At 36.0% G+C, this 141,191-nt stretch overlaps 1 long non-coding RNA gene across 1 annotated transcript; it reads right to left on the minus strand.

Annotated features, from left to right (window-relative positions):
• Positions 1-6,213: 6,213 nt before the first annotated feature.
• On the minus strand, positions 6,214-104,609 carry LOC118008142. The gene is made up of 2 exons (XR_004678596.1): positions 104,531-104,609; positions 6,214-7,978 (listed from the first exon to the last, which is right to left on the minus strand). It is a non-coding gene; the product is annotated as an uncharacterized LOC118008142 (long non-coding RNA).
• Between the last annotated feature and the right edge of the window lie 36,582 nt (positions 104,610-141,191).

Consider the following 141,191-nt stretch of genomic DNA (forward strand, 5'->3'; position numbering starts at 1 on the left):
TTATCATTTTCAGTAGTCCTACAAAAAAACCCTTAAATCTGGTAAAACAACAAAAACCCCTATCATTGTCAGAATTTTATTGATAGGAAATTGATTATTAAACCAGCTATCAGTTTTGCAGGACATTGTGCATGTGGCTTGTTGGAAGTGGAGCCAGCAATGTAAGAAGACTTGTGCTCTTTCTGCCATAATGCATAGCTTTCTCCATTCTGAAAGTCACCTTGCTTAGTTTTAATACTAATTCTAATAATTCATTACTTTCATTTTGCTTTGATTTTGTTCATATTTGTTACTTCTTATCAATTCACATTATGAAAGCAATAATATTTATTCTCAACTAGACTGTCTTTTTAGACATTTCATGACTATATCGTTAGAATTCATTAGAATAGGGGCACCTGGGTGGCTCAGTCGGTTAAGCCGCTGACTTCAGCTCAGGTCATGATCCCAGGGTCCTGGGATGGAGCCCCACACCAGGCTCCCTGCTCAGCGGGGAGCCTGCTTCTCCTTCTGCCTCTGCCTGCTTCTCTGCCTACTTGTTCTCTCTCTCTCTCTGTCAAATAAATAAATAAAATCTTAAAAAAAAAAAAGAGTTCATTAGAATATTTATTAAAGCTATACTTACTTGTAAAAAAGTGACTTAATTTTTCTCCTGTTATGAATATTATGTTGTTTAAAAAGAGAAAAGAAATGCTCTGGGGAATCTTTTTTTGTAAATAGGACTTTGAGCAAAGTTTGCAGGTGAACATATGTAAGAAGTATAAATGTGCACATTTCTAGAAGAGAATTTGGAAATTTGCAGTGTCATTATATGCCTCATATATGAATATTTTTGACATAATTATTCCATTTATAATAATGGATGTCCAAATAAAATAATTTTTATGCACATTAAAATTTAACTATAAGATGTAACAATGTAGTTTATAATGTACATTTAGAAATAACCAGGGACTTGGTAAATCAACCTTAGTAAAGTCATGCATTGGAATACAGGTATTATGTTGAAGAAAAATATTTTTTAAAAGATGCTTATATTTTAAGCAAACAAAAAGGGTTACAAAACAGTAATTTGGCAAATCAAATTTGTAAAAATGTATACATACACTTACCTATATGTACATATAGGTATACTTATATAGCAACAGGAAAGAATGCATTAAAAAATGAATAATCTTTAATTTCTTGAGTCATTTATGCTTTCTTATGTCATTTCTAAGTAGTTTATGATAAAATTTCTCTTTATCTTAAGGAAGAAAGAAAGGAAGGAGGGACAGAGGATGGAAGGAAGAAAAGAAGAAGGAAGGAAAAAAAAAAGCCTAATTTAAGTATAACCCTGCACCTTAAAGCTGTTTATATAGTAGTTCCACAAGGGTGAGTGAGTGGAAGAAAAAGAAGACTGATAACACTGAGATCTGATTGTACCCCGTTGGGTATTGTTTTTTTCTCTAAGAAAAGGTAAAGCATAAAAGAAGAACGTATATGGCTCCTCTCTGAGCCAGACTAAGGGCAAGCCAGCTTGGCAGCTGACAACTAAACCAACCTATAAAAAGTAATAAAATGTAACTTCAGTAAATCTAAAATTTGTTGCCACTTAACTCTGATCTCTAAGCATGAATTTTCACATAAGTAATGAAATATAAAATGTTCGATTCCCTTCCCTGAGTGGACAATAACAAACAACAAAACATGCCTTACCCAAGTTTCCTTTAACCCCATGAAATAAATGTTAAACCCATTCTCAAAGGAAATATTTTGAATAGACATGAAATCATGAGCCTGCCTAGGGCCAGTGTATTTTGGAAGGTTCTTGTTTTAGGCTCATTTCAATAATCTTGTTTTTGAGTCCAGTAACTTGGCCTCATTTACTAGAAGATGCTTAAGCACAATTATTTCAGATAGTGTATTTGGTTTTTGACTTTGTAAGAAAAGTTTAAATAGATCTGAAAGCTTTCAAATAGGAGTTACATACTTGCCACTCTATAGTAAAATTAAATAGCCTGAAAATAAAATGAAACAACAGATAAATCAAGGACCTCTCCAAATGATACAAAATTGTCTTTAAATTTATAGTTAAGAGTGTTTTTTTTTTTTTATACCATCTTTGATTTTACTTATTTGGCCTTCTTTTGAGATTTTGTTTATTGAAAAAAAAGAACAACTAAATCTATAACTGCTTTAGGGCTTCGAACTCCTTCAAAAGCAGACATCATGTATTTTTTATCTTTGCAATCATATAGCTTAACCTGGTACATTACACGAAATCAGCGCAGGATGCATATTAATCATCTGGATGAATAAATGGATGAATAGATGGATAGATATATGAGCCTATTCCTAAAGACTTGGATTTTAGGACTTATCTACTCAGTAAGAAAATAACATGCTGTCACAGTACCTATTTCAAGCAAAGCAAATAAAATTGTAAATGTTGTGACCAGGTTCTAAAGGACATGCCTTAATATAACCTGTAGGATGACTGACCATCTGTAATTCTGGTCTTGTTTGTTCCATCCTCCTCACTTGACTCCACAAGTCTCCTAGAAAAGGTCTATAAATAAAATCCTCTCCTCCCTGCACTGTTTGCCCATCAGGAATAACAACAATAACATGTCCTTTTATTTCGTACAACACTTTTGATTTATAAAACACTTTCACACATCACTCATTTTATTCTCATAATAACCATATGACATAAAAACCAGGAAACAAAGGCTGAAAGAAGAAGGGAGGGTCAGCCTTTATAAGTGTTAGAGCCTATGCTCAGAGTCACATCTTCTGAATGCAAATCCAATGTTCCTCCATAGGCCACGACACATCAGCTCAGCCCAGCTCCCTCCAGCACTGACAGAGTCAAAAGAATGGCCTCTGACCACCAATCCCACTGCTGTGTCTGCATTCTTTATTTTCTGTTAATTACATTTGCTGTCAACACTGTATATTTCAGGGAAAGTGACAATTTTACTTCCTTCTCTCAGACATTTGAAAGCTTCCTCTCCAGGAAGACAGCAGATCTGGAGCAAACTATGGGAAGGACTGTGGCAAGGATTTCTCTCAGCATTGGCAGCCTGCCCTCCCCTCACTTTGAATGAATTCAAACATGGAAGAGGTAAGATGACGGGCTGGAGAAATGCAACGTGTATGACTTACGCAAAGTCTTCTACTTGGTGCTCAACAAAGTTGACATTTTGGGGAATTTAACTGGAATATTGCCTGACAAATAAGGTATGGGAAGAATGCCTTTAAATAAAGAGGATTTGTCAGGCGGTTAAAAATATTATCAGAGAGAATGAAATTGAACAGGAAGCATGAAGGCTTCAAAACCGTTCTCCGTGCTTAACTGGAGGAGCTGCTCCATTAGCTCAGCTAATTGAACACTCTGTTACCTCACCTGGATTGTCACTGCAGAAGAAGAAGGGGCTGTATTGTTGCTCCCTGAAACAGAATCTGACACTGGTGCAGAGAGGCAAGGGACAGGATATATACTGATTACTTTATTTTGACATTAGATCTGTGCCTAGAATTAGCTGTGCTCAGATATAAATATCCTTTCAGACAGATCCATCCACAAGCAATCTATATTATAATTGGCGAAACTTGTCAAGAAGAAATAAGAGTAGAGAAAAAGGAAACTTCACCAATTCTTAGAAAGAAATAAAATCTATGTAGTGTTTTATTTGATGATGCAGGCATATAAAATAAGATGAACAGTCATATTATACTTAAACATGAACGATGACATGGTAAATGTAGAATAAAGTACTTTTCCCTTTTATACATGTGTTTTAGCTTTGTGCCCTTAATTTTCCAAAATTCTAAAATAAAAGGCATATCCCATGATTCCAACTGAGTTTAAAGACACGCACATACTTGGGCTAGTTATTAAGCCACCTATTAAAAATATAACGTCAGATCCACATTTTATAACATATATTAAAATATATTTCAGCTGGAATATATTTTTTAATGAAAAATACCAACAATATAAGGTGAGAAGGACTTTCTCAGCCAAAATTCAATAGAAGAAATAACAGCAACAAAAAATCTATTAAAAAATTGATGCTATAAAGACTGAAGTTTCTGCATGCCACAACATCATTTAAAAATCAACTAAATAGCAAATAAAGAACTAAAAAAACTGCACAAATATTATGAAAGTTTGGCTTAATGAAGATTCTCAAAATGAGAATAAAGGCACTAAAACCAAGTAGAAAAATAATTTCATTAACTATTAGTAGCAGAAGAACAATAAATGCCCTATCAGTATATGAAAAACATTTAGCCTAGTAATTAAATAAGTTGAAATACAAACAGTAAAATACTTCTTTAAAATGATTTTTAAATAAAAAATAAGCAAATATTTTCTGAATTGATTAATGAAGGGAAAATATAACTTGAAATGTGTATAGTCAAAAAATGCTGGTGAGAAGTGATACTTGCACAAATTTTGTGAAAAGCAGTTATGCAATAATCACCTATTTTGAGTCTCAATGACTCTACTTCTAGAATTCTATACAAAAGAAATAATCTGAGATGTGGGTAAATACTTATATGCAAGGCAAATTATGATAGCATAAAGTAAAATAAAAATATCAGAAACAAATTTTTAAACAGTTCCATTTTATGCAATGCATGTAAAGGAAATGTGCACATAATTCAAATAATAGTTTTGTAACAGATAAGACCAAATATATGGGATTGGTTTTAAAAGTATCTTGCTTACATAAAATGGAATACTATGAATCATTTAAAATATTTTGGAAATACATTCAATAGCTAAAAAAGGCATCTGCAATATTTTGTGAGGTAAAAAAAAGTACGCTGCAAGAGAGCATGCCTAGTATAAACTCATATTTGTTATAAGATCAAATGACAGCTACTATGAACAAGTGGTGGTAATTCTTAATTCTCTTTCTCTAGTGATCTGTATTTCTGCTTCCTAGATTAACATTCATTACTTTTACAATAAGAAAGTTAAGAAGATATAAAGAATTAAGTTTCTGAAAAAAAGCTTAATAATGTGGCAAAATGTTTTTTAGGTAGTAACTAGCGCTATGTATGTGCATATGTGTGTGTATGTGTATGATTGAAATATATACATTCAAATGGTAGTACATTTTACATATGATCATTCAATGTTTAATTTTCTCTACAATCAGAATTCTACCTCCATGCTTTTGTAAATGGAAAATAATGTATTACATGATTCTTTTTGAATAAATATGCAACAACTCATATAATAATAATAATTTAAAAAACCCAAATTCCAAAGTTAGAGAAAAAAAGAAAGAAAGAAAAAGGTAGTGAGAAAAAAAAAGAAAAGGTGGTGAGAAAACAAGCACTAATCAGGAACCAAAAATTGGGGATAGCTGAAATCTAATAGGTAAAATCAGCTCTGATGGTGGTTTTTACCACATGGCACATGCCAAATCTTGATGATGCACATATTTTGAAAGAGAACGAGGGACAAAATAAAACTATCCTGCTCAATGTTGACAACGTAGTGGGAAACCCCTACAAAATTCTAGCTGAAGAGCTACATGCACAGTGTAAAAATGAGCTCGAAATAAACCTGCTCCAGGACAGAAAAATGAGAAAACTTTTCTGTAGGTTGCCACCCATAAAAACAAGGATAATACGTATTTGAGCACAGTGTACATTAGCATGTCAGAATGCAGCGGCTGTATTTTGTCTGTTATGACCAGCACCTTTCTAAGAATTTGATCAAGATTTATAGTTAACAGTCATCAATCTGCCAGGAGTTGTACAATGTATGGACCAATGGCCCAGAAGAAAGTAATTCCTGAAAATTTCTTTCCAAATCATATTTTTTGAAGTAGATGTAATCTGAATAATAAGAGTCAAATGATACTGGCAGATGACTAGAGTTGCATTCAGTCATCAAAAATTGGTCCAGGACACAATCATAGTGTATGACCAAAATGTCTCCCAGAATGATGCAGGTTTCTAGGCTTCCACTCAACCTTGCCAGGCTTCAAAACAGTTGTGACCTTGCACCTGTGGCTTCATCCTTTCAGGCAGCTGGTATAATTGTGCTAAGAGACAACTTCATTCTCTTTCTCCGAGTCTCTGTCAAGGCACGAATGTCATATGGATTTTCCCTCTCTGCGTAACATTCACTCTCAGCTACCATTTCTCCTGCTCTCTTTTTGACATTGATTTTAACCCAAACTTTTCCATTTTTGGAAAGAATGTTAGGTTCAGCCAGTGTGCTCGCCCCCACAGTAATACCAGTCTAGCAATTACCTTCTGTTCTGCCCACTCTCATCCAGACAGTTCAGGGTTGCCTAGGTATAGAACTAGCAGAGTATCCCAACCACTAGACAATACAGCTGTGTTTACTGACAACTCCAATTTTTCCACATGGGGCAAAGGCACAGTCCACCCCCTCAGGCCCTTTTCTGTCATAAAAGTTTAAATGTGTAGCTACAGTTTCTTGCTTAGGGGTCATACCTGCTTTTAGCACCCACAGTTGCAACCATAGTCTCAAGACCATTGAATAAAGTAGGAAAAAAAAAAAGAAAGTTAAGGTGATGTGGAGAAGAATTAGATAGTCTTCCCTCATAGTCTCTTCCCCAGATTCCCCCAAAAAGCAGGGGAATCCTCCCTTTGGGGTGAATTCCCTCTATTGGTCCCCCTCATACTGAGTGTGAGCACACATTTGCAAAGGCACGTAAGTCAGGACTTCATGCCTTTATATTCTCCCACTTTAGACAACAGATGTTTCAAGTGGCTGTCCGTTTTCTATCAAACTATTTCTTTGAAGATGATATGCATGTGATATGTCCATTTGATGTTATAACTCTTTGCACCTCATCGAATGCTATGAATTGTAAAAATGTATTTCTTCATCTGAAGCAATATAACTGGGTGGTCCAAATTGGTACCGTATCTTCTGTTCCAATTTTTTTATAGTATTGTGAGCATTTGCATTAACCATCGGGTATGCAAAACCTAGTCCAGAATGTGTCTATTCCTGTCAGAACCCATTTATACCATCCCAGGGCTACTGATAGTTGCTTGATATAATCTATTTACCAGCTATGTGTCAGGGCCCTGCCCCTGGGGAGTCTGCCCCATAGCCATCTGCATATTGTCTTTCTTGGTGGCAGACAGAACAAGTCTTGCTGGCATTTTTTGCCTTTGAGAGTGAAGCAGGAATATGTCCATCCTCATCCATCTCTGCATTGCTGCAGCTGCTCCATTTCCTCTTGTTTCATGAACCTGGCTGACCCCCTCCAGGAACTGCACCAGGATGTCCATTTGTTGGTGCCAATCAGCTTTTGATCCTGCAAAAGTGTTCTTCTGATGCACATTAATACATCCTACCTAATGCACCAAATAAATTCCTATGGTGATTTCCCTAGGTCCATGCCTCATACAGATATTCCTTTAACAACACAGTTTCCCATTTGTCATCTTCTTGAACATATGGCCAGGCCATTGGCAGGATACAAATTCATGAGTTTATATACATCTAAACATAACCAGCCCCTAAAAAGGAACTAAGCCATTGAAGGTGTTACCAATAGAGATGTTAAAAGGATTTAAGTTCCCTGGTTAACTTTCTATAAAAGACCAACTCTAAAAGCCCTTGTTGGCAGCCTTGTTGGGATCCTTCTCTGGGCTTCCTGAGAGCTTTTTCTGTATCTTCACTTAATAAACTTCTATCACTTTACCCCCAAATAAATAAATCAACACCTGGGTTCTTATTGTCATTCAGTTATTCCATCACTATAAGGAAAATGGCATGCAATTTAGCCCACAGAGTTGATTTGTTCTTACCTTCATCAGTCAGAGTTTCTATAGGAGTCAGAGTGCAGTGGCCTTTCAAACAGGGTGCTTGCAATGATTATCCATAAACCAAGCAGTTTTCTTTTGATCAGTTGCGATCTATTCACAGGGCACCTCTCATATGGCAGTATCAGGTGCCAACTAAGATGGTCTCAAATCAGTCCTAGAGGAAAAGAGGTTATCTGCTCGTGAATATGGTAAATACCTCCTTGTATTTCTCAAGTAGCATCTTCCTATGTAAACAATTTCCATTATATTATGGAACTCTTTTGGACACTGATTTACTTCTTAGAGTGTTTCTCTGACATTATTGAGGACATTATGGGTATTTTAGGTTTTAGGGTCAATTTTATGATCCTCAGTAATAGGGGAGTTTCCAGTAATGCCCAAGAGCAAGTCAATAATTGTCACTTAAGTGGCATATGCCATACTGCCACATCTAGAAATTTTCTGGTACAACTCCCAGCTATTGCTGCTGAGAGGCACTCATGGGATTTTGCCATAACCTTCAGTCTATGTAAAAGCAAGTTATAGATATTTTCAGAATTGTATCTGAGTGTGGACCATAAAAGTCCTAAAGTATTGATTAAGGCACTCCTTTTTTTAAATTCCGACATGCCTTAGTGTTATTCAGACTCCCATCAAATACTGCCTTTTCTCAGGCAGTTTTATGGATAGGAGCTAACAATATTCCTAGCTGTGGAATTTGTATCCTGCAAAATCCCAACAACCTGACAAAGTACTGTTTTTCTTGCTTAGTGTCAGAGGTAGGAAATACAGCAGCTTTTGGCTGCCCATGGAATATCATGGATGTCTCCTGCCTAGGTTATTCCCTAAGTAATTTCACCATTTAAGTGAGTCTTAAGATCTTTCCTGGATATATCAACCACACTTAGTCATGGGTGTCACCATTACATTTAAGCCTGTCCTAGCATGTTCTTCAGTTTATGATATTATAATCTCAAGATAGTGTATTACTACACTTGGTACCTGCCTTAAGTTCCAATCTCTTCTACCCAAATTGTGACAGTAAACTGGTGAATTCATTAGCCTCGTGGCAATGTAATAAAGGTAAATTGGGATGCTTCCCATATGGCAGCAACCTGGTTGGCTCTTTTATAAGATGAGAATAGAGCATAAAGCATTTGTAGGATCAGTCGTCAAGTTCCAGTCTTCTTTACCTTGTATTTTTTACACTTTTGAAACCGTACAAAGGACTGCTGATGCTAGATGAAGTACTACTTTATTCAAGCCTTGATAATCTACTCTTTGTCTTTATGAGTCATCTTCCTTTCTCATGGGTCACATAGGTTAACTGCCCAGAGGATTTGACAGTATCAGTACTCCAAATTCTAACTTGTCACTAATTACAGTGATAATTTATTTTTCTCCACCAGATATCTAATACTGTTCTCCAATTAACAACTGTGTGATATTCTGTAAATTTTCATTTAGCACGTCCAATTAATACTAGTTGAAGGACAAACTTATATAGCTTCTATTTTACAATATTAGATAGGATAAATATTTTCTTGTCAGATATAAATATTCATCTCAATAATACATTCAGATAAAAGAGACATAACCCCATCATATAAATTCTGCTCAAATATTTTAATTTTTATCCAAACTTGTACCTTAACCCATCAACTATTCCATGTCCATATCCTCCCATTATAATTGTGGCCCCTGTTAGGATTTCACCAATAAGTTTTAGAATCATGGTGTACAGGGGTTCCATGTCAAGGAGCTCCAGGAAAGTTTCCTTTCAAATCACTGTTCATTTTGTCCACACATGTGCTTATGGTCTTACGGCCCCAGCCAAGGGTCAAGCAAAGAAACTGGTCAAACTTCATCCTCTTTAGTTTACCAGACTATCACTTTCTGGTAATTCAAACTCAGGTTTCTCATTGTGATCTTTGCCCTTCTGTTTTTTTCTTTTTCTTTTTTTTAATTTCTCCAAATTAGGATAAATAGAACAGATTTACTTACAGCTCTTCAATTTTGGGGGACCAGGCCTGGATCCCATCTGTCTATCAAATCTCTGAAGACTTCTGTTTTGAACTCATCATTTATTCTTTCCACTCCTTAATAATGATTTAAAGACTTTCAACCTGTTGGGATGAATCTCTTGACCATTCTCTTTTTCATTCCCCATTCCCTTGTGAATCATTCTAATATTTTTTAGAATCTTTAAGTCTCATAGGGAAAGCTGAGACAATAAATCTGATATGGCTTTTTGGATCTTTACTTGATTTTTACAGCAGGTGACAAGGAATACCCATGCAAGGGCCCACTTAAAGCATTTACCATGACTTAGTAAAAGAGAATATTAAATGGATGAACATCCCAATAATCATAAAACCAGTGCAGCATGCCCTGAATATGCAGCATATTAGCCACTTTATTTGGGGAGTTCCACTTATCAATCAAAGGAAGGAAAGGACAATTCCATTTTTCAGTATAAACCAACTTTACAATGTCTTTTACTCAGTCCACCAGGCTAGCTGTTCCTTTAGGAAAAACCTGTTGTGTGTTTGAATAACATACAGCAGCCAGTTTTGATGGTTCAGTAGCAAAATATCAGTTCTGCATTAACACAAACATCCTCCTCCATTCCACAGCATTAAAAACCAAAAAGGTTGCTTTGAAGTTAGTTACTATCATAACTTACTTTAGTAAAGGTTCCTCAGGAAGCTGACTATATTAATCCACAAAATGAGAAAACTCTTTCATAATATATCCCCAGTTTCAGTAGTTTCTTGATTTTGCAAACACATAAACATGCACCTGCTACCTGGACTACCTTCTTGATGACCATAAATCATAGAAGTGCTATCTGTGTTTTTCAGAACACATTTTCCCATTGGAAACAGCCCTAAAGCAGGTGGTCATAGCTCAGACAGGCTAAAATTTGATGCCAAGACCTATTCCAACTCCATCCTTTACTTTCATTTTTTCTATTACAGAAAAAAAAAATTAACCAAGTATAGAATATTGGCTTGTTTCTCATTATATTATGTTTTTGTATATATCAAGTGAGCCAACTCCTCAGGTAATAGGTCTACCATTTCTAAATTCCATTGATAACTTTTACCTATGGTAACTGATCACAACACAACTGCTAACTCATACCACTATTTGGTAACCATCAAGGTATCAGGGATTTGTCATCCTCACCCCCGTCACCCTTCCTTTTTCCAAACAATGTTTTCATCATGTTTCAGTGAGTCTGTGTTATTCTAGTGAATTCTACTTCTGAAGCCAACTGTATCAGGGGGCCCCAAGACAACCTTCATGCTCAATGATTAGCTGGAACGACTCACGGGGCTCAGAAAAGTTGTCACAGTGATGGCTACAGTTTATTACAGTGAAAGCATACAACTGAAGTCAAGAAAAGAAAAAGGAACATGGGCAGATGCCAGGAGAAAACAGGCACAAGCTTCTAGATGTTTACTCTCAATAGAGTCTCATGGACACACTAAATTCTCCCAGCAAGGATATATAACAACACATTAAAAGTGTTACCAACTGAGAAGTTCAAATGAGCCTTGGAATCAAGAGTTTTTATTAGGCATTTGTGTGACCTAATTTAGATACTCAGACTTCAGACCCCTAGATCAAAAATAGGCATTCACCATAAATCATATTGTTGGCTTTAACTATCTGATCAAAACTGGTATGAAGTGGTCCAAAGCCTCAGGCATACAAAATACCTTTATCAGGCAGAATATTCCAAGGGCTCATTATTCATCTCCCAGGTATTAGTGAAGAGCTAACACTGAAGACATATTTTTCTTGGGAACAAGCATGGTTTCAGTAGCCCAGGACTGCTTTCCTACACAATAACCTTGACATTAAAAACAAGATACAGCATTGCACAGCACCAACTAGAAAGAGGTCCCTCACTGAGAAAGGAAAAGCAGGGTAAAACAACCAGCCTCCTCAGCCTTTCAGGGACCTGCACAAAGGTTTTATTTTGATTTCACCCCACTCAGACTGACAAAGCTAAGATGATAGAGATGTTTAGGAACAAAGAAAAAAGCGGAGACTACCAATAACACACACACAGTGGGAGTAATTGCAGCTCACAATGACCTGCTCCACAGATAAATCCAGCAGCTTTTGCCCCTAAAGAAGAAACCCATGGCCAGCACAAGTGCCATAGATCCCTTGCAAATTTCACCATCTTTTGTTTCATAGATATTCACAGTCACTGATGCCAGCGGCCTGAGTCCCTCCCTGTTTTCCCCACTTATCCACACCAGAGCGCCAAACTAGAGGGGCGCCTGTAGGGCTCATTCAGTTAAACATCTGCCTTTGGCTCAATTTGTGATCTCAGGGTGCTGGGATCCAGTTCTGAGACGGGCTCCCTGCTTAGGGGGAAGTCTGCTTCTCCCTCTGCCTGTCCACCCTACCCCATTTGTGCTATTTCTCTTTCTCTCTCTCTCTCTCTGAAATAAATAAATAAAATCTTAAAAAAAAAAACCCCACAAGCCTAGAACCCCAAAGCTGACTCCACCAGCATACACCCACTTAGGACTAGCCCCTCCAGCCACACATTTGCATGCTACCAGCCTGATGCCAGTCACCAGCCTCCCCTGCCAGGCCAATGCTCAGAGGGAGACTGTACAAACATGAGAGAGCACACCTGACAGCCAGGAACCACACAGTTGCTTATGGACCTGGATCAGGCACTGTTTTCTATTACTGACCAGCATCACCATACTCATCTGTAGCTATTCCCCTCCAACTATGCACAAATATATAGAAATTAAACAACACATTTCTGGACCACCAATGGGTCAAAGAAGAAATCAAAAGGAAACTCAGTAAATACTTCAAAACAGGGGTGCCTGACTGACTCAGTTGGTGGAACATGTAACTCTTGATCTCAAGGTTGTAAATTCAAGCCCCACACTAGGTGTAGAGATTACTTAAAAATAAAATCTTTTTAAAAAAATCTTGAAACAAACAAGAATAAGTTGAAACACAATATACCAAAACTTATGGGGTGGAAGAAAAGTAGTTCTAAGAGTTTATAGTGATAAACACCTAAACATTAAGGAAAAAGAAAAAAAAAAGCTCACATCAGATCAGAAGTAAATGAAATGGGGACCAAATGCTGTGAGACAGCACAGACATACAAAGGATCACTAAAGATGATTATGAATAATTATATGCAAAAAATTGGATAACCTAGATGAAATGGACAAATTTCTAGAGACATATGACCTACTGTGATTCAATTATGAAAAAATAGAAAATCTGAACTGATCAATAACAAGTAAGGAGATAGAATCAGTAGCCCAAATCCTCCCAACAATGAAGACCCCAGAACCAGATCACTTCACCAGTGAATTCTATCAAATTTTAAAGTAGAATTGATACCAATCCTTCTCAAACTTTTCCCAAAATATGAAGAAGAAAGAATACTGTCACACTCATTTTATGAGACTAGAATTACTCTGATAGCAACATCATATAAAAAAACTAGAAGAAAACTATAACTGATGAATATAATTACAAAAATCCTCAGCAAAAGATTAGCAAATCAAATTCACAGCACACTAAAATTGTCATACACCATGATCAAGTGAGATTTATCACTAGGGTGCAAGAATGGTTCAACATATACAAATCAATGAATGTGGTACATATTAGAATGAAAAATATATGATCTCTCAACTGATGGAGAAAATGCATTTGACAAAATATGACATTCTTTCATGATAAAAACACTCAATAGATTGGATATAAAAGGATCGTATTTCAACATAATAAAGGCCATATATGCCCTCATCTAACATCATGCTCAATAGTGAAAGGTTGAAATCTTTTCCTCTAAAATCAGAAACAAGACAAGGGTGCCCATTCTCACCACTACTATTCCACACAGTACTGGAAGTCCTAGCCAGAAACAATCAGGCAAGAAAAAGAAACAGAAGAAATCCAAATTGAAAAGGAAAAAATACAGTTATTTCTGTTCGCAGATTATAGGATCTTATATATAGAAAATCCTAAAGATACTGCCAAAAAATGTTAAGCTAGTCAATGAATTCAAAATTTTCAGAATACAACATGTATATGATCAGTTACTGCTCACAATCCCAATCACAGATCCTGTACCTGTGCTATAATAAAAGCACCTTTTTGCACTGAAAAAAAAAAAAAAAGAAAGGGAAGACAGGCAGATGACCAATAGGTGCATGAAAAGGTGCTTGACATTAATAATCTTCAGGGACATGCAAATCAAAACCACAATGAGATACCACCTCACACCTGTTAGAATGGCTCTTTGAAAGGACAAAAGATAGCAAGTATTGGCAAGGAGGTGGAGAAAAAGGAACTCTTGTGCACTGTTGGTGGGGATGTCAGTCCGTACTGGCAGTATGGAGAACAGTATGGAAGCTCCTTAAAAAATTAATTATAGGGGTGCCTGGGTGGCTCAGTCATTAAGTGTCTGCCTTCGGCTCAGGTCATGATCCCAGGGTCCCAGGATCGAGCCTGGAATTGGGCTCCTTGCTCAGCGGGAAGCCTGCTTCTCCCTCTCCCTCTACCCCTGCTTGTGTTCCCTCTCTCGCTGTCTCTTTCTCTCTGTCAAATAAATAAATAAAATCTTAAAAAAAATTAATTATAGAACTACTATATGATCCAGCAATACCACTTTTGAATATATACCCAAAGGAAATGAAAATAGGGTATTGAAGAAATATTTTACACTCTCATGTTCTTTGTAGTATTATTCACCATAGCCAAGACACTGAAACAACCTAAATACCTGTCAATATATGAATGGATAAAGAGAATGTGATATATATATATCATACATACATATGAGTATGTGTTATAGATTTATAGATATGTGATATATTTAACACATATGTTACTAATACATGTCTCAATATGTATCATATATATCATATAATATGAATATATACTATCACATATATATGAATATTATTTAGTTATAAAAACGAAGGAACTCCTTCCATTTGCAAAAGCATGGATGGACTTTGAGACTATTACGCTAAATGAATTAAGTCAGACAAAGAAAGAAAAATACTATATGATATTACTTATATATGGATCTAAAATTCAAGACTCACAGAAACAGAGAGTAGAATGTTGGTTACCCAAGAGTAGGGGGTAGGAAATAGGGAGGTACTGGTCAGAATATAAATTTTCAGTTACAAGATGAAAAGTTCTGGAGATTTAGTGTATAGTATGGTGACTATATTTAATAATACTTTACCATATACTTGAAAGTGCTGAGAGAGTAGATCTTAAATATTCTTACCACACACACCTACACACACACACACAAAATTGGTAATTATGTGATAGGATGGAGGTGTTGGCTGACACTATAGTGGTAATTATTTAACAATATATAAGTGCACAAAATCAACATATTTTACATCTTAAACTTACAATGTTATATGTCAAATAAATCTCAATAAAACTGAAAAAATAAATAAAATAAAAAAGGATAAAAGTTATAAAATTAGAAAACTACAGGTCAATCTCATTCATACATTTAGATGCAGAAATCCTATATATATTAATAGAAAACTAAATTCAGTGATCAACAAAGCCATAATATATAATGACCAAGTTAGTCTTATTTTTTAAATAAGAGAAAAATCAAATGAAAATATCAACAGATGCAGAAAAGGCACTAAAAACCTTTTAAAAGGAATCCATGCAAAATTTATATCAATCTGTAAATACAAGAAAATTTCCCTAAGAATGGATAGCTCAATAAAACCTAAAGCAGATAGATTATTCTCTTTTAAGTAGAAAAAAGCCTGAATATTCACTCTTACCCTTGGACTTAACATTGTAAGAAATAAAATAAAATAAAGAATGATTAGAGAATAAATAATAAATTATTTTAGTCACAGATATAATTATATATTGATAAACCCAAAAGAATAATAACAAAGTTTAGTAAGTTTTCTAGATATAAAAATCTAAATACAAAGTTAACTGAATTTATATTGACAGAATATATGATTTAAAAAGTGGTACTAGTTCCAATAGCAAGCAGATTAAAAAGATCACAAAACATGTAAGAATGTTAAAGAGAAAATTTTAAATCACATATATAAAAACTTACAAAATTCCTAAATAAATGGTTATGTAATCAATTTTTATTGGTAAAAATGTATAGTATGTTTAATTATCAGTTTTCTCTAACTTGATTCATATCATTTAATGTGATCAAAATCTCAGAAGTATAAATTTATGGCAGTTTACAATTTTTATGGCCTCACTAGATACCAAGGTTTTTTTCTAAAGCTATAGTAATTAGAATAGTTTGGTATTTCCTCAGTAAAAATGAAAAGAATGATGGCATAGAATGGAGAATCAGTTATACATTCACATGGGCACAGAAACTTGGTCTATGACAGAACTGGTATTATATTTTAGTTGGTAAGAGAGGCTACACAATAAATAATATTGGAAATATTATCCCTACTTGATTATGCAACCAAAATCAATTTCAGTTTTCTAAAAGATCTAAATGTGAGTCATTAAAGAACAAACATTTCTGAAAATAATATAAGTGCATGTATCCATCAGATTTTCCAAAGGGGGAAAAAAAAAACCAGAAGCAATAGATGAAAGAGAAAGAGAGAAAGAGAAATTAATTTTAAGGAATTGACTCAGGTGATTGTGGGAACTGGCAAATCTGAATTCCAGAGCAGTTCTTCAGGCTGGAAACTCATGCAGGAATTAAAGCAGTAGTCTTCAGGCAGAGTTTTTTCTTCAGGAAACCCCAGTTTTCAAATTTCAATTATTTGGATGAAGCCCACTTCAACTGATTGGATGAAGCCCACCTTGATTATTCAAGGGCAACCTCCTTCACTTAAATTCGACTGATTATAGATCTTAGCCATATCTAGAACATACCTTCATAGCACCACCTAGATTAGTGTTTAAGTAACTGAGTTCTGTAGCCTGACGAAGTTGACACATAATAAAACTATCACAGCACATATTTGAGAGACTTGAGAATAAAAAAGAAATTTTACAAGACACAAAACGACACAGAAACATAATAAAAGTAAGGATTAACAAACTTGACTGCTCAAAATCAAGAATTTCAAATCATCAATATACATATAAGGAAAGTGAAAATATATTGCAACATATATGACTGACAAATATTTAGTATCAAAAGTATAAAAAGAACTTCTGTAAATCAAGAGGACAAAGACAAGCATCACAACAGCATATATACAGAAAATTATGAACAGATCAAACATATAAAAGAAAAACAAGTAACTAATAAACATATAGAAAGTTATTAAACCTCACTGGTAATCAGGAAAATAGACATTAAAGTTTTCAAATAGACAATATTTAATATCTACTGCATGGGTAAAAATTAAATTGTTTGATAATACCAAATTCAAAATTATGTAGATCAAAACCCATTATAGAATTTTGGGAGGAGGCGCACCTGGGTGGCTCAGATAGTTAAGTATCTGCCTTCAGCTCAGGTCATGATCCAAAGATCCTGGGATCGAGCCCTGCTTTGGGCTCCCTGCTCAGTGGGGAGTCTGCTTCTCTCTCTCCCTCTGCCCACCACTGCCCCCTGCCCCACCATGGCTCATGCTCTCTCTCTCTCAAATAAATAAATAAGATCTTAAAAATAAAAAAAGAATGTTGGGTGGAGTGTAGCCAATATGAAGAACAATTTGGCATATTTAGTCAACTGAAATGAATTAATTCAGAAATTTTACTTCCATTGATGTACATCAGAGAAAACTCTTCCCTTTATGCACCAGAAGATGCATCCAAGAATTTTCAGAACAACATTATTTTGTAATAGGGAAAAAAAAAAAGGAAATAACCCAAATGTCCTTGGACAGAAGCTTGGGCTATAAATAGCTATATATTCATAGACTAGAATATTCTACCCTGACATTGAACAACCTATGGAAATGCACATGGATGAACCTTAGAAACTCATTATCAATAATTTAAAAAGCAATCTTCAGAGCAATACACAATCTTATGTGACATTCATAAGCATTTAAAGCTGAATGTAAAATTGTAAAGATGAGCAGAAGAATTATATAAATACAATTGAGAACATAATAATTTACGGGCAGAGAAAGGAGGATCAGGTTGCAAAAGGAGGAATCAAAGAATTTCAAGTGTTTTGATAATGTTTAATTTCTTAAACTGAGCATTAAAATGCTACTATTGGTTATATTTTTGTTTTAAACTACATATGTTATAAATATTATTTGGTATATATTTAATATTAAAAGAAATTTTTATGCCTGGAATCCTTCAAAGTTGTAATGTTTAAATAACTGTAGGGCTTAAAAAACAATGTTAGTCCTCACCTGCCAATACCCTTTTCAAAAAGCAGTATCGGTGACTAAATATAAGCTTTTAAGAAAATATCTAAAGAGGCTTCTAAGTTGCTCAAGATCATCTTCTTCCTTCTGAGTTCTCCTAATTCTTCACTTTTTCTCTACCTCCTACGTATTTCTCCTTTTTTACTTGAGCAAGTGGAAATTATTCCAAAAGTCCACACTTTATAAGTTCACAGTGTAAAGTTGAGCCACTACTTTATATTCTGTAAGAGGTGTCTTAGTCCTACAGCTTGGGTACCTCTTTATTAACTGGTTTAGCATAGTGTTGTTTTCTGCTTAATATTTGACAATAAAATGAAGAATTCTTTAGTTTGAATTCAGACCCTTCCAATTTGTCCATTGAAAAAGTCCTGTAATATCATTACTATTGAGATTTATATTATTCTCCCAACAACACTCAATTGAAAATAAGAAGTTATGGTATATTTTGAATGCCCCCACCCCTTTAGGTCATATTTTGATACTAACAATCCCCGTGTAACTAAACAGGAAAGCCGTGAAGATCAATATATGACTTAAGGTTTTTTGTTCTGTTTTGTTTTCCTTCATATCTTCTTATTTCTTTGACCTTTAGAAGACTTGCAATGGTGAATTTAGTTTTCAAAAAATGATTAAATACTCACAAGGTACTTCTGCTGCTGTTGTTTCTGGCCAGATCAATCTTAGATGTTTTATATTTGGGTTGATGAACACATAGCCTTTAGAACTATTTTCCCCCCACCCAATAGTGTTAGGCTTTCAGCTAGTAAGTTATCAGGGCTAGGATAAATAAATATTTTCTCCATAAATGAGCAAAAAAAGAATGTTTTAAAAGAGAATGCCCAGAAGTTTCTGTTTTGAAGAGCTATGAAAAAAATAGAGATCAATATAGGCATAACTCAGGTTCAGTTTCAGACCACTACAATAAAGTGAGTATTGCAATAAAATGAGTCTAATAAAGTTTTTGGTTTCCCAGTGCATATAAAAGTTATGTTTATATTTAACATCATCTATTAATGTACAATAGCATTATATCTAGAGAATAATACTTTTATTTTTTTAACTTTTTTTTGCATTTTTTAATTTTATTATGTTATGTTAATCACCATACATTACATCATTAGTTTTTGATGTAGTGTTCCATGATTCATTGTTTGCATATAACACCCAGTGCTCCATTCAATACGTGCCCTCCTTAATACCCATCACCAGGCTAACCCATCCCCCCACTCCCCTCCCCTCTAGAACCCTCAGTTTGTTTCTCAGGGTCCATAGTCTCTCATAGTTCATCTCCCCCTCCAATTTCCCCCCCTTCATTTTTCCCTTCCTACTATCTTCTTTTTTTTTTTTTAACATATGATGTATTATTTGTTTCAGAGGTACAGGTATGTGATTCAACAGTCTTACACTTTAATCGAATACTTTAATTAAAAAATGCTCTATTGCTAAAAAATGCTAACCATCATCTGAGTTTTCAGGAGGTTGTAATCTTTTTTGCTTGTGGAGGGTATTGGCTCAATGCTGACGGCTGCTAACTAATCAGAGTGGTGGTTGCTGAAGTTTGGGATGCCTGTGGCAATTTCTCAAAACAAGAAAACAATGAAGTTTGCTGCATTGATAACTCTTCCTTTCATTAGAACACTTAAAGGTGATTGCAGGGTTTTAATTGGCCTAATTTCAATACTACATATCTGTAATAAATAAAAGGTGCCATTTCTATGCTTAATTTATGTGTTAGCCATATATCTTTGACAAATATTATGTCATATTTCTTCCTTCCTAGCTCTAAAAAGCAAAAAGTAGGTCCATTTAAACCACAGAAAGAAAGGCATTTATCTTATTATTCTTTAATTAAAATTAAAGAATTAATTAAATTAATTAAAAAATTACCTTTGTAAAGTCTAAAATGAGTTTATATTTTCCTTACTGCCCATTAGCAGGTTACTAATCGTAATTAGAAACTTTTTGGCACACTTTAAAACATGATAAAAATCATTGTATATTAAATGAATTGCAGATTAACATATGAAAACCAAAAGACACCATTACTAAAACATAAGTAAGTTGTCCAAAGGTCAAAGCCAACATATAGTCACACAATGATTCTAAAATTCAGTTTATTAAACATTTTTCTGAGATTTAAAAAATAGATGATAACATTGGGTCAGCATATTTACATTCCATTTATGATAAGAAGCAAATGACTGCAGCAATGTAGATATATGGTCTACGTCCCTGAAAGTCTTGGGAAAAAATTTCAGAAGTGCCTGGTATGGTAGGCAGAATCATGGCCTCTCAAAAACATCCATGTCCTAATTACTGGAACATGTGAATATGCTATTATACATGTCAAAAGTGACTTTGCAGCTATGATTAAACTAAGCATCTTGAGATCAAGAGATTATTCTGAATTATCTGGGTGGGCTCAGTATAATCATAAAGGTCCACATAAGTGAAAGAGGGAGGTTGGCAAGTCAGAGGAGGAAATGTAACAGAAGCAGAGGTTAGACAAAGAGAAAGACAGATATAACCATCTGACAATACTAGCTGCTGGCTTTGAAGATGGAAGATGGGGTCATGAGCCAAGGAATGCAGATAGCCTCAAGCAACTGGAAAAAGCAAGGGGAAAAGATTCTTCTCCAGAGCCTTCAGAAGAAATGCAGCCAACCCAACACCTTGATTTTAGCCCAGTGAAAGCCATTTCAGACTCCTGACCTCCAGAACTGCAGGAGAACAAATGTGTATGTTTTAAAGCTATTAAGTTTGTGGTTATTTGTTACAGCAACAATAGGAAACCATTAGAACTAATGTGACATAGATGTTTATGTGGCAAGTTGTCTATGAGAGACAAAATAGCTTAGACAAATGTTCAGGATTCTTCTTATCATCATGGCTTTATTATTCAAATTATCTTTACTCTTTTAATGTTTATATGTTATGCTGACACACTGTTATCAACCAATGATAAATCAAGTAGACAGAAATAAATTTGGCCACGGAGAATTGAAATAACATAATTGAGAAGTTAAAATTAAGATATTACATCTAGATCTAGAATTCTGTAGCCTGAAAACAAAGCACATGCCTTTCTTTCTCCTTAGCACACACAGAAGAATTAGAAAATTTGCCATATTTTATGCAGCAAATAAATTTTGATGATGAAAAGCAAACTACACAGACCACATTCTGTCCAAAATGTACAAAACTATAAATTGATAAGAGAGTTCACTTTTCAAAACCCAATCAACCAGATATTTAAAAAATACTATGTTTTGTACATTATGCTTGTAGATAGTCAAGTTGGTTCAGTAGAAAAGTTAGTATATTTTAGCCTGCTTTTTCCCAGACAGATCTCCTCTCCTAATTAATGATCACATCAAAGTAAAATTACAGAACAGTAAAATCTATAAGATGTAGCCCAAGTTATATGTAATTGAAAGTTGTATTCAGATAAAATTTCTTGTTCTCTCTAAATTTGAGTGATGAAAAGGCAGAAAATACACTAAACATTCAACTCAAAATATTATAAAAAACTGCCTTGGACTCAATACTCTCTTTGTCAGGTATTGCACTAAGTTTTGAGGTTTCCTTGTACCCTGCATATGCCTTTACTAAATTGTCCTTGAATTATCTTAATTTTTGTGTGCCTATGTGTTGTGCTGACATAGAATTGAAGGTAAAGTCAGTTGATATTCATATTTACTTTTGTCATTGCTATTTGTGATGGTTATTTTACGTGTCAACTTAACTGGGCTACAGAGTGCCCAGATATTTGGTCAAATATTATTCTGGGTATGTCTAAGAGAGTTTCTGGATGAGACTGACATTTGTATAGGGAGACTGAGTAAAGCAGATTGTTCTCTTTTTTTTTTTTTTTAAAGATTTTATTTATTTTTTAGAGAGCGAGCGAGAGAGAAACAGCATGAGAGGGGAGAGGGTCAGAGGGAGAAGCAGGCTCCCCGCTGAGCCGGGAGCCCGATGTGGGACTCGATCCCAGGACCCTGGGATCATGACCTGAGCTGAAGGCAGACACTTAACCGTCTGAGCCACCCAGGCGCCCGCAGACTGTTCTCTTTAATGTGAGTGGGCCTCAGCCAAACAATTGAAGACCTGAATAGAGCAGAAAGGCTGAGGGAGCTCCTCCCGCCTGTTTGAACTGGGACATCAATCTTTTCCTGCATTCAGACTCAAGCTGAAAATTCAGCTGCTCTTGGGGTCTTGAGCCTGCTGGTTTTCAGACTGGAAATCACATCATCAGCTCTCCTGGTTTTTAGGCCTTTAGATTTGGACTAGAACTACACCATTGACTGACGGGGTCTCCATCCGATCTGGAGTTCACAGTTATTAGATACAGTAAATGCCCTCATTTTTTAAAGTTAGGCTGAGTTGGATTTCTTTCACAACAGACTTATAACTAAAAAGCCTCTCCCAGTAGAGGGCCTAGTCTGGCTATTTACAAACTCTACACAGCAGGATAACCACTTGTCCATTAACCCTTTTAAAATATTGATGTGGATTAAAGTGAATACGGGGAAGGTAAAATTCACTTCAGCTCCCACAGGTTTGTCTTGTTTTCCTGGGGAATGAATTATATGACAAAACCAGGTCAGCAAGGTTTATGATTGGTGGAAATATAAACAGAAGGAATTGAAAGGGAGTTTAATTTTATTTTTCTTGAAATCCGATGTTACTAGCAATGGGCATAAGTCACATAATCAATTATTACTATTTGCATTTTAGTTCTTTTTCTAACGGTGTTATCATTGCTAGATCCATCTTCAGAAATGAGATTTACAATTCAGAATACCTAAGAGATTTCCTCGTTTTGATTCTGCTAGAGCTATAGAGGGGAAAAAAGATTTTAATTATTTTGATCTAATGAGACTACAAGAGTTCCTTGCATATATAGCTTTTCTCCAGCCATTTTCAAAATGAAATAAAATAGTCTTTGAACCCTATCCTCTTATTAATCACTTCCATTTTACATATTTTTGCAAACTCTGTTGTGGCTACTTACAGAAAGGTATCTCATTAGTCCTTGAACAAATCTAAGGAAATAATAACCTAATGGACACTGTACTATAAAAACAACTTCATGTCGTACTACAATGGAAATATCAATAAACAGGTTCTAAACAAGGTTGACTGTAGAAGGGACAGAAAGAAGAGAGAAATCACCTTGTCGCTTAGTCATTTTGAAGTCAGCTGGATGTGAAATCAATGGTCAACAAAGAATATGACAAGTGCCCAGAACGTTGATCAAATCAATCAATCTAAAGATTTACTCCTTTCATGCAACAAAGTCAACAAAATTTAAATGAGAATTTAATAGAAAATAGACTTATTACTAAAAATTACTCTATTTGTAGTTCATTTACAAAGGCTGGGGAATAAGATAACTGGGTAATAAGATACACCAATTTACATTTGAGAAAAACTTCTCAAGTTTTCAAATGGACATGGTTCATTTTGAGAATGGAAAGAGAATTTTAAAATGTTGAAAAGTATTGAAACTTTCAAAATGTTGCAGATATTGTGCCTAATAATAAAATAGCCAAATCTGTAAAAGAGAACAGCTCTTCTAAAAATAGGAATTGATATAAACATGTAAGATTATATATATTTAATATGACAGCTATTAGGTTAAAAGACAGAGGCATCAAAGTATATATAAGAAATCAGCCTATCTGCCTTTAGACTCACCTTTTTTACCTATGGATTATTAGGTAAATCTCACTTTAGTAAAAGAGAAAATATGCACACACAAACATTAAACTAAATGTTTACAAATTGCAGACGAGACTATTTAAAGTGATTTAGTACCCTGATTGGAATAGTTTTTCAGAAGACAAAAGCTAATGTATAATGTATAATGTTTTTCAAAAGGCAAAAGCTATTGTCTCCCTCAGGAATTAGCGTCCATATGACTAGAGCTGGTATATCAGTACCCCAATTTTTTTAGCCCTTGGCCAGGATAACTCACAGTGCCCAAGTGTTTGGATAACATACCCTATATTGACTGCCTTCCCTCCCACCTCACTTTCCCACATCCAAGAATATTTTAGTACCCTTCCCAATAAACTGCTTGAGCACAAATCTTTATTTCAGTGTCTGATTTTAGAGAATCCAAAGTAAGGTGTATGATAACAATTCTTATTGTTTTGAAATTATGTTAACGTTTTATAATTCTCTAGATGTTCACAAACTACATTTTTTTCTAATTTTTATTGCACTCCATTTTTAAATTGCAAAACCAATAAATGTGTGCTTTATAAGTTAAAAATATTGGAAAAAGTTTAGTTTCATCTCCATTTTTTTTTATTTTAAAGATTTTATTTATTCATTTGAGACACAGAGATACAGAGAGAGAGAGCATGAGCAGTGGGAGAGGCAGAGGGAGAGGGAGAAGCAGGCTTCCCGTGGAGCAGGGAGCCTAATGTGGGCCTCGATCCCAGGACAGGACCCTGGGATCATGACCTGAGCCGAAGGCAGACGCTTAACCATCTGAGCCACCCAGGCGCCTCTCATCTCCATTTTTATTCCTGCCTCATTTAGGTAACCCTATTTCTCCAAGGTGTAGTATATAACCTTCCACAATTTATTCGATGCTCATAAAGACATACATAATGCGGGATTTCTCTTTTTCCAGATTTACTGAGACATTATTGTCATTAACATAAGTTTAAAGTGTACAACACAATGATATGATACACATTATACTGTGAAATGTTCACCACAATAAGGTTACATAATATATCCACTGGCTCAAATACTTACCATTTTTTGTGTGTGGTGAGTTTTACAATTTACTTTCTTAACTTTTATGTAATACTGTATTGTTAACTAATCACCTTGCTGTACATTAGATCCCCAGAAATTATTCATGTTATAGATGGAAGTTTGTACCTTTTGACCAATATCTCCACATTTCCCCCACTCTCCCCAGCCCCTGGCAACCAGCATACTAATATTTATTTCCAAACTTCAGCTTTTTTAGATTCCACATACAAATGAAAACACAATATTTATCTTTCTCTGTCCAAATTATTTTACTTGGCATTATGTCTTAGAGGTCCAGCCATATTTTCACAAAAGACAGGATTTCCTTCTTTCATATGGATGAATGACATTCTGTTATAACACATTTTCTTTATCCATTTATCCACTGACAGACACTGAGCTTTTTTCCATGTCTTGGTTAATGTGAATAATGCTCCTATGAACATGGGGGTGTAGATATCATGTCAAGACAGTGATTTTGATTCCTTTGGATACATACCCAGACGTGAGATTGCTGGATCAAATGGTAGCTCTAGTTTTTAGAGGAGACTTCATACTGTTTCCATAGGGGCTACACCAATTTACATTCCTGTTAACAGGGCATGAGTCTTCCCTTTTCTCCACTCTTTGCCAACACTTGTTATTTCTCCTCTTTTTGATAATAGCCCTTCTAACAGGTGTGAAGTGGTATCTGACTGTGATTTTGATGTGCTTCTCCCTGATGATTAGTGATGTTGAGAACCTTTCATGTACCTGCTGGTCATTTGCATGTCTTCTTCTGAAAAATGTCAATTCAAGTCTTTTACTCATTTTTGAATTGTACTTTTTTTCTGAGTTATATGAGCTCCTTATATATTTTGGATATTAACCCCTTATGAAAAGATGGTTTGCAGATATTTTTCTCTCATTCTGTAGGTTACCTTTTCATTTTGGTGAATGTTTATTTTACTATGCAGAAGCTTTGTAGTTAAATATAGTCCCAATTATTTATGTTTGCTTTTGTTATTTGTGCTTCTAATGTCATATCCAAAAAAATTGTTGCTAAGATCAATGTCAAGAAGATTTTAAACTATTTTTTTCTATTAGGTTTACAGTTTTGGATCTTCCTCTTCCATTTTTGTCTTCAAGCCATTTTGATTAAATTTCTGTGAGTGGTGTTATTAGGGGTTCAAGTTCATTTTTTTGCATGTGGATATCCAGTTTTCCCAACACCTTAACTGGAGAGACTATTTTTTCCTCATTGGGTATCATGGCTCCCTTGTCAAATATTTAACCATACATGCATGAGTTTGTTTCTGGAACTTGATTCTGTTCCATTGGTTTGTGTTTGTTTTTATGCCAGTACCATTTTGATTTAATTACTCTAGCTGTGTAGTATGATTTGAGATTAGGAAGTAATGCTTCCAACTTTGCTCTTCTTTCTTGAGATGGCTTCAGCTATTTGGGGTCTCTTGTGGTTCCATACAAATTTTAGGTGTTTTTTTTTCTATTTCTGTAAAAAATGCCATTGGAGTTTTGATAGGATTGCATTGAATGTATAGATGGCTTTGGGTAGCATAGTCATATTAACAATATTAATTCTTCCAACCCATGAACATTTTTCCAGTTATCTTTGCATCTTCTTCAATTTCCTTCACCAGTGTCTTATATTTTCCAATGTGCAGATCTTTCGGATCTTTGGTGGAATTTATTCCTAAGTATATTTTGTTTTTGATGCTACAGCGAAGGGGATTTTTTCCCAGATATTTTGTTATTAGTATATAGAAACATAACTGATTTCTGTATATTGATTTTGTATCTTGCAACTTTACCAAACTCATTGATTAGATCTAACAGGTTTTTTTGGTGAAGTTTTATGGATTTTCTTTTCTTTTCTTTTTTTAACATTTTATTTAAATTTGAGAGAGAGAGAGAGAGACCACAAGCAGAGGGAGCGGCAGAGGGAGAGGGAGAAGAAGACAATCCGCTGAGCAGGGGGCCCGACGTGGGGCTCGATGGCAAGACCCTGGGATCATGACCTGAGCCAAAGGCAGATGCTTAACTGACTGAGCCATCCAGACACCCCATGAAGTCTTTAGGATTTTCTATATATAAAATCATATCATCTGCAAACAGAGAAAATTTTACTTCTACTTTTCTAATTTGAATGCATTTTGTTTCTTTTTCTTGTGTGATTGCTCTAGTTAGTACTTCCAGTACTATGTTGGATAGGAGTGGTGAGAGTGGACACCTTCTCATGTGCTTGATTTTAGAAAAAAGGTTTTAACCTATCACCACTGAATATGATGTTAGCTGTAGGTTTTTCATATTTGGCCTTTATTATGTTGAGGTACATTCTTTTTTTTTTAAGATTTTATTTATTTATTTGACAGAGAGAGACACAGTGAGAGAGGGAACACAGCAGGGGGAGTGGGGGAGGGAGAAGCAGGCCTCCAGCAGAGCAGGGAGCCCAAAGCAGGACGTGGGATCATGACCTGAGCCGAAGGCAGACACTTAATCACTGAGCCACCCAGGCGCCCCTCGAGGTCCATTCTTTCTATATTGGATTTGTTGAGTTTTAATCATGAAAGGACATTAAATTTTAATGATTTTCTGCAACTATTGAAATAATCATTTTTATCTTTTATTCTATTAATGTGGTACATCACATTTACTGATTTGCATATGTTGAACCAGTCTTGCATCCCAGAGATAAATCCGACTTGATCATCGTAGAGGATATTTTAAAATATGGTATTAAATCTAATTTGTGTTAGAAAGTGGAGGAGGGTCAGTAATGTATCCTCCAGACTGAGAACAAAAAAATAAACAAGCCACTCTACACCATTTACACAGAATTTTATTCAGGGTAACTTACTGACAGGGGTTAATTGAGTGGACAGGCAATTCAGGTGGTATGCAGCCTCTATTCTCTGCCCTTTCTCTACACCTATTCAGACCTTAACTTCTAGTTTTTATGGATCGAGGGGCATGGTAGTGAGGTCACAGGGTAGTTAGCTAAAATGGCACCATCTTTAGGGAAGATCAGAACAAGCCCTCACACATTTTAGTCAGGGTCCACATTAACCTCCAGGAGGTCTGGGACACAAAGCACCAAGGGAGTTCTCTGTGGGCATGAACAAGATGGACAGCTAAAGATGGAGTCAGTTTTGCCAGCACTCCTACAGTTTGCTAATAATTTGTTGAGAATTTTTACATCTATATTAATCAAGGATACTAGTCTATAGTTTTCTTTCTTTCCTTCTCTGGCTTTGGAATGAGAGTAAGGGCTGGTCTCATGAGACTGAGAATCTTCCCTCTTCAATTTTTTGGAAGACCATGAGAAGGATTGGTGTTCGCTCTTTTAAAACGTTTGGTAAAATTTACTGTGAAACCATCTGGTCCTGAGCTTTTCTTTGTTGAGAGGATTTTGATTACTGAATTAGCAGATGCTGGGATAATCTGGGGGTCTGGGTTCACAGGAGTCTTCAGGGAGCCACCTAGGGCTACGAGAGTATGTCTGGTGCTAGGATAAGCTGGCTCTGGGGTCTGCCGTGAAGTCAGGTGATGACTTAACTGTCCTTCTTCCATGAGGTGGAGATCTTACTTTCCACTATGATGCCTGGGCTTGGGGAAGGGGTGATGAGTGTAATGTGTATCTATCCTCCTACCCTCATCAATGAATCTTTTCTTATGCTTTACCCAGGTGCTGTACTCCCTTACTTGGAATCCTTAGCTCTTGTGAAGGATTTTCCATTTTCATACATGGAATGTTGTTCAAAGTGATGATTCTAGGGAGAAGAAGAGCACTAGAAATTCCTATGCCAACACTTTGCTCTCTCTCCTTTTTAAAATGCTTGCTTTCTTCTTTTTATTCCTTCATTAATGTGTAAAAAATAAGCCTCGCATTGAATTTTAATTCAGTTTTTTTTACTGTATTGCAGTTATTCTTCTTCTTCCAAGAATTATCAGTTTATAACCCTTATCCATTATCTATTGAATTCTTAAAAGTGTTTTATACTATTCTGTAGAGATTCTTCTATACTATTTATTTCCATGAGTTAGAATGAAATATGTTTTATATGATATTTAAATTGACTATGTAGTTGTGATCAAAATAATACGGTGTTAAAAAAAGAGTATAGAGAGTTCATAAAGAATATATACACATATATATGTGTAGATAAATGTGTAGATAGGTAGGCCCAGATGCACAGAAAAAATTAATATATGATAAAAGTGATATTTCATATCCAAGAGGAAAGATGGTGTATTTAATGTATCACTGGTATAATGAATAATCTCTAAGAAAATAAATTTAGACCTTTGTCTCACATCACAGAAATACACATTCGGTCAAGAAAGAAAAAAGAAGACAAGAAATAGGAAAGGAAAAGAAAAAAATCTTCAGTTCTCTAACTCAGATTTCTTATCAGAAAAATAGGAATATATAAACTCTTACAGTAAAGGTGAAATAATGAATAGGAAAGCTTTTATCAGAAAAACAGAATAAAGTCATCTATAAATGCAAAACAGAAATACTAAGTTTTAATGAATGAGATGCTCCATTTCGTGAATGTTTTGCAGCTAGAGCTATCTATTCACTGGTAAGGCATAGGCCACTATACTTCATTTAAGTCCAGACTATAAATGCTTCTCTCAAAAAAAAAAGAAAAGAAAAAGAGAGAGAGTATTTACAATAAAGGAGAGAAAAAGTTGTTATACCTTTGTGATAATAATGCAGATTGAATATTCACGTAAAAGGAATATGAATGTGAAATTTCTCCAGCAGGTTGTAAGATATTAGTAAAGCAGAGGAAATTTGCTTTCTTCTCATTAAATCAAAGAGAAATTACTCATCTCCATGAATGCAAATGAAAGCTTTCCAAATAGTGTGGTCATAACACGGTAATTAAATGCCTAGTGCCAGCCAGATTCCTTCATTTTTCTAAATTATAATAATTACAATTGACCATTACTGATAATTATAGTGATCAGAGTCAAATTCCAATTTTTCATTCTCTCTTCTGTAATAAATGTGTAACTTCCTTCCAGTAAGACTCACCAAGTTTTCTTTTTCCTTACCCAAATCCTTTATGATCTTTTACCCCATCCCCACACAAAACAACTCTCTCTTCATCCTTTCCTTCATTTTTATTCACCTCATAATATTGTTTTTTTTGTTTTTAATTTCCCTCAGGGACTAATCAGGAAGTATGTGGCTATATAAGCATTGTATCAAGGTAAAATTAAAAGATTAAATATATAAACTATTATTTCAAAAAAGGTTCTGTGTATTCTAAGTGTCTGAATCATTTCATACCCACATATTATCCATATAATTAAAATAAGAGCTATCAATCAAAGATCTTAACCAATTTCTTGAGGAAAGCATACAAGTTAAAACCCTTCCAACTTTATACGCACTTTTAACACCACGTTTCTCAGCTTATATAAATGTATCATTTTTCCAAATGGCATAAGTAACATAAATGGTGGTTTCTGTTGTGGGACTGCAGAGGGATTCTCTACAAATCACTTCTTTAATGTTTCTTTCCTCTGGAATTAATTCATTCCATTCTGCAGTGTCTTCCTTGAAAACGTAAATGTCTCTAAGTCAAGCTGCCCTTAATCACCCATGGCATAAATTTATCAATTTGTGTCTTTTAGGAGTATTAACTCAAAACAACTGTTTAGGGAATTCTGAAGGCCATTTTGGCAATCTGAGTCAAAATTTTAATGCATAAATATTTTGACCCTGCAGTAATAGCTATGAAAAAAAGCACAGATAAGTGGCTATTTATTATAGTATGCTTTGTTACAGTAAAAAATAAAAAATGTGAACAATTTGTGTGTTCATCAATAGATAACTGACCATTTAAATTATAGTACAAATGTGCAACAGAAAATATTTAGATATATAAATGATTATACACACACAAATTATATACTTACTGACATGAGGAGGTGTCCAAGAAATATGATTCCATTTATATATAATTGAGTGTGTTTGTGTATGTGTGTAAACATAGAGAAAGGACAGAAAGAATCACAACCACATGTTAACAGGGTTTTATCTGAGTGCAGGATCTCAGGTAACTTTAATCTTTTATAACTTTTATACAATTCTTTTTTTTTAAAGATTTTATTTATTTATTTGAGAGAGAATGAGAGAGAGAGAGCATGAGAGGGGGGAGGGTCAGAGGGAGGAGCAGACTCCCCGCTGAGCAGGGAGCCCGATGTGGGACTCGATCCTGGGACTCCAGGATCATGACCTGAGCCGAAGGCAGTTGCTTAACCAACTGAGCCACCCAGGCACCCAACTTTTATACAATTCTATATGCTTTGTATATATTTATAAAGGCGCAGCATGAAGCAGTCTTCAAGTGGATTTTATTTAATTGCCTCTACCTATGATTTATAAATATATATATCTACTGTTTATTTTTTGGATTGGCTGAATCATGTCCCTATAAAAATCTACTATATTCATAGAAGCAAAAAGAAAACAAAAATCTATTAGATTCGTGTTCCCTACCTAGAACATTCCAACATTTTTAATCTAGTGATACAAGGACATATTTAACTGGAACACTTATTCACAATTTTGTATTAGGCAAGGCTTTGCCTCTTACTTAGAAACATTGTTGTCTTTATCAAACCTAATTTTGTGGGGGAAAAAAAGGAAGAGACCTGTACAAGAGCTGCATTATTCCCTTTAGATAAATGGAAGTTTCAGTGAACCTCTAGAAGCAGACATTCTGTGGAAATTTACTGCTTACTCGAGATCCTTGCAGCAAGCTGCTGATGGAAAGATTCTTTGATATGTCACATAGTCGTTTGCATACTCTTATTTACTATTGTCTTCATACTTTTCTGCTTTATTCTAAGATTTGGCCCTTCATATTTAGCCTATAGTGGTCCCCTTCCTAAATCTGGGATTCACTAAAAACCCTCATCTCTCAACACCAATAGTTTTTACAGGGGTGATTTCTTCTTGCCTCCCCAGCCCCACTGGGGGCATGTGGCAAAGTCTGGAGATATATTTGGTTGTCATGATTGGGGAAAGGAAGTGCCAGAAACACTCTTAAACACTGTTAAGCATCCTCCAATGCATAAAACAACCTCCCCACCATGAACACACACAGCAAAGAATTATCTGATCCAAAATATCAATAATGCTGAAGTTGAGAAACTCTTCTGTTGATAGAAGCTTTGGCTGACCGAGAAAAAAAATAGGAGACTGAAAATAAAGAGAGGTTCCCTCACTCCTTGAAGTTAACTGTTCCTCAACTATGTTAACATGTAGCTACCAGAACCAGTTTTGAACCCATTCATCCATCCCTGCAAATCTGCTTCTGTGAACAATTATACAAGTCAAACAGTCAGTGACAGCCTTTTGTTTTTGAAAGTCAGATGATCGGAAATGAATTCATTCCAATACATACACTCCTCAACAGTAATCTATAATTACTATACATATATAGATGTGGTCAAACCATTTACACCTCTGAAAATCTACCTGTCTCCAAACTACGTGCTCCTCAAAACCCTATATGACATTAACAGGTTTCTTTTTTTGGGTAGATTGTGCCAGACCAACATAGTTCTATCTCACTATAGTAAACAGTAAATTTATCTTTATATTTCAGAGAGCGATAAATCCAGAATTGTCAAAGCATTATGAGAATACTTCTCAATATCCAAAATTAAAAGGCAAATCATTGATTTTTATAATAAAGGAAAGCTATGCTGATCAGGAAAAACAGACTGATGGGGCTCCTGGGTGGCTCAGATGGTTGAGCATCTGCCTTCGGCTCAGGTCATGATCCCAGGATCCTGGGATCGAGCCCCACATCGGGCTCCCTGCTCTGTGGGGAGCCTGCTTCTCCCTCTCCCTCTGCCTCTGCCTCTCTCTCTCTTTCTCTGTCGCTCATGAATAAAGAAATAAAATCTTAAAAAAAAAAAAAAGAAAAACAGACTGCTGATTTTATATAGTGATTTGGGGAAGCCTGGAGTTCTTCCAACAGGAGGTTGTGATTTTAACAACACACCAAAAACAGACAAGAAATAAAGGTCATTATGATTGGTCAACAGTATGTGCTTGCAAATAATGTCTTTGGTTTCCAAACCAAGCAGAGGCTAGGAAAGGGCCATATAATAAACAACCTGATGGTGTTAATAATGGAGTACAGACTAAACAAAAGAACATTTTTTTCACAAATTGACAAATCATGAAAGATTTATAGGGCACCTAGGGAGAGTTTGACCAATTAACTTTTTGTGAATTTTCACCAGTCTAAAAAACCATTAGCGCTTAGAGCTGCATTAGAATTGAAAATTATTTGGCCGATGCCTCCATGAAAGATCTTCTTATACATTCAACATAAGGAATAAAATCCAGGAAACAGCAAAAATATATAAACCAGACTGTATGTGTGTGTGTGTGTATATATATATACTGTTATATATATGTGTGTGTGTGTGTGTGTATGTATGTATGTAACAGTAAAAGCAAATCAAGTAGCAGGAGAATAAACAAGTTAATAGCAAAAAAAAAAAAAAGATTACTAAATGGCATACTTTCAAACCTAAAGTTCTAATGACCTTGTACAAAAACCTAAGTCTAAGTATTTCCCATATCAAAGAATATATTTGTGTAAATAACCTCATACAAAGACTAGGCTTAATTATACAAGACTCTGGTCTATCAACTTTATGTAAAACCTTATTTGGTTACAGATTCTAAGATAAAGTAAATTCAGCAATAAAAGCTCAGTGAAACTAGTCAGAACTTAAACACTATTGAGACTGACTCATGTGGCCCAAAATAGAGAATGCGGACCCAAGGGGCCTAAGGAGAACACTTGTTTCTCTGAGCATCCCCTGTAATCCTACTATGCCTAGATCTTCAAAACAATCTCTGTAGAACTGAGGCTATCAAAACTTAAGAAAGAAATGATGCTTCTATCTGCTTCTCTATCAGGAGGATAAAATATTTCACTTTAAGAGCCTTGACCCTCAACTTAGAGTTTCTAGAAAATGTTTTTTTCTCCTTTCTTTGCTATATTCAGACTGTATCATGAGGTTGCCCAGATTGTATAGCACATTCCTTGGGAAGCATTTCATTGTTTAATTGATGAATTTGTTGAAAAACTCTTAGTGAATAGTAATTATATAACAGAAATAACTTCAGGTGTTGCATGGTCAGCAATATTTGCTCATCTATGGGTCATCATTTATCTGTGATTGGACTATTTACCTAGAAAGTTCTAAAATTAATTTTAATATCATCTAATTTGTTGTCAATTAAACCTCAAAAAATAAGAACGCAAACTTTCTTATTTTATTCATATAAGAATAGAAAATTCTGGCATTCTGATTTTTTGAAGAAATATGAATGCTAGAAAAAAAATAATTTGATGTCCTTGGAAATGTTTGTCATTAAAATGGCCTATTGGTGTAGAAGAAAAAAAGTTAACACATTAATAAGGCCATTTTTAGTACATATATTCACAGATTAGTCAGTATTATGGAAAGTAATTTGTTTCTAAAATATACTTATTTTCTTTCATAATCACACAAGTGTCCACCCAGTTATATAAAACAAAAATTTAGAGGGTCTCCTTGATTTCCTCACTCACTTCCAATCCATCAGTTAGTCTGTCCTACCTAACTGCTTTACCCCTAAAATGTAAATCTGCCCCCTCATTTCCACTGCTACAGTTAGTTCCCTAATCCTTGTCCAGTTTACTACGATAGCCTACCACATCCTCCCATCTGTTATACTCTTGGCTTTCTACAATCCACTTCTCAAAGAGCAGCCAAAAATATTACATTAAAATATACACCATGAAATATAATATCCCAGTTTAACACCCTCCAATGACAAAATCCAAAACTACTTACCAAGGTCATGACTGGTTCTAATCATGCTGTTTTAATTTGTTGGCATGACTTCCTTCCTTTTTTCTCCTCATTCAATACAATCCTGCCTGACTGACTTTCTCTTCCTAGAAAACACCAAGCACTTGTCTCATGGCTTTTGCATCTATTATTCTACCTGCTGAAACTGATTCCTCATGCCCTAGATGGAAGATTTTTATAAACTATCAAGTCTTATGGCAAGTCACCTAGTCAGACTATGCATGGCCTTTTCACATTGCTCAGCTTTATATGCCAAGCATACATTCTTCATTGCACACTTATTAAAATATGACATTACCTTCTTTAATATTTCTCTTGCTCCATTATTGTCTTCCTCACCCATTAGAATGTATGCCCTAAAAATATTTATCTGTCCTGTTCACTAATGTCACCTTAGTACCTACAACAATGTTTGGAAGATAGTAAGTATTCAACAAATATATACTGAGTGAATACATTTTAATTGACTCATGAAATCATGCATGTAAATGGGACAGGTTCAGGGGAGTCAGGAAAATATCTTACATGTCTGAACTGGGAAGCCCCCACAAATAATTGCTGGATCCCCATTTCTGACTTTTATTACAGTTCTTTCTTGGCTTCTCAACAGTGTTATTTAGATTTGGCTCACCAGAGATTATTTGATAGTTTTCTTCTTTAAAAATCATACCAATTTCTAAATCATTAGTTTCCAGTGGTGAAAGATACTGGCACATACTCCATAAGCACATCTTCTTCAGGGTATCTGGTAAAATTGTGAACTGAATATAATTTTCAATGGTAGTTTATTAAGTGAGGAAGCATTTAAAAACCAGAATGTTCTCTAAGCCCTGGGATGTTAGAGGTAGAGAACATCAGTCTTGAAAACTCTTAGAATTTGGTGCTTGTCAGTAATTTACCTCCCCTGATATGCTATTATCCTTCCTTTTTGCATCAGTGAAAAGAAGGGCTTATTATTATTATTTTTGCAATTATACCATTCATATACACAATGTGGACATATTATTTTCTTCCCATTCAATCTTCACCAAATTGACATTGAACTTTATGTAGAAGTATGTGGTATGTGGAGAGCAGCATAGTAGCAAAAAGAGATCTGACTAAATTTGGAACTAGACAATCAGGGGTTCAAATACTGACTCTACATTTGCTAGCTGTGTGAACTTGGGAAAATTTTGTAACCTCCTTGAGACTATTTCTCACCATTTATACTTAAAATATCTCACAGTATTGTTATGACTAATAAATTTTACAAAGAATTTGTTCAATATAGTGCTTGACACCTAGCAGAAATAACATAAGTGTAATTTACCTGTTAATAGCTTTTCTCTCTACCCTTAATGGGAAATGGTCTGAGAACATTAGAAAGGCATATACAAATAAATTTTTTAAATATAACCTCTTAAATATAAAATATAAATGTAGAAAAATAATACACAAATTCTGGCACCTCTTAAATGCCAAGTGTTGTAAATAAATTTATAGAAATTAACTTAAGAGACTGCATGTTGAAAATAGACTTTTTTACACCTAAGAAGGGTTCAGAAGAACTAACCCAGCTAAGAAGCTGTTCACTGAGGGGAGATCAGGCAGGTCAGGCACAACACTTAGCAGAGAAGCTAGCCCTTTCCTTTGTGGTTCAGCTCCAGGAGAAGGATTCAACACAGAGGGCCAAGTTTTTTACTTTGTATTTTGGAATAGTTTCAAACTTACAGAAAAGTTACTACATAGTTCCTATAACATTCTTGTACTGTACTCGTTACCATTATTTTTAACATTTTTCCACATTTATTTTCTTTCTCTCCCTCTCTGTCCTGTCCCCTCTTTTTCCCTCACCATGTACATTTTTTTTTTTCTGAACAAATTGAGAGCAAGTTGCAGACGTCTTCCCCATTTACTTCTAAATACTTTAGTGTAAATTTCCCAAGAACAATAATATTCTCTTACATAATTATAATATAATTTAAAAAGTCAGGAAATCAACTTTGATACAATATAGTATCTAATCTATAGGTATTATTCAAAGTTTACCAACTGTCTTAGTAATGTCCTAAGCAAAAGACTATCCTAAATCATTCAGTTGCCTTAGCTCTTTAATCTTTTATCTATAAAAATTTCTCTCCCTTTCTTTGTCTTTCATGTTATTGATAATGTTTAAGGGCAGAGGTCAGTTATTTTTTTGAAAAATGTCCTTCAATTTGGGCTTGTCTGATGGTTCTTCATAACTGGATGAAATGATGACCTATAGAGTCTATGTACTCTACTCAAGGGCCATTGTCTTCTCTAAATCTTCTAGCTCTGTTTGAAATCACACTGATCTCTTTGTTCTCTGCCCTCTTATTGCATTTAGGTCAATACCATAACATTAGACCTAAATCTTTTGTAACTGACATAAATTTACCTGAGAAGAGAGGGTGTCTTCTGTACCTGTCATCATATAGCCCTCTGTACAGGAAGAAGGCAATCAATTAGGCTTCATGTCAGAAAAAAAAAATGAAATCTATGTTTCAGAAGCTATGTTTACCCAACGAAAGCTAAGCGACAGTGTCCATTTCATCATTCAACTGGATCCTCTGAACCTCCATTAATTTCTAAGGTCATCAATGGAAGAAGGCAGACAGACTATTTAAATTCATCTTATTCTGGTCATAATTAGCGTAGGAGATTCTGAGGAGACAATGATTCTAGAGGCGAATCTGAAGTTATGACAGAAATGAGGAGAAAATTAATTAAATTGGGTATCCATAAAGGTAGGAGAAAAAAAGAGTACTCATGTTTTCTTTCATAGTTTTTTTCAGCTACAGCAGAATGTTTATTGTTATGTTTTAGTCTAGTGTGTGTGTGTCTTTTACCATGCTAGAACAGCCTGGATCATCATTCAGCATCCCAGGGTGGCTCATGACCTGGAAACTGACTTATGTTACTCTAGTGTATGAGACTTCAGGTATAGATACTATTGTTTTCACCTCCATTTGCTGGGCTTCCTATGGCTTCTGAAGTGTTACCTAGTAGAAACAGGCTTTCCAGGAAGCCTTTGCATTAGGGAACTATTAGGATCAGCTGTTCTCCATTCACAGCAGTTTGAGGCCCACTGGAGTTGATGTAGATTAAGAGTTTGAAGATTTGGTGACTTTAATATGCCCAACTTCTTGCAATAAGAGCTGAAAACATGGCTATAATAAGGATCCCCTTGTGCACTAAAAGCTTAGAGAACAGAGAAAATACATAGAACCTGCAACATCTTTAAAAACAAAACAGTTGCATTTTTAAAAAATATATGAAGAAAGTGGAAAACAGCAGAATCCCAGCTGAGGCAATCATTGCATTTTACGGATACTCAGTCTAAAGCATTTAAATTTAACAATTAAAAAGACACTGGGGAAGAAGGTAATGTTCCATTTTGGTACTTTAAACCTGTTGTTTATGTTTCACTGAGTGAGTTCTCAAAATTTTCAGCTGTTTCTGCTTAAAACCAGAGGTGCAAATATTTGAGATCTGGAACAAGATTATGAATCAAGATAGTCAAATTGCTTTAAGGAAACAGAATGCTCAAGATTTCAGTGAACTGAGATGGAGAAAAAAATCATTGTAAGCAGTGAATCACACCGTGAAACAGAGGACATTTTATGAGAAAATACAGTATCAAAATGGAAACTCAGAGATACTTTCCTTTAAAAGAATAATTAAAATAAAAGCATAATAATGCCTATTTCTATTTCTTTGGATTACATTCTCTTCATTAGCCCCACCGAATTCAGAAATATATGATATTATATTTTCTTACATATAGATTATTGAGCCCAGACACAGAATTTTTAAAATTATAATAATAATTTATGAAGGAACAAAAATGAAAATTTGGGCATCCAATCTCTTCAGTAAGTCAACACTTTTCCTTTCTAGTATACCAGTATGTCATTAATACCACAAAATATCTGTTAGGTACACGGCCTCAGAGTAGAGAATATATAATTAAGTTAAACTGACATAATACCTATTTACTGGAAAGCTATAAAAGAAAATAAACAAGTATATCAAACTCTGCTTTCTATTTATATTCAGTCCTGGCCTGTTTCCACATTCTCTGTCTACCATATGTAGCTATCAAACTAAGTGAAAGCAAATATTTAAAAAAATAATAAAATCTTTATAGCAGAGATATTAGCTCAATACGTTAACTTTGGCTAGATATACTAATACTAGATAAATAGAGAAAAGGTATTAGCTTAAACATTTTGATTACTTTGACCAGTGAGGAGTGAATTACAAAAACCATTCATGTAAATAATATTTGAGGAATTCTCACATGCCGTGCACTATAATTGAGGCCAGGATATGGCAGTGAACAAGATGGTCAAGGTCAATACTTATCAATTAACCTCAAGTAGAACAATAAAACTAAAAGAAAAATAAACAAGGATAATATGAGATGAACTACTAGAGGGAAGGAATAAGAAGTGTTTGGACGGTCAGGGAAAAAGTTTTTGAGGAGGTGGCATTTAAACTAAAACCTGATGACAGGAAGCTCCAGCCATGAAATGACCTGAAAGCAGAGAGCCTTCTTGGTAAATAGAACTATAGGTGCAAAGGCTGGGCTGGATGGAGGGGGGGAAAAAGAGTGTTATGGTTTAGTGCAATGAATACAAGCCTCTAAATTCATTTGTGCATGTCTCTGCCAGTTCAATCAAAAGAGTCCAATCAGTTTTGTGTAGACACAACTTACTGTGGGGTTTCTTCCCCATGGAATACAAAATCAGTCTAGGATGGGAATCTTGGTCTAGAAAAAACTTAACTTGATAGCATGGTCCTTCTTGGTAAAACCCTGCTTAGTTCCTCTTTAGAGGGCTCATGGGCTTCTCTGAATCTTGACTCTTAAAATAGTATCTTTGTAAAAAGTCTGCAGAGATGAATATCAACACTTGGCATGCCATCTGCATAGAGCTAATTATATACACTTCGTTATTTGTCACTATAAGATATTTCAGAATGAAATGTGTGAACCATCTGCCAACAACTTTATTCACATTTCTTGGATCATCAACAAGAACCCTTATTCTTCTTTTCCCCCTAGGGAACATAAATTGTAATGTGCACAAGGTGGGTAGATGGAAAAAACATTCTAAAAATGGCTTTGCCATGTACCAGAAAATAGTAGGTATTTTCATAAGAACGTCCTAGAATCATTTATATCCATTACTCTGCCATGTGTCCATGAGACAGTGTTATACAAACTAAAGCTAACCCCCCAAGTGTCAGACACGCACCAGTGCTTTTGGCATTATTTACATGATTGTTGGGTAAGGAAGAACAAAGAATCCATGAGCTTAAAATAAATTGCAGTTTGCCGTTTGATTATGTAAATATGTGGTTGCATGATCCCCAAATTCTCCAAATCACATTTTATGCACAAAGGCAAAACCAGCTTTAATATTTTGAAAAGCAGGTGCACAATTATTCCTGCAAAGAAAAAGAGAGTCATTTGCAGTGATTTTTGGGGGGAGATGATTGAGCAATTACAGGCGTACATGCTAATTTTGTTTCACCCTCTGACCATCTTCTGTTTGTAAAATGGACTGGCCTTTCTGTCTTTTAGATAAGAGAAAGAAACTGCAGAAACAAAGATATGTACGTTGGACAATTTATGCAGTTGCCAGTCTACATCAACCTGGCACTACATGTTCAAGCACTTCTCACTGAGGACTTGTCATGGCCCTGCATTTACTAAAACACCCAGGCAAAGTTTAATGCCTACCTTATTGACAGTGTTGTCCAAACACCCCCACAGAAAGCCAGGGACTTGGTATTGCTTGCAACAGGTATATATATAAATAAATACGTATAAAAAATATATATTTTAATTTTCATTCCAGTATAGTTAACATACAGTGTTCTATTAGTTTCAGGTGTACAATATAGTGATTCAACAATTCTATACATTACTTAGAGGTCATCAAGATAAGTGTACTCTTAATCCCCATCACCTATTTCACTGAGTCCCCCAATCTCCCCTCTGGTAACCATCAGTTTATTCCCTAGAGCTAAGTCTGTTTTTTGGTTTGTCTGTTTCTTTTGTTTCTTACATTTTGCATATGAGTGAAATCATATGGTATTTGTCTTTCTCTGACTGGCTCACTTTGCTTAGCATTATACCCTCTAGATCCATCCAAGTTGATGCAAATGGCAAGATTTCATTTCATTTCTTTCTTTCTTTTTTTTTTTTAGAGAGGATGGTGGGGAGGGGCAGAGTGAGAAAGAGAATCAGAGAATCTTAAGCAGGCTCCATGCCCAGCATGGAGCCCAACATGGGGCTCAATCTCACAACTCTGAGATCACAACCTGAGCCAAAATCAAAAGTTGGACGCTTAACTAACTGAACCACCCAGGTGCCCGTAGGTTTCATTCTTTTTTTATGCCTAATATTCCAGTGTTTGTGTGTACACCACATCTCCTTTATCCCCTCATCTATTGATGGACACCTGGGCTGCTCCCATAATTTGGCTATTGTAAATAATGCTATAGTAAACATAGGGGTTACATATATCTTTTTGTATTAGTGTTTTTGTATTCTTTGGGTAAATACCCAGTAGGGGAATTAGTGGATCATATGGTAATCCTTTTTTTAGTGTTTTCAGGAACCTCCGTACTATTTTCCACAGTGGTTGCACCAGTTTGCATTCCCACCAAGAGCACATGAGTGTTCTCTTTTCTCTACATCCTCACTAACACTTGTTTCTTGTGTTTTTGACCTTAACCATTCTGACAGGTGTGAGGCAATATCTTATTGTGGTTTTAATTTTCACTGTAATGATGAGTTCAACAATGTTGAACATTGTTTCATGTGTCTGTTGGCCATTTGTATGTCTTCTTTGGAGAAATGTCTGTTCATGTCTTCTGCCCATTTTTAAATTAGATTATTTGTTTTTTGGTGTTCAGTTGTATAAGTTCTTTGCAACATGTATAATTTTTAATAAAACTCTCTAATAGTCCTCTCGGAAAGAAATTGAGAGGTGAAAGTAGAAGATTAAACGAGCCTATACTTTGATTTGGAAATTCAACTTACTTCCTTGCTACTGTGAGCTTCCCTCAAAGACAAAAGGACCACAAATTCACTGTGATTTAAGATTAGAACTTGGATGATTCTAGAAGGCATAAAAGTGACAGGAATAGTGTCCTTGAGTTTTGAGCTACTTGTACTACTTGAGCTCTGAAAATTTTCCAGGATAGAACTGTAATTAATATTATAAACAGTCAAATTTCTATTTCCAAATAAAATTTTATAAAGTTGGCTTAAATGTATACATCTAAAATGTATGTGTATACACACACACACACACACATACACATACATACACACAAATACATACTATTTTTTAAACTATATTTCTACATCTATATTATAAGGATCAGATGAAGAATCTCTAATTGTAGGAAATTACATAATTCAAAATCATTGAAATGTTGGGGTGTCTGGGTGGCTCAGTTAGTTGAGCGTCCAACTCGATTTCAGCTCAGGTCATGAACTCAGGGTCATGAGATCAAGCCCCGTGTCAGGCTCCATGCTCAGCACAGAGTCTGCTTATCCCTCTCCCTCCACCCCTCCCCTTGCTCTCTCTCTCTCTCTCTCAAAATGAATAAATAAAATCTTTTTAAAAAATCATTGAAATGTCAATTACCTTTGAAAATTATCTCATTGAAACTACTTGGGAGATATTCAAGTGTAGATAATTTTACTTAAATAATTTGATAGGGCCACTGGTAAACCATTAGAAACACTTGCTATAAACAAACAGCAGCCAAGTATTAGAAACAGTCTATCATAATATCCTTGATAATAAGATGGGAAAATATATCTGTATACTAATTAATTAGATTACATTGAAATAGTTAAATGTCCTCCTCAAAGGGGTATAGACACATGAATCAATATCACTTATAAGAAAGCATATACCACTATAGTCCACCTTTGACCATCTGTGCATCAAGCTCATGAATGTTTTGCATGGGGAAAAACTGCGAAGTTAATTATTTGCCCGTTAAAAGAAATGGAGAGAAATAGCCAACACAAGGGAAGAGTCAGGATTAAAAGTTACAAGAAGAAATAATGTTTAAGACTGTTGAATCACAGACCTGTACCTCTGGAACAAATAATACATTATATGTTAAAAAAAAAAAAAAAGGAAGGTAGTAGGAAGGGAGAAATGAAGGGGGGGAAATCGGTGGGGGAGAGGAACCATGAGACTATGGACTCTGAGAAACAAACTGAGGGTTCTAGAGGGGAAGGGGGGATGGGTTAGCCTGGTGATGGGTATTAAAGAGGGCACGTACAAAAAAAAAGAATAAGAAGATAGCAGGAAGGGGAAAATGAAGGGGGGAAAATCCGAGGGGGAGACGAACCATGAGAGACTATGGACTCTGAGAAACAAACTGAGGGTTCTAGAGGGGAGGAGGGGGAGGATGGGTTAGCCTGGTGATGGGTATTAAAGAGGGCATGTTCTGCATGGAGCACTGGGTGTTATACGCAAACAATGAATCATGGAACACTACATCAAAAGCTAATGATGTAATGTATGGTGATTAACATAACATAAAAAATAAATAAATAATGGACCAAGTTTATCAAAAAGAAAATGAATAGTAAAATGTAGTTGGATTTTTTAAATTTAATTATTGTTAAAGATTTTATTTATTTGTGAGAGAGAGATAGCGAGAGAGAACATGAACAGGATGCGGGGAGAGGAAGAAGCAGGCTCCCCACTGAGCAGGGATCACCCCCCCACCCCCACCCCTGAAATGGGGCTGGATCCCAGGACACGGGATCATTACCTGAGCCAAAGGTAGATGCTTAACTGACTGAGCCACCAGGTACCCCAGTAGTTGGATTTTTTTAAAAAGTGCAGGATAGGCTAGAATCTTTGCTGTGCCCTTTACTCACTGTATATGAATGAGCAAGTTGCTTAACTTCTCTGTGTTTCAATTTCTTCAACTACAAAATAGATATAATTTTTAAAAATACTGATCTTTTATGAATGTTGTAGGATTAAATGAGTTTAAAGGATGTTTAGGCACAGAGGCAGGTCTCAATGAATGTTAAAGTTCAATTGTATTTGTAAAGAAACAAGAAAGAGGAGGGTGATTTTGGTTAAAAGCCCGGTGTGAATCAACAGTGTTGAGACTGACAAAATACATTGATCTGGGGCTTGATTAAAAGAAGGAAAATATCAAGACTGAGAAGTCTATGGGAGTGTAGGCACATGCCAAACCACCCCCCTAGCTATTCATTTCTGGTACATCTGCTTTCTGCTGTCTCTCTTCCTTTGTTTCTCTATGCACATATTTCTTGTATATCTTCCTCCCTCCCTCCCTTCCTCATTCTCTCCCTGTTTTTCTCTTTCTCTCTCTCTCTCCCCCTTTCTACACCACTTCTTTTCTGTCACATTAGAGGAAACTTCAACATTCTTGAGGGCATCTAGGGGAGAGCAAAGACTAGCTGGTGACAGCTGGAACTGGGCACCAGAATGGTAGCTCCATAAACAGAGATGGCAGGGTTCAGGGACATGCTGAGGAGCAAAGCAAACTGTTTTCAAGACCACCAAATATACACAGTTTAACCAGGTCTGTGAAGCTTAGCAGGGAACAAGAAGAATAAATGGATAAAAGATATTTGAATTAAAAAAATTTTTAACCTAAAACTTTGGGATTCAGAGTAGTCTCCTCAAAAATGTAACCCTGTGCACTTTTGGTGGGAATGTAAATTAGTGCAACCATTTTGAAAAACAATATAGAGATTTCTCAAAAAAATTGAAAATAGAACTACCATACCAGCAATTCCACTTCTGGGTATGTATCTAAAGGAAATGAAGTCATTATGTTGAAAAGATTTCTGCACCCCCATGTTAATTGAAACATTATTCACAATTACTAAGATATAGAAACAACCTAAGTATATATCTACCAATGAATGGAAAAAGAAAGAAATTCTGCAATATGTGATGACATGGATGGATCCTGAGGGCATTTTGCTAAGTGAAATAAATCAGACGAAGACAAATTCTGTATGATCTCACTTACATGTGGAATTTTTTTTTATTATGTTATGTTAATCACCATACATTACATCATTAGTTTTTGATGTAGTGTCCCACGATTCATTATTTGCATATAACACCCAGTGCTCCATGCAGAATGTGCCCTCTTTAATACCCATCACCAGGCTAACCCATTCCCCCACCCCCCTCCCCTCTAGAACCCTCAGTTTGTTTCTCAATTTTTAAAAAAGCCAAACTCATAGAAACAGAGACTAGATTAATGGCCGCTGGGGGCTAGGTGTTGGGAGAAAGGGGGAGATGTTGGTCAAATGGTACAAACTTCCAGTTATAAGATGAATAAGTTCCAGGGATATGATGTACAACATGGTGACTATAGTTAATACTGTATTACATGCTTGAAAGTTGTTATAAGAATAAATTATAAGTGTTCTCACCAAAAAGAGAAAAAGGTAATTATGTGATGTGATAGATGTGTTAATTAATCTTATTGTGGTGGTCATCTTGCAACATACATGGATATCACATCATCACTTTGTACACCTTAAACTTACATAATGTAAGTTGTTAATTATATCTCAATATAGCTGAAAGGGGGAAAAAAGAAGAACAGCTCCTTCACGAAGCAGTGAATTTCATCTCACCCAGAAGTTCAGAAAGATAATGGAGAGCTTATGATTACCTTATAGCTGATTTAAAGAACCTGGAAAAGGCCTATCAGGTTTTGTGGGGGATTGTTTGTTTTTTGTTGTTTTGTTTTTTGTTTTAAGCTCTAACCCCAACAAGGGGCTTGAACTCATGACGCTGAGATCAAGAGTAGCATGCTCTATGGACTAAGCCAGCCAGGCACTGTCTTGGCCTATTGGTTTAACATGACAAAACCAATGGCTTTGTGTTTGCTGTGACCTGAAGGGCAACAGAGGCCTTCCAATAAAACAAGCAATTCATAACAAAATTCATTTTGACTAAAAAATGGAACAGGATTTGGATTGCTCTATTGGATCAAGATATTAAAGTCTCTTAACAAAAGTGGCAAATACTACCTGGGTGTGATTTTTTTAATCATTATCATTTTACTGTGAATTTATTTCCCAACTGGACATATGAACATGTATATGAGCTAAAATGGAATTCATTTTTGTATATATAATAGGAAATTGATGAGAAGATATGAACAATAAAATACACTGGATTATGTTCTTCCTTTTGCTTTTATGTCCTTCCACTCAGGAAGGAGCTGGTTATTTATGTGAAAATTGAAAGACATACCTCTGCAAAATACATAAGCCACAGAAGTATTATCAATAATGTGACCACACAGATACAAGAAAAAATATGTATAATTAAATTTAAAAAATTGCTATTTTCAATATACCCAATGTTATTGCTTTGTTAAGTATGTCAAAAAGGAAAAAAAAACCCCACAAGCCTTTACTATTATCTGTAACCTCAGTGCGATCTGCAATGCTATTTAAGGATGACATATACATATAAAAAGAAAGCATATATACAAAGCATCCCAAATATAATTACTTCTGAAACAGATTTCAAAAGAAACACTCATGATATATTTGCATAGAGATATGATCACCTTGAAATTTTACTACTTACTTGCTAATGAGGATATAAAGATTATTCATTTTAGATGATGCCTTAGGAAATAAGATTTTTTCTTACAACATTCATCATGGACTCTTCTAGTTGACTTAAAACTGTATTTTTGACATTTGCCATTCAGAAAACTAAGAAGGCAAACATTCCTGGAGAGAAAGGTGTTTGAGAGCAATGACATAGCTCTTGGGTTCTCTAAGATCCTTCTCATCTTCTTCTAGAATACTAAGCTACTAGAGAGTGTTCTGGGAGGAATTTTGGGAAATCAACTTTGAGGCTGTATCTGTGGAAAAGAGAGCAGACTAAGCATGAGCAAGACATATGCAGGGATGCAGATAAAAAAAGATGGATTTTGAAGATGCATGGAATGTGTGAGAGACAGAGACAGAAAGGCAGAGACATGGAAACAGAGACAGATATAAGAGAATCCAAAGATGGTTTAAATAGAGAGAAAAATAAAAAGAAACCAAACATGCCACCCAGTAATGCTGTTATATTTTATTGTGCCCAGTGTGAAGGTTATGAGGAATATCTTGAGTAGTTCCCAGGAGTTAGATATTATTATTCTGTTCCTGCAGCCCATGATTTCATTTTGTTCAGAACAAACAACTGAACTTTTTGAAGATATTTAATGAAGAAACCTTTAAGGCCTTAGAACTTCATATTATTGCCTCAAGCCTGATCCTGCCTCCTCCACACATGGTGATACTGGAATATATCTTTTATTTCTTTGATCCCAAAGGTCACTTCTGCAAATTCAAACACCAAAGGAATGGAGAAACTGGTGGATTATTTTTCTTACTGTAGCAATTATTTCAAACAAGTTCCATTTTGTCTTTTTTTCCTCCCACAATAGGAGGAACAGTACACACTTATTAAATCTTTTGCCACACCAGGAAATCAGTTCTTGCTACATGGTAAACTTTTGGATGATAAGAGCCACTGGTCAAAATATACTGAAGGTCAAGAGATAATAGATAACAGTTCTTCTCACCACTAACACCATGTGATTTGGGGAAAATTATTTCCCCTCTCTGGATTTCTGTTCTGTCCACTGAAAAATAAAAATCCTTAATTCAGCGCTTGCTAATGTCACTTGTACTAATGAATTTGTATTATTCTGTAAATAAACATGTAACCATATAACATACTAATGAAACGATTTTTGAATAATCATCTTATTCAGTTGTTATTTGACTTAGCACTTTATATAGGTGCATAGTTAATGTATTTAACATATATTTAAAAACAAAATATATTATAATCTTAAATAATATGCTCCTGATGGGTTTTAAAGATTTATTTATTTATTTTTGAGAGAGAGAGAGAGAGAGAACATGGGGGGGGCAGTGGCAGAGAATCACAAGCAGACAGCCCACTGAGGACAGAACCCAATGCAGGGCTTGATCCATGACCCTGAGACCATGACCTGAGCCCAAATCAAGAGTCAGACATTTAACCAACTGAGCCACCCAGGCACCCTTTTCCTGATAGGTTTTTGATGCACTTAATTCTATTTTGCTTTTGTAAAACAGTTATGGCTCAACTACTCTGTTAAAGTGGAGAGTATTACCATCTATTAAATGAATCACTCACACACATAGACACACACACATGCCAAATCTATTCTTTCTTGCCATCAAAATAATTTATTTGTCATGCAAAGGGGGGAGGGAGTTAATGTCATCTTAATCAGACAATAATTAAACACATCATTAAGAATGCTATAACATCAAGAAAATGGATCTCAAAATTGTGAAAAGTTCTTAGCAATTAAAAGATACAGGGGTGGGAGCAATGGGTGGCTGGGTGATAGACATTGGGGAGGGTATGTGCTATGGTGAGTGCTGTGAATTGTATAGGACTGTTGAATCACGGACCTGTACCTCTGACACAAATAATACATTATATGTTAAAAAAAAGAAGATAATAGGAAGGGAAAAATGAAGGGGGGGAATCAGTGGGGGAGACAAACCATGAGAGACTATGATCTCTGAGAAACAAACTGAGGGTTCTAGAGGGGAGGGGGGTGGGGGGATGGGTTAGCCTGGTGATGGGTATTAAAGAGGGCACGTATTGAATGGAGCACTGAGTGTTATATGCAAACAATGAATCATGGAACACTACATCAAAAACTAATGATGTAATGTATGGTGATTAACATAATAAAATAAAATTTAAAAAAAGATACAGTATAAATATTGGCTATTTTTAAAGAAGACTGAGTTTGGTATACTATGAAGGTTTAGGGAAAAACAAATGACCCCTTCAAATAAGTACAGTTCTCCCAACCATAAATGATTATATTGTGGTAAGTTTAAGACTCATTTCATGACATTAATCTGTGGGAAGATTCCAGCTGAATTCTGTTATCAAAATTTTGAAAATGATGTCCTAGTCTTCAAATTATAAAAACTATAAGCTAACTCATTGACTCTATGTCAAGGAAAAATCTGGATATATTTCTAAACATTAAAGTCTATTCACCCTAAGGGGGGAAAAAATACAGTGATCTGTATGAACCACCAGAGTGATGGGACAAGATAAATTAATTTTGCTTCTTTGTGTGTGAAATGTCTATTAAAATTTCCAAGCCAGATTGTACGATACATAAATTATTGTAATGTGACCGTGGTTCCACTGAGTTAACATTTTTATCAATGACCTGAATGAACACTATTATTTATGGACAAGTATGATAACTATTATAATAGATAAAACAATCAAAGAATCCAAACATGTAAGATTGAACACACATAAATGTAAGCTCTGTATTGGGTTCCAAAACAATTGCTCATATATGTAGTCAGAGGAGCATGCTTTGAAAGTAATTCTTGTGAAAATTATAGTGAGGTGCAGCTTGAACTAGACATTGTTCTAAATCTGCCTATAGAAGTATATTTTCAGATAAATACTACCTAAAGAATCAGAGCCAAAAAGAATGAGATCTTCCTTAATCAAGCTTAAATGAAATACAATAATGGCATATCCTCAAAATAAAACTATCAGTGAAGATCTTTCAAGTGTTCAGAGAGCACCAGGCAATGTGTTAAGCAGTTTATATGCATAATCCCATTTAATTCTCACATCAATTTCATGATGTAGAAACTGTCCATCCTCATTTATTGAGAACCTAAATACTGAGGCTTAGAGAGGTTAATTAATGTGTTCAATGTCACATAGCTAGTGAGAGGGTAAGCTATGACTTAAAGCTATTCCTGATACTCCACTGCCCAGGTTCTTATCACTACAGTATATAACTTCCCTAGTTTTGAGGTTATTAAATTAGAAACCCTGAGCTAAGTTTTTAGGTAAATTGTGTACAACAGCTGATAGGAATATAAACATCTTTAGTGTTAATGGTATGGTTTCAATATTATCACCCAGATGGCCTAAAGAAACATTACTCACAGCTCTCATGAAGAACTCAATTAAATTCAAATGAAAATATTTATTGGCTATTACATTTAAATTTTAGTGGAACAACAATAAAATAATACCACTTCTTGACCTGATAAATTACATTTTAACATCTCAATATTATACAAAAGAAATCAAAGAATCATTTCATTAGACCATTGTTGAAGTTTTTTTTTAAACTGTGAAGATTATAGTATTTATAGAGGATGAACACAGAAATAGCATTCTAATATTCATAAAGGAAAATAAAATTGAGTGCATTTCCTATAATGGAGCACTAAGTAATACAGTTTAAGTAATACATTCTCCTATTGAGGACAACTAGAAAAAATGGAAAAATGTGGAAAAAGCCAAAAAATCCTCTTTAGAGTAAAAAGGCACCATTCTATCCATCATATTATTTCCACAACTTTTTTCAAACATAATATCCAATTTCTAACATGAAATAGAACATAAAGAAAATTTAAAGGAAAGAAAAATTAATATCAGATTTAAAAATTGATTTGAATATGTTGTAATTATCTAACTTAGATATTTAAATTCCTGCTTATTCTATTCAATAATCAAAAGAAAGGGTTGCCTGGGTGGCTCAGTCGGTTAAACATTTGCTTTTGGCTCAGGTTATGATCCTGGGGTCCTGGGATTGAGCCCCCACATCAGGCTCCCTGCTCAGCAGGAAGTCTGTTTCTCACTCTCCCTCTTCCCCTCCACCCTGCTCATGTTCTTTCTCTTGTGTGCTCTCTCTCTCAAATAAATAAAATCTTTAAAAAAAAAAAAAGAATCAAAAGAAAAAAAGAAAAGTTTAGCAGAAAACTGGAACTATAATAATTACTTTGTAGGTTTTAAAAAGAACCAAAGAAAGCTAAAATCTAAAAACACAATAGCTAAAATTTTGAACTCAGATGTATTTAACAATAAATTAAACAAAGCTAAAGAGAGAATTAGAGACCTGGAAGTAAAAAAAAAAAAAAATGTTGAGGATTAAGCACAGTGGGAAGGCAAAAATAAGAATAGGTAGGAGACACTGAATACAGTGAGAAGTTCTAACATATAGATACTTATAACCCCAGGAGAGGAGCATATGGAACAAAAGTAATATTTGAAGATATAATAAACAAGAGTTTTTCAAAGCTGATGAAAGAAATCAGTTAATTGATTCAGACAACCAGTTAGCTCCAAAGTATACTAAATTAAAGAAATCTGCTCATAGATACCTTATTGCAAAACTATAGGATACAAAAAAACCAAAAAACAAAAAACAAGAGTAGCCAAAAAAGAGAAAAGATCAGAATTTTCTTTAAAGCTGACTTCTTTAAAACAATGAAACCAAAAGAAAATGGGTCAATATTTTAATTGTGCTGAAAGAAAGTAACTATCAATGTAAAATTCCATACTAAGTGAAAATAAGAATTCAAGAGAAATTTAAAAAATTTATATAATTGTAAACAGAGAATTCATTACAGAAAGACTCTAAGAAGAATACGCACACACACACACTGGTATATATTAACATATATTCACATATATTGACATATATATGAATGATATATATGGATGAAAGGTAGATAGATTTAATGTGCTGTAAGGTCTTTGCATTGTCTGGAAGAGGGATAAAGCACTAATTAATATTGGACTTTAAATCAAATACGTATTTAATCACCTCTAGCATAACCACTAAAAAAAAAAACACAATAAAGTATAAATTCCAAATACAAAGTGAACAAAATGGAATAATATAATCTACCTATGCAAAAAAAAAAAACAAGAGAGACAAAAAGAGAACATAAAATGGGTGTAGGAAATAGGTAAGTGTATACACACCAAAAAAAAAGATAATTAAAAAGATATTAGTAATTACATTAAATATAGGTCAACTAGAAACTCCAATTAAAAAAAAAAAACAAAGGCTATAAAATTATAATAAAAGGGGTGCCTGGGTGGCACAGTTGACTAGGCATCCGACTCTTGGTTTTGCTCAGGTCATAATCCTGATCAGGGTCATGAGATCAAGCCCGTGTCGAACTCCCGGCTCAGAATGAGGTCTGCTTGGAATTCTCTCTCTCCCTCTCCCTCTGTCCCCCCACCTGTGTTTTCTCTCTCTAAAAGAAATAAATCTTAAAAATAAGAAAAGATTATAATAAAAAAAGAACCCATATGTTTGCTTCTTACAGGAGATGTGTATAAAATATAAAGATACAGAAAGTTTAGTTGAAAATAAAAGGATAAAATTTAAAATACACTATGTGAAAAATAGCAAATATTAAAACTGGAATAGCTGTATTAATTCAAACTCAGTAAACTTAAGGGCAACAGGCATTAAAAGGAATAAAGAAAAATGCATTGTTAGAATGAAATGTTCAATTTACCAGTAGGATAAAATAATTCGAAATATGTATGCCTATTTAATGTATGTATGTATAAATATGTATGCAATGTATGGTTTTAGAATACATTAAACAGTATAGACATAACTATAAGGAGAAATCAGCAAAACCGCAGTAACTGTAGAAATTTTTAATACAGCTTTCTCAATAACATAGAAAAAATAGGAAAAAATACTGAGTATAAAAGATTTGAAACAGAGCAATTAAAAAATTTGACCTGATAGACATGGATGAAATGTACCCCACAAACATAAAATACAAATTCTTTTCAAGTATATCTGAAACATTTACAAAAACTGACCAAAGTAAATCTCAATATATTTCTAATTGTTAAAATTATAAAGAAAATGGAATTAAGATAAAAATCAATAATGTTTCCATGATTTGGGGAAATTAAGAAATGAAACACTTTAGAGCCCATGGGTCAAGGAACAAATTACAAGAAAATTAGAAAATATTTTGAATTAAATAATAGCTAAAATACATTTCAAAGTTAAGAGAATCAGCTAAAGCTATATTTATTAGGCAATTTATAACTTTAATTTCATACTTGGGAAAAGGGATAGGACTAAGAATTTATAAACTCTGAATCCAACTCAAAATGCTAGAAAAGTGATAAAAAATTAATAGATAAAAAATGACACTGATTAATGAAATAAACACCAACACACCAAAGAAAGCATTGGCAGATGAGAAGGTGGTTCTTTGAAAAGAGTAATAAAATTAATAAACCCCTAAAGAAAATAATAAAGAAAATAAGAAATAAGACAAATATTTTTAAATCAATTTCAAAAGAGAAAAGAAAGCTCCATTAAAGATTCTACAGACATTATATAATGTAATATGTATTATAAAAAAGATCATCATGCCAAAAAATGTAAATTTACCAAGATGTAAACAGTTGTAACTTTTAAAGAAACTGAATCCATAATTTGAAAACTTCATACAAAGAAAACCAGCCCCACTAGCCTCAAGAGTGAATTCTACCAAACATTTAACATCCATTCAATTAGAATACCAAGATACCTTAAAGATATTTTGAGAAAACTTATTGGTCAACTTCATTCAAAAACAGATACAAAAATCCTCAGAAATGGCAAAAGACTTCAGAAATATATAAAAGGGACAACAAAGATAGGATTTTTTCAGGAATAAAGATTGGATTAATGTTTAAAAATCCATCAGTATTGTATGTCACATTGACAAAAGAAAAAAATGATATAATCATCTCAATAGATGCAGATTAAGCATTAGGCAAAATTCAACATTCATTTATGTTTATAACTTAGCAAACTAGGAATAGAAAGAAATTTCTTAATGTAAGAAAGAACAATTATAGGAAATCTGTAATATTTAAAGTTGCTCTCACTTAGTGGTGAAAGTTGAAAACCTTTCCTTTGAAATCAGGTTCAAGACAAGTATGTCTGCTATGACCACTTCTATCCAACCTTATACTGAAAAAAAATAAAATAAAAGCAAGAAATAGAAGTGTAAGAATTGGAAATGAATAAATAAATAGGCATTATTGGCAAAAGGACTTGATTACATAAGTAGAAAATCAAAAGAAAATTCAGAAAAGCAGTAAGACTTGGTGATCCACATACAAACAAAAAGCAGAAAATAAAATCAAAAGATACTATTTATAGTAGCAAAAAATATTAAACTAAATTATGTAAGTTCTCTATGCAGACCTCTACAAAACATTGTTGTAAGAAATGCAAGAAAGCTTATATAAGTTGAGATGTAACATTTTAATTGACCAAAGACTTAATATTAAAAAATCAATCTCTCCAAATTAAACCATAGACTCAATGTAATCACAATGAGAATTGGAATGGATTTTTGGTTTTGTTTTTGTGGAACTTGACAAGCTGTTTCTGTAATTTATACGAGGATGCAGAAGATCAAGAACAGCTACGACTACCTATTTTCAAATGTTTTGTGCTCTGAAAAATTACTGAAGACCACAAAGAGTTTTAATTTGTATGGGTAAGATATATTGATATTTACTATATTAGATATTAAAACTGGGAACACTTAAAAATATTTAAGATTAATTTTTAAATAACAACAGTGAATACTTTATATTTTAACATAAAGAACGTATTTCAACATATAAAAATATTGTATTTTCCAAATCAAAAATAATTGGTAACAATGGTGGTCCTGTTTTGCATATTTACTAACTTTTTTTTTTTTTAAGATTTTATTTATTTATTTGAGACAGAGAGAATGAGAGACAGAGAGCATGAGAGGGAGGAGGGTCAGAGGGAGAAGCAGACTCCCTGCCGAGCAGGGAGCCCGACGCGGGACTCGATCCCGGGACTCCAGGATCATGACCTGAGCTGAAGGCAGTCACTTAACCAACTGAGCTAAATATGTTAGTTAGCATATTTACTAACTTCTGCTGCGTACTCATATTGTCTTCAGAATTAAAATCTGTGACATACACTGTTTGGTTGAAGTATATGAAGAAAATCCAACCTCACACTTTAAGTAGCTAGAAAAGGTGGAATCATACACATCCTGAGAAATCTTGGGGACCACATGGGTCTCAGACACACTTTGGGAAGCAATGGCCAAGAAAATGACTAGAGAATGACGACCTGGTCTATTTATTATAAAGTGGCAACAGTTTGGTGTTGGGTAGAGAGAGAAAAAAATAGACCAGTAGAACAATATAAAGATCCTCAAAATATACATGGACTCTTAATTGATAGATGATGTAACTGTCATTATAGAGCCACAGGAGAAGGATGATGATCTTTTCAATAAATGATGCTGGGGTAATTGGATATCCATGTCAGAAGAAAACAAAGCTTTACCCCTCCTTTGTACCATATAAAAAATCAATTTCAGTTGGATTTTAAACTAAAATAATCAAACTTCTGGAAGTGTAGAGAAGAATATTATAAAATTCTCAGGGAAGGGAAATGTTTTATTTTTACTTTTAACAGAAAACCAAAAACACTAACCACAAAAGTGAAGACTGATATTTTTGACTACATTAAAATTAAATTATTTTTCTCTAAATGTATCAGGAGAGTTGATAGGCAAGTCATAGAATGGAGATGGTGTTTACAATTCAAAGAACCAATAAAGGAGGTGTAAATGCAGAATATAGCACCACACAGTGGGAGATATTCAAATGGCCTAGATTAATATGAAAAGCAGATCTTTAATCATCAGGAACATGCAAATTAAAACCATAATGATATTATCATTACACATCCACCAGAATATGTTAAATTAAAAAGACTGACAAACGGGGACTCTCATAAAGTTTGGCATTATCTACTAAAGCTGGACTCACCCTCTGTGACTCAGCAATTTCATTCCTATGTACAGACTCAACCAAAATTCATTCACATGCACCAAGAGATAGATAAAAGAATATTCACAGCAGCCTCATTATTAACAGCCAAAAGCTAGACTCAACCTAAATGTCCATGCACAGTTGATTGGATAATTTAACTAGAGTTCACTAGAACACTATAACAGCATGAGAACACAAAGACAATGGTTATATAAAAACATGGATGGATCTCACAAACATAATGTTGAACAAAGAAACCATACACAAAAAGAACACTTACTAGGTAAATCAATTTACACACCCAGTTTTTCCTTATATGTGTTATATTTTACAGTAAAAATTGTTTTTTTAAAAAAGGCTAACACTGTTATGCAATGATGTGTATAACCACACATGTACCAGAAGCCTTTCAAAGTGCTTAATATGCATTATCTCAGTCACTCTTGAAAAGAATCCCTATTTTATAGATGAATAATCAGAGGCATAGAAAGATTAAATAACATACCACAATCACAAGTGACAGAACCAAAAACAGAGTTCTGAATTCAGAGCTTATAGAGCAGTCCATCGCATATGCATTACCTCATTTAATCTTGTAAACTTGCAAGGAAGGAGCTATTATTTCTATCCTGTATGAGAAAAAAATAGCCCTGAAGAAGTTAAATCATACACCCAGGGTCACAGAGCAAGGGGAAACCCATTACACTGCTATCTTTGAGTAAAACAAACAGGTACCTTTTTATTTTTTCCTTATACAAGTCCACTGAAATAAATAACCATCCTTGCTTATACTAAGTAATTTGGTGAATAAAACATGCTATACCGAGCCATATGACCTATTTGTTCCAAAATATAAAGTGATTCCCTGTTTCCTAAATAAGAATTGAGAAGTAACATGCATTCGTTTCTGACTTTCCATTGTAGTATGTGACTAATGATTTTGCTTTTGTGACATTGGATCCCTGGGCCCTAAGCAGGACTAGTCCTGATAATTAGAAAACCAATTCAAAAGACAAGTGCAGAACAGCTAACCAGACAGAGAAACAGGCAATGCTACCTCTGGGATAATTCCTTTGTGTTCCTGGTGTCTTTATCACAAACTGCAAGTATGACGGGACAAGAAACCATGTCAGAGGATCCAAGGAGAAGAAGAGAAGGAGCTTAGTCTGAGAGAAGTGGAGAGAGACAAAAGAGGTAATAAAGAGAAAAAAAAAAAATGAAGGGAAAAAAATAAGGCCAAGGAGAGAGAACAAATTTTAAAACAGAATTTCCATTTTTTGATACATTGAAAAGAAGAAAGGAAAGAAAGGAGGGAGGGAGGGAGAGAAGAAGGGGGGAGAGAAGGAGGGAGGGAAGGTCCGAGGGAGGGAGGGAGAGAGGGAGTGAGGAGGGAGAGAGGGAAGGAAGGAGGGGAGGAAGGAGGAGGGAAGATCCTCCCCTTAGGAAAAAAAAATAGAGAAAAGGGTGATGATAACAACTTCCATCCCGAATTCTGCCAGTTTGTAGAATCAGGTCACATTCTCAGTGACTCCCAGCATTTAATCACCATTCCTTTCTAACTTTCTCAGCCTGAATTGAAAAAGGCCATCCCACATTCAGCATGATGTTATAATAAAATGACTTCTTCCAGGAACTTGCCTTGTAATTTGGTGAATTACAATTGCCCACCCAACAAAATAATGTGATGCCTGTCAGTGACCTAAAGTCTTCAAAGTACCATTCCCTTGATTCCCTGCCCTGGAAATAAGTGGTTTGCCACCAAATTTATTATTTCAGAAGGGCCTAACTACCATTATTTGAGTTGCTATTGCACACAGTAGTACCAGTAATATTGACAGCAAATACTTGGCATCAATTTTAAAAACAAGATGAGCTTTGCCCAGCGTCTCATATCGTCTCCCTTTTGAGCTCCTTTAACTGTGCTAACAATCTTTTAATGTGCCATTTCAGCTGAAGGGGATGCTCAATCTTAACCATCAGTTTTATGCAGACTCCGATTCAAAGAAATGTCACCACTGGCATTTGTCTTGTTTCCAAACTCCATCCTGTGTGATTTGTAAATCTCCATTCCTGATGGGGAAAAAAATGAAATTCATATCCTATATTTTTATGAGGCAATACAGAAAGTTCAGCAGTTTTCTGAAGCTGGGAGAATGGCAGAAATATCTTTGCCATATAAGAAGACAGTCCCAATCTCTTCCAAGGCAGCTCCAGCAATGGATAAAGGAACATTCTTTAAAATCCTAAATTAAGTTCTAAAATCTATAAATGGTTTGATACAGGAAGTAAATATTTTGAAAAAGTTATTGCCATGAATATCATAAACTGAAAAGAATATCACTACGTGATACCTAACATGGTGATTATTTTCACAGGTATTTTTCTAACCTCTGCTTGCCCTCAAAATTTTCTCTATTATTTCTTTATAATTTAGAAAAACTTACTTATAATTTGAGGTAAAACTATACAAATGCTATCAACAAGGGGCTAGTTTAACTAACAACAAGTACATTCTCCCTGAAGTAAAAGGTCAGAAAAAGACATACCCAAATTAGTATCAAATATATATGCTGCTGGAAAGCAAGAGAACTGAGTAACTCTTACGAGGTAGAAAATCACCACCTCCAGAATTAGGAGTAATGGGACATTGAGCATTCTTTGTGTCCACCACAAGAAGAGGGCTCAAATGGTTTTCCTGTGTCCACTCCCATTAAAATACAGATTTGGAAAGGAATCCCATTGGAGAATAATTTCATGTGTAGTTTAGGGGCCTATTTATATAGGTATGAAGCTCAGACATCTCTTTTAATATCAGTAGGGGTCAAACAAGGAAGAAAGAAATGACATTATTTTTCTGGATTTATCATCTGGCTTTAAGTATTCTGTCAGGCAGCCTGGGAAAGGCTGAACCAGAACAGGCCCATCACTGCAAAAGTTCTCTACCAAGGGTAATCCTTCCGCCCCCCGCCCCCCAGCATATATGTGGCAATGTCTAGAGACATTTTTGGATTGTCAGCTGCAAGCTTGCACTGTAATCTAATGGATGGAGGCCAGGGATGCTGCTAAACATCCTAAAATGCACAGGATAGCTCCACGACAAAGAATTATCTGGCCCAAAATGTCAATAGTACCAAGGTTGAGGAACTTTGGCTTGGGGATTATCCATGTATAAAAATGACAGGTATGGGGTGCCTAGGTGGCTCAGTCATTAAGTGTCTGCCCTCAGCTCAGGTCATGATCCCAGGGTCCTGGGATAGAGCACCTCATCGGGCTCCCTGCTCCATGGGAAGCCTGCTTCTCCCTCTCCCACTCCTCCTGCTTGTGTTCCCTCTCTTGCTGTGTCTGTCAAATAAATAAATAAAATATTTAAAAAAATGACAGGTAGCTTAAAGTTAGGTACACAATATACTAATTAAGTTCAATGGGGTTTTTTAGAGTTAAAGGCAAATAAAAACTAACTGGATTACAGTTTAATTCTTGATTTGTTTTTTTTCTATGTTAAAGTATATCGTAAAGAAATCAATGCTTAATTTATTTTGTCATTTGAAAATTAAAAATATTGTTCTAAGACAACATCAAAAACCTGATCCATAAAAAAACTGATATATTGTGCCTCATCAAGATTAAAACTTTGTTCTTCAGAAGGCACTGTTAAGAGAATAAAAGAACAATCCACCAAGTGGAAGAAATATTTGCAAAACATATATCTTATAAAGGACTTGAGGATAAGAAGTAGGGAGTAAGAAATTGTATACAGGCATCTGAAGCTCAGGAAAAAAATAAAATTGATATATTGTGATATCAGTGATATACATTTTAGGGTTATATAGTTATACATAGCTATATATAGTTAGGGTATATATTTTATATACAGCTGTGAGATCAATGATACCTCAGAATTGTGGATAGAGATATTGGAAGCCAGAAATCTAACAGAAAAAAAAAAAAGATGTCTATCAAAAAGAGGTTATACAGCATGAGCAGAAGCTTAGAGGAAGGAATGATTCAAACAGATTGACTATTAGTGATTTAAAGGCAGCATACAATAGATCCTCCTTATCAGGGGAGGATATGTTCCAAGAACCCTAGTGGATGCCTGAAACCATGGATAGCACAAAACCCTGTATATACTATGTTTTTTTCCTATACATACATACTTGTGATAAAGTTTAATTTATAAGTTTGGCACAATAAGAGATGAACAACAATAACTACTAATAAAATAGAACATGTATAACAACATACTATAATAAAAGTTATGTGAATGTGGTCTTTATCAAAATATCTTCATGTACTGTACTCACCCTTCTTGTGATGTGAGATGATAAAATGACTACATGATGAGATAAAGTGAAGTCAATGGCGTAGGCATTGTAACATACCGTTAGGATACTACTGACCTTCTGACAATATGCAGAAGGAGGATCATCTGCTTCCTAACCACAGTTGGCCACGGGTAACTGAAACCACAGAAAGCAAAACTGCAGATAACAGGGAACTACTGTATTTCATTCATCTACTGCATCTTCAAGAACAGAGTACAGTGCCTGGACATCAGAAGACCCGAAAAAATGACAGATGGCTAGTGAGCAAGGCACATGAAGGCAGCAAAAGGAAACTGTCTTTAATGAAAGGTGGGAGGCTGAGGGGAAAGATTCATCATATTCGTGACTTTGCTTCAGAGATATCTGATACTAAAATTGGCATACATTCTTCTAGAGTGTGAAAGAATTTCTCTGAAATGGAAGCACCAGGAATTTTGCAGATGCCCCGGTTAGGAATAAATAGGTGCCTTAAGTTCTAGACTCAGCTACAAGGAAAAGTGGTAACTGTAGAGCCCCTGAAATTCTTTCTGGCATCAGGGGAGTTTGGAGAGTTGATTCAAAAGGTAAAGATAGAAGATAGGTTAACAAAAGAGAGTGCCCAGGTCAACTAATGGGTCATGTGCCTTGCAGACATTTTTAAAGCCCTATATTAGGGCTTTTTCTTATTTAAAAAATCCTTTCATCCAACAACTTTAAGTACTGTATGTTTTCAGTATTGTGACAGAAATATTGTGTAAAAAAAAAAAATTAAGGTGTCCTTTCAGTACTGTGCCAGAGGTGTTGTGGAAGATATTAAAAACAACAACAACAAAAAAAAACATGACTGCAGGCAACCACTGGAGAATCAGGAGTCAATGTACATCCACATTTTGGAGGTATTATTAAAGTTCATAGAAACAGTATTTTAATACATCTATAAATTATTTAGAAGCATGATTTCTTAAACACTTCCATGAGATTGCCCTGCTATACCTTAAACCAAATGTATATGTACTTATACGTGGAAGGCATAAAAAGTAGATTTTGGTCAAACTCACCAAAACACTGGATAAGTAAACATCAGGAGTTACATTAACTGAGTGTCTTTTATGGGCTCAGCACTTTCATCTATGTTAATTCAGCTATTAAGTGGCAGCATGTGGAAGTGTACACAGGCCATAGGATCCACAACCACCCTTTCTTCTCTCCTCCCTGTTGTCTTTGCCCCAGAGCTCCTTCCCTTTCACCCTGCCTGTGTCAACTCAGATTGACTAATTTATACATTCATGCTCTTCCCTTTAAAGAAATGCTTAAAAAAATAAAAAATAAGTCACCCTGACACATGACAATTTTGCAGAAGCACTGGAAGTTCTTTGAAGTGTTGCTATGAGATAAATTATATACCAAAATAATGTACTGTCAGGTACATTTCTTTCTTGCCACTTGGGTAGATTTAATAACGTAGTAGGTTCTTTCCACCTCTAATTGATAGTTGGCATGGGATTTGACATTTTGTGTAGGTAAAATTATATCTCCTAGAGGGAATTTTCAATTGATAAAGTTAATTTCAGTCATTTTGAACTTTCAGCAAGTCCGGGAGATTTTTAGAAAAAGAGTAACACTGTCAACCAATGCGTCAAGTGATTATATATTTTAGTTTGAATTTTTTGAAATCACATGAAAAGGCAATTCACAGTTTTTGATACCAGGAAGAATACTCAGGGGTTATATGTCTATCAAATGTATCACCTCAAAAAAAAAAAAAAAAAGCAAACATACAGATTTTATTAGGAAATCGGGTAAACTCAAAGATTTAGAAACATATTAAGATAATTTCAGTCAAATCACCAAAGTTTTTTCCATCCTTTGTGTAGATAGGTCATAGATACTGTGGTCTATGGTCTATAGCTATGGTCATATGCATTTTCTGAATTCCTCTCCACATGTACAAATAAGAAATAAAATTTAAAAGGTCTTCCTGGATAACACCAATAGATGCTTTAAACATAGGCAAAATCTGGCATTTTAAATTATATACTTTGGGATGAAATTAGGTATCATATTAGGGAATGAAAGTCATAAGCAAGAAAGCAAAATGTCCACAAATGAAACATAAATAGACATCCTTAAATGTGTTACTTGAAAAGTTTTGATGACAGCACAATCCAACAGTTTAAAATAAAAATTAAGATGTTAAAAAAAAAAGATGTGGTACATATATACAATGGAATTAAATGTTCAGAAAGGATGAATACCTACCATTTGCATCAACATGGATAGAACTGGAGGGGATTATGCTCAGTGAAATAAGTCAAGCAGAGAAAGACAATTATCATATGGTTTCACTTATATGTGGAACATAAGCAATAGCACGGAGGACCATAGGGGAAGGAAGGGAAATCTGAAGGGGGAGAAATCAGAGAGGGAGGGGAACCATGAGAGACCATGGACCCTGGAAAACAAACTGAGGGTTTCAGATGGGATAGGGGTGGGGGAGGGGGTAACAGGGTGATGGGTATTAAGAAGGGCAGGTGTTGTGATGAGCACTGGGTGTTATATGTAACTAATGAATCACTGAACACTACATCAAAAACTAATGATGTACTATACAGTGGCTAACTGAACATAAAAAAAAAAAAGGATCCTTAAATAAGGTCCCTACAGTCAAAAAAATAAAAATAAAAAAGATGTTCACTTAAACATATAGTCCATCTGTCTAAAACATGGAGGAATATTCTGTCATACACTTCACCATTTTAACTAGATGCTTTTTAATATGTCAAGGGTTGGGGACCCCAGATAGTTTTTCACTTTTTAACCAGATGTTTAGGATGCAATCTCTTCTTGCCTCACTATGATATTTTTCAGTCTGTTCCTTCTTGCTCTTCCACCCTCTCCCATCTTGCAACTCTACACTGCTAATTGTCTTGGTCTGAATGTGAAACATAGAGAAAAAGGGAGGATTTCAATTCTAACAGCAAGAACTCTCAAGTCAATAGTTTTTATGGATATAGCTCAAAATATTCCTAAAGATACATCTGCTATATCTTAAATAATTATTAACTACTGTTTAATGAAAATAAAATTAAATGTTCATGAACAACTTAGACAATGGAAGAGAGATCAATTTTAGGCCAAGAAACATCAGCATGATTTTCCCCAAACTATGTAAACTGTCTCGTGTGAAATTGTTTTAATACCCTTAACTGCTACACCAACAGCAACTACTTGTGCCTGTATTTTCAGTCTCCATAAAATCCACTGACTTCCTCTACAAGTCTAAGCACCTTTTACTATTACATAACACAAATCTATCCCAGAGTTTTTCCCATGTCTAAAAACTCCATCAGGCTGTTGAGTGCTGCCAAATTAGAATGCATTTTCAGACAATAGACAGAAAAAAAGAAATATGGAGAGGAAATACTTTGTCACAGCTAATATCATAAAGTTACAGGATCATGTTTCCCTATCAATAAGTACCAATAACAGATATTAGATCCAGGATGGTTTCAAGGGTACATACTGATAATTTAATTTTTCCTACCAAAGGAAGCAAATTAAAACCATCTCACTGAAAAGGAGCTTAACAGAAAAATAAATTCTAATTTAACTGTCAAGAATATTCTGTGGGTATACAAATGGAACTATAATGTTCCTATAGTGGTAGACCTGAAATAATTAACCACATGAGTATTTACCATTAATGATGCAAATAACTGATGGCTTGGAGAGTGGTGCTTCCATATTTATTAATTTAACAATATTTTATTTGTGTATTGATATCCCTTATTTAAAATGTTTATCAATTCTATAAGAAATCCAATGAAAAGTAGAGAAAACACACCAAGCCATTTTTTCTAGATGTCTGAAACCCATGGGGGGAAAAAAGATACACAGACATGTAAATAGATATAGAAGAGATATTTATCCATAATACTTATTGCATTATTAGCCTTGGAGGAGATAAGGGATATATTAAGAACACAAAAACAAAAAAGGAGAACTAAAACCAGAGTAGAAAGTGGTAAGCAAATTTGAAAGCCAGAATTGCTCTGAATACAAAAGTCAATCACAGCATTGCAATGAAGACACTGAACCTTGGTATAGAAGCAAAAAGGGAGAGATGAATGTAAGATTATTGGTTTAATCCAGGGACCCTAAAAGAGGACTAAAGATTTACTCATTCCCCACTGCCAGGTTAAAGAAACGCAAATCCTTTCTGAGGAGATATATATATATGTGTGTGTGTGTGTGTATACATATCTCTCTCTATATATATACATATCTATATGTATGCATATATACATATATATCTATACATATACTATATATCTATATGTATACATATGTATACAGATATATGTATATAGGCATATAGATATGTATACACACATATACACACACAGTTTGATATCAAAGAACTTAAAATATTGTGTCAGCTAGAGATTATAAGATGCTTATGGATGAGATATTCTAAACAATGATTTTTAGAATAAGCAAGCTCTAAGATACTATTAAAAGGGATTAGGCAAACCTGAAAAAATAACTAAATAGAATTTTTAGAAATTAAAAAAAGTTATGGAAAAATTAGAAATGAAAACAGATGCCCACACACAGATAAATGAATAAAGAAAATGTGGTATAAACATACAATGGAATACTATGAAGACTTAAAAATAAATTAAGCTCTTCCATTTATAACATAAACCTGGAGGATATTACCTTAAGGAAAACAAGTCAGTCACAGAAGGACAAATACTGTATGACTCCACTTATACAAGGTAACAACATTAGTTAAACAAGATGAATATGTTCTAGAGATCTCCTGTACAGTATTGTGCATACAGTCAACAATATTATATTGTACACTTAAAAATTTAACAGGATAGATCTTGTGTTAAGTACTCCCCCCCACACACACCCCAAACAAGAAAACTTTGGATGGATGTGTGCATTACCTTGATTGTGGTGATGTTCTCATGGGTGTATGCATATGTCCAAATTCATCAAACGGTATGCATTAAATATGTGCAGTTTATTGAATATCAATTAAATTTCAATATAGCCATTTTAAAAAGAAAAGTTTTAAATGGTTAAAATAAAAATGTTAATAGATTAAATATCAGAATAAGCAAAACTGAAAAGGAAAGTCATGAATTCAGAGACAGTGCTGAGGAAATTATTCCAAATTTTTAGAAAGAAAAGCAGATGGAAAATTTAAAAGAGGGGGTAAGAGTCATGGAGGAAAGAAAGAGAACATCCATTCTATAAACATTCAACAGCATTTATTAAGTATCTATTATGTTCTAGTCTCTGAGAAAAAAAAAAGTGGGAGAAAAAGATATGAAGTAGGAAGTATGGAGTAGATCACATAATAATGATGGTTGTTAATAGGGAAAACCAATAGAGAGGATAGAGTCAGAAGCTTAATGAATCCAGAAATAGCTAAATAAACATTTATTAGCAAGGTGCAAGTAACTGCCAAAAGCAACTAGAAATAGCCACAAGTCATTGTCTTTGGAGCTCTGGGTTAGAAGTTGGGAGGCATGAGGCAAGAGACACTCACTCCTGTAGCACTGAGGTGTTGTATGTGTATGCAGCCGTACATGTGTGAGTGTGTCTTTCTCTTTAAAACAAGGGGAGAAGAAACTTGTGAAAAGAAAGTTTTTATGGAACTTATATTCTTTCCATATCCACTAGAGGGAATAGTGAAGTCTGTTAGTGTACCCTAAAAAATATAATCCAAAAAAGAAAACAAGACAAAATATGACCAAAAAAATCACTTATCTGTTCCATGCTGACTTCCATTAAGATACAGAGGCCATCAAGCCTGTTCCCACTCTTCCCTAAAGTTTTTCTAAGGCAGAGACTCATGCTCTAGGTCCATGGGGACAAAGCCAATTCAAATCTCCTCCCCGCTATTGCTCATGCGCTTCCCTCTTCCTCTTGCCTCCCTCCCCAGTTTTTAAAAACAAACCCTTTTTATATACTAGAATGGAATCTGTCTGTCCTCTGAAGGAGAAGACAATAATTTTCTACAGAATTTCATTCTAGGGCTAGAATTCAATTGTAGACACCTCCATCATTTATTTTACTTCCATGGGCTGTTGAAGAATTGAAACAAAGTATGTATTTTTGTTTTCCCCCTAAATGTGAAGGTAAAAAAGAATTGGCAATTTTGCTCTCCAAAAAGCAGGTCATAAAGGAGGTATTAAACATAACAAGATAACTGGAAAAGCTATCTCACCTTTAATTATACTAAGATCTACTAGAAAAAAAATTCTCGAAAATCACATGCCAAACACAATATAAAATAAAACTTTGATAACTTTTCTGTCATAGATTGATAGGATAGAAAGTGCCTGTTATAAAAATATTTGCTTGTCTGGGATAACTTCTGCATACAACATAAATATAGTTTTACATTTCAGTGTCAAAATCTCAATTAAGGATCATAGCTGTATTCCCCCACACAATGTATAACACATAAAGCCAATACATCTTTCAGTCACAAGCAACCTAATTGTAATATTGAAGGAAAATATCTAGGTTATTTTCAAACTAGGAAACTGAAAGGTAATAAACTGATTATGTCCATGTAACAATTAAAGCTGTCCATATGCAGTACAAGTTTGGTTCATAACAGAAGGCCACAGAACAGGTCCTCTCTCTGGTCTTGATACATAAGGAAAACATGATATACATTGTCCTGTCATAATCTGCAATATTACAACTGTCTGAGCAATATGTTTTCCACAGGGACATTTCCATTTGACTCCTTTTTTTCTGAAGCACTGCCAATTTTGTCAAACTATTTGCAAGTTTTCACTCCGTTACTTTCAAAGCTACCAAGTTTATGTGATCCAAATAATTTAGAAATACCTTGTATACACAAACTGTGTTTCTGAATTGGTGGAATTCTCTTAAGAGATCACATTTTTATAAGATAAATTTTCAAATCACCAAAGAAAAAGTCTTTACTGTAATAGCTCTCTGAATTGTTAAGTCATCGTGACAAAGATAAGCGCCAAAAACTGACAGACACAAACTCTGTATAGTCTAGGTAGCATGAGGGACAGAACATTCCTCAAGGTTCTAGCTGCTCATTTAGACACACATTCTGAAACTGTTTCCTATAGAAACTGTGCTGTCATTCTCCAACTGGAAGAAAACAAAACAAAACAACAACGAAAAAACATAGACTTTTTTTTTTTTAGAAAAATTCTCCATCTCACTACTCAATCAGTGAAGAAAACACTCTTAATTTGTTACTAGATATGAAAGTGCAAGGAACTTTGAACTCATCAGATAAAAAATTTAATGCAGGCTATAGTTGCAGGCTCAGAAAACATGACAATATTCCTTAAGAGAGATTTATTACCTTTTTGAGTTACTTCCATTGATTTTTTCATGACTACACACCTATGTTTCCCGCTGCACCACAATATTCTATTTTCTCTTTGGATACTTTTATTTTCCATCTGCCTGCTACTAACTCAAGTCTCTAATAAATTTTTAATGGGTTTTTAGGGTGACCTTAGCAGACCATGCTTTTGTTTCTTTCAAGTAATCTCTAGAGGCAGAGGCCAAGGTCAGCTTCTCTAACACAAATAGGAAAATAAATTGCTGGTTAAGCTACAAGTAATTTTAGATGTTGTGCTTCTATCTCTAAAACAATGCCACAGTATTGATACCACTGATTTGTGATTTCAATGATTGGAGGATAGTATAAATGGATAAAAATTAAATGTCTTACTTAAAGTATTTTTTTTTAAAGATTTTATTTATTTATTTGAGAGAAAGACTGAGATAGAGAGAGCATGAGAGGAGGGAGGGTCAGAGGGAGAAGCAGACTCCCTGCTGAGCAGGAAGCCCGATGTGGGACTCGATCCCAGGACTCCAGGATCATGACCTGAGCCGAAGGCAGTTGCTTAACCAACTGAGCCACCCAGGCGCCCTTCCTTAAAGTATTTCTAATTGAATGAAAGGACTTAGTCAAAGTCTAGAGGGTAGAAGAACTGTAATACAGAGTACAGCATTGAGTAAGTGCTTATTAAATGTTATTGGATCAGTAATGATTTTACTTCACCTTTTTTTTTTTTTCACCAAAAATCTGCTCAGAAAGGAATGAATAATTTTTGGCTGCTAAAAAGCCTGATCTGAGCCTGAGACCACTAAAAATAAGAAAATAGAATTTTTTAAACGGTCACAAGATAAAAATTATTCATGTAGAAGAAGATGACTTTAAAACCCTGTAAGGAATGCCTGTTTAATGAACAAAGAATAATATATGCCATTTTTATCAGTAGTTGTGGGAAGAGATCTTAGAACCCATCTTATTTGCTCTTATACCCAAAATACCACCATCCACCACAAGACTGACTGTGGTCATCAGCTCTGTTTGAATACTTCTGAGAAGAAGTAGGTCTCTCCCTGCCATTAGCCCATCCAATGTGAACAACCAATTTCTTATTTATCAACTGAATTGACTGCATTTATTTTGGTTTTGATCTCAGAGATTTGCCAGTAACTAAATGCCACGAGACATTTTAGCTGAAACTCTTAAATCAGCCAGTCTCTTGGATCTACTTTTGGAACCTAGCTTGAAAGTTTGCCTTGCTCCCCATTTTATTTTAGGTAAATGTTAAATAAATTTACAATATATTTTTATTGTAAAATATTTTAAACATATAGAAAACCCTAAAACAATAAAATTAATACTCATGTGGCAACTAATTTTAATAATCTCATGTTTTGCCATGTTTACTTCAAATATGAGAACAAAGTAATTCAGAGCAAAATAAATCAAAACAACCAAAAACTTCACAAACACTGTTCAATTACTTTGTGTGATCCTTCCCAAACCTATTTCCTTCCTTCTCTCCCCAGAACAAACCACCACAATGAATTTGCCTTGAAGGAGTCTGCATTTCAGAGTTTTATTCATATACATGTATCTATAAACAATACAGCAGTATTTAATAACTTTCAAATTCTGTATAAATATCCCACTCCCTTTCTCTCCCTCTCTCTATACATGTATGTACATGTAATGTCACATTTTGCAACTTGCTTAATTCTACTTAACTTCTGAGATTTTCTGGGTCAATACATATTGCTCCAGTTAATTCATTTAAACCACTGAATAACAACAACAAAAAATTAAATGCTACAATGAGAAGATCTGTGTACTTGAGAACATGTGGGAGAGTTTCTCTAGTGTGTAAACCTAGATATGAAATTACTTGGCTATAGAAAAGAGGCATCTGCAACAATTACCACTATAAAGGGATTGGAATAATTTATACACACACCAGGAGCCCCATTGCTCCACTATCTCGACAATACTTGGTATTATGAAATCTTGTACTTTTTACTAATCTGATGGGAATTATATTTCATTGTGGTTTTATTTCCATTTCCCTAATTACCAACAAGGCTGAGTATCTTTGCTTATAGTGCTTGGCCATTCAGCTTTCTTTGCCCATGAATTGCCTGTTGATATACTTTGTCTTTTTCTTTTTCCTCTTGAGTTTCTGGTGTGGCTTTACTTTTCTATTTTTATTGTATATATTCTAATACATTTCACTCAAATCTTTCTAATGTGTGACTTACAACTTTATAGTCGTACATATATCTTTAGCATGAATGCAGTCAAATTTATGAATATTATTCTTTATGGTATGTGCTTACTGTGTCTAGTCTAAACAATTTTTCCTTGTCATGGGGTCATAAAATAACCTACTTTTTTCTAGAAGGTTTAATATTCTGCCTTTCACATTTATGTTTTTAACCATCTGGGGACATATGCTTGTGTATATGGGGTAGAACCTGTTATTTTTTATCCGCCAAAATAAGTGTTGTTCCAGTACCATTTAGCAAGTGCCTCAATCTCTCCCACTGATTTATAATGTCACCTCTGTCATTTGTGATATTTTCATTATACCATGGTTCATTTCAGGACTCTTTATTCTATTACATTTAATCCTTGAAATAATGCCACATTTTCCCTTTTAGTTTTAATTGCTATATTTTATGATGAGCCTTGGTGTCTCGTAGGGAAAAACCCTCACCACGTTCCTCCCTGTGATGGTTAATTTTATGTATCAATTTGACTGGGCCAAGGAGTGCCCAGATTAAACTGTATTTTTGGGTGTCTTTGACAATGTTTCCAAATGATATAAACATTTGAATTGATAGACTTGGTAAATTACCTCCTCAAATGAGTGGGCATCATCCCATCTGTTGAGGGCCTGAATAGAACAAAAAGACGAAAGTAGAAGGAATTTGCACCTTTTGCTTCCTGCCTGCTTGTTGACCTGGAATATCGGTTTTCTCATTGACTCTTCTCCCAGAGGATTTTCAGGTCTTCGGACTAGGACTGGTATATAAAAACTTTCCTGGGTTTCCAGCTTGCAGATGGCAGATCATGGGGCCTTTCAGCCTCCATAATTGCATGAGCCAATTCCTTATAATAATATCTCCCTATGAATATAGCCTATGTGTTCTATATTTCTGGAGAACCCTGACTAACACACTTTGCTTCAAATTGCCTTAATTGTAACTGGCTTCATGTTCTTCAAAGTACATTTTAGTATTAGTTTGTCCCGCAAGATTCCTCTTGGGGTTTAGATAGAACTTGCATTAAATTTATAGGTTAATAAAGTGGAATTTTTCACATTAAGTGACCCCACACATGACAATTTTATATCTTCTCACTTAAAAAGATTTTTAAAACCTTCTTCAATAATATCTCATATTTTTTCTCAATAAAAATGTTAAGTATTTTTGTTGAATTTATTCCTAGTTATTTAGCATTTTCTTCTATGGACACTTAAAAAGAATATATATCTTAACAAATAGAATGTAAAATTTTAAATATATTTTAGATCAAGCTTGCTAGTTTTCTTGTTCAAACATTCTAAATCCTTCCAATTTTTTGAGTGCCTGACTTCTCAATTTCATAGAGGAGTGTTAAAATATCCCACTAAAATTGTGGATTTTTCAAATTGGCCTGTGTTCTGTCCCTGAGGACAGTGAGGTTTGGCTCTTTGTTCATTTCTCCTCCCCAGTATCCAGAATACTAGCATATACTAGACACTCAATAAATAATTGTTTACTAAGCAATTGTTTTATATTCTCAGTAATTGTTTTATATTCTTAGTAATTTTTTGTTAAGATACAGTATTCCTATTTTTTCCTGTAAATGATTTTTGCCTTAAATTTTATTTTGTGTAATATTAGTTTTGACACGACAGCTTTCTTTTAATTCATACTTTCCTAATACATCTTTTTTCATTTCTTTTTGTTCAAACTTTTTACATGGTTTTGTTTTAGGTCTTTCTCTCATTAGTATCATATGGCAGGACATTTTATCACTATATCTGATAATGTGGCATTTATCTCATCGATTTCTATCATCCTAATTTTTCTTCTATTTATTGACTTTTCTCTTCATTGGTTTTTATTTTCCCCTATTATTGCCTCTATTTGAATTGATAAAGTACTATATTTTCCTTTTGTTGGTAGGCTGTCAAAGATTATATACAGCTGTTCTTCTAGTAATTATCTTTAATTTTATTTTCAATTTTTTGTTATGGTAAAATACACATAAAATGTACCATCTTAACCATTTTTAGGTTTACAATTCAGTGGTATTAAATACATTCATATTGTTATACAACAATTTACATTCATCCATCTCCAGAATTCTTTCATCTTTCAAAACTGAAACTCTATACCCATTAAGCAGTAACTGCCTATTCCTTTTCCTTGCAGCCCCTGTCGACCACCATCCTACCTTCTGTCTCCATGAATTTGACTGGGAGCCTCATACAAGTAGAATCATCACAAAAATTTGTCTTTTTGTGACTGACTCATTTCACTTAGCACAATGTCTTCAAGGTTCGACCATATGGTAGCATGTATCACAACTCCCTTCCTCTTTAAGGGTGAATTATAGCCCACTGTGCATCTATCCCACATTTTTTGCTTATCCATTCATTTGTCAATGGACACTAGAGCTTTATCTTATGTGAATAATACTGCTATAAAAGTGGGTGCACAAATATATCAAGACCCTCCCTACTTTCAACTTTTTAAGATATATACCTAGAAGAATTGTTTGATCATATTGTAATTCTATTTTTAATTTTTTGAGGAACCCCCCATACTGTTTTCCATAGCAGCTACACCATTTCTCCTAACATTGCACAAGGTTCAGATTTCTCTACATCCTTGCCAACACCTATTGTTGTTATTTTACAATAGCCATCCTAATGGGTGTAAGGTGATAAGTGTTCTTAAATTTTTAACACTCATACTTAACTATAAATTGTTATAACAAAACAAGACTTATTCTACATTTCCATCTCATTCCAAATACATCATAGATCCAAACATAGTATAACTCCTTATTAAAGATTATTTTAATGCCTCCTTTCTTTTCCAATGTTTTACATTTATCTTTTTTAAGTGTTATTTTATAGTCTGTATACATGTCATACATGTTATTAACTCCCATGACAACACTGTTTTCTCCTAATGTAGTTTTAATAGCTTTTTATTTTAAAGATTTTATTTATCTGATAGACAGAGAGCACAAGCTGGGGAGGAGAGGGAGAAGCAGGCTCCCCGCCGAGCAGGGAGACCGATGTGGGGCTCCATCCCAAGACTCTGAGATCATGACCTGAGCTGAAGGCAGAGACTTAACTGACTGAGCCACCCAGGTGCCCTAGAAGTTTAAACTCTCAATCATCGTAGGTCTGAAAGAAACCTCTTGGTTGATAATACAGTTGAAAGTACAAATCTAGGCTGAATATCATCTTATGGCAGCACTGTGAAGCCACCGTTGTGCTATTTTCCAGTGTCTACTAATGTCGAGAAGTCAACTGTCCATCTAAATGCTATTCCTTTGATGGACACCTCTCTTGTCTTTCTGGTTTAAGAGTTTCCTTTATTCACTGATAGTCTATAATTTCACAATAATCTTTCAAGTTGTAGATTTGTTTTTTTAAAGTGTTAATTTAAATTCCAGTTACTTAACATACCGTGTAATATTAGTTTCAGGTGTTCAATATAGTGGTCCAACACTTCCCGTACACTAGCTGGTGCTCATCACAAGTATACTCCTTAATCCCCATCACCTGTTTCACCCATCCCTTCGACCTCCCCCACCCCTCCTGTAACCATCAGTTTGTTCTCTGCAGTTAAGAGTTGGCTTCTTGGTTTGCTGACTCTCTCAAGTTGTAGATTTACTTTATTCATCTTTTTAGTCTCAGGACTCAGGGCTTTAATTTTGAAAATCTATAGATTTTATCTCTTTGAATACTGATGTTCCACAGTTCTTGTTATTCTCCTCTGAAGCTCTTTTAGATGCCTGTTGGAACCTTTCAGTCTCCCTTTGATATCTCCTAACTACTCATTCATATTCTTTGTCTCCCTGGGTACTGGTTTGGGTGAACTCAGCATCACCTTCTGGTTCACATGCTCACTCACCACGTACAGTCTAGAGCTTATCTAATTTGTCGCATTTTAAAATATTTCAGTATTTCAATTTTTCCTTACTAATGCTTTTCACATATATACTCGTCCTTGTTTTATTTATTCTTATATATGTCACAACATCATGCTCTTTAATAAAGTTATCCTTGAGTTTTCTAGACAAACTTATTTGAAATTCCTTGTGGTACTTCTCTTATAAATAGTTCCTTTGGGAATAAATTCACATTCTAGGTATCTTTTCTTTTTTTTTTTAAGATTTTATTTATTCATTTGAGGGATAGAGTGAACGAGAGAGAGAGAGAGAGTACACACGAGCAGGGGCAGAAGGAGAGGGAGAAGCAGATTCTCCCGCTGAGCAGGGAGCCTGTCGTGGGGCTTGATCCCAGGATCCTGGGATCATGACCTGAGCCGAAGGCAGAGCTCAACTGAATGAGCCACCCAGGTACCCCACATTCTAAGTATTGATAGGCTATCTTTAAGGGCATTACATTTATGTGTTTTGAAATTTTGGTTTGCAAGTTCATTTTGAATATTTTTTTCTCCTGGTGTTATTTTCTCTTTCTAACTTTCTGTGTTCTCTCCACATCAGGAGGATCTGCAATTGTCACTTTCCAAATCTTTAGGATCCTCAGGTCTTCTAATGGAATACTGGGCCTCTTTCCCATTGTGATGTTGATAAAATTGTACATCCAGTTAGGGAGCCAGGGCATGGCTTTGTTCAGTCTTGGTTTGGATGTTGTACAGGACCTTCCATTACTGTAGTTCAGCAGCTCATTTACATCCAGTGCCACATATAGTGGCAAGTTTTTTTTTTTCCCTCATAGCATATATTCATAAACTTCCTGTACAGTCCCTAGATTCAAGCAAGGAGACTTCTGCAAGGCCCCCTTCCCCATGGTTTACTTTTAGTCTCCCTTCTCCTTCAAAGGTCAAATGAAACCACAACTTACTGCTTGAGGTCCTCAGCCACAAGGTATACAGTCCAGCTACATTCACCATTTTTAGTTCCTCTTCAGTTCAGCTCCATGGAGACTCTTTTTCTTTTGTTTATGCTTTTGTTTTGTTTTTAACCTAGTTATACATTTTCTTTTTCTGTCTGGTCTTAATTTACCTATGTGTTTGAAGCAAAGAGGATACATTATAGTATTAATTAATGGTGCCACCCTGACCAGAAATCCATATCATAAATTTGAAAGGTGAGTTCACCTTTCCTACCTATTATTTTATTCTAAGTTCCATTTACATTAGATTCCTTGGACACAGTTGTATTTTCAGTTACAAATTTCCCAAACTATGATATTGTCATTCCCAAATTATTTTATTTACTATAGAGAATATCATGAGAAACTTTGGCAAATGCTCTGCCAATATCGAAATACCTATATTATTCTATTTCTGTATCAGTTACTAGAAAATGAAATGATTAAATTTTGGCCTGAGTGAATTGCATAATCAATTAATAATCTTTATGAAAATCTGCTTGGGAGATATATCAACTTTGTAAGCCCACTTTTATGACCATTTAAATAGTAAAACAAATACTAGTTTTTATGCCAGGAACTCTGGAAGGCCTCTCTTTCCTAGTACTTCTCCCAGCTTCTGCAATTCTTGAAAATTAGCTATAAAGGCTCTTTTCCCACCTCTGCATCTTCACTCAATCACCCTCACCAAAAGTATTTATTTGGTTCTAAAGAAGTGATTTGATTTAGAAGAGCAAGTTTCTCACAATTACCGGTCATGAGGTTACATTTTCTCCTGATTATGTTTGCTTTTTCTATATTTGCCAGTTTATTCTCCTTGGTAAGAAAGAACAAAGCATAAAAGAATTAAATAGGTAAGATTTCTCACATCTCTACCCAGTATAGTATCTTCCTCCAGTGATATCTTTATCCTTTAACTTCTTACCATCATCTTAACCAGACTAAAATCATCCCAATTATCCTTCTGCAATTTTGCCCCTTTTCTGTATTTTACACCTATATTTTTAAAAATCTGTGCTTTCTCAAGTGTTTCTAATAGAGTTAATTATTTTTATTGAAAATAGGCATGAGAACCCTAGAGGGGAGGGGGTGGGGGGATGGGTTAGCCTGGTGATGGGTATTAAAGAGGGCACATATTGAATGGAGCACTGGGTGTTATACACAAACAATGAATCATGGAACACTACATCAAAAACTAATGGTGTAATGTGTGGTGATTATCATAACATAATAAAATTAAATTAAAAAAAAACAGGCATGAGAATTTTGAAAGACTCTCTGCAAGTAATTGTTGACCATATAACCATATCATGATAAAAAGGAAGTTCCCCAAATCTTGATAACAATTACCTTTTACAGAGTATGGTTTTTATCTTCATTAAATATTTGAGTTAGGGATTTCTAAAAAAAATTGAACAAACATGATCAAATGGCTAAACCCTCCAATTTCATACACATGATCCCTTGAAGATATCAAGGGGATTTGTCAAATAGTAACAGTGGTAATAATATCAATATCTAACTTTGTGAGGCACTTACATGTACCAATGCACTTCATCAAAAACTTTACATAAATTATCCCATTAAATCCTTAAAACAACTCTTAGGTAGTGTAGTGGGTTGAATAGTGTCCCCCCAGAGTTCATGTCTACCTTAAATCTCAGAATGTCACCATATTGAAAATAAGGACTTTGCAGATATAATTACTAAAGATGAGGTCATATTGAATTAAGATGACTAGAAATCCTATAAGGAGAAAAAACAGAAACATACATAGACACACAGAGGGAATGCCATGTAAAGAAAGAGGCAGAGACTGGAATGATATGCCCACAGACCAAGGAACAACAAAGATAGTCAGCAACCACCAGAAGCTAAGAAGCTTCCAGAGGCAAAGAGAAAAACTGCTAGAGCCTTAAGAGACAACATGACTCTGCCATCACCTGGATTTCAGACATGCGGCATCCAGAACCCTAAGAGAATAAATTTCTGTTGTTTTAGGCCACCAAGTTTCTGAGACCTTGTTATGGCAGCCCTAGGAAACTGATAAAAGTAATTGCTTTTGTTATTCCATTTTATAGATGAAAAAAAACCTAAAGTTCAGGAAAGTTAGATAATTTATTCAAGATCATATGGCTTGAAAACAGCAAAATTAGAATGAAAACTGAGGAAGCCTGATCCCAAACCCAGATATCTATGTATGTGTAAGAGAGATGTATATGTATGTGTATATATATAAACACACACACACACAAACACACACACATGCTACAAATCACCATAAATTTGTATAGATATGAGTGATGCTGTTCAGGTAAGATAAAAGCTTTGCAAGGTAGTCCCATCAAATTTTTTTTTTATCAAGGAGGTAAAACTTACATTGGACCTTAGATTTTGATAGAATTAAATAAAACTAATAGAAATTGAAGTGCTCAGGATGGACAATGAATGAAGAACAATACATTAGAAGATGGAATGTCATGGCTGTTAAATGATTCTGTCTGTAGTATAGGATCAGGAAAGGATTCAAATTAGGACATGGTTGGGAATACAGAATGGATGGAAATGGTGGAGCACCAGGTACACTAGGAAAAGAAAGTGGGTCTTTATCATAAAGGTGCAAATTGCTATGATAATTGAGTGTAAAAGAGTATTTGCTTTGAAAAGGAGGACTTAATGAAAACTGTACATTTGGAAGATTAATTTGGCAATTATATAGAATATGACCAATAGGGGAACAATATTAGTGGAAAGAAACTATTTTAGAGAACAAAGCAATAGCCATGAGGAATTAAAAGCCTAGATTTGGTTGGTAGCAAAGGAAAACAATAAGGTAAGATAAAGATTCAAGAAATGTTGCAGAAGAGATTAGAGGAATTGATTTCTGACTGACTTGGTTAGTGGGAATATAAAGAGAAAGGGAAGAAAGCAAGTGGAAAAAAATAAAGTGTATTTTTTTTTTAATTTGGAAAGGGAAATGAGATTAGGATAAAGATTGTTACTTTAACAAATCCAATTTATCTATATCCATGATCTTAAATTATTATTTTATTATTTTCTATCCTAAAAATATATTGATTTAAGTTTTTCTCCAAAATTATTTTTAATATGCATTGTGGTCTTTCTCCTATTTTTATTCAAAATCCTAAAAGCTATAGACTCTTGAAATTATACACAGACACACAGACACACACACATCATTACATTAAACTTGGAAATCATCACATAACACATTTTCCTAAATAGCAATTGGGTAAGCTAAAGAAAAATAAAATGTTTCACTTTAGACTACTTAGTCCACCCATTAATTTATCCAATTATTAGTAATCAAAAATGAGATTGGTGTATTTCACAATTTGCCTTGAAAACTGATATTTAACGTGTATAACGGCAAATCAGGAAAGCATCAACCAGATTTCAGGAAGAAAGTTTTACCTCATCAGCAATAACCAAGATATTATATATTCAATAAGGCTCTTTCTTTTTAAAGCCATGGAAAAGATCAGGTTCATTAAATTTTTTGCACAGAGAAAACACATATGAAATAAAATACAGTTTGAGAATCTACTCCAAGAATTTCAATTTTTTGGCAAAATCATCCCAAGGCTGTCTCCAAATGCCTAGCTGAACTGAGTAGAAAACTTTAATTACCAATAAATATTTCATCAATATAAGACCAAAAATGTTTCCCTTGGTTCCTCCCCCCAAAGTCATGAAGGCGATATAGTAAGGACAGAGACTACTCTGACTCACAAGATATTTTGAATATTTATTGACCCATAATACATGCTAGCATGATGGGAGCAGGCAGTTGATTTATCAATCCCACATTAGGAGGTTTTCACAGAAGGCTTTGTGATTCAAATACTCTCCATAGTCTAAAATGAAATATAACTCTTCTCTCCTTCTTATCACCATAACAACTTTATCTAACTAGCATGAACATGTAAGACAACCACTAAGCTAACATGGTTTTACCTAGTAATTATAGGGAAGGTGAAAAATCCAAGATCTAACTCTGATTATGAATTTAAACACAGTTTCAAGATGAAAGGTTAGAAGAAGGCATTGTTTTTTATTTGTAATGATGTAGTGTTGAGATACTTTTTGCATAAATTTCTCCAAGGCTAATCTCTGTCTCATTTGTTTTTGCACTCCACACATACCAACTCCCCAGCCACACACCTGTATATACCTTCAATAATACTGAGAATGTTTAAATATTTGAAGTATCCTCCTACTCAGGAACATGTTTGCTATACTGGGAAACTTTTATTTTTCTCCTAGATTCAACATGTCCTTGTATTGAGGCAATCTAGACTACTTGATATGTTGGTATCACACATTGGGAGTGGGAACCACTGTCTTTATGTCAGTCTTTGAATTTCTGTTTGAGGATGTGAGCATGTTGCTCTAATTAAACAAAAATGTCCCAGTGAAAACTTTACACAGAGGAACTTTACTTGCGGAATTTACACTTCAGGTCTTCTTCTTCCTGGTCTCCAAAATCTACTGACAGTGATACATATTTATGTCAACAATATGCAACAAGCCCAATTAGATTATGGACTTCTTGGGGTCAAGTACCATATCCCAAAGTATATTTATGGTTTGCACAATATCAAATACAGTGTTAAATACACACTGAAATATGAGTAAGTGTTCACTAATTTTAGCAGGCAAATTATATTATTTTTTGGTCTAATGAAGAAGTGGTCTGCTGTTACTCCAAATCAAGGAAAATACTTCATGACAGCTAGACATTTAAAGGGAAGAATTTGAAGATAATTTCCATCTCTCTCTCTGATAAAGCAACCATTCTCTCTTCATTTTGTAATTTAGGAATCCACAGCAATAGTTTGATTTCAAATACCAACCTAAATGACAGCTCCATCATTCAAATTCTGAATGCAGATGGCTGACATTCTAGTCAGGCAGAGAGAGAGCTCTGCATTTGTTCAACTTATAAAGGTCTCTATTAAAGAGATCCTTTATTTAAAAAACTTAAGTGCTGTCAAAATATTTTATGTTCCAATTATTGTTTTAATTATGAAAGTATAGGCATTCAATTGAATTTTGAAAATAATCACTCTTATGTCTACACTCCCTACTTTTCTACCAATTCATTTTGAAAAGTAATCTCTCTGAAAGCCAAACCAACATTAGAGATGTCATATCCATAAAACACCCACATAACAAATTTATTGTCTTGATTTCCAAACTTTTGGAACCTGTAAATTAAGAATCTATTAAAGAAACAAAAAGAAAGCAGTAAAAGAGAATGAACTTTGAATCAGACACACGTGGATTCTGTTCACATTGATCTACTGACTAGCTCTGAACTTGTAGGCAAGGGGCTCTGGACTCTATTTTTTTCATGGATAAAGTTCTGCTTCATAAAGTGGTTGTGTGAATTAATGTAATAATATATTTGCAGTGACTAGTACAGGGCCTGACACATAATATCTATTCAATAAATGATAACATCCATAACTTCTCGGAAGAGAGGATGGAGAGGCAGGATGAAGAAGAGAGGGATAGGGTGAGGAGAGAGGATTTTCATCCAACACAATTTTCTTCTTTAAAGAATGGCCTAGATGGTCTGGTCACGGGCAGAGAATTGTAGAGCTCAATACCTGGCCAGTATTTAGATGTGACTTAATTGACTGGGTGAATAAATGGAAGAAGAGAAAAGAAAAAAAACAAAAACACCTAAAAGACAAAGAAAAGAAAGAGATTAAAAACAAAAACAAAAACAAGTCACTCAGTAACTGAGTGTGCTCAGCACATGCGGGACAATGAAAGAAGTACAAGCTACAACCCAGTGGGACATTGTCACCACCATCAGTAAATGTTAGCACATGTAGATTTGCTCAAATATAGTTTGGAAGACTGAACCAGATAACTGTGATTCTAACAATGCCTTAGAACCATTTAACAAATTAGAGCAACTTGTCTACATTTATAAAGCCATATGTGAGGTGAGGCAGGTGCACACCTGAGCCCCAGAACCTATCCCCACTTGCCACGGGTGCACATGGAGTACTTCAATCTTTGCCATACCATTCCTAAAGTCAAGCTATGCAAAAGGCATGGGGGAAAAGTGGTATTTATGCCCTGGTTTTATTTAATCTATTTTCTTCCAGTTAAAAATTGGTATTTGTGAGCCTATAATGCCCTTTATTCCAACTACATAAATATGAATCTAAAGAAAAAAAGTAGATCATCCAATAGTGGACTGTAGAAGGTACACTCAAAATAGAGTGGTTTAAGAAAAAAGAAAGGAAGAAAGAATGACATTTATAACTTCTCAGAAACCCAGGTTATTATGACCATACATTCTCAATGACCACACTGCCCTTAAGCAATTAGGTTGCCATCCAAATTGATTATGGTTTTAGATCCTGGAATCTAAATTGATTCTTATTATCTCAGAATATAGAAACACTTATGACTTGTGTAATAGCTGCTTCTCAGAGCTGATTTTCAAATGAGCTAAACACAGTGAGTTGAGGAAAATAAATTATGAACACATGCAAATACATATAGACAATTCAGTTCACCGGTTTTAAATGATGCTTGATTTTCCTGAATTTTTTTTTATTGTATCTCGTTTATTAATGAATTATTTCTAATTTTTGGAGGTGCTTGCCATTACATTGATTCATGTTATATAATTTCATAAAGAACATAAGAAAATATTATGTTTTATCAACTACATTGTTTAGAACCAGGCTCTTGTTAAGGTAATATAATTCATCCACTTTATTAGGAATGGACTAGTTATTTTTGCCACTCTTTTATGTTAAACAATATTCTTCTAGGCCCACATTTAAGCACATGCATTTAAAAAAATGGCAATTCATGTAGAGATTCTTGGATAGGAAATTTCAGAGTATGTTTTGTAGAGCATATATGGATTCTCCTACAGACACAAACTCTTGACTATAATAAACGTAAAATATGTAAGAGCCAAACTATTCAATCCATTATTGATGTATGCCTTTAGACCACTGCCAATCTGATGTCCTTTAGAGTTTTAAAATTTGAGATTTTGCTTTCACTTTCAATTATTAGTTTCACCAAGTTTTCTGAGGAATAACTATGAGTCATGCACTGTGCCAAGAGGAATAAGACAAAATTTGGCATCAGGATCTTACAGTTTATTCAAGGACTCTATAAAAGCAAAGAAGGAAATAAGTTATGCTTACAATGATAGAAATCTGAATGCAAAAGGAGGCAGAAAGGTATTTCCTACTATATAAGTTAATGGGGAGAATGGGAAGGGCATATAGAATGAGCTGTATTACAAAAAATAAAATTCTCCAAATTTGTCATTTTGTTGCCTCCATAATGGGATGCCAGAGTATGATGTAATGGGAAGTTGTAAACAGTAAGCAAGACAAGGCCATGGATGGCTTTATATGCCATGCTAAAAAGTTTGGAGTCTTAGTAGGTTTTGAACAGGGACGTGAACATCGCATTACTTATTTGTTAAAAAGCTCCCTCTAGTGGCAGTGGAGAATTTGTGTTGACGAGGTAGAGGACTGCAGATGGGGACATGAGTGACAGAGCATTAAAGAATCCAGGGGAGAAAAGGTAAAGGCCTGGAATTAAGCACTAGTTGTAGTAATGCAAAGAGAAAAAACAGATAAGAGAAAGTTAGAGGACAGACATCTAGGATGAAACCTGAGTTTAGAGCTTACAGATTGAGTGGGGGCATGACATTCACAGAAACAGGGAAAAATAAACTATAAGACTGTAGAGGAAAAGCTCCTCAATTTTGACTTCATGAATTTGAGATTCCTGTAGAATATCCAGCCAGAGATGTCCATAGACAATTACATATATAGAAGTAACACCGACTTTTTGTGCATTTGAACCTCTTAAATTATTTCTGTGATGGTGTATTACCTCTGGGAAGCAGATATAGGTAATGGTTAAGAAGCTCTCTCAAGTTCACACTTAAACAATAAAAAGTCAAATCTAAATGGAAGCTTCTGAGAACAATAATGACACCCAGAAGGCAGTTAAGCTCGTCCACCAGAAAGAAAACAAAGGTCTGGCAAGAGCTAAATTGTAGAGTCAGCTCTGAGTCAAACTGAGTCAGACCCCAGCTCTAGTATTTACCAATTGTACGAGGTTAGGCAGTTGACCCAGCCTCAAGTACTTTGTACAGTAAGGCTAGTGATATTAAACTCAAATTTGTTGAAATAAATGTTTTAGATCATGTACATAAAGTACCAGCAGAGAGCCTTCACCTGCCTAAAAGATATTATCTAAATTTAATCACTGTGATTAGTTCATGATCTTAGTCCAGTGATTTGCTTCCTGATAAAGGCTGTCTACAGGACACACACATCTTTCACACAGTGTTTGGCAGGTTCACAGCTGTGGAAGGTAAAAGTTGAGCCATGACTAGATGAATGATAAGAACAGGTAGTTGACAGATGGCTCTTTGTTCCCACAGTTTCTACTTCTGAGCTTTTCATAGAATTCCAGTTGCTTTGTTTAAGCTCGAAAAAGATGGAAGAATGATTTGCTCCTTGACACCATCCAAAAGCATTTTGAATCTGCATTGTCATCCTTCGTCTTTCTCCTTGACATAAATGAAAGCATTATTGCAGAGATTTATGTGGTATTCTTAAATAATTTTCTAACTAGGGATTTTATCATTCCTTCCCTCAGTCATCTAGGGTGGGAACCACTTCAATCAGGACTGTACACAAAGCCTCTCCAAACAATCCTTCTCAAAAAAAAAAAAAGACTGTTTGGAGGTAAAGGGAAGAATGAAACTTGGAAGCTCAGCTGAAGTAAGCCCATTATCTAAGTTCTGGAATGTACCACTGAGACCTCAAAAAAAAGCACAGACAGTGGTTCTCCTGCTAGTTAGACTTGATATTGTGTCCTCTAGCTGGCTGTGTCCTTGGAGGAGACTATAGAAAACAGAAGGATCTTTATCTGCCTTTCATGCTTGACCCAAAAGAGAAATGTGTGGCATATAGAGTGTGGGATGGAGTTCAGAGGTCAGTTGGATAATGTTTAAAGCCTTAGTTCTAACAAATCTATGCTGTGTATAAACACTTCACTAATTTACGTAGCCCCCCTGAATATCTTTATAACCAAATGATTGTAAATAAGTTTGTCTAGGAGGAACTATATGAACCACATTCCCTTTAATATAAAAAAACTGAAAAATGTGGATGATTTCCTCTCTACAAACCCTCACTTACTATAATCATGGTGCAGTAGTAAACCATAAATCTAGTGTTTGGTATTTGCTGGGAGGTGATTTTATAACAATATGTTCTGGAACCCACTTCCTGGAGTTTGTAGAAATCAGTTCAGACCTCCCGATTCCTATTTGCAGTAACTGTTGAGGAAACGTTTCTGAAGTTTAGACCCTTTCTAAATAAAAATCTGTTGTCCACTTACAAGAAACACCAGTTTTGAGGACAACAAAAGAAGTTCCAGAGGAAGCATATGGACATCAGGAAATTATGTTGCCTTTTGATCATGAACAAGTCATCTGCAAGTGTCCCCTGAGAGATGAGATTGGCCCAGGACTTCATTTTCAAAGAGAATTGATGGAGCATTAAAGCCAAAAGCATCTGGGACCAACTAGACAACCCAATCAGCTTATCTTTGCATGAACTATGACATACACCAAATGTAACTCCAAAAAACATCAAAGCAATTGCCTGTGGATTCTGCCAAAAGAGAAAATGCTGCCAGTGAAAAAGAGCATTCCTGGCTTAGCAGTTGGAGGTTCAAACTGGTTTTTTTAAGTGAGCAAAAATAGAAGCACAAACAAATGGTGGTCAGCAATAGTTTGGGGAGCATAAAGTAAAAATATTCAAAAAAATGTATTTGCTAGTCATATTATAAATCTTCCTTTGCTTACTTGGATATTTCACATCCAACAGAAATGCTTCTCTATTGGTTAGTATATCTTATTCAGTTACTCAATTTTTAATCTAGTATGTTTTCTTTAGGAGTCAAGGGAAGATAGTGATTAGGGAAAAGTGGTATGTGTTAGATGTTTTAGAGACATTGAATTGTTTACTCTCTGTTTTTACTTCAAGAAGAAAACTCAATGATCTCTTCAAAAAGAGAAATCTTGGAACTAAAATGGTCGAAACAATTAAAACCACTCAGCCACAGTCTTGGACAGGACTTTAGAGGTTCTCCCACAGCATTCCCCATTCAAGGCAGAGTCTACTAGCTTCTTCTTTCACAATTGTAGACATGGGGACTCCCCTAGCTATAAGCTTGCTCATACTATCATTGCATAGCCCTCATTATTAGAAAGCATTTCTCAAATATTTCTTGCTAACTTCCATGCACCCATTCTAACTCTGCTATATGATGAAATAAAGAGCAGGGATGCTGTTTCTTCCCCATCATCCCTTCATTTCAACTATGAGGTGACAAGCCCTACGGCTTCCCAATTTTTCTTTTTTCCTAGACAAATCTTCAATTTATACAATCATACCTTGGATAACTCTTGACTCTAAGAAGAGTTCAACTCCCTTTCCATATTTCAAATCCCTTTCCATATTTGAGGATTTAGTGAGGGCTCAAGCATAGGACATATAATCCATCTGAAATGGTCCAATACACAATCATAAGATATGGAATCTAGATGTGAACTCAATGTTGCAGATGTAGTAAGATCAGCACAGAAAATAATGTGACCATTACCTTATTTCTAGGCTTACGTTTTTTTTTTTTTTTAAGATTTTATTTATTTATTTGAGAGAGAGAGAGAATGAGAGACAGAGAGCATGAGAGGGAGGAGGGTTAGAGAGAGAAGCAGACTCTCCGCCGAGCAGGGAGCCCGATGCGGGACTCGATCCTGGGACTCCAGGATTATGACCTGAGCCGAAGGCAGTCGCTTAACCAACTGAGCCACCCAGGCGCCCCTAGGCTTATGGTTTTGATTCCTATTAAATCACTTAAGAAGAATAGCACATCAATTTTTCAGGTATAGCTAGGAGAGGAAGCTTCAAAAGAGAATCAAAGAAAAACATAAAGAACAACACTGAATATCTGGAGTAAAAAAAGTAGAAGATCTACTAAATAGGTGGCTGAGAGCACTGAAGAAAGCCTCACTGGATCCCGTGTTCATTAAAGTTAACTCTATTGATGACCAAGATAAAACCTCCATTCAAAACCCCTTGAGCTTCCTGGAGAGGCAGATGAAAATTTCCACATTCTTGAAAGACAACATACCTCTCCTTGAGAGTCTAGTGACAGGAGAGGAAACATGCCCATCTCTCACTCTTGTAGGTTCCTAAGTATTACTGGGGCACACACAAAAACCTATTTGAGTAATATGAACTATGTTCATTAATTTTCAAGAATCTTGTTTCATTCAGGTTGGTTTTTCCTTTTTACTAGCTTCTGATGTGGAAAGGCCTTAGGGCTGGAAGAGTAAAGGTAGAGGGGTTCTGAGGACTTATATGCAGGAACTAAGAGTTCGTAATCATGGCAAGATTAAAAATCAGAAGTATGCAGTGCTACACGCTATGTATTTATACTCCAGATTTATCAAGGAATTATCATTCAAGAGCCTAGTCTAACTCTCCTTGAACTGCCTTAGTTTGATTGTCACATTTCAAATCCTTAATAACTATCATATAGCTTATTCCATCAATAGAATACTTTAGATTAATACCTGGTTCCAGGAATTAGATCTTACCAACAGCAGTAATAAACACAGGATGGACACTGCTTTATCATTGCGAGGGAAAAACGGAAAGAACTCCTGTCTTGTACAGATGCCTTGTTTTTCAATGAGATGTGAATATATTTATATGCACAACTTCCAACAGGGGTCATTGTATCTGCAGTGGCAGAAAATAGAAAGGTCAATCTTCTCTATTTTCTTTTTCTGAAACCACTGTTCAGACTGCTGGGATGGCTTACTCCCCGGTTACTTCTAGATACTCAGATTTGAGCTGTGTGTCTGTGTCAAGCATGAGGTGATGTGATGTGACATGATGAGAGAGGCTGACCCTGTGATGCGACATGATGCCATGACCCATCACTCAGAGATGCACTTAATGATACATACATGCCTCCTGCATTCCATGATCCAGCCAGCAAAAGGGCAAAGTCAAATGTCACTGAGCTTTGCACTCTCTGTTGTAAGTAAGCAAGGAAAGGGAGGAGAGTGTTGCAGGAATGATTTACTCAAAGCTTAATACCCAGAAAATCACCATCCGGAAGCAACCATGCAAATTAGCAGGCAAGGAAAATGGCTGGACCCAAAGCTCTGCAGCATGGCTGGTGACAAAGCATATGACCTTTGCCCTCCTGCCATTCTTTAACTGCATAGCTCATGTGCAGAGCTAGCTCATGTGCAGAGCATGCTTATGTGCAGAGATAGTATTTGTGGAATCCTTGAGTACTGCACCTGGGGATTTCCTAGCTTGTGGATTCTTAGGGGATTTAAGGTGTCTTAAATAACATTTCAAGAGTTTTCATTTCAGATCTGCTTGCAGAGTAGTTTCAGTTAAGGGCCAAGCCTTGAAAATTATAATTTACCCTTAGTGCTACACTTTGTTGAAACAGAGTCCTGAATTCATTGCTGTTTTAGTGACACAAATGTCTTCTCCCAAGCCAAAAAATTTTCATGGGAATCAGAATATAGTCTAGCCCAACAAAGCTGAATGATACAGAGGTCTATGATTTGAGAGCAACTGAGTTGGTTCAATTTTCTTAGTGTGATCTACCTCCAAGAACTTTTTTAGAAAGCCCCATTCGAAAGCATCACAGATAAAAGTGATGACTTTTCTTTTCTTTTTATTCTGCCAAGTCTGGTGGGCAGTACTGGCAAGACCAATTGACAAATGCCAATTAAAAAAAAAAAACAAGCAGTCCTTCGTTTCCCCCACTGAAATTTACTATTTGCATCACATCACCACACCTGTTTACTCTCCTTTGAGGTTTCTAGAATATCCTATTTGAACTTGATTTTGATTCATCTTGCTGCTTACGAGTTTCAAAATACATTTCCCTCCATTAGGCCATGTTCTCATGGGATTTTGGCAAATGGACAGGTCTGTTGGTCCTTTCCCAAGCTGAATTTTTATTTATCCTTTTTTATTTGAGTATACTTGACACACAATGTTACAGTAGCTTTACCTGTACAACCTAGTGACTCCACAAGTTTATACATTATGCTAGGGTCACCTCAAGTGCAGCAACCACCTGTCCCCATACAGAGCTATTACAGTATCTTTGACTGTATTCCCTATGCTGTGCCTTTTATTCCCATGACTTATTCATTCCATAAGCCAAGCAAAACTTTTTACCTTGAGGATTTCAGATACAAACAATTGACCTATTGATGGTGGTTTCCCAACACTTCAGGAGAGCTAATAAAAAAAACTTCATCTAGATTGTTATTATGCATAAATACTTTCAGTGGTCTATTTTGAGTGTCTTCCACTTCACAAAATTCAGAAATCAATAAAAGGAAATTATTTTAGAACCATGCATCTGAGAATCATACATTTCCTACAATTGTTCTCTTGTTGAAAAGTCCTCTTCCAACTTGCCTGTAGGGTACCCCAGGGTGGTGATAGTTGCAGTAGCTACCAAAGACACATCTAACCATACCCCAAATACAGTTGGGAGATTCTGCATTGTGAAGTAACATTAAAGAAACTTTTTTTTTCTTTCTTCCAAGGTCAAATATATTCTTGTAATAAGGACAGAAGACTAGTAGACTCAATTGATTTCTTCATATTAATTATGTGTGACTATTTCTTTTATGGGAGGGTATGTGCTATGGTGAGAGCTGTGAATTGTGTAAGACTGATGAATCACAGACCTGTACCTCTGAAACAAATCATACATTATATGGTAAAAAAAAAAAAAAAAAGAAGAAGATAGTAGGAAGGGAACAATGAAGGGGGGGGAAATCGGATGGGGAGACGAACCATGAGAGACTATGGACTCTGAGAAACAAACTGAGGGTTCTAGAGGGGAGGGGCGTGGGGGGGATGGGTTAGCCTGGTGATGGGTATTAAAGAGGGCACGTATTGAATGGAGCACTGGGTGTTATACGCAAACAATGAATCATGGAACACTACATCAAAAAATAAATAAGTAAATAAATAGGAAAAAAAAAGAAAACTACTTTAGGCTTGCTTCGTTGATCAAGACTCTTAGAAAAAAATGCACAAAGCAGCCTGTTCTGTGTGCTCCCTACAATAATTAAATAACAAAAGCCCATAGTAGATAAACAATGAAGTTTCCCAAATATCCTGTAAAATCAAAGTACAAATTCCTTCTAGCTTCCTCTTGGATCACACATTTTAAGATAGATCATTTCTCCATAGGAATCAAACACAGTCTGATCAGCAGAGTTTGCAAATGTTCCAAAATAGGAAAGCAAATGAAAGATGACAATATAAAATTAGAGGTATCCTGTTGAATCATCAAAGCATTCCTTTTAGCTTAAGAATTACTGACATCCCCAACTACTGCAGTGACAATCCGCTGCTGTCTACCTTGATCATCTCTTCACACAAGTAGTATTTTCACTTTAAAAGTTATATATGCACAGCAAGCCCATGGAAAAGTTAGCAATGTGCACAGCTTTAAAAGGAAAATGACAAGCTTCCGTTTTCTTTTCAGTGGTTATATTGAAAATAAAGTGTGCTGGATGATTCACTGGACTTTTGATTCCAGTTGGAGGGTTGGCCCTTGCCAAAACTGATGAAGTATATCTTCCATTAACCACCATAGCACTTTGTAAGAAATAAGCTCAAAATTCAGTTCAGAAAAATATTTATATTTCACCAGGTAATAAGGGTAAGAGACTCCCTTGAGTCCCTAGATGTCTGTGGAATATTCTTTTGTTTTGTTTTGTTTTTTTTCTCTGGGAAGAAGGTAGCTGTGATAAGACAATATTCATAAAGGGTACAGATATAAAAACTAAGGTTCTTAAAGTATAAGTAATTGATTTAGTTAGCAATTAGTGGAGCTGGTTGGGATTTATCTGCAGAGCTTTTTTTTTTTTTTTTTTTTTTTAAGAGTGATGCATTCTGCCTCCCAGGTGTTAAAACACTAAACATTACTTAAGTGGCCTTCATGATATCTGGGTCTGAATCCATGTTTTCTAATGAAAGCTGAGGGGCATGTGATAATTGAGCTTAAGCCTTCATTCCTTACCCATAAAATGTAAAATGTTGTCATACCTGCCTTAGAGGCAAAGATAATTTAATATACATAAAAATTCTTGACAACCAACATATGAATATTTCCAGCTTCTATTCTTTATGGACCTTCACTTTGTCATTTGTAAATTGAAACAATTATATTAGACAACTGATATTCTACCTCGTGATTTAGCAATTTCTTCATTTCTGTCCTGCTTTGCATAGCTTTGGTCCCTGTGCCTAATCCAGTGATGACCCAAAGAAGAGCCTGACTCTAAAAAAATCATTAATATCAGGTAAAGTTCAGCAAATAGAAATGGCATGGAGCAAATCAAGGCCATCATACCAGGAATGAGCACCTGCTCTCAGAAATGGCTGTGGCATTCCTTACTCTCTTTATTCATTCAGCAAATCTTATTTGGTATCTACTATGTGTCAGTCTTACTCACAGGGTAGTAAAAAAAAAATCTCCACCTTCATTTACTTTATATTCTGGTAGAGAAAAATGTTAAGTAAGCAAATAAAAAATATAATCTTGGATAATAATAGTTATAGACATATTTAGAAAACAGCAAGACAAAAAGAAAGAGAATGACTGGGCCTATACTCAAACATGTGAACAAGCAAGGTGTATCAGAGAAGGATAAAATCTGAGCAGAGAATGAAATAAAGTGAGCCGTGGAGCCATTTGAAAATCTAGAGGTAAAGAATTTGGGGCAAAGGAAATATCAAGCAGAAAAGTCACTGTGTCTAAATAAGATTGGTATGCTCAGGAAAAGAGCAGGAAGACCGTGTGGCCGGAGAGGAAGAGCTGGGGAGAAGTTTGGGGGACAAGGTTGTGCAATGGACAAGGACCAGTTCAGGTCGGGTCTCGTAGACCATGCTTCCTGTTTAGGAGTGGTAATCTTCTTTTAACTGTAGTCTTCATCCAAAACATCTACTTTGAGCACAGAAATGACATACAATGATTTAGATTTCAAAAGTCCACTGGCTGCTATGTGGAGAAAATCCTGAAGAGGAAGCAAGAACGGAAGCAAGGAGAGCAGGAAGGAGACTACTGCAAAAGCCCAGATGAGGAATGGTGGTTTGAACCAGAGAGGTGGTGTTCAATGGTTGACTGGTGATGGATGATGGTGACTTACTAGAGTGCTGGCCACAGAGTAAGAATGAATGAGAATATCAGAGAATGATTCCACAATCACCACTTATCAAGGTGGGGTATGGAGGAAGGACACCTGCCCTAGATGCTATTGTCCACCTGCCTATACTGCCGTTGGTGCTCCTTCTCTCCTTATGTTAGCTCAGATCTGCTCAGGTCTCTTACTTATCTGCTGGGCTTTCTCAAAATTCCAAGGTAGGACTACTTTGACATCTTTTGTATATGAAGCCATGATTAGACCTGACATTGATCAGGAAGAGACAGCACAGAAAAAAATGCCCTGGAGGCACAGAAACAGTCATTGTATTTCAACATATAGAAAACACTCTCAGGAGCACCTGGGTGGCTCAGTTGTTAAGCATCTGCTTTCAGCTCAGGTCATGGTCCCAGGGTCCTGGGATCTAGTCCCACATTGGGCTCCCTGCTCAGCGGGAAACCTGCTTTTCCCTCCCCCGCTCCCCCTGTTTGTGTTTCCTCTCTTGCTGTGTCTCTCTCCATCAAATAAATAAATAAAATCTTGAAAAAAAAGATTAAAAAAAAAAAAAAGAAAACACTCTCAAAGTTGACCAAAAGGGAAAAATCAATCAAAAGGTATTAACTGAGCATCTACTATATTTTACCTTGTTTTAGGTGTCATCAGAAATTTAATAAAAGGATCAAATGTTAACTGCTCAGAAACTAGAACTGAGTTGGAAAGCCAAACAGTATGAATAATATAATTGCAAATAAAATTAAAAATTACTAAATAAAAACTTAAGAATTTACTGTAGAAAAAGTTATCTGAGTTCCTACCTGACAGTACCTAGCATAGTGACTGGCATATAGTACTAATAATAATTTTTTTAAATTATCAATAAATTAATTAGTTTATTAATATAATCAAACTAATTTAGATTGGCATTATGCGAGGGGTACTTAAGAAAAAATATTAAATTTACACAGTAAATTATTCTGTGTAAAAAAACCACATAGAAATGTATAAAAAAGGCCAATGATTGGAATAATGCAGTCCGGAAAGAGCATCATGCTATTCAATTAAAGAAACAATATGCAGGGCACCTGGGTGGCTCAGTTGGTTAAGTGACCGACTCTTGATTTTGGCTCAGGTCATGATCTCACAGTCATGAGATTGAGCCCTGTATTGGGCTCCATGCTGGGTGTGAAGCCTGCTTAAAATTCTCCCTCTGTCCTTCCTCCCTGTTCTCTCTCTCCCTCTCTCTCTCTCTCAAAGAAAGAAAGAAAGAAAGAAAGAAAGAAAGGAAAGAAAGAAAGAAAGAAAGAAAGAAAGAAAGAAAAAGAAAAGACAAACAAAGCAATATGCAAGAACAGTATTTGCTCATTCTATCCTATACCACCTCATCAGCATATAAAGCTTTATCTTTTCCAGTAAGTTCATCTCCTCTCATTAGATAGATGTTCCCTGAAAGGAGACAAGGACCCCCGCCCCTCAACCTCCGGGATTTCTGTAAGCAGAGAGACAAAGAGCAGCATGCACTGGCCTCCTCTCACCCACTCAGCCTTAATACCACCCAACCTAGAGAAGTGAGGGCTCTGCTGCTGACAATCTCAGGCAGGTAGAGAGGTCAGTCCACCCTGAGTCTCCCTGTGAGGGTGTTGGCCATTCTATCTGGTTGGCAATTTTGAATATTCAAGACCCTCTGAGGTAAAAGCAGAAAACTTATTTCCTGGAGAAACATTACTCGCTGCTTCGATCCTTGGTATCTCTTCTATTGCCTAAAAGAGAAAAAGCCAAAGCTATTTACCAGATTGTCAACTTCCTCTCTAAACTGATTTTATCTTTGCCCTCAACTTTAAATCAAATAACAGAAGAAATGGACCACAAGTGGATTGGCTTAAAGGTGAACCGGAAACACAAAATGGCTTAGCTGACACGAGGAATTCACCCACACAATCTCTGCTACTCTGCACACTACAATTTTGAAGTAGATCCATTGTCACTTATGCAGACAGCAGGGGTTTCTGACACCTTCCATGAAAAGGCAGGGTACACTCCACATTTCTTTTCCTTTGTTGCCTGTTCCTTTGTTGCCCAGGCTGTTAATATCTATTTGATGAAGAAAAAGACTGGCTTCTCTACTTTCATTCCTTCAGATGGAATGGATCCAAGTTCTCTGTTTAAGGAAAGCCCCCAAACAGTGCCCTTCCCTGTGGGACCCATCAGCGAGCCTCACATTCTACCCCATTTACAAGCTTAGAATCTATATTTAATCTCCACAGTATAATTGAGCAGCTTGGGGAAATTCACAGGGTTATCAAAGGGAAAGCAAAAAGTTGATGAAAATACTTTTCACACATCAGATGGACAATTTTACTTTCTCTGAATGACCATCAACAGACAACTTATTTTCCAGACGGTCAAATCAGACCTTGCTCTCCTTCATTTGCTAGGACAGCCGCTTTACGCAGACATCTCTCCTCCCCATGCCCTGACAAACTATCCTTAGTCTTTGCACCAGAGAGTTTCCCTTTATCTATGGGAAGACCCAGCTATGATCTCTAAAGGCATTTTAAGTTATGTCTTTGGTGGCATATTTTTTCTTCCTCCTTTATGGTTGAAAGTTAGGAATGCTCTTGCCTGCATGTACAGAGGCCTCTCTAAGCAGTCAGATAATATTCCAGGACCTTGAGAAAGCCTTCAAATCAGCTTTCTCTTCACCTCTTGACAGCCAGGACCAGAAAGAAGATATCTGCCTCCCTAGAATGGTAAAGTGGCTGTGAGCAGGTGCTCTAGTGTTGGAACAGAGCTGGCTTCTCTCAAATATGTTCTCAGAGCAGAGAGATAAAGGAGATGGGGAACTGACCCCAAACAGAAGAAAAGTAAAAAATTCATAATGTTCCACAGTGATTTTTCTAGCACTCAAGTCCTGCTTAGAAACACACACATTGAGAAGTCGGCTCCGCTGAGGGATGTCACTCCAGTGGCTAAGCGGGGGATGGAACCCTCGGGACAGTGTGGTCTCAGGACCCTTGGGGTCACAGAAAGACTGGGGGTGCCTGAGTGCAGCAGAGCTCCCAGGTATTGGAGCAGGGAAGCCGGCTGCAGAGACAGAGCCAAGGAGTGGGCTCTCAGCTCGGGGTTGCCATAAACCGTAATCCTGGCACAGTCAGGCCACTGCTCCTCCAGCAGGGACCCAACAAGTGGCAGATCCGGGGAGACTCACTTTCCTCCCCCGGGAGGAGCCGCGCGGGAGCGCACCGCAGGGATCTGCTGGGTTTGGAGACTGCACACGGGGTCAGGTGCCAGAGACAGAAACACGCGGTCACAGGCCGGGTGAGCACGGAGTGTGGCCGGAGACCGGGGAAACGGGAGTGACTGGCGGGTTTTCTCTGGGGGCTCACTGAGGAGCGGGGCCCCGAGTTCTCAGCTCCTCCAGGGCAGAGATTGGGAGGCCGCCATTTTCACTCTCCACCTCCAAAGCTGTATGGAAAGCTTGAAGGGAACAAAAGCTCCTGAGAGCAAACCCAAGCAGATTACTTAGCCCGACCGGCAAGGGCGGGGCAATTCCGCCTCCAGCAAAGACTTTTGGAAACCACGGCAACAGGCCCCTCCCCCAGAAGATCAGCGAGAACAGCCAGCCAAGACCAAGTTTACGGATCAATGACAACGGCAGAACTCCAGCGCTAGGGGAATACTGCACATAGAATTCATGGCTTTTTTACCATGATTCTTTAGTCTTTCAAAGTTAATTTTTTTTAACTCTTTTTTTTCTTTGAATTTTTCTTTTTCCCTTTTTCAACCACCATCTTATCAATCCCTTTTTTTAAAAAAAAATTTATTTTTCATTTTTAGAGTCATATTCTATCCCTTCATAGTAGTTACCCATATTTTTGGCATATATATATAAGTTGTTCTCTCTTTAAAATTTTGAGATAGTTTCTCCTAACAGATCAAAATTTACCCTAATTCTCTATTGTATGGTTTTTTCCTACTCCCCTGCCTGACCATATTCTCTCCCCTTTTTTTTCTTTTTTTTTTTTTAAATCCTCTTCTTCCTTTTTTCAAACTTCTTATCTTTCCTTTTATAAAATTTTTTATAATTTCCATCTTTACAGTCATATTCCATCCCTTCATCATATCAACCCTTATTTTTGTACATATATAAGGTTTTCTTTCTTTAAAATTTTGGGAGGCACTTTCTTCTAACAGACCAAATAGACCCCAAATCTAGTGTGTGGCACTGATCTATATACCAGCCTGATCATATTTGATCACATTCTGTTTTTTTTTGTTTTGTTCTGTTTTTGTTTGTTTTTATCTTTATCTTTTTCATTTCCTTCTTTTTTTCTTTTTCTTTTTTCTCTCTTTCCCTCTTTTTTCCCACTGCTTCAGGTCTTTTCTGATTTGTTTAGAGTATATTTTCTGGGAACGTTGTTACCCTGCTAGCATTTTGTTCTCTCATTAATCTATTCTCCTCTGGACAAAATGACAAGATGGAAAAAATCACCTCAACAAAAAGAACAAGAGGTAGTACCGACTGCCAGGGACCTACTCAATACGGACATTAGTACGATGTCAGATCTAGAGTTCAGAATCATGACTTTAAAGATACTAGCTGGGCTTGAAAAAAGCATGGAAGTTATTAGAGAAACTCTTTCTGGAGAAGTAAAAGAACTAAAATCTAACCAAGTAGAAATCAAAAAGGCTATTAATGAGGTGCAATCAAATATGGGAGCGCTAACTGCTAGGATAAATGAGGCAGAAGAGAGAATCAGTGATATAGAAGACCAAATGATGGAAAATAAAGAAGCTGAGAAAAAGAGAGATAAGCAACTACTGGATCACGAGGGCAGAATTCGAGAGATAAGTGATACCATAAGACAAAACAACATTAGAATAATTGGGATCCCAGAAGAAGAAGAAAGAGAGAGAGGGGCAGAAGGTATAATGGAGCAAATTATAGCAGAGAACTTCCCTAATTTGGGGAAGCAAACAGGCATCAAAATCCAGGAGGCACAGAGAACCCCCCCTCAAAATCAATAAAAATAGATCAACACCCCGACATCTAATAGTAAAACTTACGAGTCTCAGAGACAAAGAGAAAATCCTGAAAGCAGCTCAGGAGAAGAGATATGTAACCTACAATGGTAGAAACATTAGATTGGCAGGAAACCTATCCAAAGAGACCTGGCAGGCCAGAAAGGACTGGCAGGATATATTCAGAGCACTAAATGAGAAAAATATGCAGCCAAGAATACTATATCCAGCTAGGCTGTCATTGAAAATTGAAGGAGAGATAAAAAGCTTCCAGGACAAACAAAAACTAAAGAAATTTGCAAACACGAAACCAGCCCTACAAGAAATCTTGAAAGGGGTCCTCTAAGCGAAGAGAGAGCCTAAAAGCAACATAGACCAGAAAGGAACACAGACAATATACGGTAACAGTCACCTTACAGGCAATACAATGGCACTAAATTCCTATCTTTCAATAGTTACCCTGAATGTAAATGGGCTAAATGCCCCAATCAAAAGACACAGGCTATCAGATTGGATAAAAAAACAAGACCCATCGATATGCTGTCTGCAAAAGACTCATTTTAGACCCAAAGACACCCCCAGATTGAAAGTGAGGGGGTGGAAAACCATTTACCATGCTAATGGACACCAAAAGAAAGCTGGGGTGGCAATCCTTATATCAGACAAATTAGATTTTAAACCAAAGACTGTAATAAGAGATGAGGAAGGACACTATATCCTACTTAAAGGGTCTATCCAACAAGATGATCTAACAATTGTAAATCTCTATGCCCCTAACATGGGAGCAGCCAATTATATAAGGCAATTAATAACAAAAGCAAAGAAACACATCGACAACAATACAATAATAGTGGGGGACTTTAACACCCCCCTCACTGAAATCGTCTAAGCAAAAGATCAACAAGGAAATAAAGACTTTAAATGACACAATGGACCAAATGGACTTCACAGACATATTCAGAACATTCCATCCCAAAGCAACAGAATACACATTCTTCTCTAGTCCCCATGGAACATTCTCCAGAATAGATCACATCCTAGGTCATAAATCAGGTCTCAACCGGTACCAAAAGATTGGGATCATTCCCTGCCTATTTTCAGACCACAATGCTTTGAAACTGGAACTCAATCACAAGAGGAAAGTCGTAAAGAACTCAAATACATGGAGGCTAAAGAGCATCCTTCTAAAGAATGAATGGGTCAACCAGGAAATTAAAGAAGAATTTAAAAAATACATGGAAACCAATGAAAATGAAAACACAACTATTCAAAATCTTTGGGATGCAGCAAAGGCAGTCCTAAGAGGAAAGTATATAGCAATACAAGCCTTTCTCAAGAAACAAGAAAGGTCTCAAGTACACAACCTAACCCTACACCTAAAGGAGCTAGAGAAAGAACAGCAAATAAAGCCTAAACTCAGCAGGAGAAGAAAAATCATAGAGATCAGAGCAGAAATCAATGAAATAGAAACTAAAAGAACAGTAGAACAGATCAACAAAACTAGGAGCTGGTTCTTTGAAAGAATTAACAAGATTGATAAACCCCTGGCCAGACTTATCAAAAAGAAAAGAGAAATGACCCAAATCAACAAAATCATGAATGAAAGAGGAGAGATCACAACCAACACCAAAGAAATACAAACAATTATAAGAACATATGATGAGCAACTCTATGTCAGCAAATTAGAAAATCTGGAAGAAATGGATGCATTCCTAGAGATGTATCAACTACCAAAACTGAATCAGGAAGAAATAGAAAACCTGAACAGACCTATAACCACTAAGGAAATTGAAGCAGTCATCAAAAATCTCCCAACAAACAAAAGCCCAGGGCCAGATGGCTTCCCAGGGGAATTCTACCAAACATTTCAAGAATTAATACCTATTCTTCTGAAACTGTTCCAAAAAATAGAAATGGAAGGAAAACTTCCAAACTCATTTTATGAGGCCACCATTACCTTGATCCCAAAACCAAAGACCCCATCAAAAACGAGAATTACAGACCAATATCCCTGATGAACATGGATGCAAAAATTCTCACCAAAATACTAGCCAATAGGATCCAACAGTATATTAAGGATTATACACCATGACCAAGTGGGATTTATCCCTGGGCTGCAAGGTTGGTTCAACATCCGCAAATCAATCAATGTGATACAATACATTAACAAAAGAAAGAACAAGAATCATATGATCCTCTCAATAGATGCAGAAAAAGCCTTTGACAAAGTACAGCATCCTTTCTTGATCAAAACTCTTCAGAGTATAGGCATAGAGGGTACATACCTCAATATCATAAAAGCCATCTATGAAAAACCTACAGCGAATATCATCCTCAATGGGGAAAAACTGAGAGCTTTCCCCTAAGGTCAGGAACACAGCAGGGATGTCCACTATCACCACTGCTATTCAACATAGTATTAGAAGTCCTAGCCACAGCAATCAGACAACAGAAAGAAATAAAAGGCATCCAAATTGGCAAAGAAGAAGTCAAACTCTCACTCTTTGCAGATGATATGATACTTTATGTGGAAAACCCAAAAGACTCCACCCCAAAACTGCTAGAACTCATACAGGAATTCAGTCAAGTGGCAGGATATAAAATCAATGCACAGAAGTCAGTGGCATTCCTATACACCAACAAGACAGACAAAAGAGAAATTAAGGAGTCAATTCCATTTACAATTGCACCCAAAACCATAAGATACCTAGGCATAAATCTAACCAAAGAGGCAAAGGATCTGTACTCAGAAAACTATAAAAGACTCATGAAAGAAATTGAGGAAGAGGGCGCCTGGGTGGCTCAATCATTGAGGTCTGCCTTTGGCTCAGGTCATGATCCCGGGGTCCTAGGATCGAGTCCCACATTGGGCTCCCTGCTCTGTGGGAAGCCTGCTTCTCCCTCTCCCACTCCCCCTGCTTGTGTTCCTGCTCTCGCTATGTCTCTCCCTGTCAAAAAAATAAATGAAAAAATCTTTAAAAAAAAAAAAAAAAAAGAAATTGAGGAAGACACAAAGAAATGGAAAAACATTCCATGCTCATGGATTGGAAGAACAAATATTGTGAAGATGTCAATGCTACCTAGAGCAATCTACATGTTCAATGCAATCCCCATCAAAATACCATCCACTTTTTTCAAAGAAATGGAACAAATAATCCTAAAATTTGTATGGAATCAGAAAAGACCCCGCATAGCCAGAGGAATGTTGAAAAAGAAAAGCAAAGCCGGCGGCATCACAATTCCGGACTTCCAACTCTATTACAAAGTTGTCATCATCAAGACAGCATGGTACTGGCACAAAAACAGTCACATAGATCAATGGAACAGAATAGAGAGCCCAGAAATGGACCCTCAACTCTATGGTCAACTCATCTTTGACAAAGCAGGAAAGAATGTCCAATGGAACAAAGACAGTCTCTTCAACAAATGGTGTTGGGAAAACTGGACAGCCACATGCAGAAGAATGAAACTGGACCATTTCCTTACACCACACACAACAATAGACTCCAAATGGTTGAAAGACCTCAATGTGAGACAGAAGTCCATCAAAATCCTAAAGGAGAACACAGGCAGCAACCTCTTTGACCTCAGCCAAAGCAACTTCTTCCTAGAAGCATCGTCAAAGGCAAGGGAAGCAAGGGCAAAAATGGACTGTTGGGACTTCATCAAGATAAAAAACTTTTGCAAAGCCAAAGAAACAGTCAACAAAACCAAAAGACAACCAACAGAATGGGAGAAGATATTTGCAAATGACATATCAGATAAAGGGCTAGTATTCAAAATCTATAAAGAAGTCATCAAACTCAACACCCAAAGAACAAAGAATCCAATCAAGAAATGGGCAGAAGACATGAACAGACATTTTTCCAAAGAAGACATCCAAATGGCCAACAGACACATGAAAAAGAGCTCAAAATTGCTCGGCATCAGGGAAATCCAAATCAAAACCTCAAGGAGATACCACCTCACACCAGTCAGAATGGCTAAAATTAACAAGTCAGGAAAGGACAGATGTTGGCAGGGATGCGGAGAAAGGGGAACCCTCCTACACTGTTGGTGGGAATGCAAGCTGGTGCAGCCACTCTGGAAAACAGTATGGAGGTTCCTCAAAAATTTGAAAATAGAGCTACCATATGATCCAGCAATTGCACTACTGGGTATTTACCCCAAAGATACAAAAGTAGGGATCCGAAAGGGTATGTGCACCCCGATGTTTATAGCAGCAATGTCCACAATAGCCAAACTGTGGAAAGAGCCAAGATGTCCATCGACAGATGACTGGATAAAGAAGAGGTGGTATATATATACAATGGAATATTATGCAGCCATCAAAAGGAATGAGATCTTGCCATTTGCAATGACGTGGATGGAACTGGAGGGTATTATGCTGAGCGAAATAAGTCAAACAGAGAAAGACATGTATCATATGACCTCACTGATATGAGGAATTCTTTATCTCAGGAAACAAACTGAGGGTTGCTGGAGTGGGGATGGGGTGGGAGGGATGGGGTGACTGGGTGATAGACACTGGGGAGAGTATGTGCTCTGGTAAGCACTGTGAATTGTGCAAGACTGTTGAATCTCAGATCTGTACCTCTGAAACAAATAATGCAATATATGTTAAGAAAAAAAAAGAAGAAGAAGAAGAAGATAGCAGGAGGGGAAGAGTGAAGGGCGGGAATCGGAGGGGTAGATGAACCATGAGAGACAATGGACTCTGAGAAACAAACTGAGGGTTCTAGAGGTGAGGGGGGTGGGAGGATGGGTTAGCCTGGTGATGGGTATTAAAGAGGGCACGTACTGCATGGAGCACTGCGTGTTATGTACAAACAATGAATCATGGAACACTACATCTAAAACTAATGATGTAATGTATGGGGATTAACATAACAATAAAAAATAAAAGTAAACCTGAATGGAGTTTGAAACTTAAAAAAAAAAAAACCACACACACACATTCACATATATATACTCCCACATTCCCCACCCACATGCAAATTTGATTTAAACGCCTTTATAAAGGTTGTGAGTTCTCCAAAATGAGATAGATTTGCTTTTTAAAACTGGTTGCAAAAAAAGCATCATCCTACCTTTTTCACGGTGCAAAATCACTCTTAAGACATTAATATTGGCAGGTGGTACAGGTATTGTTAAAGAAAAGTCACTCAGGACCACATGAGCAGGCAGATGTTGGTTTTATTCCAGTACCACCAAAACCCAGCAATATGAGGCAGAGCATAGATACTCAGCTCTGCTGATACAAAAGGTGGGACGTTTTTAGGTGCTGGGGTGAGCTGGGAGCAAAGTACTGGTGGTTGTGGGGAGAGGTTGATCAATGAGATGTGTCTTGTTATTACAACACTGAGTTATTACTGAGTTAGCAACTGCTTTTTTTCTGTGATTATGTCATCTGTGTTTGCTAATTGGTACCCATCGAAGATAGGCTCCTGACATCCAGACACTGGGAGATGGGGTACTATCTCCCTCTGTGTTTACATTTCAAAGATATAGTTCCTAGGTCCTTGAGAAAAACTTTTCCTGGACTATAAACTCACAGGCTGAGAGAAGAGTCACATCTCCCAGGAGCAAAGAAAGAAGTTACAATGGCAAGTTTTCTAAAGTATTTTGACTACCTAAAAACTTGACTACTAATAGCCTACTATCGACCTGATCAATAATATAGTTGATTAACATGTACTTTGTATGATATATATAATATACTATCTTCTTACAATAAAGTAAGCTAGAGAAAAGAAAATGTTATTAAGAAAATCATAAGGAAAACAAAACACATTTACAGTAATGTACCATATTTATCCAAAAATATCTGTATAAGTGGACCCATACATTTCAAACCCATGTCGTTCACTGGTCACCTATATACATATTTCCCTCAATTTGTGGATTCATATGTCAGAATTATTTCTTATCAAATCAGATTCTATAGGAGAAATACTCTGGATGTTAAAGTACTGATTTTAATAGGCAATGGCTTAGTTATGGAAGTCAAGAGTTTCTCTGCCTCTTTCTCAATCTTTATTTCTCTCTCTCTTCACATGTATATGTATATGTACACACACACACACACATTTCAATAAGCAGGCTTTGATTAACTATAGAAAACTTGAGTTCTTGACACTTCATATGCCCAATCTCATCAAGAAATAAAATAAAGCTCAAAGGTCCATAATGAGGTTAGAAGGTTCTCAAGAGGAACCACACTACAAGAACACTGCTCCTTCCCACACCTTATCTTTACTAGCCTATTAGAGGGACAACAGGTGTAGGGAACTGTTAGCACCAAACAGCCAGGACCTTTTATTTCTATTCAGAAGACAAAGTTCTCTGTCTTATGAGGATTATGCAAAGTGGTCTAACTGCTAAATAATTCTGAAAAGGAATTTTAAAAGCCCAGAAATATAAAGAGAAAAACTCTCAGGGCACATTGAGACAGTATCTGGGTAATCTTTTCCTAAGGAGCTTAGATACCTATACAAAGACATTAACTTTCTGTGCAGATAAGCAGGGCAAATACTTACTCTTCTCAGAGACATCATTTCCTCACTTGTGAAATCAGGAAGATAACATCTACCTTTTTGGGTGGATTTAATGAGATCATATATGTTAAGTACCTGTCCAAAATTGGAGGCTTAAGAAGGGTAGCTTTTCTATTCACATGGCAATTCTAACTTTAAGATTCTATAATCACTTACAATGGAAAACATTTTTAAACATATTAAATACTTTATTGCATTATTAAACCCAATCTGCTGGACATAAAGAACTTTATGTTGATGGCTTGAGATCATTGGCATGATCTAAGAATGATGCCGCTAAGATGTTTGAAAATCCTATAGGGTGTTTGCCTAACATCCCAGTGCACAGCTCTGTCCAGAAGTTTGAAGTTGCCAGAAATCTAAGCTCCATATTAAGTAACCACAAATTTCCTTAGTTCTGATGCTACTTTTAGAAATTAATAAGGGAAGGTATATTTCATTCAAAGGCCTAAGTAGCAAAATAGAATTTATTCGGATAACTGCAGTGCAAGATAAAAAGTGACCTACACTGGGAATAGAGAAACAATCATGTAGAAATAATTACAGTCCCCAAAAGAATTCTCAAATCCTGAGTTTTAATAAAAAATGTGGGTCAACCTGGGAAATAAGAGATAGCCAGAGGCAAGCAATATTGTTCAGCATATAAGATTAACAGAGAAAACACAGAGGGTGTAGGCAAAGCGTCTGAGTTAACGGCAGATGATAGATACTGATTTCAACCCTCCAGAAAGCCTTTCGGACAAGAAATTCATAGCTAGAGGGACAATGTATCAGAGGAATTTAAAGCTCATCCCAGACTCAACTGCTAAAACACTCTAAAATATGTATTTAGAACTAAAGCTTGGGCAACTAGAACTTTATTAGTTTGAGGAAGAAATTGAAGTGGCCCAAATGACATCAGAATTAAAGAAAATATCACAGCAGACAAAACAAATTAATCCCATAGTCAGGTTTCATATACAGATACCTGGTTGAGAAGAGGGTGAGGGGTCCTCCCACTGCCTAATGCCAAGACTGACAGCACCACAGAGAAAGGGGAACATGGGGTTCACATTCCAGTGGGACACGAGAGATAAATACATCACTAAGAGCTTTGTGTTTTCCAGTTGTCAGAGAAGAGGGCGGCTGGATTCAGGACAAGGTTAAAGGAGAGGACCATTCTCTGTAGATTGCAATAGGTCAATGCTGTCTGATTCCCTATCAGGAATGGGTTTAATTGTTTTTGGAAGCTAGTGGCAAAATAACGGATGCAATTATAAATAATGGGATATGCCATGCTTACCTAGAGCTCTGTATTAAAAATGAGTCGTATTAAAGCAACTTTGTATTAAAAACAACTTGAAGACATCATTAAACATAATGAAAATTAGCATATACATTACAATGGGTGCTTGGAGGCGAGTATAGGAATAGCAGCAAGCAAATGCTTGATTGGATTTCATGCTGGAGGAAGTCAGGGAAAAAACTGAAATCCTGAATAGTTTAAATGTTCAGGCTATGATTTATAATAATTAGAGAGAAGGCAAGCTCTCGCTGCTTAAGAGGATGAGTATTTTCGTCTTCTCTAATCTGCAAAGTGTTTCTCAGAGAGAATAAGTAATTCGAGCTCTCATTGGTAAAATCTTTAACATTATTCAGGGAAGATTCTCAATCAACCAACAGTTATTTCTAAAACACTGTTTATGCGCTGAGTGCCAAGGTAAATACTATGAAAGGTAAAAGAGAACTGTGAGATGCTGACTGCTGCCTTTGTATAGCCCATAGTCTAGCTGGGAAGTCAAAATTGGTGTTATGAAATTATTGAAATGCACTAACAGATAACAAACTCTAGTGTATAACATCAAACCAGAGGGAACTGTAAACAGGGAGTGCTCAGAGGAGATAAGGATAGACAAGAAGAGAGACAGACTTTGGTCGAGGGGGTAGATTTTGACTTGGGTGTTGTTCTGGATGGGGGGTGGGGAGGCGCCTGGGTGGCTCAGTCGTTAAGCATCTGCCTTCGGCTCAGGTCGTGATCCCAGGGTCCTGGGATCAAGCCCTGCATCAGGCTCCCTGCTCGGCGGGGAGTCTGCCTCTCCCTCTTCCTCTGCCTCCCCTTGTGTTCCCTCTCTCGCTGTGTCTCTCTCTGTCAAAGAAATAAATAAAATCTTAAAAAAAAAAAGAAAAAAAGAAATGTTCTGGGAAAAGTTAGCTAGAAATACCTTGTGGAGAGAGATGACATGGTAACAAGCCCACAGGCAAAAAAGGGAATGCTACGAAAATTGTATTCTTCTAACAATAGGACAGTCTTGAAAAGGCAAACCTATGAGACAATAAAAAGAGCAGCGGTTATGGGGGTTAGTGGAGAGATAAATAGGCAGAGCACAGAGGATTTTTTAGGGAAGTGATAATACTATGTATGCTATTACAGTGATAGACACATGTCACTATACATTTTTTCCAAACCCATAGCAGGTACACCACCAAGAGTGAATCCTAAGGTAAACTATAGAACTGAGGTAATCATGATGAGTTAACATAGGATCATCCTTCATAAAAACCTGTATCATTTTGGGGTGCCTGGGTGGCTCAGTGAGTTAAGTGTCTGACTCGTGGTTTTGGCTCAGGTCATGATCTCAGGATCATGAGATTAAGCCCCACATCCAACTCCACACTCAGTGTAGGGTCTGCTTGAGAATCTTTCCCCCTTTCCTTCCCTCCCCCTCTGCTCTTCCCCCCACTCGTGCTCTCTCTCAAATAAATAAATGAATAAAATCTTTTTAAGAAAGTATCATTTTGGTGAGTGATGTTGATAATGGGCAAAGCTATGCATGTGTAAGGGCAGAAGGTATATGAGAAATTTCTGTACCTACTTCTCAATTTTGCTGTGAACCTAAAAGTGCTCTAAAATATTTTTAAAATTTTTAAAATGGAATATGTTGGAAAACAGTTTCCATTCTGCTATAGACCTCATCAGAGAAAAATGCACTATCAGTATTAAAAAAATCAACCTGTGGATAAAATAGTTTTGATGCCAGGGCATCTGAGTGGCTCAGTCGTTAAGCGTCTGCCTTCGGCTCAGGTCATGATACCAGGGTCCTTGGATCGATTCCCGCATCAGGCTCCCTGCTCCGCGGGAGCCTGCTTCTCCCTCTCCCGCTCCCCCTGCTTGTGTTCCCTTTCCCACTGTCTCTCTCTCTCTGTCAAATAAATAAATAAAATCTTTAAAAAATATATTTTGGTGCCAATAATGTGTCCAAAACATTCTCCAAAATCTACTTCATCTTCACTTTCATCCTAGTTTTCTTAAATCAGAGAGAACCTTTCCAATGCTCAGTATCACAGTGAAGGCTTTTTCTAAACATGTTCCCCTTGAGCTTTAGGGAAAAGGTTTCTGGACCATTGCCTTTTGCAGATTTATAAATTGAGTTCATCTGTGAAGTGTGAACTGACAGATTCTTGGGTAACATCTCTATTTCATCCTTTGTTCAGTCCAACCCCCTCTAGAGCTCCCTCTTCCTTGCCTTTCATAATGTCAGTCTGCTCTCCCTCTGTCCACTGCCCTCTCCCGGTTTTAGTAGTCACTTACTTTATCTGAGACACAGATTCAACATTTCAACAGTTCCGGTCCATTATCCTTCCCTAGAGGGCCAGCTCGATCATTCTATAGTATCATCAGGAGAAGGCACTGGAAGTTTACCGTTGTTGAATCCTTTTAATTAGGTGTTCCAACCCTGTCTGCTGTGCACCTGTTTGTTGTCCTACCTAAAACACCCCTGTGATATCTGTCTTGTTTTTCTGTGTAGGGTGAGAACTACTGAAAGACAGAAAGACAGACAGACAAATCTCAATTGCCCAACTGTGCAAATGGATTTCAGAAAGTGTGCAGGGGCCAGACTAATTGTTTAGGAAGCTGTATGCTTTATGATCATCTCTGTGATATCAGAGAGCCTAGAGAGTGGTATAAATCCTCTTTTATAATTTTAACACTTGGAATCAGACATGTAAAATATTCATTTTTTGTAGATATCCAATAAACAATACTTTTTAAAGTGGAACAATAATTAAGTATTTCTAAATTATTTGTACAGTGGATTATATACAAATCCACAAGAAATTCTTAAAGGAAAAAATAGTTCAAGAAACAACTGCAAAAATATAATTTGTAGAGTCTATGTGGGCTGTATTAAATTTCTTCTTCTGAAAAAAAAGAAAGAAAAACATTTCTGTATGTCAGATGGGTAGGTGGGAGTTTTCAGGAGTTTCTAAGACATTATTCAAAAGACCAATGTTCTTTTGTCTTGGGAGCTCTTCCATATTGGTATGGACTTGACTTAGGAAAAAATCATTCTTTTTCATTCTCTCTTTACTAGCCCTAGTCACATGTTCAAGTAATCTCTATAAAGTTAGGTTCTACCTTTCTAAAAATGATGAGTTTTTTATTTCACACTTACTGAACATTTCCATGCATCAGAATCCTGATTTAATCCCGAGGGAAGTTTTACATAGGACATGAAATTAGATGTAGCTAGGTCAGGTAAATTCCTGGCACAGTGGGTCCCAATCCTGTGGGGTTTACGCCCAACTCTATCACAGAAGAGCATGTAATCTTCACCAAATTACTTAACCTCCTACAGTCTATCTCCATAGTAACATGTGGAGCTGGATGACAACAGAAAAACTATGGCATACAACTTTTCCTTTTAAATGAAGTTGATTCTACATCTCAGTGTTGCACAATTTTGTTTTGAAATGATAAATTCAGCTGTGAATGCATAAAGTTACCCAAGGAGCTTATCCATTGAAACAAACCAATAATAAAATATCCCAATATATAGGATATTTTTGTATTTATAAGGACAAAGGAACATTAAGACTTTTGTTTTTTTGTTGTTGTTTTTTAAATGGTAATATGTACTGCATTACCTGAAATTTCTTCAAAATATTTTCAAGAAATCTTATAAAGTAATTGGAGTAGAGGAGGGCTTGGAAAAAAAAGGTTTAGAAAAGACATGTTATTTATTAAGCCTTAAGTGCTATAAATCCCAATTGTTTACCAAAATGGTAAGAAATCTGGCAACAATGTGCAGTAAATTATTAAAGCAAGGAAAATAAAATCTAGAAGGAAAAGAAAGCCAAATCAAGGCAGAATATTAGCAGTTTCATGATACAGTTACAGTTAGGGACTATATAAACACAAAAGAAAGAGAAATCAATTCAAGATGGGCAGATGAAGGACTTCACAAAATGCTAGATAGGGTTTGGCCCTGACAGTGTGGACAGAATCCTGTTATATGAGAGGAAAGAGAAGAAGGATACATTTTATGATATATGGAAAGAGAAGGGAAATGACTTTCGTTGAGGTGGGGGAAAGGAGGGTAAGCAGAAATTATTTCTTAGGATATTTATAAATAACTATTATTTTTCCTCAAGAAGTAGACTCAGTGTAAATAAATGCCTCTTTATTTGACAACGAAGAAGAATCCCATGGTTTGAAAAAAGTCGTGCAGCTCTAGGGTGATCTCAGTAGCAGTGAAGAAGGGCTGGAGGTCCTCCTGCCCCGCATTCCTCCTTTACCACAGATGGACACAGGGACCTCCTGAAGTGCTGTCAGAGTCAACAAGGGAAGATGACATACAAAGTGTCATGGGGGAAAAAAAAATCTATGCCTCCCTGTGCTTTTGTTGTTCTCTTTTCATTTAATTTAAGGCTGTTACTTATTAGGAAACTATTTAGTGTTCTCAGACTAAATGCAAAATTCAAGCCCCTAGGACCCCTATTAAGTTTACTGTTTCAAATAACTAAATGCAACCTTTCAGGGGCTTTTACCTCTCTGGAACCAAGCCGAGCAAGTGTGCTACTTTGAGGCTTCCCATAAGGATGGGGGTGAAGGGTAGGAGTAGGTTGGACTATACTTTTAGCCTCGGGCTCTTTACAGAGTCTACTATCCACACCATGTTCTTTCTTTCTTTTTTTTTTTTTTTTTAAAGATTTTATTTATTTGTCAGGGAGAGAGACAGAACACAAGCAGGGGGAGAGGCAGGCTCCCTGCTGAGCAAGGAGCCCAATGTGGGACTCGATCCCAGGATCCTGGGATCATAACCTGAGCCGAAGGCAGCGGCTTCACTGACTGAGCCACCCAGGCATCCCTCACACTGTGTTCTTTCCTTGAGGATTCACCAGCCTAAATCCTTTTGCTTTCGCCAGTTTGAAGGAACACATTAGTGGCATCTCGATGATTTTTTTTCCATGTGGCTTAATACTATTAGTTCCATCTCAGATGCCTTTAAATAAATCCATCTGCAAATAATTGTTTTAAAGGATAACCAATTGTTTTGACAACTATAGAGCAAGGCTTTCAATAGATAAAGCAGAATTAAATTTGGGGTTTGTGAAGCTACTAGAGTTAGGCTTTGAAAATACATATGGTATTCAAGTATACCACAGACATGCTGCTCTCTTGTTAAGTGGCTATTATTTCAACTACTATAGACACAGGCATCAGAACACCTCTTGGTTCACAACCTCATTATAATGGCATCATCTAGCATTACTATGGCTAATTTCCTGGGCTTAATCGCTTTCTGGTCCCTGGGGGAGTTTCTGTGAAAAATGTCATTTTGAGGGGAAAATGTGGTAGTGATGAATATATTCATCCTAAGACTTTTGTATAAACGCCTTTCAAGGATATAGATAAGAATCAACTCCATGGGGGGAAAAAAATCTCACTCGGTGCTTACGGCACTTCCAAGAACAGCTGTGTTAATGACCAACAAGCAATTCCTCTCTTAATGAAGAGGATGTCTTCTAAAAACACATTTTGATAGATATACTCTTACCAGAGCTAAAAGTTGGAAGTCTATTGATGGCACCTAGAAATAAGATGATCACTCTTCTTTTCCTTCCTTTACTTCTAGGTGGGGCAAGAGTCCTCCCCACCACACCTGAAATCTGCAATCCTGTAAGGGTAGTGATCCTACCTTGCTTAAGACAACCAAAGGCAGCCATGCAGCAAAGCACAGTTCTTCTTTCAGCTGGGCCAGCATCTCAGCAAATCTAGAGGCATCTATGCTTAAGACAGGATCAATGTCATCTCCTTCCTAGTAGCTCTCAGCTCTGGCTGAGGAGCAAGGGCATACTTTTGAATCTTATTATATCTGCCACTTATTGGCAGATAATAAAAACAACAGCAGAACAAGGTTGGCGCTACAAACAGAATCTGTTGTTGGTTTGGGAGAGAGGAAATCCTGACCTTCCACTTCCAGGGGAGGGACATCAGCTGAGGCCTTGCTCCCCAACTCTCACTCACTCCTCAGGAGAAGAGGATGGTCTTATCTGAATGGAGAGTTGGAAAAAAAAAAAAAGAGCCACATAGGTATGGCTGAAAACCATTGGCATTGTTCACAGAACACATGCATTCTGTTTCCCTCTCTGTTGTGTGGGAGAAGACTGTCCCTTTTGGGGGTTCCTTGACTTGTCAGAGTTCCAAATGGAGAATCAAGTTAATTCAGGAATATGATGTTATCACACTTACTTAGCTGCAACTCTAAAGCCACATTTTGCATCAGGTTGTCAGTAATATTCTGATCCCCACCTAATACTTATATTTAACTTTTAATTGATTCTGAATTTGGGAAATGAATGAGGGTATTATTTATGAGCCTTAAGGACTTACTAGTCATAGCATCCAATGCTAACAGTTATGGGCCATTCACTACATTCTGGATACCATACTGAATACTCATTATTATAGCATAGTGGCTAATTGCTTAGACTCTGGAGACAGAAAGCTTAGGTTCAAATCTCATACATCACGTGTTCTTTAATTTAGGAATATTACAAAACCTCTTTGTCTCTCATTTTTCTCATCTGAAAAAAGAGGAATTATACCAGGTCCTACCTCACAAGATTGTCATGAAAATTCAGTGGATTACATGTAATATACTTAGAAAAATGCCCAGCACAGAGTACATGACATTTCTTACTACAACCCAGTAAGTCCTTAATTTGTCTTAATTTTATAGATGCGGGGACTGAGACTCAGAAAAGTTTTGTATTTCTCAGGAAGTGCTCACTGTTGGCCAATTTGAAACCAGATCTAACTAACTGTAGTGCTCTGGTTCTGACCTCTGTATTTTGTTCTGAAAAGGGTTGTTTACTAAGACAGAACTAGTTGAGTTGAAAGAAAAGGGGCAGGGAAAGCTAAAATTCCTTCATCTGTTTTATTTTGCTATATAATAAATAAATGTCCACTGTTTCACATTGTAGCAATCTTCCCTGCATTCTCTTCTATCAATATTGTCCTTTCTTAGCATCTATATGTAATTGAATATCCACAACCATGTTTTAAGAATTGCTCACTTTAAGGCTGTCACTAAAGTTATATCTAAACTATCATTCAGATATTTGTAACAATATACAAATTCTTACACTAAAAATCCTTGCCCCTCCCCTCTTGTACAAATACAAAAAAAAATCATAGGTATATTTAAAGGCATTCTTTATAGTTGAAATTCCCAAGGATGGCATTCCTATTTTTAACAAAAATCTGTTAAGTAATTTAAATATGTCTTGGTGAGCTCACTTACTGAATTTTCTCTGTAGACTCAAAGCCCTGAGTTGAGTCAGATTGCTTTGTAATCAGGGCATTATTCTATCAGATTTACTTTTTGGTCGAGTTTTGTTTCCAGTTGAGTGGTATGTTTTAAGGCTAAAAATATTCTGTAATGAAGAGAAATAGCATAGGATTATGGAACATAGTCATCACAGAGGCATGAATTCTCTTACTACATATGGTGTTTACTCCTAATTCACAATGGATTCCCCCAATTTACTCCCTTTCAACCTATTGGACTGTAGAAGCAGGAAAGAGAATTATGAAAGTCTGAATGATGACTAGCAGCAATTTTGTCACCCAGCAGTCAGAAAAAAAAAAAAAAAAATGTTAGCCTGAAAGAAAACAGAGGTCTACATGAATCTAAAGAAGACTCTGAGGGACCAGTGTAGATGATATGGTCCACTCAGTTAAAATGTGAAGACACTCACAAGCAACCTGGTTGTCCAATCTAGTTGCTTGACATATTTCTAAGGAAACCTTGACAAACTGCACATGCATTTGCTCTGCATCTAGCATGATTTTTTGCCAACTTATATACTGCGTACATAAAGGAACTTCACTTCCTCTGTGGCATTTCCAGTAGTTTCTGCATACTTCTCGCCAATACACAGAGGAACGAGGCCAATGAAGATGCTTAGCTGAGAGTTTGACAGGAAACACCAGCTCTCTTACGTCTTGATGCCTGCCTTCCCTCACATGAAACCTTGAGCCTCTGACTATGAAGCTCGAAGTAAAAGGTTGTCACCGAAAGTAGACAGGTGGGCTGTCCAAGCCTATTAAACATGTCTATATCTGACAGTAATTGTTTCTATTATTTATCCCTACCTGAATGATAAGGACTTCTTAATTAGTGCCTGAGAAAGTAAATGAGGATTTAATTGACAGAAACAGTGTGCATGGTTTTGCTATAATGAAGTCAGTCATGTAATGAAACATAAGCCAGTTTATTACTACACCCAAACACAAACTACTAAATTGCTACAGTGAACGCTTTCTGAATTTCACCTATCATTAACATAAACAATGTGAGACATCAGCAGGCACATATATATATGAAATTTCCTTGATACAACCTTAATTTCAGCTTGTACATTTTTTTTAAACTTTTTTTTTTAAAAAGATTTTATTTATTTGAGAGAGAGAGAGAGAGAGTGAGAGAGAGAGCACAAGAGGGGGTAGGGTTAGAGGGAGAAGCAGACTCCCCGCCAAGCAGGGAGCCCGATGTGGGACTTGATCCCAGGACTCCGGGATCATGACCTGAGCTGAAGGCAGTCGCTTAACCAACTGAGCCACCCAGGCGCCCATCAGCTTGTATATTTTTTAAATACAGTTTTCTATAGGATAATACCAAAAAACCTCAATGAATAAGAAGTTGGCATTCCTGCTCCTAAAAAGCTTATCATTCTTACTTAAGGAAATGTAGCATGCAAGCCAAGTCATTCTGCAGTTATAAAAGACTAAGCCGTGTTTAGAAGGAAAGCAAGCAAGCGAAAAATTAATGAAGCCAAAAAAAGAAGCCTCCTGAGAAAGAGAAATATATAAAGAAAAGACTAACATTGAGGGTTTTTTTTTTGTTTTGTTTTGTTTCCATTCTACAGAGACTTCTTTTTCTCCAACAGAATTCTCTTCTCTTAACCTTCTAGATAGAAGGCAGATTATCTTTGGTAGATTCTTGCAAGCTCTGGTTCTCTCTCTCTCTCTTTTTTGAAGATTTTATTTATTTATCGAAGAGAGAGAAAGTGAGAGAGAGAAGTAGCAGGGGGAGGGGCAGAGGGAGAGGGGGAGGCAGACTCCCCACTGAGCAGGGAGCCAGACACTGGCTTGAACCCAGGATGCAGGCATCGTGACCTGAGCCCAAGGCAGACACTTAACCAAGTGAGCCACCCAGGCGCCCCGCAAGCTCTGATTCTATCACCCTCAGCTCTCTAAGACTTATAACAAGGGTAACAAGCATAAACAGTATCCACTTACTATTTTTCTTCATGATTTACTCCTATGGCTCAGTGGACACTTGCCCTTGGGCATATCTCCCTTTGTCACTTACTGATTACAATAACCTCATATTATTACCTCATGTTATCCTATTCTCTCATCTATATCATAATACAGACTGCCATTTTAAACTCTATTATTTCTTGAATGGTTCCTCATCAACATGGCAATGTGACTTCTATCCAAATTTATTATCAGTTCATTGGGGGAAAATTTATTTACATTTCTTTTGTATCATCACATATATGAAGCAGGGCTGAGTCCATGAAAAGTGTACATCGATTATGTGATATGTGTTCAATAATCTCGAACTAGGAGATCACACCTTGTCTGCTTTATAGAGGTTGAAAATTCTCTAAGTGCTGCTTGTGTGAAGAACCAAATACTCCATGTAATTGAATCTAAACATATCCAGATGATTTTCCTAATGAGTTTTCAGAATTTTAGATCTAGAAGGCAACTTACAATTAATTAGAGTCGTTAACTCTGTCTTGTCCTTTTTTATGTGAAGAGTCTCAAAGTCACAGATATTTTGTGACTTGATCAGGATTGTGGACCATTAGTTAAAGATCTAGAATTAGTACCTTGATCTTAATCTTTGTGGCTAGTATGGAACTATGTCTTATTCTAATAGTATTCTTTTTATACTATAGAAGTTATCATGTTTTTCAAATTTAGAGATTTAAAAGTGTTTTTAAAAATAAAATAAAACCTAAGCTGGTTATAATCACACCTTTCAGATATAAATATTTATATATATATACACACACATATATATACATATATATATATAGCTTTAGTATTTTCCTTATATGTATATTTCAGTGTTTGTCAATTGATGTCTTCTTGACTGCATGGTGTTGACTGTCTTACTGATGGCAAAAATGAATTTAAGAGAAAGATTCTGGCGGGCCTAAAGTTATTTTTTATAGATAGGTTAAATAAGAATATTGAAATAATATGAAGGCATATAACTTTTTCCTATACAGAAATATTCCAAAATATTCTACAGATTCAAGAACTGCACTAATCTGATCAAGAAGGGGAAGGCTTGACCTTCACCCATTGTCCCTTCTCACACTGGGCTTCCAAAACATCTTAGAGTGGTACAAGGACTATGGGAAGTTGGCTTAAAAGCCACTAACACAGGAAATTTCTAGCAGATTCATGCTGATGATGATTTCAGGGTTTTCTGACCCTTTTTATTAAGGTCCCACTCTTGTGCTATCCTCACTTTGCAAGAAAAGGTGATGCTAAAACCCAGCTTGGCCTGTAGCCCCAGACAGCTTTCTGTTGCCAAGGACACTGAGGAAGTTGTCCGGCAGGTTGTGTGGCAGTTATAGGACAGAAAGATTAGATCTGGAGAAGCAAGTCCTTCTTAGATCAAAGCTGGCAAACTCCGTAATTTTATCTGATATATATTACCATGACATTCCAGTAAGACTATGAAACAAAATGAAACATCTCACAGCCACTTCTGTCTGACCTTGAAAAGATATGGTCCCAAAACAGATCATATGACAAATTTTAAAATCATATAATTGATTCATTATATTTTATACCAACTGTTTTTAATGGGTGGAATATGCCTTCATTAGGACTATTTAGAATATTTGTGAAGCTAATCAACAATTTTTAAACAATAATTACAACTTGCTTTCTTGCTTCTATGTCTTACTTTAACATCTGTCCCCTGAAACCCCAATGTCTGATAAATATCGCTAAATCCACATGGAATTAGAAGGACAATATCGTAGTGTAGACCACCAAATTCCTACATGTCCGTGAGCATTCATTAAACTAAAACTAACAACATTGATAATACAATATGTAAATACAACTCTATTAGGAATATATATTCTGTAATTTTGAGAATAAAAATACATAACCAAGAAATACATAAATAGACATATATAACAAAATAACCAATCAGATTAACTCAAAGAGTAGTCATGTGTAGGGATCAAGGCATACATTTTTATATAGCATTTAGATTCAGAAATAAGAAAAAATGTGTTCTGTAAAGGTTCCCCTAGCTGACTCATCCTATAAACTGATAGTGTGATTTTCTCTTGGGAGAATAAACACTTTGCTAACTTTATCTCAAATTTACCACCAGACCAGAGAGGAAAGATTGCTCTAAGATGAAGAAACTAGTCTCTGAAAAGACTCTAAAATATAAACCATAGATTATGAATCCCAGTTGATTAGCTATATTTCTTCACACCACCAAAGCCATCTAAACATTTTGAATCTAAAGAAAATACTCCATGAAAAAGCAGTTGGCTCAAAACATCAATGAAAAACCACTTCTCCAGGAACATTTCTTTTATGTTAGAAATTATTATTTTTTGAAAATTTGAAAATTATAGAAATGTAAAAAAATAAGATACCGTTAATCATGCCTGGTAAAATGACTGATCAAAAATAGATAACAAGTGTTAGCAAGGATATGGAAAAATTTGAACCCTCATACACTGCTGGTACAGCTGCCTCAGAAAACAGTTTGATGGTTCCTCTAAATGTAAAACAGTTACCAGAGAGCACAACAATTTAATTCCTAGATATATACTGAAAAGAAATAAAAACATTTATCTCTATAAAATTTTATACATAAATGTTCAAGCAACATTATTCATAATAGCCCAATAAGTGAAAACAATCTAACTATCCATCAACTAATGTGGTAGATCAATAAAAGGGAATATTATTCAGCCATAGAAAGGGGTATAGTATTGATACATGCTACAACATGGATAAACTTTTGAAACATCATGCTTAAATAAAAGAAATCCATCACAAAGAATTATATATCATATAATTTCATTCATATGAAACATGCAGAAAAGGCAATTCTCTAGAAGTAGATAGTAGATTAGTGGTTGCCTAGGCCTAGAGGGCTTAAGGGTTAACAGAGACTGCCCGCTAATGGGTATGGGGTTTCTTTTGAGGGTGATGAAAATGTCCTGGAATTGATTATAGTGATGGTCACATGACTTTGTGAATATGTGGAAAAAACCCCCCACAAAACATTGAATTTCTCATTTTAAATGGTTGAATTCTATGGTATATAAATTACATCTTAATAACACTGTTTAAAAAAAGTAGATGATGTTATAGTAAATGGCCATTTCTTCCACCTTTTATTTTTTAAGAGAAAAACAGAGGTTTTTCTCAGAAGTGATTCACTACATCATTGAAATCGATGACTCTTCGAATTAACAATGTTACATTTTCTTCATGTTATCTCCAGTTAATACCAAAACACTTGGGATTAATAATCAAAACAATTTTATATATCACCCAGATTGTTCCAAAAATTAAGATGTTTAGCATCATGCAGCCAGAATGGAGAAGAAAACTAAAGATTTCCTGGGTGGTTCAGGATATTCCAGTGACTGGATCTCTGTTACCATAGGGAATTAACATGACTTTTGGTGGTGGTTGGTGGGGGGTGGGGGGGCTTCATCTGGATTTTTGTTTCCAGCCTAACATCAGAATCTGACATTATTTTTATCTCTTATGATGATTTGGAGATTTTTATTCCCAAGTCTTTAAAGGAAAACCAGTAAGAAGGAGAATAGAGTTATCATTATTATTTTTTTTTTAGATGCCTATTTGATTTGTTCCATTGTAACTTTTAGACAATCTGCAAAGGTACAAACTTGCAACATAAAGTCCAAGTGCTATTTGTGAACAGATAGCCAAGCTTCCATCCAGTAACAAAAGTGATCGACATATACAGAACTTATTGCCAATTTACTTTAAATAACTGGAATATTAGATTTCACTAGGATTTCTCCAGGAAGAATGGTCAGAAAAATCAGAAAATATATAGTTATAGTTGAAACAACAGAAATTACATTGCAGGTTGTTTTCTGAATATTTTAAATCCCTAAGTACCCTTGTACAGCCTGAATTTGAAAGTTAGCAACAGGTTAAAAAATATATATTTCTATTGGATTTAATGAAATAAATACATGGGATTGTTTAGAGGTAAATTTTATACTAAAAAAAAAAGACTGAGAGATACAAAAGTAAAACCCTCAGCATATGAATACCAATTTTTGCTGGCATGACCTAAGACAAGGTATTTAATCTTTATTCTTCATGTAAAAAAATGGATTTTTTTTTTACTTTACATGGATCTGATAAAATGCCAAATGAAATTAAACAGTCAGTATTAAACCCTCTATAATGGTCGCTGAAATGGGTCGAGCCTCCATTCAAATTATTCTAACCGTTCTTGATATCAGTTTTGTTTTTCTCTTCATACCAATAGCAGAGGTATGACATCCATCTAGAGAAATAAAGATGTTCTTAATAGTGTGAGATTAACATAAAAATGCAAGGCTTGCAAAATTCATATACATGTATATGTGTATATGTATAAGTCAAAAGTTAAATGGAATCCTCTGGAGGCTATAAAAGATGACATGTCAAAGAGTTTCTTTCCACTTTCAGGAGATTTAAACCCTACTTAATCTTTTGGGTACCACTTTAAAAGGAGCTTTGTAGATATGTAATTCACTTTTATACATTTCACCCATTTAAAGCATACAATTAGTTTTTAGTATCTTTAGTGTATGTGTAAACATCACTACAGTCACTTTTAGAACACTTCATAACCTCTAAAAGATCCAGTACCCTTTAGTGACACCCTCATAATCCCTTGTTCCCTTTCCCCATACTTCAGCAACCACTCATCTTTCTGTCTCTATAGATTTCCCTATTCTGGACTTTCATAGGATTGGAATCATGCAATCTTTCTTCTTCTGTGATTGGCTTCTTTTATTTAGCATGATGCTTTCAAGGTTCGTCCATCTTGTAACATGTAGCAGTACTTTATTTCTTTGCATACCTGAATAACATCCCATTGTATAGATACGCTGCATTTGGCTTATACATTCATCTGTTGCTAAATAATTCAGATTATATATTCTCCCTTAAGTCTATACAAAATCCCAAGAGGTTTATCCATTTTGATCCCTGGAAAACTGAAGTAACTTTGTGTATTGTAGTAAATTACTAAGTGGAGCCTGCATGTGGCCTTCTGCAGAACCTGCACTCTGTACATGTATGCTCTACCCCCTTAAACATGTTTATCATAGGTGGACCAATGGTTTCACTTCCAGGAATTTTTCAGCAGGCAACAATCAACTACTTACAGAAATATCAATATACAAGAGTTATTTATTGCATCATTTGTAGAAGTGAAAATTTGAGCTTAACTGTAACCATATAATAACTGTGGATGTGTTAAACCATGGTATATCAATGCTATGGAATATTATGCAGCCACAAAAATGGAGTTTTCAAAAAATGATACAGAAAACTGAGGAGACTATAGTCTTAAGTGTAAAGAAAAATTATAAAAAATACTATGTATAGTTATATACAACAGATCCAACTTTTTCATATGTTTACCATTTGTAAAATATGTATCATAATATCAACTTCATGGGGATATTGGGAAGATTAAATGTGTCAATATATGCGATGTGTTTAGAGCAGTATGTATACACATTTACCTGGTAGCCACAAACACACACACATACACACACACAGAGACAAATACCAAAGAATAAATAGATACACACAAAAATTCCCAGCAGAAAGATTGTGGATGAATGGGATTTTTAAAAAATATTTTTCTCTGTATTTTCCATCTATTCTATAAGAAGCACCAAAAGGTTAAAATTGGTGGAAAGAAATGTCTTAAAGACAAGTAGTAAAGCAATAAAACAAACAGAATCATTTTGTTTAATCTTTGTTTCCATCAGATTGAGGGGCAATTTGAACACAAGTAACCACTTCAGGTTTATCCTAGAACACAAAGGCGGCACCATAAAAATCATTCCACAACTCTATCTAACTTACATCCCTAAGTGTGAAAAAGTGATTTCTGTTTATAGACCGAGGACTGTTTTGAAAAGGAGATTACCAAAATGATCCCAGTAAAAAACCAGATGCTTAGTAATCTTGAAATGTACGGTAGGATATGTGACAGAGCACTTTTGCCACCATCAGATGTTGCTTATTAACCCCCCACCTAGCAAAGCACGCACTTAGACTGGGGAAGAGCCTGCAAAACTATTTTCTTCCCAGGAGACAATTTGTTCAGTATGTCAGTTGCAGAAGACAGTTTTCCAAAATCGCTTATATCCTCCTTTTTTCAATAGCTCATACTTAATTAACACTCTTTCCCCCTCCATTTTAAACCAATATAAGACAGCTGTCAAAAGCTGATTTAACTTGCCCTAAGTAATATTTCATTAGAAATTAAAAGCTTTTCTATCACTTTTGCATCCTGCAGATACAGAGAAAAGAAAAGAAAACCAAACCCGAAGAGGAATTCATTTTCACAGACCCACCTGCCTTTCAACTGCCATGCCAAAACTAATTCAAGAGGCACTTCAATGGTTCGGACTTCGGATGACGGGTTCCGCTTCTTTTTCTAAATATATTTTTAGTGTATTCTTATCTGATTATAAAATTAGTACAGGTATACAATTCCTTATCTGAAATTCTAAAAAGTCATAAATAAATAAAGCTCTGAAAACCAGAAGATTTTGCAACTCATTTTGTGGTAAAAGATGACCTGACCTGAACTGACCTAAAGCTGTATCAATGCCACTCACTGAGCCTATCCATATGTTTTCCTGTGAAATATGAAGGTGCTTGATTACAAGAGGCTGTCTCAGATCCCACGGAAGGTATAGGCTAATATAAAGTGTATGTACCACAGAAACATCCTCAAATTCAAAAACTTCTCAATTCCAAATCATATTCGGCTACATGGGTTTTGAGAAAGGGAATGGCGACCTATGCATTCTTATTGAAAAAACATTATATAAAAAAGCATGAAAAGGGGTGCCTGGGTGGCTCAGTTGGTTAAGCATCTGCCTTCAGCTCAGGTCATGATCCCAGGGTCCTGGGACTGAGTCCTGCATTGGGCTCCCTGCTCAGCAGGGAGTCTGCTTCTGCCTCTCCCTCTACCCCCTGCTTGTGCACGCTCTCTCTCTCTCTCTCTCACTCACTTGCTCTCTCAAGTAAATAAATAAAATCTTTTTAAAAGAAAGCATGGAAAGTAAAATTAAAATAAAACTGTTATGCTACTACCAGAACCAGCAAGTGTAAACATTTTGGTGAATGTTTTTACTGTTCTTTTCCTCGAGTTATATATACCTAAACATATATTACTGTATAGGTTTTATAACCTTTGTGACTTCTTGCATTATTTAATACTGTATCATAAACCTCTTTCATCATAAATATAGATCTACCACATTATCATAATGAGATATTGTATACATGTACTATAACAGATTTAACCCAACCTCTGGTTTTAGGTTATTTAGATATTTGAAATAAATATTTTAGGATATTTGTTTCAAAGTGGTCACAACTATAAGCCACACTGTGTTAAAGATCTTAATTTATTATTTTATAAGATAGATTTCAAGTGGGATTGTTAGGTAAGAGAACAGGACTATATTAAATTCTGACGCATATTTTTCAGACTGCCTTGCAGAAGCACAATACCAATTTACATCTTCAATTGCACTGTGAAACAGTGCTCCTTTTCTCACACCATCACCAGCACTGAGTTTAAAAATCTTTCAAATATTTAACACAAGCCATACATAGCGCCACCCCCCAAACAGTTTTTACTATATCATTACCTAGAAGGCTTGATTGTATTGGACAATAGACTTATCTAAGGAAAGTCATCTAGGGAGATAACCATCTAGCCTGTGTCCTATTCTGTACATTTTTTTAAAACACAGTCTATTTTATTTTTTTAAATTTTTTTATTATGTTATGTTAATCACCATACATTACATCATTAGGTTTTGATGTAGTGTTCCACGATTCATTGTTTGCGTATAACACCCAGTACTCCGTTCAGTATGTGCTCTCTTTAATACCCATCACTAGGCTAACCCATCCCCCCACCCCCCAAAACACAGTCTATTTTAAATGATTGTTACATAATATATTATCTTCTACTGGACTTCTAAAATGAGGGAATCATTAAAGACGATCTTTGTGTCCAAACCCTTCCAATAGCCAGACTTCATAATAAAATAATTTATCAAGAGTTTTATCAGATAGACTAAAACTACTACCTCCTATTTGTACCACAAAATTAATTCATGTTTTAAGACATGCAATGGTACAAAGCTCTCAGGAAAACATGCCTATGGGAGTGGGGGACAAGCAACTACTGGGGGGGAGATAAAGTGATAGAAGGTGTTTGTTCCTTAATTTACTTACTGCTTCACCTTGGTAAATCTTTCTGTGTCTCATTTTTTTTTTTTTTACAGATAAAATCTGATTAATTTAACCAGTAGCATAAGGTATTATGAGGATCAAATGAGCTATTATATGTGAAAACAATCAGTAAAAAGTAAGTGCATGATAAATATTAGTTGGATTTGTGTAAAAGTGAGTTCTCATGATTCTATTCATTCATTCAACAGATAGGTTTGTGTGTGTGTTTCCTCTTGTTCCAGGACTCTTCTCATTGATTTTGTTCTGTAAAACACACTTGGGGAAATACAGGTTCTGTTCAAATTGCTACTCTGCTATTCAATGACCTGTTTCTCTTCAAGTTCCTCACTTGCAAAGAGGGGATTTTAATGCCTATTTCAAAGAGTAGTTGTAAAAATTAAAAGATGTAATGTATTTAAAGAACAGAGTGTGGTATACATAGTCTGTGCTTAATCATCTTAATAGTGTTGGTGGTGAGTAGTCTAAATTCCCTCCTCACTGTCTTAAATAGAGCTGAAGCCATACAATACCAACTTACTTCCCTTTTGCTTCTTCTCATGGGTTCATGATCAAAGGTGCTGACTGGCCAGCCATTGTACCAGCTCAGGACAAGTTCAAAGTTTGAAAGGTAGGTGAGAATTAATGAGGTAGACCAATTCTCACCCACAAAACAAAACAAAAATTAAAAATATGTGTCTTCCTGAGGACAACCTGTTTCTTAATAACACAAATAATGAACATATGAAAAATAATGAAATATAGAGATTATGAGAGAATGTGCCATGATTACCAGAAAACCCCAAATAGAAATCTCACTGAATAAAGAGGTTATTTTAAAAATAGCTAGTCATGGGCGCCTGGGTGGCTCAGATGGTTAAGCGTCTGCCTTCGGCTCAGGTCATGATCCCAGCATCCTGGGATCGAGTCCCGCATCAGGCTCCCTGCTCCTTGGGAGCCTGCTTCTCCCTCTGCCTCTCTCTCAATCTCTGTCTCTCATGAATAAATAAATAAAATCTTAAAAAAAAAAAAATAGCTAGTCTTCTCACCAACAAAGAAAAAAAAAAATAAAAGCCTATACTTTCAACAAAGTACTTTGCTCTCCAAGGGAAATCTGATTTATAATTACATAATTATAATTTTTTTAAAAAACAATTTATTCTAAGTTAATGTTGAAACCCATTAGTTTTAAAATAACAAATTTTTATAGTGGTGTGTCTCTTATTCATAATGACTACATATTTGCCAACCATTATTTTATACTCCAAAACCATGATCATTGATATTTAAAGAGCCATGAATATATCATCAAATAAAGACCATAGTTGCTCAATTACCTGGTAAGCTTGAATGCACAATGACATTCAATCTAAATCATTACAGCAAAGAACAGTAAAGTGATTCTGGCATTCAAATGTCTTTTAAGTTTGAATTAGCTATCTTCATGGAAGAAAACAAAGCTGCAATTTATTTATGGAAATACTGCCCTTGAAAAGGCCAGGGGTGAATCCCCAAGGAATCACTTGCTCAACTAGTCCAAAAAATTGTTTTCACCCTTCTACTTTCTCATTCTGAACCACAATAGGATCAGTTCATAGGACAAAAAGGCAGTAACGAGGACTATCTCTATAGCTTGAATAGAAGAGACATAATGACTGAGTGAGCAGCAGTGGCATTATGGGAATTAGCCAGACCCCTTTGTGGATTGTGTTCCTAGTTTCAATAATTGTTCTTATGAGAGAAAGAAATGCAGTTCCTTGAACCTAAAAATGTCTAGTCTGTGTTTGTGTAGGTGATATCACCTGCCCTCCTGACATTTTGGCATTTGGATTTGCTCATGCAGCTAGATACGATTGCCAGTTGTGTGAAAAATGCATTCTGAGTAATTGCTAGGTGTGAAAACCAGCTTTAGTATTTTAAGACTGTTAAGATGGAAGTACTCAATTCTTTTACCTAAAAAATCAATATGCAAGAAGCTACCATGTAGTTATCATCTTTGATAAAATGGATAGTGGCTAAATAATAAATTTTTATTTTATAAATTTGACTTCTATATTAAAACCTCTTCCCCAAGTTTTGCAGAAGAATTTTGAAGCATGCTGTGACAGAGACAGTTCAAGTGATTTTTAATATTCCATAGAAAAATGAGGGAGTTTAGGTATAGAAAAGTTGTAGAACTGAAGCCACAATATATTCAGAAATTTTCCTACTGTGAAATTTTCCTAATAATGTGAAAATTAATAGGAATTAAGGTGAAATTTTCCTCATAATTAAATTATCCCTAATTTAGAAATATTCAGCCTTAACTTCTTTTCAGTTGAGATCGTTAGGTTTATTGATAACATCTAAAACTATTAGGCATCCAGATTAGGTTTAAGGGAGTTAACTCCACTTCTCATAATGTTTCCCTATCTATAATTACTATAGACAGAAAGAAGGACAAGGAAATAGGCTGAAAGATGTAGTCAGCTTAAGAAGCTGTTAACTATGTAAGCAGAACCAGCATGGGTGAGGGCTGGCAGTTTCCACAGGAGGAAGGAATGTGAGAGGATCAGGCTCAAGGCAGACAGAATTCAAGGATGGAGTCAAAAGATCTTTACCCCAATGATTTGATGGGAATGGTCCCAAAAAGGAAGAGAAGATAAAAATACGATGCTCAAAGCCAAAACTCACTTCTGTTAAGTGGAAAAGACCTCTCACTTCATTGGGCAATAGAAAAAACAGTTTTTATTTCCTAAAGTTGTGTGAACAAAATTTAAAAAGTTGTTTATATTTCCCATTCCTTGGGGCTTTGTGGCTTATTCTTGTTCTTAGGAGTTCTAGCATACAATTTGAGGAAAGGATTTATTCTTCTCTTCACCCTGAGGATGATGTTCTAAGAGATATTCTCCCTTGTCCATGAATAGAGGTTTAATTCATGGCCAGAACTCTAAGTGCCCTGCCTAGACAGGCTTTGTAGCACACCACACAATAGCAGCCCTTCCTATAATAGAATAAGAGGTTAAAAGTCATGAGGCAATTGCTAAGAAATTTAATTCCAGTATTAATGATTAACCAATTCTCCCTCCTCAAAAATACTAGCTCTTTTGAGCTCCCAAAATCATTTACTTCAAACATCCTCTACTGCAATAAGAACTTCATTAGTTTCAATTCAAAAATGTACTATAACAAAGGACATAATCTATTAAATAGCACAGATAAGTACTGGTTTATAGTTATGTCATGAAATTGCCAGCCCCTTCCCCTTGTATTCTCCTTTTCTACCATTCCAGGCTGAAGTCAGAGGCCTGGCTTCTGAACTTTGAGGTAGACTCAGGAAAGGTGTTGCTTTCATGAGGTAATACGCAGATGGAAATATTCTCATACCTTCAACTGCCTGGGCCAAATGTTTACTGTTCACTCCGAGGACATGATTACTGTTTTGCTCACTGCTACCAACTAATGGAGTTGTGAGGTCAGCTATTCGTTGGACCACAGGCAGGAGAGAAAGTTTGTATTGGCTGCTGTCACCATTTGCAACATCAGCTGATGTCAGGGACCAGTTAGAATAACCAAAAAGAGTTTAGAGGAGCAAAAAAGAAAGAAAGAAAGAAAAAAAATTGCTTTTACTGAGACATCTGCACTGAGAACCAGAACCATTTATCTTCTGGTGGATAGGTCCCCTTAGTTGCTTAGAATGAACAAATGTCTCTATGGTTTTATGGGTGAGCTACTTTTTGAAAGTGATCATGCTAAAATAATGTTGCCAAATTTGAATAATTATTGAATTTCAAGTTGGTCAATTAGCTATAGTATGAATTAGAATGTTTGACATGCTATGACCCTTCAGAAATTTTATCATTGGTAAAAATAATGCACAGGAAGTGTTATATCAAACAACCCAATTAAATATTGGGCAAAGGACCTGAGTAGCCATTTTTCCAAAGAAGACAAACAAATGGCCAACACGTATATGAAAAGGTGTTCAACATCACTAATCATCATGGAAAAAGAAATCAAAACCACAATGATATATCACCTCATACCTGTTAGGATGACTATTATTAATAAATAAATAAATAAATAAATAAATAAATAAATAAATAAATGGTAAGTGTTGCCAAGGATGTGAAAAAAAAAAAAAGAACCCTTATGTACTGTTGATGAGAATGTAAACTGGTACATTTCATGAAAAACAGTATGGAGTTTCCTCAAAAAACTGAAAATAGAACTACCCCAACAATCTCTCTTTTGGGTATATACTCTAAGGAAATGAAATCAGTACCTTGAAGAGACAGCTATGCTTCCATGTTCATTGAAGCAATAGTCATAATAGCCAAGATATGGAAATGGCCTAAGGATTCATCAACAGATTAATGGATAAATTGTTATAGATAGATGATAGACAGACAGACAGATGGAAGGAAGGAAATCCCATCATGTCCAACAATGCAGATGAACATGGAAGACATTATGCTAAGTGAAACAAGCCAGAAACAGAAAGAAAAAATTCATGATCTAATTTATATGTAGAACCTAAAAAATTTAAATACATAGAAGAAGAAAGTAGAAAGCAGGTGGAATGGATAGGGGAAATGGAGAGATGTGAGTCAAAGGGTGCAAAGTTGCAATTATGTAGGATGAATAAGTATACATATCTCATGTACAATATGAGGACTATAGTTAAGAATACTGTATTGAATACGGGATTCTAAGAGAGTTCATTTCAGGCACTCTCTTCTCTCTTTCTCTCTTTCTGTCTCTCTCACACACAGATGTGTGTGCACACGAACACACACAGAATAGTAACTATATAAGAAGATATGTTTAGCCCAAGTGGTGTATACACACACACAGTGGAATATTATTCAGCCATTAAAAAGAATGAAATCTTGCCATTTGTAACAACATGGATGGAGCTAGAGAGGATTATGCTAAGTGAAATAGTCAGAGAAAGACAAATACCATATGATCCATATGATTTCATGCATATGTGGAATTTAAGAAACAAAACAAACACGGGGGGGGAAAGAGACAAACCAAGAAACAGACTCTCAACTATAGAGAACAAAGTGATGGTTACCAGAGGGGGGAGGGGCAGAATGGGTTAAATTGGTGATGGGGATTAAGAGTACACTTACAGTGATGAGCACTGAGTCATGTATAGAGTTGTTGAATCACTATGTTGTACACCTGAAACTAATATAACATTGCAGGTGAACTATCCCAGAATTAAGATTTTTAAAACTAAGAATTAGAAATTCATTAAAAATTAAATACATTTTCTAGTTTAAAAAGATAATTAGCGTGACTGTACTAATTCATTCACTATGTATATGTATATCAAATATCATGTTATACATCTCAAATATATATAATTTTTATTTAAAACATTTTAAAAGGGTTATATTTCACTAGTAGCCATCACTTTGCTGCTGCTTTTCTTCTCCATTTCACTGCCCTCACATCACAGTCCCACATTCTGAACAATGTGTAGTTCCTCTGACATAAAATATGTAGGAAGCTCCTAGTCTAGACAGCTACCACTGTAATACCAAGCTCCTTTATTGCACACAGTCCTTACCTGACTTTCTCATAATTTATCATTAACTAGTCTTCTGGCTCATATTTCTAACCCATACTCCTATTTGCTTGCCTGTGAGCACCTAGGCTCTCTCATGAGAATTGTCTGAATTTTTCAATCTAGTCTACTTAGCTTTGCTTCTACCTCCAAAGAAACTCAAGGTTCACTCTACTTAGTAGATGGAAGAAAGAAAAACAGTAGCTTATCAAACAGCACTCTCCCATTATCTATATCCATTAGGTATCCAGACACTTGTTACAGAACTCAAAAGAAGGATGGAAATTTTAAATAGACCTGGGTGGGAAAACATGGGCTTAGATACTGCTAATATGTTTCATCTGAACCTCACAAGTTCAGTAAGAGATCAACAATTCTTAAGACAGCCTAGAGCATTTATACCTTTATAATACAGATCAACATCTAGTCCATCAGTCAGATTATATGAGCAAATGAGAAAATGTTACTTGATTCTATTGTTATCACTTCCTCAAAGGCAACTGAATTTTAGAGTTATAAAAAAAAATCTTGCTGAAAAGCACTCGAGTACTTTTTAAAGTCTTTGTGCTTAAAAAGAAAGAAAATCTCACTTGGGTTTAGGTCAGAAAGCTAAAGAACAGTTGAGGAGAAATTAGAACCAAGTATTTTCTCTTCTCTTTTAAGCAAAGTAATTGTTAAACACACAGACACACACAGACACACACAGATACACAAACACTCCGTTTCTTCCATATAAAGACAAACCTGGAGATTCTTCCACGCGGCCACTCTTCTATGTAACACCCACACTCCAGGCCCAGCCTTTTCCAGTATAGTTTCCACATCTGGCAGTTCTCCTACTGTTGTCAGAACCTTCAGAAGACAAAAAGCACTACCGCCAGTTAGAAATGGCATCTTAATCTTAAATCCCAGAGCCCACAACCATCAGATGAATCCAGTTTGAAGATCAATGTTTTCAATCATCATCACCTGCTATCTCACCCAGATTCCAATTTGTTTCCTCAACATGTCTTTGTTGTTGTTGTTTTTTTACTAAGCTTCTGCCTTCTTGTATATGACCTATTTGGGGATTTTCTTTACATAGCTCACTTCTTTCTTGACTGCATATTACGTGAAAACAAAAGAAATGCAGAGAGTAAGTTATCATGTAACCTCTTTAACAAAACAGTAGTAGGCAACGAAGGATATCATCTGGCACAGAGGCGATCTTATAAGTTTCTCTCCGATATGAAGTTCTGGGAATTATATCTAGACTAAAATCCAGTATTGAGTCTATACCCTGAAAGTTATATATTCCTTTCAACAATTGAGGCTTGAGGAGATTTTACGTAAACATCTTTTTATTTCTGAAATCAAATATTTCCTTCTTCAGAACACCGTGCTCCAGGGATGCCTGGGTGGCTCAGTTGGTTAAGCGTCTGACTTGGGCTCAGGTCATGATCACGGGGTCCTGGGATTGAGTCCCACATCGGGCTCCTTGCTCCGCAGGGAGCCTGCTGCTCCCCCTGCTTGTGCTCTCTCTCTCTGACAAATAAATAAATAAAATCTTTAAAAAAAAACAAAACACCTTGCTCCAAACCTCATGGCTCCTCTTTCTAAGAACATTATTCTCCCCAACACCCAAGATAAAAATTATGGACTCAAAGGTGACTGCTAGTTCCTTGCCTCCTAAGACATTGTAAAGTCTACAATTCTACTATACAGCATAACTTTCTACCATCTCCTCCCCTACTTCAGATCTCCCAAGATCTTCGGAATGTCTAAAATCTAAGTGACATCCAGTATTTTCTATGTTCTTTTCCAGTCCTGTCTTTCCAATCTATTTAGGGAGCAAATGGCTATGTTATTTCTTTCGTCTGGGCCTTGGCTCTTCTGCCCAGAATACCTACCTCTATGTTTTCCATTTGCTCAACTCTCATTCATCCCTCAGGCAGCAGTACAAATACCTCTATGCTGAAAATCCTTCTTCTGTTTCCACAAATGAAACAACAATCATCACTTCCTCCTCTGAATTCGTATATTCATAATCATTCCCTCTCTTGTTATTCATCTATTACCTATATTTTTTCTAGTAGACTATAACATCCTTGAAGGTAGAAACAATGATCAATTCAACTTCATTTTTCCATCATCTTCTGGAACGTAAATGGATATTTAAAACATTTAGGTAAAAAAAAATACGTTAACATTTTAGGGCTAACACTTTGATAAATTGGTCCTTGATGCTGTCTAAGTAATAAATGGGTCCACATGGGCATGGAATAAATCATCACAGCCAGGTGATGGGATTTTACTGTTTTACATTATTGCCATTTACCTGGTCACCTTTGTCATAAATGCCCCTGGCTCTACTCTAAATGGATCAGAAAGATGTAAAACCCCTCCATTGAAAAGGGACACTTAAGGTTCAGACTGGCATGAAATTCAAATAGGTTAAGGCGACAAGTAAGGAGGCTTATTTCTTCTATCACAAGTCCAGTCATATGACCGCCTCATTAATGCATGAAGTTAGCTTGAAACTGCTTTTTCAAGTGGAATGTTATTCACTGTGGACCTTCAAGGTCCGTACTCAAGTAGCTGTTCACACACCTGGTTCACACATGATGCAACTTTCTTAATCCCTCAGAAATGACCAGCCAACAGTAAATTAATAAATGAAAAGTTTCTTTTAACAGGTTTTTGCATTCATTTGCAAGTTCAGTGAACACTGAAAAATCAATTACAGAAAAGAAATTTAAAGTAAAATTGGGAGAAAAGAGTATAAAATGGTGCATTTTTGATTAAATATAACATAAAAGCAGGAGGAATTAAAAAAAGAAAAAAACCTCACTTGGCAAGAGCTCTTCCTCTTGTAGCCCTGCATTCTCAATCAGAGAACTGCCAATGGCTATTTGAAGAAGAAAAACAGGAAACGGAGCTTTTCACAAGAAAAAAATAATATTTGTCAAGGGCAGTTTATTACAGAATGTCATTTCCAGATGACTCCCTTGAACAGAGTAATAAAAATGATTTTAAAAATTAAATAGAGTCCTTGAAGACAAATATAAGACTTTGTGTGAAGGCAGACTACCAAGAACCGGGGCTCACCTTCAGTCAAGGATATGAACTAGAGGAAAATAAAAGCCATATAGGAAAAAAGAACATCAAAGCCCAGTGATATTCATTGGCAAACACCGAAGGTTTAACTAGAAATATGTTTACTATTTTAATGCATCAATAATGATTTCTGAGTCTTGCTTATATTAATACACTTTTGTGTTGGCATCCTGCACCAGAACTTTCAATTCAGAGAAAATAATAAACTTTGAAAAGTTTATTTTCCTGAAAGCCAAAGAGCAACAGAGAGACAGAGGACGAGAGAGAGACAGAGACAGAGAGAAACTGCAGTCTAGCAGGAACCAAGATGCTCTCTTGCAAAAGCATAATGGTTTGCTTGCAAAAGAGAAAAACAAAAAGTTGCAAAGTAATAAGTTAACATCTGCTGGAAGGACAGAGACAACTTCAGGTCAAGGAAACTTAATCCCTGGTAGATGAACAAAATTGTGTCCCCCACCCCCACAAATTCCTATTTGAAGCACTAACTCCCAAAGTGACCGTAGTCAAAGGCAGGGTCTGTGAGGAGGTGAGAAAGGCTAAATGAGGTCTTAAAAGTGGCGTCCTAATCCAATGGGATTGGTGCCTTTCTAAGAAGAGGACGATCTCTTTCTCTCTCTCTGCCCCCCACCCCTGCATCTGCTATGTGAGGACACAAAGGGGAAGGTGGCCATCTGCAAGCCAGGAAGAGAGCTCTTACCTAATCGGCACCCTGGTCGTGGACTTTCCCAGTCCCGGAACTATGAGAAATTATTGTTGTTTAAGCCACTCAGTCCACGGCACTTTGGTACGGCAGCCCAAGCTGACCAATACATCCAAGTAAACTGTCAACTTGAATCTAGCCTTAAGAAGAAAGAAATTAGATATGTTTCCACCCATTCAATAAATGAATATTTATCAAGCTTATTCACAATCACTGTGCTAGGTGCTAGAATTTCAGTGATAAATGACAGAGCCATGTACCTTATCTTTGGGAGCTCAGAGACGAGTTGGGACCAAAAAAAAAAAAAAAAGATATTATTTAAATAATCATCAAAAAATGTAATTACCAACTATGACAAAAAGCTTTAAAGAAGAACTAAAAGGACCTGTGGGGCCTGATTCAGTGTGAGTGGCCAGAGCAGGCTCCTCTGAGGAAGTAACATTTGAGGTGAGAGAGAAAAAAAATCAGTGTTAGTTGACGTGGCTAAAGAGAGGGAGAAAGACCAGGGCAGGGCTGGCTGAGGGACAGCGGGCTAAGCTGGGGAAAAGGGCCGTGCAAAGGCCCTGCATGTGAGGCTTGCTCTTCCTTATGGATTCTGTGCCTCAGTATTATGTATTGAAGTATGCGAAATAAAAGCTTCTGTGAAAGTATTGTCTGTGCCAGGAGAAACAAAGTGCCTTTTTTTAAAGGGGGAAGAAAATAAAAACAATCTTAAAAATCATCAGTGATATTGTGGGGATGCCAAGATGATGTGACCTATGAGGCAGTGGGTAGCATTTGGAGATGGTGGCTGGACACACAAACGAAGTGAATTCCTTCAAGTTTCATTGCTCTTTCCGAGCTTCTTAACCCAAGTGGCCTGTGATGTTGCCATGGGAACAAATCTCAGCCAAAGAAATCAATGAGTTAAAAATAAGAGTGAGAACAATGGTAACCAACTTGATTTGCCCCAGTGTCCGACCTCTCCAGAACATGACTCAGTGTGGCTGGGGAAAGTGAGAGAAGAAATGAAGGTTCCACCCCAGAGAGGGATCTGCTTGGCCCGACTTTCTCTACGCCAAGCTACATAATCCACTGTCCCTGCTAAGTGAATAAATTGGAACAGTTCCTTCTCAGGCTCCGATTGGCTCCGATTACAGGGAGCGGGAGTGGGATCATGCAAGGGTTTCTTCGCTGAGTGAGGCAGATTTTATGAGAAGGAGCTTTTAGGGGAAACAATTATCCAAATCTAGTACAGTTTTACACAAAGCCAGACATGTATGCTCTTAGGGAACCTTTTAATTCTGCCAAACAAAGATTAAAAATAGAGCTCTGAATATACCACTGAAGCATCATTCATTTAGTGTGAAGTTTTATCTATCTGTTCAAGGTCAGATACACCATTTAGGGGTAACGCTGAAAGTTGAGTTAGTCCTTTAAGCCTTAATATGGGGCAGTTTCTTAGATCCTTTCCTGAGGTTTTAAGGGGAGTAGGATAATTTGGGGGCACTTGGCTAATGAGATTTAAAGGTATAAAGTAAACAAAGGCCAAGGAGGTATACACTGTCCTCATACAGTCAGTAATTTGAAGAGAGGCAGGCCTGATTCTATCCCCCAATATCCTCAGCTTTATCTTCTCCCAGTCCTGGCCCTCCTGATGTATTCTTTAAAAAACAATCACATGGAAGCTTTTGCATCATGTGTTTTGTTCATAGACCTACTTTGAAATGATAACTTATTTTACTTGGAGGAACAGAACTACAGTTCCTTTTATAAAAGTCAAAACAGTACTTATTGAAGACTCTATTGCCTCTGCATCTGAAGCATCCAAAGAAAGAAGTGGTCTGAGGGAGAAATCAAGTTTCAGCAGTTTTATATGCAGTTTATTGATTAACAGCAGAAAGTAAAATAGGGCCCGGTCTCTGAAAATGAACACCCAAGAAAGCCAAGAGGCCACGTGCAGAGTGGCAGCAATGCATGGCAGATCCGCTCCACGCCTACGCATTTCTGTCTGCACATGACAGGATGAAAAAATGAACATTTCCTCTCAAACCAATGACCAGAAGATATCCACGAAGGCCTCTGATTTAGCATCAGTGTATTAAGTACTTGAAAAATAGGTCATTAAGCTAAAGCAAATCGGCACATGGAATGACATGGCAAACACAGATGAAAAGTGAGAATTTACTATTTGTGGGGCCTGACTTCTTATTATCACTAAAATAATTCACTGCTTGTGAGAAGTTCTCAGCAGTGTACTAGATAAGGATTAAGGAGAATTACCTGATCATTTGGCTTGTCATCAGCCCAGGATGCCATTGTATTCAGTATAGATCTGATTCCTCTTTCCTTGCCCTGTCTTCAGAAAGAAAGCAGGTGAATTAAGTCAAGCAGGCAACTTAAGACTTCCTTGCCATGTGGGTTGACGAACTTCTTTATCCACTTAGAACATGATGACGTTCACCCTTTAAAGGCAATGCTTTATTAAGGCCTGGCTATTTCCTATTATACTAGCTATATCTGTGCCCTTTAGAAAAATCACTCTAAGCTTCAGAGTTTTTACCTAAAAAAGGATGTAGATAATGTTTAAGTGTCCCAATAGATAAAGTATACACCCCAAATTTTCTTTTATGGCAATTACTGTATTTTGAAAGTAAATAAATGCACGCATGGATACACATACACAAACCTTTTGTGCTCAAAGGAATTTTAGGTTGAGTAGAAGTTCTATATCTTAAATGTAGTGATGGTTATATAGGTTATAATTCAAAACTCACTGAACCGTACTCTTAAGTGGATGGATTTTATTATATGCTAATTATACCTTAATGTTGATTTTACAAATGAAAGCAAAAGAGTACACACCAAAAAAAAAAAGATAGTTCCATTTCTAATTAGGGCTTATTAATATCAGATACATGAAAAATAATATCTAAAATTATTCTCATTTGCAAATTTTCAGTTGTTCAAATTTTAGGCATAATTTCAGCCGTATATATGTTCTAGATTTTAGGAAAGCACATAATAAATTTTTTGTACCCTCAGTAGAAGCTCCAAAAATGTTCTTTATCTTCCTTGAATAGGGTTTCTTCCACTTAGGAAAGTTAGATACATTCAAAAGTGCCTAAGAGTTGCAAAACACAAAACACAATGTTTGGAGTGATGTGCAAAGTATTAAAATTGGTCCTTACCTTTAGAATCCTGTAACTAACTTTAGATATGTGCTATATGTGCACTGGGCATACAAGTTACAAAATATTAAATAACAAATGAACTGAGTGGTACAGGCAGTAAGCATACAATGGTGTTGTTTAGAAAGGAATAATCAGTGAGTTTAGAATGGCAAAGCAGGAGAGGCTCCATGGTGGTATGTGTACATGGGAAAAGTGCCAAAGACTACATAGGGGTGTTTTCAAGCTCTGGGAAAAACTATGACTATGAGTGAGTGTACAGAATTTCCCAGAATGAAGAAAAAAGGGAAGGTAGGATACTTTGAGCTTAGCAAAGAGAATCAAAATAATAATATTCAATCCAGCCAAACCATATTGCCTGTGCTTTGAAATTGAAACCTACATACCATTAATGAAAGGTGATGACAAAGAACAAAAATAAATTCCAAGTTTTTTATTGGATTTTATTCTGTTACTTACTATAGTACCTCAGGAACTGAAAAGAGAACCTGTTTGTTGAATATCTCCAGAAAAAAACCCTTATTTTCTAATGTTAGAATGCATAATGCAAGGGACAGAGATTATTTCAGCTTTCTTTTATTCTCGGGCGCCACAAAACAATCCCACAATATTAGCAAATGAATAATTTATTTAATGTATATGTACACACCTGTTCTCAGAGTGATGCTGACACATTTACTTACTGTAGGGGGAGGAAAGATTTATAAAACAAATCTCTACAGGTATCTGTGGTCCACAGACTTTTTTATTGTTGTTCTAATTGACAAAATCCCTTCATCCACTAGCTTACTATAGAAAAACTGTTGCGTGCATGTTTTTGTTTTTTAAAGCAAAGTAATAAGAATAAGGGGTAAAATCTGTTTCAGAGGAAAGATCTCTCCTCCCCTCCAAATTAGCATCTTTCTTTACCATTTAGTTTCAAAACATACTGAGAATTTAAACATTGGCATATGGAGGCCAAACTACTACTTCTTTTAATTTAAGGCTAAGTTAAAAGTGGTAGCTTTGTTGTGAGAACTAAATGCACTCCTAACATTGAACCCCCAAGATTAGGCGGACTAACCCACCCAGTGTCTCTCATAGTCAGAGGAAGCAGAAACTACCCGTGGAAAAACCAAACAGCTTGTCCTCCTAGTGGGCAGCTTTACTTTAGTCCTAAAAGGAAGAAGTGGTAGCTCTGAGCTGACGAGGTAACAGCAGATATGCCTCTTTTTTTCTTCCCAATTTTACTAATCAGATAGGTCATTCCACTGCCCCTGGGTTGAAGTGAGTAAAGGGACAGGCAGATTCTGAGTTTCTTTTATAGGCAGGAAACATGAAGAATGAGGAGTAAGTGTTCCCCATAAAATTCCCCTACTTTTTTCTTCAAAACCCATTAAGCTTTTCATAAAGCAGGAGTGTGGCTGTACTCTTTGGGAGAGGAGACCAACAGTCTGTCAGGGAAATACATTAGACCGCCTCTCCATTACCAACCACTGCTCTTTAGGAATCATCCTGGGACCACCGATACGCACTTTAGATTTCGCTAAAATTGAGGAGAACAAAGTTATCATCGAGATCAGCTCCAAGGCCCCTCTGTACCCAAGGGTAAAAATCCATTTCCTATTTAGTTTGCCATCCCAACCACAGTATCCAACTAGCATTCCAGAAGTTCTGCAAGGACACTGAACACATTCAGATAATAAAAATACCCACAAATAGGGACATCCCAATGTGAATAAAAAAACACTCTCCCATTATCAAATTCCAAGGGAGAATGGTTAAATCCACTTGGAAGTTAAAATCCCCAAATATTAAAGTTCCAATGCCTTACTATTTAGATTCAAATCATTTTGCCCTTTGGTGTGTAGTCCAAACCTCCAAATTTTTAAGTCCAAACCCCATCATTTTCAGCAAAACGTTGGTGGTGTGAAACTGAGTTTCTTTAAGCGTTCTCAGAAAAGAGATGATGTTCCTTTGGGATCACAAATTGCAATGCCAGTTCTCGGGTATAGTTGGGTGTTGAGCACTTTAGGGCGTGAATGGGCATGCGTGACGATGAGGCACCGCTATCCCCAAGTCGTGGTGGCGAGTTACCCCGAGTCCCAAGAGTGATTATGCCCAGCAAAACCACATTCCCAGCCACGCATACTTAATGTTGGAGCGGTCACAGCAAAGGGAGGTGGAGGTCTTCACGCTCTCAGCCTTGCCGAGTTACCAGTCGCTGGTTGGTGCCCCAGCGTCTGCGGTCCCACACAGAGGCCCGATCAGAGAGGCCAGACGTCCCCTGCAGGCTTCACGGTGCCCCGATCGGTGAGGCCGGCCCGCTCCCGCCGCCGCGGGCACTTCTCCCGCCGCCCTGACGCCGCATCCCACCTGCTCTGGGGCCGCCAACTGTCGCAGCGAGCCCTAGGCTGCCGGTCCACATCCCGCTACTTTGACCGCGAAGCTGCAGCTTTGAAGAACTTGGCCCGAGTTTTCCTCTCCAATCCCGTGAGGACAGGGCACACGCTGAGATACCCACGAGGCCACAGGTCAAGGCGGTGCCGCACCTTCCCTCAGGCTATGGAGGAACCAGAGCTCAGCGACTGCGAGGGCGGCAGAAGGCAACGGATTCTGCGTCGCACTTGGAAACTCGTGTGAATCAGTCACTACTGGAACTGCACAAACTGGCCGCCGACGAAAACGACGCTCACATGTGTGACTTCTTTGAGGTTCCCGGCTGAAGGAACAGGCAGGTGAAAGCCATCTACGAATTGGGTGGCCTTGTAACCAAGCTGCACCAGAGGGACGTGCCCCCTCCCTGTCCTGGCCGTGTCCCCGCATGTCCCCCTGCCCCCCCCCCCAAGCTCCAGCCCCCACCCTGGAACCTGGCTTGGCCAAGTGTGACAAGTGCACTCTGGGAACTAAGCCTAGGTTGGCTTCCCCACCACTGTGGGGTGACTATGGTCACCAAAGTAGTGGGTGCATATCGAGCTTACATTTGCTCTTTCAGTAAGTTGTACCAGAACATTTACTTATGCTTTATCATTTGTACCATTTCGTCACATGAAATAATTTGGTCCCCTCTCCTCCAAACCCACAAACGAACAAACAAACCCAGAACCTGATTCATTTTGTTTCATTGCATACACCATATTTGGAAGAAGGAAGTGGATGGGGGAGACCTTGTTTCCCATGCTGCATGTATTTCTTAAATTTGTTAATGTCCATTTCCTCCTGGACATGCATGATTTCTGAATCCTGGTACTTGAATAAATGTGAACTCTATCTAATGACATGCTGGTTTTTAATTCATTATTATTATTATCTGTTCTTTTCTGTTATCTTCTTTTCTTCCCTTTTCAGTTATTGCCACTACTTCTTGAGATACATACTTAGAGCTAAGGCTTTCACCACATCTCTGCATTTGGGTTAACTGCAAATCACCCTTTGCAGATTATAGAAATTGCTGTTGTTGCTTCTGAAGCTTGTGCTTAGGGAAGTGTTTCTCAAAGTGTGGTCTCCAGAGCTGCATTATCAGCATCACTGGGAATTTGCTAGAAATACAAATTATGGGCCTAATGGAAGCATCTGAATCAGAAACTTGGGAGATGAGGCCTAGCAATCTGTAAGTTAGCAGGTCCTCCTGGTAATTCTGATGCATATGCAAGTTTGAAAATCACTGCTGTCTTGTAGAAGAGGCTGGTAAACATTTTCTGTAAAAAGCAAATGGGCTATATACCTTCTCTGTCACAACTACTCCACTCTGCCACTGTGGAGAGAAAGTCACCTTAGACTAATCAGTGTGGCTGTGTTCCAACAAAATTTTGTTTACAACAATAGCCTGATTTGACCTGTGGCTATAGTTTGATGACCCGTGTCCTAGGGGATAAGAATAGAACAATACAGTCTTATATCCCTCAGGAGACTAACTTTCTTCCATTCTTCAAGTCCATCTAGCTGTGAAACATGTTCTCTCAGGGCATAATACCACCCAGAATAGTTCAATCATCTTGAAATATATCCACTGATTTTTGAGAATTATTCATTCATTCATATGAACACACACACACACACACACACACATATATATATACACACACATACACATATAGCTGCATTAAAGAGATAAGATTAATTACCCCCAACAGTTTTTCCTTGGCTCTGAATATATGATAGGATTTGGAACAGTCATCTGGCATTGACATTAAACTAGATTTTGTAAACTGTAAATCATAGTATTATAGGAATTTGGTTTTCTTAATGTTTAAATGTAACAAATATTTTATACCCACCAATACCAAGGACACAAATGAAGATTCTCTTTTTTCTCTAATATAAACTTCACCACAGTTAGGAAGAGCCCATGTTTTTAAATCAAACTGTGGTCACACAACCTATTAGAGGCCTGTCCAGGCCTCTATAGCTAAGAAGCTTTGCTCAAGCAACTCTGTGATTCCCATGTATCTTTGCTGAGAACACTCATATGAGCTGTGTGCTTTTGCTGGGACTCTCTGGCTTTTGCCAGACCCTTTTGTGTCCTTGGTTAAGGCCTACACACTCTTATACAATTAAGCCAAACTTAGTCTAGCCTGCAATGGAGGGAAAGTGGTAACCAATAAAAATTGATAATAAGCCTCTAAAACCCCCTAAGGTCAGAACATTATGGTGACATAAGAAAGCCAAGGGTCCAAAGATACAGTCATGATCCCACCAAAATCTTCTCTAATATACTTTTCCTCCAGAATTCTACTCCTTGTTCTTAATGCCTCTAGCCAATGCACCAAATGCTGAAGCCTCTTAGGGGACTTAATAAACAGCTTCCCTCCCCCCATTCAAGTTCTAAACACATGGAAAATTAATGTAGAGAGTAGCTATCTATCTTATTTCTTATAAATGCAGCATCAGAAAAATTAGCTTGGGTGTCAGAGCCTAGTGGGCTTTCTAACATTGATCCCCAGAACTGGGCAAAGTTAGACAGAGTCTTGATACCTGAAGACTGGGGAAGACCTCCCCATGCTCACACCCTTTCCCCAAGGAGATGGAGCCTTCTCCTGGTGGAGCAACAGGTACTCGCTGCCTCTAGTCAGCTCCTCTAAAAGATCACTCACTGCTGAGCTAACATAGCCTGTTTCTTCCTAAATTTACCCAACAACTAAGTCACTTCATGCCATCTGTGGCAGAATGAGTAAAAGGATAAAGAATAGAAGGAGTTAAATCAGTTGAACTCTCTCCCCATGGGGTGGGGGGCGGGCAGTGGGGTATCAGGAGTGAGAAGTAAATATCTCATCTTAACAGAAGTTAGTTAGACAAGGAAGATGTGTGTGAGACACGGCTCATTGTCAACCATCAGTGTGATTGTCAAACCTATTTTCAAAATTTTCCCTATGAAATGAGCCCTGATTTTACAGGTAGGATGATGAGATGTTTTGATCTTAGGAAGGGAAGCTCCTACACAGGCCAAGAAACAACGGTTCAAATCAGTCACAACGTTCCTATTCCACTTAAATTGAAATCAGTCTAGGGGTGGGCAAAGACCCTCTAGCCAATGAGAAGTAAGATAATATTCTTACCCCTTGAGGACTTTCTTTCCCTGATAAAAATAAAAATATCAATTGGAAAGTTTTTTTCCCAGTCCTTCTTTCTTGATGTGGCTGCCTGGAAGGGCATGAACCCTATTTTGAAGAGGAAGACAAAGTCTGACATTTTAAGCTGAATTATACCTGGAATGATTAATCCTATTGATTGACTTATTGTTAACAAACTCCTTAGTGAGTTTTCTGTCACTTCTGCTTAAAGCATTCCTGATACGGATGAAAGCAATATATTCAACTACTTAGACCCTATTGTTGTTCAGTTTACTATCTCTAGACTTGACTTAAAAATCCATAAACAAATTATGTGTCTTGAAACATATGAATTAGAGAGTTTGAGCCTCTTCATTTGAAATACTGATCCCCCCATTTTAAATTTCTTGCAAATTTAGGCATAATTTAAATATAGTGAATTGCACTAATGCTAAATGTACCGTTTGATTTTTACAGATGAATAAATCCATGTACCCTTCTCCCTATCAAAATAAAGAATTTTGTCATCACCCCTAGGAATATCCATCATTTACCTTTCTGTTCAATCTTGGCCCTGCATCCAGAGGCAACCACTGTTCTTATTTCTAGTACCATAGATTAATTTGCCTATTTTAAAATTTCATAGAAAAAGGATCATACATTATGTACTCTTTTGTGTCTGCATTCCCACAAATGGCATAATGTTTTTGAGATCCATCCATTTTGTACTTATCTATGTTTGTGAAAAGTGTTCCATTGTACAAGTATACCACAATTTATTTATACATTTACCTGTTGATGAACACTTGGTTGTTTTTTTTTTTTCTTTTCTTTCTGTTATTTTTCTTTGCTATCATAACTAAAACTGCTACTAGCAAATGTGTAACAGTGTTTTTGTGGACATATGTTTACATTTCTCTTGGATAAATAGCTAAGAGTAGAGTGCCACTCATAGCATTTGTGTATGTTTAACTTTATAAGAAAATGTCAAGACATTTCCAACATGATTGTATTATTCTACTCCTTTTCAGCACTGTATGAGAGTAGCTTTTCCAATATTTGGTATCATCAGTCCTTTGAATATTAGTCATTCTGGAGGGTGTGCAGTGACATTTCCTGGTTATTTTAATATGTATTTCTCAGATGACGAAACACATTGGGCATGTTTTCATATGCGTACTGGCCACTTATAAATCTTCTGTTATGAAGAGTCTGTTCAAATCCTTTGCTTATTGTAATTGGATTATTTGGCTTCTTATTGTCAGTTTGTAGCCGTTATTTATATATTTTGCAAATGAGCTCTTTGTCAACTATATGCATTGTGAATATTTTCTCCTAGTCTGTGACTGCTCTGTTCTTTTCTTAATGATATTTGTTTTGATGAGCAGAAGCTTTAAATTTTGAACAAGTTATCATTTCATCATTTATTTCTTCTCCTAGTTATTACTTCTTGTTTACAAAACTTTTCTTAACCACCTATCATGAAAGTATTCTCTTATGTTTTCTTCCAGAAGATTAATACTTTTATTCATTTGGGCCACTGATTCATCCCAAATTAATTTTTTGTATGGTGCAAGGTAGACATCATATGGATATGTAGTAGTACCCATATCATTTGTTGAAGAGACTTTCCTTCCTTTCTTCCACTGAATCATTTTCACATCTGTATCAGAAATTGAGGGACTGGATATGAGTTCACTTTTGACCTCTCTATTCTCTTTCATTTATGTTTGTCTATTTTTATATCAATGACATGTTAGCTTAATAATAAATCTTAAAATCAGGTAATATAGATCCTCCAGCTTTGATCTTTATTTTTAAGATTTTTTTTTTTTTTTGGCTATCCAAGCCCTTTGCATTTCCTTATAAAGTTGAGAATAAGCTTGAAATGTCTACCAAAAATAAATAAATAAATAAATAAATAAATAAATAAATAAATAAATAAA

The sequence above is a fragment of the Mirounga leonina genome, unplaced genomic scaffold (genome assembly GCF_011800145.1).
Source record: "Mirounga leonina isolate KUSES-001 unplaced genomic scaffold, KU_Mleo_1.0 Mir_125, whole genome shotgun sequence".
Classification (NCBI taxonomy): domain Eukaryota; kingdom Metazoa; phylum Chordata; class Mammalia; order Carnivora; family Phocidae; genus Mirounga; species Mirounga leonina.